The following is a 144,179-nucleotide window of genomic DNA, read 5'->3' as shown; positions in this document are numbered from 1 at the left end:
GCCAGGGGGACAATATTAACATTAAAATGACCAGCACCAAGCAAACAAAATATGATGTGCAGGAGATAAAGCAGGGCCAGAATGCTAACAGATAGAAAGAATAAGGGAGGAATTGAATTATCTAAAGGACCACATTACCAAATTCACATTAGTCAGATTAATAGTGTAAAGGCACCATTCAAGGAGTGGTTCAATTTGCAGATGAGGGAAAAGCAACTAATAAATGTAAAATGGATTTTTGAAAGAAGACAGGATTAAGAAGCCCTGGTTATTAAGTAAGATTAAAGAGAAGCATGGATACTTGGGACGCAATGCACAAAACTCAGCAGGTCATGCAGCATCCCTAGGAAGCAAACTCATGGAAATATCAATCCTCGTCTCTCACCTTGACTCCAGCCATCGCAGGTCGGAGCTCCCAATGCCTTGGTTGCAAAATCACGCTTCGGCCCTGGCGGCGCACAGGCCAGAACTTCCAAGACCTCAGTCACACACATACACCTCAGCCCCATCTGCCCATAGGCTAGAGCTCTCCAGAGCCTCCAGTGATGTAGAAACCTACCTTGGTCCCAACCACCCCTGTTCCGGCATCCATGCTGCCTCCCTTAACATTTCCTATACCTACCTCAACCTCCGCAAAGCTGACTCCTTGGATACCTCCACTGCTGGATCCCACAGTCTCATTTCCACACCCCGCACCACCACAAATCCTTCCCTTTCCCTATCCCCTCACATCTCTCCCTACTCAACCCCATCTCCTCCTTTGAGCTCCCCCGCCTACCCCCTCAAACTTTGCGTTTTTACTTCAATCATGGCGTCTGCAGACTTTCGTATTTGACTCCTTATGCTTTTTGTTTCTTGATAGGACGAGTGTTTTGATGCACAGACTTTGTATTAGTATTTTAATTCATTGTGTTTTTGTTCTTTGTTCATCTGGAGATGATTTGGACTTCTGCACAGATACGCTATTTTGGATTCTAGTGTGAATTTCAGCCCCTCAAAATTAGTATCTATTTTATCCATAGTTGGCTCCACAAATTTAACATTAAAAATCTAGAAAATTAGACTTTTAAATGAGCGCATATAGAAACCAAGATTTTGGGCCTAAACCCTTCATCAAGGGAAATGTTGGTTATATCCTATTACTTCCTATATAAGTGTGACCTGCTGAGTTTCTCTAGTTCCTTTGTGTACTGCATTACAATCACAGCATCTGCAGACTTTCCTGTTTCTCTTAATAGATGTCATAAGACTATAGGATATGAAAGCAGGTAAGCCACTCGGCCCGTAGAATCTGCTCCGCCATCCATCATAAGATATCTGACAGTGTCTCTACAAGGATGCAGGCGCATTAATTTGGAAACAAGGTGAGGATAAGAGGTGAAAGACAGAGAGCAATGAGCAAAAAAAGTGCAAATGCTGGAATCTAGTGAAAAGATTGAAGAGCTGCATATTCAAGAGCCGATGTTGAAAGCATGGACCCCTGCAAAGGTCACGAGAGAAGCTGAGACACCAAGATCATACATTGTGGAGACAGACTATGGCAATCAGCTGAGGAGGAACAGAACTCACATCCAGTTGATACAAGATGTGATGAAGTAGAAAGCTTTAATACCAGCACCAATATCAAGTGAGGTAGCAAGTGAAGAGACCACAACCACTAATACTGAAACATCAACACAACAATTGTCAGGTGAAGCACAACAAGCTACATCACCTACACGTGTAGCAGCAACACAGAACCCAATGGTCGCAGCCAAATCCACAAGATTACGTAGGAACATACTGCTGCCATTGCAATATCAATAAGAACTATTTAAAAATAGTTGGGTAAATAAATTAGGGTACAAGTTCAGTTCCTAAAGTTGCACTGGAAAGAAAGTGATTAAAAAAACACTAATTTTTTCTTTATCTTGGGAAGGAGGGATGTTATACAATCAGGATAATGTGAGCTATTTTGTAACTGCATAAGAATACAGCCTTCTCACTGTGGTCACTGTAATGCACCACTGTGGGGCGTATGTGTGTGTGTGTGAACAGCCTCCTGAGATGGTAGAAGGCATCAGTAAGTAAAATCTCTTCTGTTATTTGAATCTTGCATCTCAAAGTTATTTAAGAAACCTCTGAGGTAACACAGAGACATTACCTGTTATTGGACATTTTCACAGGTCAATTAGTTGACAACATGTTATGGCCAATAACATTTTATTCTAACAATGAATCAGATATGTGATGTCATTGAAACATACAAAATACTTTGGAGGTGTAACAGGGAGTTGTCAGTTCCCCTGGTTAGTGAATCTATAATCAGGGATTACAATCTCTTTAATAAAGGGTCAGTGATTCAGGATAGACATAAGAAGAAATTTCTTCAGAGGGCAGCGAATCCTCGGAAATCTCTGTCAATATCTCCGAGACTGTCATGGGGAAGCCTCCATGTTGATGTAATCACAAAGAAGGCTCACCAGCAGCTATTCTTTGTGAGGAGTTTCAGGAAATTCAGTATGTCACCAAAGACTCTTGAAAGATTCTACAGGTGGACCGTGGAGAGCATTCTGGCTGATTGCATCACTGCCTGGTATGGAGGTGCCAATGTTCAGGACAAGAATAAACTCCAGAGGGTTGTTAACTCAGCCTGCGATATCACGGGCACCAGTCTTCACTCCGTCGAAGACATCTACAAGAGGCAATATCTTACAAAAGCAGCCTCTATCCTCAAGGACATTCACCACCCAGGCCATGCCTTCTTCACCCTGCTACCATTGAGAAAAAGGTATAGGAGTCTGAAGACGAGCACTCAGTGGCACGAAGACAGCTTCTTCCCCTCTGCCATGTGATTCTGTAGGAATAATGAACCACAGACACTAGGGGATCAGAGGTGGAGAGAGTGAGCAAATTTAAGTTCTTGGGAGTCATTGTCTCAGAAGATCTTTTTAGACCCAACACACCAAAGGCATTGTGAAAGCACAACAGCACCTCTACTTCCTCAAGGGTTTGCATTGGTTTGGTATGACATTGAAAACACTGGCAAATTTTACAGATGTTGGGTGCTGACCAGCTGCATCATGGTTTGGAATGGGGATACCAATATGTCGAAGTGAAAAGCCCTGCAGAAGGTAGTGGACACAGCCCAGGGCATCACAGGAAAAGCCCTCCCCACTGTCAGCAGCAATCATCGAGGATCCACATCACCCAGCACATGCTCTGTTCTCACCGTTATAATCAGGATAGATGTCACAAGACTCGCACCAGCAGGTTTTTTTAAATATAATTTTTTTATTTTTCACACTGTGAACCATATCAGCCAAAATATGTACAAATGTTTCTCATTAAATTTACACAGTGGCATTTTCTCCCCTTTCCCCCCCCCCCTTTCCCTCCCTCCCCTCTTCCCACCCCCCTCCAAAACACATAAATATTCAACATATACAATGCAATAAAACAATATCTTCACACAAAGGAAAATAAACAAGAAAAACGCGTCATCTATTTTTACACTGAATCAAGTCGTTTTGTCTTCTTATCATTTTAGGGGATGGAGGTCCTAGGCAAGCTCCCTCTGTTATGCTCCATGTATGGTTCCAAAATTTGTTCGAACAATGTGACTTTATTTTTTAAATTATATGTTATTTTTTCCAATGGAATACATTTATTCATTTCCATGTATTCTCATGCTCTCTTCCATTTTCCAAGTTGACATTGTACATTTTTTTGCTACTGCTAAGGCTATCATAATGAGTTTTTTTTGTGCTTTATCCAATTTGAGGCCTAATTCTTTACTTCTTAGGTTACTTAAAAGAAAGATCTCTGGATTTTTTGATATGTTGTTTTTTGTAATTTTATTTAATATCTGATTTAGTTCTTCCCAAAACGTATTCACTTTCATACATGCCCAAATTGCATTCCCATTTCCTTTTTACAGCTAAAACATCTATCTGATAATGTTGGATCCCATTCTTTAAATTTTGAGGAGTGATATATACCCTGTGTAACCAATTATACTGTATCATGCATAACCTTGTGTTTATTGTATTCTTCATAGTTCCAGAACATAACTTTTCATTTTTTATCTTTATGTTTAAATCCTTTTCCCACTTCTGTTTAGTTTATAGTTTATTTCATAATTTTCCTTATCTTGCAGCTTAATGTACATGTTCGTTATAAATCTTTTAATTATCATTGTGTCTGTAATCACATATTCAAAGCTGCTTACTTCAGGTAATTTCAATCTGTTTCCCAATTTATCCTTTAAATAAGCTTTCATTTGATGATATGCAAACATTGCACCATGAGTTATTCCATATTTGTACATCAACTGTTCAAATGTTAATAAATTATTACCCAAAAAACAATTTTCTATTCTTTTGATTCCTTTTCTCTCCCATTCTCTAAAGGAAAGGTTATCTATTGTAAAAGGGATTAATGGATTTTGCGTCAATAATAATTTTGGTATTTGGTAATTCATTTTTTTCCTTTCTAAGTGGATCTTCTTCCATGTATTAAGTAAATTATGCAATACTGGTGAGCTTTTGTATTGCACCAACTTTTCACCCCACTTATAAAGTATATGTTCTGGTAACCTCTCCCCTATTTTATCTAGTTCTATCTTAGTCCAGTCTGGTTTTTCCCTTGTCTGGTAAAAATCTGATAAATACCTTAATTGTGGGGCTCTATAATAATTTCTAAAGTTCAGTAACTGCAGACCACCTTGGTTATATCTCTCTGTTAATTTATCTAACGCTACCCTCGGTTTTCTCCCTTTCCACAAGAATTTCCTTATTATTCTCTTTAGTTCATTAAAAAAAAATTCTGTTAAAGGAATTGGTAATTTTTGAAGTAAGTATTGTATCATTGGGAACACATTCATTTTAATCCAGTTTACCCTCCCTATCAACATTTGCAGTAATTCTTTCCAATGTTCTAAGTCTTCCTGCAATTTCTTTATTTGTGGCTGATAATTTAGTTTGTACAAGTGGCTTAAATTATTATCTAACCTGATACCTTGGTATCGGATTGCTTGTGTTTGCCATTTAAATGGTGATTCTTTTTAAATTCTGTATAATCTACATTACTCATTAGTATCACTTCACTTTTATTTGTGTTGATCTTGTACCCTGATATTTCTCCATATTCCTTCAATTTCCTATGTATATCTCTGGTTCTGTTAGGTATACTATGATGCCATCTGCAAATAAGCTGATTTTATATTCCTTCTCCTTTATTTTTATCCCTTTAATTTTATTTTCTATTCTTATCAGTTCTGCCAAAGGTTCTATTGCTAAGGCAAACAATGAGGGGGATAATAGACATCCCTGTCTAGTTGACCTTCTTAATTTATATTGATTCGATACATATCCATTTACTGCTACCTTCGCCAATGGTCTATTATACAACTTTAATCCAATTTATATATTTTTCTGGGAGATTGAACTTCTGTAATACTTTAAATAAGTAGTTCTACTCTACTTTGTCAAAGGCTTTTTCTGCATCTAAAGCAACAGCCACTGTTGGTTTCTTATTTCCTTGAACTGCAGAATTAGATTAATAAGTTTACAGACATTATCTGCTGTTTGTCTTTGCTTAATAAATCCAGTTTGATCTTGTTTTACTATTTTTGGTACACAATCGGCCAATCTGTTTGCTAATAATTTCAGTATTATCTCATAATCTGAGTTAAGTAGAGATATTGGTCTATATGATGCTGGTGTTAATGGATCCTTCCCATCTTTGGTATTACTGTAATTATTGCTGTCTTACATGAATTTGGCAAGTTTTGTGTTTCTTCTACTTGGTTCATTACTTCTAGGAGAGGAAGAATTAATAACTTTTTAAATGTTTTATAAAATTATATTGGAAATCCATCCTCTCCTGGTGTTTTATTGTTCAGCAGCTTTTTAAATATATTCTGTACTTCCTCTATTTCAAATGCTTTTATTAGTTTGTTTTGTTCCTCTTTTTGAAATTTTGGCAGTTCAATTCTAGCTAAAAATTCCTCTGTTTTATCATCTTTCCCCTCATTCTCAGTTTAATACAATTGTTCATAAAATTCCTTAAAGTTTTCATTCATCTCTGTTGGGTTATATGTAATTTGTTTGTCCTTTTTCCTTGATGCCAATACAGTTCTTTTAGCTTGTTCTGTTTTAAGTTGCCAAGCTAATATTTTATGTGTTTTTTCTCCCAGTTCGTAATACTTTTGCTTTGTTTTTATTATGTTCTTCACCTTATATATTTGTAATATTTCTTATTTTATTTTTTTGTCCGCCAATTCTCTCCTTTTCGTTATATCATCCCTTTTTACTAGTTCCTTTTCTGTACTTACTATCTCCCTTTCCAACTATTCCCCAATTGTAATCCTTTTTCATCTTAGTTACATAAGTTATTATCTGTCCTCTAATGAAGGCTTTCATTGTGTCCCATAATAGAAATTTGTCTTTCACTGATCCTGTGTTTATTTCAAAATATGTTTTAATTTGGCATTCAATAAACTCTTTAAATTCCTGCCTTTTGAGTAGCACGGAGTTCTTGGTGGGATGTCCTCCAGTTCTATTGGTAATAACAGGGGTGAATGATCTGATAGTAGTCTAGCTTTATACTCAGATTTCCTAACTCTCCCTTGAATATGGGCCGACAACAAAACATATCAATCCTTGAGTATGTTTTGTGCCTACTCAAATAATATGAATATTCCTTCTCTCTCGGGTGTTGTCTCCTCCATATATCCATAAGTTTCCATAAATTTGGCTACTTTATTCTTTTTGCTTGTCTTTTGTCCAGTTTTATCCAAGATTGGATTCAAATTAAGGTTAAAATCCCCTTTTATCAATATATTCCCTTGCGTATCTACAATCTTCAAAGATATCTTGCATAAACTTTTGATCCTCCTTGTTAGGCGCAAATATATTGAGCAAATTCCAAAATTCTAAGTATATCTGACACTTTATCATTACATACCTCCCTGCTGGATTTATTATTTCCTCCTCTATTTTGATATGTACATTTTTGTTAACTAATATGGCTACACCTCTAGCTTTTGAATTATAGGATGCTGCCACTACGTGTCCTACCCAGTCTCTCTTTAATTTGTTATGTTCCACTTCAGTTAGATGCGTTTCCTGCACAAATGCTATATCTATTTTTTCCTTCTTCAATAAATTTAGAAGCCTCTTCCATTTAATTTGGTTATGTATTCCATTAATGTTTATAGTCATATAGTTCAACGTAGCCATCTTATATCTTGCTTACACCTCTTTTCCACCTCCTCACCACTTCCATCCCCCTTTTTCCCCATTTTCATCTCTTAGTTTTCCCTTATTAATCTCAATGTACGACAACACATTTAAAATATAAAATACCCCAACAGTTCCCACACCCAATAATACCTTAACCCCAAAAGTACCCCCCTCTCTGAGTTGCCCCTTGTCCCTTGCCAGGCAACCACAACTCCCCTTTCCATTTGGATTGCAGTCTTGCTCACAAGTGTCAACTGATTTTGCAGTGATGGTTACTCCCTCTCCCCCAGCCCCCCCAAAAGCACTTTTTTTTACATACATATAACAAAGCTCTCTCTTTTTTCCCACTTACTTCCTTCCTTCCTTACTCTTTTTCCTCTTTAGTTCTTTATATATACATTGTTTTTACATCTTTATATATACTTTATCGCCGTTCTTTATTCTTGTTACATCTCTTCATCTGCGAATTCTTGTGCTTCCTCCGGATCCGAGAACAGTCTGTTTTGCTCCCCGGGGATAAATATTTTAAGCACAGCTGGATGTCTTAACATGAATTTGTAACCTTTTTTCCATAAAATAATTTTCACTGTATTAAACTCCTTCCTCCTTTTTAAGAGTTCAAAACTTATGTATGGGTAAAAAAAATATTTTTTGACCCTTGTATTCCAATCGTTTATTATCTTCTCTAACTTTATTCCTTGCCTGCTCCAGTATATTTTGCCTTGTCGTATATCTCAAAACTTTTGCTAAGATGGATCTTCGTTTTTGATGTGTCTGCAGTTTCGAAGCTAGTGCTCTGTGTGCCCTTTCTATTTCCATTTCTTCCTGCATTCCTTCGGGATCCAGCCTTTTATAAATTCCTTCATGTCTGTGCCTTCTTCATCTTCCTTTCAACCCACTATTTTTATGTTATTTCGCCTACTATAATTTTCCAACATACCAATTTTCTGAGATAACAACTCTCGTCTCTTTAATTTTTTTGTCACTTTCTTCCAATTTTTCTCTGAAGTCATTTACTTCCATTTCTACAGCCGTTTCCCGCTCTTCCACATTCTCTACTCTTTTCCCTATTTCTGTCATTACCAGTTCTAACCTTTGCATTTTATCTTCTCTTTTCATTTTCCCTTTAATTGCATTAAACTCTAATGACAACCATTCTTTTAGTGACCTCATTTGTTCTTCAAAAAAGACTTCATCTATATTCTGTTCATCAGTTTTACCTTCAATTTCTCTGTGAAGATCTTGGTCTTCTTCTTCCTCTTCTTCTGTTTCTGTACCTGTGTTTGTGTCTTCTTCTCTTCTTTGTGTCTGTGTCTCTTCTGTTTTTTCTGATGAGCTGCTTATATCTCTTTGTAGGGCCTCCTCTTGCTGGGCCTCTTGCTGTTGGTCCTCACCTTCTGGGCTGTTCGTCTGTCATTGATCCTCTTGTCAGTCACCCCTCTGTCTTTCTCCCTCATCTGTTTCCTCACTCCCTCCTCTGCTGCCTTCCTCATCCTCCAGCTGAGCGCCCGCCCTGGTGTCGGGTGTCCCTCAGCTGTTCGTGCTGTGGCTGCCCGCTCCTCTGCTGAGCCCCCCTCCCGCCAGTGTCCTCTTTTTCCTTTGATTGTGCACTGCACACTTTCGTTTGGCTCTGAGAGCCATTTTTGAAGTCCACCGGTCAGGAGGTCACGACTCTGCAGGGCAGGCACTAACCTCGGGGATCGGGTGCACCTTGCCATCACAGCTCCCTGTTCTTTCGTGCAGGTAAGGTCTTCTTCTTTCTTCTCTGGCAACTTTTCTACTTTTTTCGATTGTTTTTACTTTCTCCTTCTTGGGTGCCATCTTATTTCTCTTCTCTGTAACTTTATCTTTTATTTTTTATATTTAATTTTTGTTGTGGTTTGGCTTTTCCTAACTTTTTTCCTATTTTTCTGGAGAGAGCTGGTTTTCCCGACCGGCCACTACTCCATCAGATGACTCCTCCATACCTCCAGGTTCAGGACCAGCTGCTACCCCTCCATCCTATCAGACTCCTCAATGATAAACTCAATCAGGGACTCATTTAAGGACTCTTAATTTTGCACTTTATTAAATAGGTTTTTTTTCCCTCTGTATTGCAGTCATTTTGTTTACATTTGTACGTAGAGTACAGTTTATTTTGCATTACCAGTAAGTGGTAATTCTACCATGCCCACAGGAAAAAGATTTTTTTTAAAAACTTTATTTAAAATTTTCAAGAAAAAAATTATACAAATTAAAAACTACAACCCACCCTCAGCAAACCCTGCAAGGGAAGCATACAAAAAACATCATAAAAGAAACACATACAACAATTTAAGATATTACTAAACTCATACATTTCAAATATGGTGACCACAACTTAATAAAAAAGTCATAATTATTTTTTTCTTAACTTTATGTATTAGTTCTACAAAGTTATTACATACAGTAAAAAAAGTATATATTATGAACGATAAAATTTTAAAAATAAATTATCAAAGAACCCCCCCACCCCCTCTCAGCCAGATCTCTTTAGGAGACCCAAAAAAAAGAAAAAAAACCTGAAATATATTTACTAAAATCTAATCAAGGTAAATCTAAATGTAAATATTCTAAATATAAAGACCACTTATTAAGAAAAAAAGAATAATTATCATGTAAAACATATGTGATTTATAAACAAGTTTTCATCTCATTATGCCATCTATTAATATCAATCACATTAGCATTTTTCCATGTACTTACTATACATTTTTTTTGCAACTGATAAAGCTAAATATACAAAAGCAATCTGAAATTTGTCTAATCCCAAATCTTTCAAAGGATTCAACTCACCCAACAAAAATATTGTCAGATCCAAAGTGGTTAGGGAATTTTTATGGAAGGGTAAATTTCCGAGAGTAGCTTTGAATAAGCTAACCTGGAAATATGCATTAGGGGGATTACACTTACCACATTTTCAAAATTATTATGGGACAGCTCAATTTAAATTTATTAGTTCATTAATTGATTTGGAACGGCCCCCTAGTTGGGCTAAAATTGAGATGGCGAATATTTCTGAATTTGAAATACATCAATTTTTATTTCGGTGGAATTTAAATTTATTACAACAATATAATGTGCCTATACTAAAACATTTATTGAAGTTATGGATGAAGAAAAATAGAACGATAGGTTCTAAGTGTAAATTATTGACTTTAACACCGTTATATAATAACCAACTTATTCCTTTTTCAATGTATAATTAATATTTATTACATTGGAAATCTAAAGGTATAAAAAACTTGGGGGATTGTTTTAAAGAAGGTTAATTTTTATCCTTTAATCAAATGAGGGAAGATTTTGGTATTAATGAGAATTCTTTATTCATTTATTATCAACTTCGATCCCTAGTAAAACAAATATTTGGTAGAGATATGATTTTACCTAAATTGACTAAATTTGAATATTTTCTTGTGACTATACCAGAAAAGGGATATATTTCATTGATGTACCAAATATTACAGGAAAGTATGGAAAAAAAGGGATGGGATAGATCTAAGATTAAATGGGAAAAGGATATTAACCTTACTTTTTCTGAGGATGATTGGTTAGATATTTGTCTTGGCAGTGTTACTAGAATGATAAATGTTCATTATGCAATGGTTAATTATAATTTTTTACAACAATTGTATTTAACACCTGAAAAGTTTTTAAAAATATGGTTTTAGTGAATCAGATTCTTGTTTTAGGTGCGGTAATTCGGTTGGAACATTTTTTCATGCTGTTTGGTTATGTGTACATATACAATCTTTTTGGAAAGCAATTCAATTGTTTTTGGAACATTTGTATAAGATCAAAATACCTTTGGATCCAAAAAAGTCATAATTATCATGCAAATTGTATGTTATTTTCTCCATATAAATACAAGACCTCAACTCATTATGTCAAAGTACATTTACCTCAGCCCCGTCTTTCCATGAAATCGTGACACATTTACGTGCTACAGCCAATGCTAGACAAAGAAAAGCTGTCTGTCCAACCCCAAATCACTAAATAGGGCAGTACAACCCAACAAAATAAAATTTTGGATCTAGTAAAAATGTAATCTTAAACAATTTTTGAAGAGATTCCCTAATTTTTTTGCCAAAATGGTTGAACCTTATCACAAAGCCAAACTGAATGTAAGAATGTTCCTACACATAATCCAAATCTAAAACACACTTTTGAATAACTAAATCCAAATTTTTTCAATATCTCAGGGGTCAGATACAACTGATGCAAAAAATTATAATTAACCTCAATCTTACATTAGGCAATTTAGTCACTCCTTCAGAACACATAGTCTTCCAATCGCCCTGATTAATATTGCAGATTAAGTCATTCATTGTGACTTATTTCTTGGGTTGGGCCAGAAGTCACTCATTTTCATTGGAGGTTCAATGCAATGTTACTGAAAAAGCCGGAATTTGTAAAATTTATTAAGGATCATATTGCTTCTTTCCTAGATTTGAACAGGAATTCTGTTCAGAGTAATTTTACTTTATGGGATGCTTTAAAGGACTTTTTACGTAGTCAAATTATTAGTTTTGCATCAAAGGAAAAGAAGAAATTTTTGGCGGAGAGTCAGATGTTGTAAAAACAGAAGCTGATTTGGAAAAAGAATTTCAGAGGAATTGTACAGAGGAAAATAAAGCAGCTTTAACTAAATTGAAGTTATGATATAATACATTACAAACATATCAGTATGAACATTTGATTCAAAGATCTAAGCAACGTTGTTACGAGTTAGGGGATAGAGCTCATACAGTTTTAGCGTGGCAATTGAAAACAGAACAAGCATCGAGAACGATTAATGCTGTGAGAAAAGATAATTCAGTTACTTTTAAACCTCAGGAAATTAATGACCAATTTTTATCATTTTACCAGAAATTATATACTTCTGAGGGAGTTTGAGATGATGGTTCTATTGAATCTTTTTTGTTGGATTTAAATCTGCCAATATTAGAGGAAGATGATGTGAGGAAATTGGACTCTCCTTTTACTGATTTAAAGGATGTTATTCAACAAATGCTTGTTTTATTAAAAATAGGTATGCTTCTGATAATATTCTTAGAGTGATTTCGTTGATCAATGCATCATGTCAGCAACCCAACCTACCAATGGTAGTTGCTCTTGATGCTGAAAAAGCTTTTGATCGGGTCAAATGGAATTCTTTATTTAAAGTCTTGGAGAGATTTAAATTTGGACCCTTTTTTATTGGTTGGGTAAAGGCACTATATAATAATAATGGTCAAACTTCTTCGTTATTTAAATTATCACTTTCAACTCGTCAGATTGTCCTTTGTCGCCAGTTCTATTTACGTTAGTCATCAAACCATTAGCTCAAGCTATTAGGCAGAATGAGAATATTAGAGGTATAAGAATAGCAGATGATGAATATAAGATTAATTATTTGCTGATGATGTTTTGATATAATTTAACTAATCCGGAATGATCTTTAATTTATTTGCAAGAATGTTTAGAACAATATGGTGTATTGTCAAGATATAAGGTAAATTGGAACAAAAGCGAAATATTACCAATTTCTGAAGCAAACTATGATCAGTGTAGACAAATTACTAAATTTCGTTGGACTGATTAAGTATTTGGGTATAATGATTGATGTAAATATTCAATCATTTAAATGATTAAATTATGTAGCATTAATGAGAAAGATTAAGGCTGATTTGATTAAGTAGAAGGATTTACCTTTGTCATTAGTAGGTTGAATAAATTGTATTAAAATGAATGTTTTTCCGCGAATTCAGTATCTCTTTCAGTCGATTCTTTGTTTACTTTCAAAATATTTTTTTCAGGACTTAAATAAAGTAGTACGATAATTTTTATGGAAGGGGAAGTTAGCTAGAGTAGCGATACATAAATTGACTTGGAGATATGCCTTGGGAGGTTTACAATTGCCTCATTTTCAAAATTATTATGTAGCAGCTCAATTAAGATTTATTAATCGCATGTTGAATGTTTTGTATCCTCCTAATTGGGCTAGGGTAGAATTGGCTAGTATTTCAGAACCTTACTCACATCATTTCATATTTAAGTGGAACTCTGTTTTATTACAGAGATATAATGTACCAATTTTAAAACATTTGTTAGAAATTTGGTCTAAAGGAATTTATTGATACGAAAGGTAAAATATCACTTCAGGCTCCAATATATCAAAATGAATTGATTCCTTTTTCGCTGAATAATAGATTTTAAAAAGAATGATAGATTCAAGGAATAAAGTTGTTGCAGGATTATTTTGAAGAGGGTAAATTTTTATCGTTTAATCAACTTAGAGAGAAATTTGGAATTTCAGTGAATTATTTATTAAATTAGAACATAAATGAAAGATAATTTTGGAGGAGAAATGAAAATTCCTAAGTTAACGAAATTTGAGTTCTTGATTTCTCATTCATTAAATAAGGGTTTTATTTCTGAGATGTATGCATTGTTGCAAGATACTATGGATAAAATAAATTTAGATAAATCTAGGATTAAAAAGAAAAAGATTATTCTCAGGATTGTATGTGATATCCTCAAAATTTCATCTAACAGTGGCAACTCTTTGCAAGCAGCTCGGATGAGAATATACAAATATTCCCATTCAGAACACCTAAAAATCAAACAAAAATGAGAAACATAAAATCTTACTTACCCAACAACATGGAGGGCCTAAGATTGCTTGGAATTGGCAAAACCAGCAGAATTGGTAGAACTGGCAATCTCTATCAGGCTGAGGGACCTTTAAACAGCTTATGCAACAACAACTCCGCAGGAGTTTTAAACAGCTCAAGCAGGTACAACAGCTCCAGCAGTGGACCCGACCCACAAGTCAGGTAAGGAAGACCCGATCACTTGGACACAGCGGTGTGGGGGGGTGGGCTACAGGTCAAGCTAAGATGCTGGGAGCTGAGGATTCTGCTCCATAACATCCTCCTGGCCAACATTCAGTTTTTGGAGAACAAACATGATGAACTCCAAGCCAGACTTCAACATCAGAGAGACTTCTGGGAGTGCTGCGTGATGTGCTTTACAGAAACTTGGCTAAACACGGACATTCTGGACACAGCACTGTTTGAACACCAGCGACTGGAAAAACCAGGGGAGGCAGCCTTTGTGTCATTAATTCATCATGGTGTGCAGATGTGACAGTCATGTCCCAGTCCTACTCTCTCAACTTGGAACATCTGGCGATCAACTGTCGCCCATTCTACCTGCTGAGGGAGTTCACCGCCATCTTCCTGGTTGCATTGTAATGTCAGGCTGGCCCTGGAGGGACTGAGCACTGATGAACAGCCATGAGACAGTACATCCGGATGCCTTCCTGATCATTGTAGAGGACTTCAATCAAACCACCACCAACACGTCACATGCAAGACCAGGGGAACCAACACACTTGACCACTGCTAAACCAGCATGAAAAGTGCATACTGAGCCACACCACAACTGCACTTTGGCAAGTCTGATCACCTGGCTGTACTTCTACTCCCGGCATACAAGCAGAGACTGAGGACCACAGCACCAGCGGTGAAGACAGTGAAAGTATGGTCAAGGGAGGTGGAGGAGCATCTGCAGGACTGACTTGAATCGGTGGACTGGACCATATTCAAGAACTCATCCATAGACGAATGAATATGCAACAGGTGTTCATCAAGACCTGCGTGGATAAGTGTGTGTCCTTGCACAGATACTGGGTGTTCCCCAACCAGGAGCCCTGGATGGATCAGAGAATCTGCAACTTGCTGAGGTTGAGAACAAGGGTATTTAAGGCCAGTGAATGGGATCTTTACAAGAAGTTTAGGTACGACCTGCCGAAGGCCATCTCTGAAGCAAAGAGGTGATTCCGGAGGAAATTAGTGACAGAGACAGATGCACACCAGCTATGGCAATGAGTGCAGGCCATTACAGCCTACAAAGCGAGGGCAAACACTATAGATGGCAGCGATGCTTCACACCCAGTGAGCTGAACACCTTCTCTTACCCGGTTTGAGAAGAAGGACCAAACAGTGCCTACTAGAATCCATGCAAAGGCTGAGGACCCTGTGATAACTGTCTCTGAAGGTGACGTCAGAACATCATTCAAGAGGGTGAACCCTCACAAGGCGTCAGGTCCTGACACCATACCTGGAAGGGGACTGAAAATCTGCACCAACCAAATAGCTGGAGTGTTCATGGACATTTGTAACCTCTCATTGCTGCAGTCAGAGGTTCCCACCAGCTTCAAAGGGGCGTCAATCATCCCGGTACCCAAGAAGAGTAGTATGACCTGCCTCAATGACTACTGGCCAGTAGCACTAACATCTACTGTGATGAAATGCTTTGAGAGAATTTGGCCAGAATTAACATGTACCTAAGCAAAGATCTGGACCCATTGCAATTCACCTATTGTTACAATTGCTCCACAGCAGATGCAATATCACTGTCTCTCCACTCAGCTCTGGACCACCTCGAAAACATCAATTCATACATACGGCTGCTTTTCATAGACTTCAGCTTGGCCTTCAATACCATTATTCCCTCAGTACTGGTCAAGAGCTACAAAGTCTAGGCCTCTGCACCCCCCTCTGTAACTGGATACTTGACTTTCTCATCAGAAGACTTCAGTCAGAATGAATTGGAAACAACGTCTCCTCCTCGTTGATCACTAATACAGGTGCACCCCAAGGATGTGTGCTTGACTCACTCGACACCCATGACTGTGTGGCCAGGCACAATTCCAATGCCATCTACAAGTTTGCCAATGACACCACAGTTGTTGGAAGAATCACAAATGACAACAAGGAAGCGTACAGGAGGGAGATAGATCAGCTTGTTGAATGGTGTAATGACAACAACCTAGCGCTCAATATCATCAAAGGGGAACATGACCCAGTCTTCATCGAGGGTTCAGTAGTGGAGAGGATCAAGAACTTCAAATTCCTGGGTGTCAGCATCTCCAAGGATCTGTCCTGAATCCTCCACACTGATGCAATCACAAAGAAGGCTCACCAGTGTGAGGTGTCTGAGGCAGTTTGGTATGCCACCGAAGACTCTTGTAAACTTCTATAGGTGGACCGTGGAGAGCATTCTGGCCGGTTGCATCACTGCCTGGTATGGAGACACTAACTCTGACAAGAATAAACTCCAGAGGGTTGTTAACTCAGCCTGTGACATCACAAGCACCAGACTTCACTCCATGGAGGACATCTACATGAGACAGTGTCTTAAAAAAGCTCCTCAAAGACCCCACCACTGGGGGCGTGATAGAGTGAAGACGTGGGAGCTCATCTTTCCTCAGCTGGAAAGTTTAAAGCCCGAATTTAATGACTTAATATGTGTCTGAAAACTTTATGAGAATTCTGTTTATGATATGAGAAGAAAACTGGTTAAAAGAAGTAAAGTTCAACAATCAAAAAAATTATATTTTAGAGAGTTGGAAGATTCTGAAAAACTTGGCCTTACTGAAAATTTGGAGCCTCGACATCAATTAGAGATGGAGCCAAAGATTCAACTATCCCTATCAGCGAGACTGGCTGTAGTAGCGGTGCCCTCTGCGTGCAGATCGATGCAAGATGGTGCCACCATGGCATCCTTGATGTCGCTTCGCGAGGTGTGCGACATGCGTGAGTCTGCTGCGCTAAGCACGTTAGTGTGGTCGAGCGCGGGGCAGTCAGAGGGCACGTTGCGTCGCCTACGACAGCGTCTTTAGCGCAGCACGCAGGGGACCTACCAACGCAACATAGTCGCAGCCGGGACTTGTGCAGCAGTGCGCACGCGCAATACCCTCGAGCAAGTGAGGGCTGCGGGGGCTGCTGCTTAATGTCGGGCTGAGGAATTCAGCTCGTTGAGTGGGAAGCAGATCTACAGCCAGCTTAGGGAAGTTAAAGAAGTTAATTTAACATAGGAAGAAATGGAAGAGGAGCTGTAACATTATTTGGAGGAGGAAGACTGTCAAATTTTATTAGCTGCAGCCAAAGTAGAAGGTACCCCTTACCTTCACCCTATAAATCTCCCAGTACAATAAGCCCTTCGCCTGCTTCTGGTGTGATGGTAATGTTAGAAACAGTAACTAAGCAGAATGAGAGTTTGATGGATTATGTGTCCACCAGTTTTCAAAATGTTGATCAACAACTTGCTGATATTAGACTTAAAATTACTGATATGTCTGGTGAGATTGCTTCTATGAAAGTGGATGTTAACAAGTGTCTGACAGCAGTGGATATGGTTGAAAATAAAATTAAAAATGTAGAAGATAGAGTGGATCAAGTTGAAGGAGCCGTGGCTGGATTGGAAATTGAGAAGAAGAATTTTTTACAGAAGATGGATTCATTAGAAAATCAAAGTCGGAGAAATAATATAAAAATTGTGGGGTCGCCGGAGGGTTTTGAGGGAACAAATCCTACAAAATTTTTTAAAGATTGGATTGCTGAAATATTTGGTTCAGAATATTTTCCAGAGCGTTTTGGAGATAGAGAGGGTGCATTGTGCATTAAGGAAAAAACCGTTACTGGATTAACCGCCTCAACCAATTTTGGTGAGGTGTTTGAGGTATCAAGATCATGAGATGGTCCTACAGGCTCGTATGAATGGTCCAATGTTAATTCAAAATAGTAAAGTTTTTTTAATGCAGATTTGAGTCAGGCGTTGGTTATGAGACGGAAGGAGTTTAATGCTGCTAGAGCAGTTTTATGGAAGAAAGGGTACAAGTCTATCTTTAGATACCCAGCAATTTTAAAAATAAAATATGGACAGTAGCAATCTCAATTCTTTTGTAAATCTACAGGCCACATTGACCTTTGAAACATAGAAACATAGAAGATAGAAGCAGGAGTAGGTCATTCGGCCCTTCAAGCCTGCTCCACCATTCAATGAGATCATGGCTGATCTTAAAGTTCAGTACCCCGTCCCCGCCTTCTCTCCGTAACCCCTAATTCCCTTATACTGAAGAAATATATCTAATTCCCTCTTAAATATATTCAATGAACCTGCCTTTACTGCTCTCTGTGGCAATGAATTCCACAGAGTCACCACCTCTGGGTAAAGAAATTCCTCCTCATCTCGGACCTAAATGGTTTGCCTATTATCCTCGAACCATGGCCCTGGGTTCTGGACTCCCCCACCATTGGAACATCCCTTCTGCATCCATTCTGTCCATTCCTGCCAGACTTTTATATGTCTCTATGAGATCCCCTCTCAATCTTCTAAATTCCAGCGAGTACAATCCCAAATTGTGCAATCTGTCCTCATAAGTCATTCCTGCCATTCCAGGTATCAGCTTGGTGAATCGCCTTTGCACTCCCTCCATTGCAAGAACATCCTTCCTCAGATAAGGTGACCAAAACTGCACACAATAGTCCAAGTGTGGTCTCACCAAGGCTCTGTACAGCTGCAGAAAGGTATCCTTATTCCTATACTCAAACCCTCTTGATATGAAGGCCAACATACCATTTGCCTTTTTAACCACCTGCTGTACCTGCATGCTCGCCTTCAGTGACTGGTGCACAAGAACCTCTGCACTTCCCCATCTCCCAATCTATTGCCATTCAAATAGTAATCTGCCCTCCGGTTTGTATTACCAAAATGGATAACCTCACATTTATCCACATTGTAGTGCATTTGCCATGTAGCTGCCCAGTCCCCCAATTTAACCAAATCACACTGGAGCTTCCTGACCCCCCTCTTCAGTGCACACAACCCCTCCTAGCTTAGTGTCGTCTGCAAATTTGGAGATATTACATCCAATCCCCTCATTTAGATCATTAATGTAAATTGTGAACAGCTGGGGTCCCAGTACAGTTCCCTGTGGCACCCAACTGGTCTCCGCCTGCCACTCAGAAAATGAGCCATTTATTCCAACTCTCTGTCTTCTATCTGCCAGCCAGTTCTCAATCCACATCAATACCTTGCCTCCAATCTCATGATAATTCAGTTCTGAGTAAATTTACTCTGTGGGATGCCTTAAAAGCATATTTGAAGGGACAAATGATTAGTTATACAGCAAAGATTTTAAAAAACCCAGAATTTATTAGAAAGTTTAAATTTGGAAAAGGAAATTGAAAGCTTGGAGAAAAAATTACAAAAAAATTGTACTGAGGATGACAAGATACAATTATCTGAATTGAAATGACATTACAACAATTTACAAACATATAAATATGAAAAAATGATTTTGAGGTCTAAACCATGTTATTATGAGTTGGGATAAAGCGCATAAAGTTTTGGCATGCAACTTAAAACTGAGCAAGCATCTAGGACAATTAATGCTATTAGGAAGAATGGAGAGATTACTTATAAGCGAGATGTTAATGATGAATTTTACAAGTTTTATAAAAATTTATATATGCCAGTGGGTGATCAAGAAACGGAACAAATTGATTTATTTTTATCTAGTTTGAATTTGCCATTGCTGAATGAGGTTGATGTGAAGAATTTAGATACCTTATTAACTGATTTAGAGTTGAAGGAAGCTTTGCAAACGATGCCTAATGGGAAATCTCCTGGAGAGGAGAGTTTTATAAAGAATTTAATGATTTGTTATTTCCGTTATATAAAGATGTTTTGAAACAAGCAACGGAAACTGGTGTATTTCCAGAATCTTCCTCGAGAGCATTGATTACAGTTATTCCTAAAAAAGACAGAGATCCTTTAAAAGTGTCATCTTACAGACCGATATCATTGTTAAATGTTGATTATAAATTGGTGGCGAAAGTCTTAGCCAATAGGTTAGCAAATTATTTGCCAGAATTGGTACATATTGATCAAGTAGGTTTTGTTAAAGGTAGATATTCAGCAGATAATATAGTTAAATTCATTTCATTAATTAATGTTGCAAAACAACAAAATAATTAACCAGTGGTTAGATCTTTGGATGCTGAGAAGCATTTGACCGAGTTGAATGGAAGTTTTTGTTTAAAGTATTGGAAAATTTTAATTTTGGTCTGTTTTTTAGAGGTTGGGTAAGGCTTTATATGCAGGACCTACAGCAAGGGTAGTGAAAAATGGTCAGATTTCAAAATCTTTTAATTTGTCTCGTTCTACACCTGCTTTGTTTGCTTTAGTGATAGAACCTCTAGCTCAGAATGTTCAACAAGATTTTAGTATTAGGGGAATTAAAGTGAGAGAAAATTAATATAAAATTAGTTTATTTGCAGATGATGTTTTGGTATATTTAACTAATCCAAAAATTTCATTAAAGTCATCACAAGATTTGTTGAATAAGTATGGTAAATTGTCGGGATATAAAGTTAATTGGGAAAAGAGTGAGATTTTATCAATAGCTGAAGAAGATTATATAGACTGTAGACAAATTACTAAATTTAAATGGTCAAGTAAGATCAAATATTTAGGAGTAGTTGTAAATAAAAATTATCAGGAATTATCTAATTTGAATTATATACCCTTATTAAATAAGGTTAAAAGTGATTTAGATAATATGATAGTACAGATTCTATCACCAATGTGTATATGTACATATGTACAGATGGTAGTGTAGGATGACTGTGATTGGCTGAGAGTGTAGCCACACCTACTGGCAGGTCTTAAAGGATTGCTCCTAGTCAGACCAGGTCATTCTGGACTGGTCGACCTACTTGTGATATGCTCCAGTCTTTTAGGTAATAAAAGCCTTGGTTTGGATCAACAAGTCTTTGGTTCTTTTGACGCGCACTACAGATAAGTGGAAAGATTTCCCACTGACTTTAATGCGAAGAGTGAATTGTATAAAGATGAAATTTTATCCCAATATCATTTTCAATCTATTCCATGTGTAGTTCTAAAATTTTTTTTAAAGGAAATAAATAAAGATATCAGATTATTTTTATGGAAAGGTAAATTATCAAGGGTTTCTTTATAAAAATTGACTTGGCATTATGAGTTAGGTGGTTTGCAATGACCATGTTTTTATATTTATTATGAGGCGACTCAGTTGAAGTTTATTAATAGGTTATTTGATATTGACCAATCTCCTAGGTGGGCAAAGATAGAGATGGATCAGATTATGGAAAATAATGTTACTCATTTTATTTATAAATGGAATCCTATATTGTTACAAGAATTTAAATTACCTGTTCTACGACATATAATGAATATTTGGTATAATCGAGATTTAAGTATAGGTATTAAAGGGATAGCTTCTATAAGATCTCCACTATATCAGAATAAATTAATTCCTTTTTCATTATATAATCCATATTTGAAAGATTGGGGAATTAAAGGAATAGTTTATGTTATAGATTGTTTTGAGGCAGGGAGATTTTGTTCATTTAAAAGGCTACAGGAAAGATATGATATTGAGTCAAAATCGTTGTTTATTATCAGCTTTGAGATTTTTTGAAGAATTATAGTAAGGAAATAATTTTACCAGGTCAAACGAAATTTGAATTATTATTCACAGATAAAGTTGAAACAGGTTTTATTTCTGACATGTATAAGTTGTTGCTGAAGAAAATGGAAAAAGTATAGATATATAAAGTTAAAGAGAAATGGAAAAAAGGTTTAAATACCATTTTGACATGGGAAGAATGGTCAAAAATGTGCGTTGATAGTGTTACCAAATTAATTAATGTGAGGTAATAGTAAGGTTAATTACAATTTTTTACATCAATTATATTTAATATCTGAGAAATTGAAAAGATATGCATTTAGTTTAACAGATTTCTGTTTTAGATGTAGAGAGCAGAAAGGTACTTTTGTATATCCAGTTTGGTCATGTAAGAAAATTAAGTATTTTTGGGAGATAAAATTTTTGAGAGGTTTGTTCAAAATGGATATTCAACTGGATCCTAAGTTGTGTTTACTGGGTTATGTTAATGTTCCATTTGTAGATTCACAAATGCCTAAACCATATTTACCTTTTTAAGATTAGAACTAGCAGTAGCGAGAAAATGTATAGCTGTTACGTGGAAGAATGAAGTACAATTAAGTTTGGGTCGGTGGCATAATGAATTGCAGTCTTGTTTATATTTAGAAAAAATAACGTATAATGAAAGAAATATTACATTTTTTTATTGATATATGGGGTTTATATTTGAAATATATGTCTATAGAAATTAAATAAATGTTGTAAACTTGGCAAACCAATCAGGGAATACATTTTTATAAGGCTCTGTGGAGAAGGGGGGTTGGGGATGTTTTTTGGGGGGGATTTTTTTGTGTTAATAAGGGGGGGAGGGGATGCAGTTTATAGTTTTTAGCTTTTTTATATATGTATTGATTTTTCCTTATGTAATTTGAAAATATTAAATAAAATTTTCAAAAAAAAGACCCCCCCCCCCCACCACCCAGGCCAGGCCCTCTTCACTCTGCTACCATCGGGAAAAAGGTACAGGAGCCTAAAGACAAGCACCCAGTGGAACAAGGACAGCTTCTTCCCCTCCGCCATCAGATTCCTAAATAATCAATGAACCAAAGACACTGACTGACTTTTTGAGCTCTGTTATTGTTATTTTAATTTTATTTTTTATAGTAATGTTGTAAGATGGTTGCAATATATAGGTTTGCTCCATGTTGCTGCCGCAAAACACCGAATTTCATGACTTGTTCATGACAATAAATCCTGATTCTGATGTCATGCCTGTACTCTGACAATAAAGCTGAAATCTCGGAACACATCAGTAACAAATGAGCGTCAAAGTCCTGTAATCCTAGCCTAAGCCTGGTGGTGGCAGAAGAGTCACAGGAATGAGGTGTATGAGCAATCTGCTGTCTCAGTCCATCAGCGCATGGAGGCACTTTATTCCATGGAGTTTTAAAGAGTCTCCACCCGTACAAGATCAACGGAAATAAAAGTGAAGTGATGCCAATGAGTAATGCGGATAATCTTTCTTTCTTTGGCTTGGCTTCGCGGACGAAGATTTATGGAGGGGGTAAAAAGTCCACGACAGCTGCAGGCTCGTTTGTGGCTGACAAGTCCGATGCGGGACAGGCAGACACGATTGCAGCGGTTGCAGGGGAAAATTGGTTGGTTGGGGTTGGGTGTTGGGTTTTTCCTCCTTTGCCTTTTGTCAGTGAGGTGGGCTGGGTAATACAGAATTTAAAAAAGAAGCACCATTTAAATGGATAACACAAGCAATCCGATACTGAGGTATTAGGTTAGATAATAACTTTAGCCACCTGTACAAACTAAATTATCAGCCACTAATAAAGAAATTGCAAGAAGACTTAGAACATTGGAAAGAATTACCGCTAACGCTGATAGGGAGGGTAAATTGCATTAAAATGAATGTCTTCCCAAAGATACAATACTTATTTCAGTCGTTACCTTAACAGAGAAATTCTTTAATGAACTACAGAGAATAATAAGGAAATTCTTGTGGAAAGGGGGGGAACCGAGGATAGTGTTAGATAAATTAACGGAGAGGTACAAGCAAGGTGGTTTGCAGTTACCAAACTTTAAAAATTATTATAGAGCAGCACAATTAAGGTATTTATTAAATTTTTACCAGACAAGGGAAAAACCAGACTGGACTAAGATAGAACTAGATAAAATAGGGGAGAAGTTACCAGAACATATACTTGATAAGTGGGGTGAAAAGTTGGTGCAATACAAAAGCTCACCAGTATTGCATAAGTTACTTAATACATGGAAGAAGATCCACTTAGAAAGGAAAAAAATGAATTACCAAATACCAAAATTATTATTGACGCAAAATCCACTAATCCCTTTTACAATAGATAACCTTTCCTTTAGAGAATGGGAGAGAAAAGGAATCAAAAGAATAGAAAATTGTTTTTTGGGGTAATAATTTATTAACATTTGAACAGTTGACATACAAATATGGAATAACTCATGGTACAATGTTTGCATACCATCAACTGAAAACTTATTTAAAGGATAAATTGGGAAACAGACTGGAAGGAAGCAGCTTTGAATATGTGATTACAGACACAATGATAATTAAAAGATTTATAACGAACATGTACATTAAGCTGCAAGATATGGAAAATGATGAAATAAGCTATAAACCCAAACAAAAGTGGGAAAAGGATTTAAACATAAAGATAGAAAATGAAACATGGGAAAAGTTATGCTCTGGAACTATGAAGAATATAATAAACACGAGGTTACGCATGATATAGTATAATTGGTTACACAGGTTATATATCACACCCCAAAAGTTAAAAAAAAATGGGATCCAACATTATCAGATAGATGTTTTTGCTGTAAGAAGGAAATGGGAACAACAGTACATGCAATTTGGGCATGTGAGAAAGTGAAAATGTTTTGGGAAGATCTAAATCAGGTATTAAATAAAATCACAAAAAGCAACATACCAAAAAATCCAGAGATCTTTCTTCTAAGTAATATAAGAAGTAAGGAATTAAGACTCAAATTGGATAAAGCGCAAAAAAGATTTATTATAATAGCCTTAGCAGTAGCAAAAAAATGTATAATGGAAGAGAACCTGAGAATACAGCAATGGTACATTGAAATGAATAAATGTATTCCATTGGAAAAAATATCATATAAAAAATAAACTCAAATTATTTGAACAAATTTTGGAACCATACATGGAACAAAACAGAAAGGGCTTGCCTCCGACCTCCACCCCCTAAAATGATAAGACAAAACAACTTGATCCAGTGTGCAAAAGTAGATGACACAATTTTCTTGTTTATTTTCATTGTTTGATGACTTTGTTTTATGGTTTTATTGTATTTTATATGTTGAATATTTATTGGTTTTGGAGGGAAAATGCCACTGTGTATATTTAATGAGAAATGTTTGTATATATTTTGGTTGACATGGTTACAGTATGAAAAATAAAAAAATTATTAAAAAAATAAAGAATTTCCACCAAAAATACTGAATGACCATTTCTCTCCAAAAATGCTGCCAGACCCACTTAGCTCTTCCGGGTCAGTAGCAGAATATCGAGCGTTGCCACAATGAGCACTGGTGTACCTCAGGGCTGTGTGCTCAACGACAGCATCGCCAGATCCAGAACCAATGGTGTAATCTAGTTTGTAGATGACATGACAGTAGTTGGCCTCATCAGTAACAACGATGAGCCGCACTGCAGAGAAGAGGTGGCAGAGACGTGGGACCCCGCCCATGCGGCGGCCACGTTACCTGAAGAGAATGCTTCAGTGCTTCATTGCGCTGTCTCCAATGATTTAGCCAAGTCCACTACTTCCTGCAGGCTCCAATCATCCTTTTCTAGGAGTGATGTAGTCAGAGCTGAACCCGACCATGCCCGCGTCCAGTATTAGGCCGAGGTAGGCATCAGCAGAGACTTCTCAGCATTTGTAAGCTTGCCCCCAACTGCCACAGGGCCTGCTTATCAATTGATTCAACTGGCGCTTGTTTTCGGCTGCCCAGGAGGAATCGTGTGTATGTGATGTTCGTTGGGGCCCAGTACTGCTTCTGCAGGACCTCCATCACTTCAGAGTAAGTAGTAAAATCTCTTATCACTTGGAAAGCCCTGTGGTCAACTTGACCGAAGAGCACTACTCTCGTCTTCTTCGCTCAGCATGTCATTGCGCCTCATGAATGAGTTGAGACAGTGCACCCGGGGGGGAGTCACGTGATGGAGTAGTGGCCGGTAGGGGAACTCCAGCCCTCTCCAGAAAAGTTAAAAAAAAGGTAGAGAAAAAACAAAGTCACTAACACAGAAATCATAACAAACTGAAAGTGAAAGTGTAGCGAAAATGGCAGCAAAGAATGAAAAACCAAAAACAACGGGAAGAAAAAAGAAGGAAGGACGTCGGAGGAGGAAGGTGAAGGCCTTACCGGTATGAGGAGGCCCGTTGTGGAGAGAGAAGCCCGCTCCCCGAGGTCTTGCGCGAAGCACAAGACAAAAACAACACCGACGGGAGGGGGAACCAGCTGAGGAGTAAATCTCCACAGCCAAAACAGACAAGTATAACATGACAGCAAGACTCTCAACAGGAAAACATAGAAAATAACGGGAACAAGAAGGAAGAGAATAAAAATAGGAAATCAAAGAAACAACAGATGACCAACTCAGAGGAAGAAGACCAACACCAAGACACTTTTAATAAAAATAAGAACAAAAATACCCAACAAAATAAAATAAACAACCCAACAAGAAAAACAGAAGAGACAGAGGTAAAGGACACAGATCCTGGAGTGGACTCAGAAGAAGAGGAGGGAGAACACAGAGAAATGGAAGATGAAGGGAAGGGCAAGTACATGGACATTTTTTTTTAAAGAATATATGGAAACTGTAAAAGAATGGCAGACACAAGAATTCAGTGAAATAAAAAGTACAGAAGAAAAAGTGAATAGATTAGAGATGATCATGACAGATATAGGAAAAAGATTGGACAAGGTGGAAGAACGAGAAACAGCCATAGAAATGGAGGTAGATGACTTAAAACAGAAATTAGAAGAATCTGAAAAAGATAAAGAAACACAGGAGCTGTTAGCTCAGAAGATAGATATAATGGAAAATTATAATAGAAGAAACAATATAAAGACAGTGGGCCTTAAGGAAGATGAAGAAGGCAAAAATATGAAAGAATTTATAAAAGAATGGATCCCAGGGTCCAAGGAAGACCAGAATTACAGGAAGAAATGGAAATAGAGAGGGCACACAGAACATTAGCCCTTAAACCACAACCACAACAAAAACCAAGATCCATTCTAGTAAAATTCCTATGATATACAACAAGAGAAAATATATTGGAGAAGGCAATGAAAAAAATAAGAGAAGACAAAAAACCACTGGAATACAAGGGTCAAGAAATTTTTTTCTATCCAGATATAAGTTTTGAATTCCTGAAGAAGAGGAAGGAGTTTAATGCAGCAAAAACGACCCTATGGAAAAAAGGTTATAAATTTATGTTAAAATACCCAACGGTACTTTAAATAGTTATCCCGGGGCAGCAAGGCAAACTATTCTCGGATCCGGAAAAAGCACGAAAATTTGCAGAACAACTACAAAACAGACAGAGAGATGAAGAGATGTAACAAGAACAAAAATGACAACAAACTATATATATATAAAAATAGAGTATAAGTAAGAACTAAGAAGGGAAAGAAAGGGAAGAAAGGAAGTAAGGAGGGAATTAAGAGAGTGGCCTTTGTTATATATGAAGATTAAAATCTTTTCTGGGGGGGCTGGGTGGGGAAGAATAACAGTCACTGCGAAATCAGTTGACGCTTGCGAGCGGATTCACAAATCCAAATGGAGAGGGGAGATTTGGTTGCCCGACAAGGGACAAAGGGCAACTCAGAAAGGGGAGGGACTATTGGGGTTAAAGGAATTTTAGATATGAGAATAGTGGAAATATTTTGTTTTAGAAATGTTGTCTTATAATGTGTTCAAAAAAAGAAAGCAGAAATGTATAAGAAGGGAGGAAATGGAAATGAAAGATAAACAAAGTATGAAATGACTATGTTGAACTATATGACTTTAAATATTAATGGAATACATAACCCAATCAAAAGGAAGAAACTGTTAAATTTATTGAAAGAAGAAAAAATTGATATAGCATTCGTACAAGAAACACATCTAACTGAAGTGGAACACAAGAAATTAAAGAGATTGGATAGGACATGTAACAGCTGCATCATATAATTCAAAAGTCAGAGGAGTAGCTATATTAATCAATAAAAATGTACCAACCAAAATAGAAGAGGAAATAATAGATCCAGCAGGGAGATATGTAATGATAAAATGTCAGATATATTCAGAAGTTTTGAATTTACTCAATGTATACTCGCCTAATGAAGAAGATCAAAAATTTATGCAAGATATCTTTTTGAAGATAGCAGATACACAAGGGAACATACTATAGGAGGGGATTTTAACCTTAATTTGGACTCAAACATGGATAAAACTGGGAAAAAAAACTAACAGAAAGAATAAAGTAACCAAATTTATAATTAAATTGATGCAAGAAATGAAACTTTTGGATATATGGAGGAAACAACACCCAAAGGAAAAGGAATATTCATATTATTTGGGTAGACACAAAACATACTCAAGGATAGAACTATTCCTGTTATCAACCCACATTCAAGGGAGAGTTAGGAAAATGGAATATAAAGCTAGACTATTATCAGACCACTCACCCCTGTTATTGGCAATAGAGCCAGAGGACATCCCACCAAGAATGTATAGATGGAGATTAAACTCCATGCTACTTAAAAGACAGGATTTTAGAGAATTAATTGAACGACAAATTAAAATGTACTTTGAAATAAATACGGAATCAGTGAAAGATAAGTTTATACTATGGGACGCAATTAAAGCGTTCATCAGAGGGCAAATAATAAGTTATGTAACCAAGATGAAGAAGGACTACAATCGGGAAACAGAACAGTTGGAAAGGGAAATAACAAATATAGAAAAAGAATTAGCAATAAAGAAAGATACAACTAAAACAAGAGAATTGGCAGACAAAAAAATAAAATATGAAACACTACAAACATATAAGGTGGAGAAGAACATAATGAAGACAAAACAAATATTATGAGCTAGGAGAAAAAACGCACAAAATTCTAGCGTGGCAGCTTAAGACAGAACAAACTAAAAGAATGGTATTGGCATTAAAGAAAAAGGCCAAACAAATTACATATAATCCAACGGAGGTCAATGAAAACTTCAGGGAATTCTATGAACAACTATATCAAACTGAAAACGAAGGGAAAGAAGACAAAATAGATGAATTTCTAACTAAAACTGAACTACCGAAATTACAAAGAGGAGCAAAATAAATTAATAAAACCATTTGAAATAGAAGAATTACAGGCGATATTAAAAAAAACTACCGAACAATAAAACACCAGGAGAGGATGGACTCCCAATAGAATTCTATAAAACATTTAAAGACTTATTAATTCCTCCCCTCCTGCAAGTAATCAACCAGATTGATAAAACACAAAACATACCAGATTCATGCAAAACAGCAATAATTACAGTAATACCAAAGACAGGGAAAGATCCACTAGCACCAGCATCATATAGACCAATATCTCTACTCAACACAGATTATAATATAATAGCTAAACTATTAGCAAACAGATTGGCCGACTATGTACCAAAAAGAGTAAATCTAGACCAAACTGGATTTATTAAAAAAAAGACAAACAATGGACAATATCTGTAAATTTATTAACTTAATTCATGCAGTAGAAGGAAATAAAACTCCAACAGTAGCGGTTGCTTTAGACGCAGAGAAGGCTTTTGACGGAGTAGAATGGAATTATTTATTCAAAGTACTACAAAAATTCAGCCTACCAGAGAAATATATTAATTAGATTAAAGCATTATATAAGGGGCCATTGGCGAAAGTGACAGTAAATGGATATATATCAAAACAATTTAACTTAAGCAGATCAACAAGGTAGGGATGTCCATTATCTCCCTCACTGTTCGCGTTAGCTATAGAACCACTAGCAGAACTGATAAGAACAGAAAATAAAATAAGATGGATAAAAATAAAAGAGAAGGAATATAAAATCAGTCTATTTGCAGATGACGTTATAATATACTTAACAGAACCAGAAACAATAAAAGAATTACATAGGAAATTGAAGGAATATAGAGAAGTATCGGGGTACAAGATCAACGCAAATAAAAGTGAAGCAATGCCAATGAATAATGCGGATTTCACAAAGTTTAAGAAAGAATCACCATTTAGATGGCAAACACAAGCAATGCGATACCTAGGTATACAACTAAATAAAAATCTCGGCCATCTATATAAACTAAATTATCATCCATTAATGAAAAAATTACAAGACGACTTAGAGCATTGGAAAGACTTACCACTAACACTGATAGGAAGGATAAACTGTATTAAAATGAACATTTTCCCAAGGATACAATACCTATTTCAGTCATTACCAATTCACCTAACAGAGAAATTCTTCAAGGAGTTAAAGAAAATAATAAGGAAATTTTTATGGAAAGGGGGGAAACCGAGGATAGCACTAGATAAATTAACAGAATGGTACAAACAAGGAGGCTTACAACTACCAAACTTTAAGAATTATTATAGAGCCGCACAATTAAGATACCTATCAGATTTTTATCAAACAAGGGAATAACCAGACTGGACCAGATTAGAACTATATAAAATAGGGGAGAAAATACCTGAACATATACTATATAAATGGGATGAAAAATTGGTGCAACATAGGAATTCACCGGTATTGCATCATCTGCTCAACATTTGGAAGAAGATTCATGTAAAAAGGAATAAAACAAATTACCAACTACCAAAACTAATATTGACGCAAAATCAACTAATCCCTTTCACAATAGATAACCTTTCCTTTAGAGAATGGGAGAAAAAAGGGATCAAAAGAATAGAAAATTGTTTTTTGGGAAATAGATTATTATCCTTTGAACAAATCAAGGATAAATATAATATAACTCACGATACAATGTTTGCATATCACCAACTGAAAACCTACTTTAAGGACAAATTGGGAAACAATCAGATATTACCAGAAGGAAGCAATTTTGAATATGTGATTACAGACACAATGATAATTTAAAAATTTGTAACAAACATGTACATCAAACTGCAAGAAAAGGAGAACGAGGAAACAAACTGTAAACCTAAATAAAAAATGGGAACAAGATCTAAACATAAAGATAAAGAATGAAACATGGGAAAAGCTGTGCTCCGGAACTATGAGAAATATAATAAACACGAGGTTACGCATGATACAATATAACTGGATACACAGGTTATACATCACACCTCAAAAGTTAAATAAATGGGACCCAACAGTATCAGACAGATGTTTTCGCTGTAAAAAGGAAACGGGAACAACAGTTCATGCAATTTGGACATGTGAGAAAGTGAAAAAATTTTGGGAAGATCTAAACCAGATATTAAATAAAATTACAAAAAGCAATATACCAAAAAACCGAGAGATTTTCCCCCTAAGTAATATAAGAAATAAAGAATTTGGATTCGATTTTGATGGAGCACAAAAAAGATTTGTTATGATAGCCCTAGCTGTAGCAAAAAAGTGTATTATGTCAACCTGGAAATTAGAAGACAACTTGAGAATACAACAATGGTACATGGAAATGAATAAATGAATTCCATTAGAAAAAATAACATAATTTAAGAAATAACATCACAATATTCGAACAAATATGGGAGCCATACATGAAACACAATAGAGAAATCCTACCACAGACCTCCACCACCTAAAATGACAGAAGGAGAAGATAACGAAAAGAACTAACTCAGTAAAATTTCTTGTTTATTTTTGTTAAGTGACAACATTGTTTAACGGGTTTAATGTATCTTATAGATTGAACTTCGGGTGAATGGGAGGGGGATGAGGGAGGGAGGGAAGGGAGGGGGAAAAAGGGGGAGAAAGTGAGACTGCATATATTCAAGAGAAAAAATGTCTGTATGTATCTTGGTCAATATGGTTTATAGTGTGAAAAATAAAAAATTTAAAAAAAAAGAGACTGCACCCACTAGTCGAATTTAGTCAAGGTTTCAAGATCCTTGGGGTTGGTGTTTAATCTATCCGCCTGCATTAGCTTGTCCATGGTCTAAAATTAAGGTGATTAAATTGTACTACCAATTAACCACAATCAGACAGAAAGTTGTGATTAATAAATTTTAATGATTTAACGGTGTCAGCATAGCTTGCATGTCGCTGGTCCAGTTCCAAGGCAGATACTGAGGCAGGGTTTGGGCATAACAGCCTTTATGGGGATATCTGGGAGGGAGAAGTCACAGGTTCAGGGGGAGGGCTAGCCCATACAGTACATACATACCACTATATACATAGTGGTAGCACCACATGTAGATCACCACCTCAACTAATGAGTCTAGATTAGACTCAATTTCTGTGCAGAATGTGATAAAAGCTGCTTCGTTGCCTCAACATTTTTCTCACTTGTCCTAACTCTGTTGCTGAACCCCACATCCAACAAGCTTCCCACTGGAGTGGACTTAATGTACAGAACAAATGAGAAACTACACATGTCCACACCGGAACCAAAAGTATCCAAAACCTTATTTTTTGAACGACAGTACATTGACTTTTCATCTGCTTCAGAGGTCTAGTGAACTGTGGAAGGAGTGCACAGCCTTCCGAACTATCCACTTGGGTCAAGCACCCCTTACCTCACTAGTGCCAAGGTCCACAGATGTCATATTTTGGTCATCCCAAAATCCATTGTATTGTAGGAAAGAAGAAAGAAAGCCCTCCATGTGAAGCTAAAGCCCAAAATGGATGACTTTTCAGCTCGTGTTCAATCAAGGATGGACAATAAGTATTGGCAGTGGTTTTGGAGGCTGAGGGAATGCTGGAGGTGAATCCACAGACATTCAGTGACTCTGGGAGAATTCTCTTTTGCTTATCTTTCTCTGACTGTAAGAGGTGCCTGGCAATTCCTGCTGATGGCCAATCTGTCTGCCTTGCGGTACCAGTGGTTTTCAAACTACCCCCCTAAACTCAATATGGCCTAGAAAATCATTGGGTGCTCCTTGTCCCCTTTGGAGGATTTATTTTGATCTTGCTATGTGTTTTTGATTCTGTTCATTTTGTGCCTATCTCTTTAAGAAAACTATTGTTTGTAGTGTTACCATAGTGACTATGTGATAATATCCACCCAGGCTAACTGCTTGCCACTCTTTCTATAAGATGTGAAGGAAGCATGAGCATGAAAAAATTTTCATTGTTTATCTCTATATATCATTGTTTTGAAAGCAATCTTTAGTCATCGCTTTTGTTATGATAACTTTTGAGTAATTAGAGTCTAAAGGACTATCTTTACACAGTAAATGCTTTGTTATTCACTGTTATGAAAGTCTTGTTGTGAAGCTATGCAAGATGTTTATCTGTTCTCTCAACAAATTAAAACTCCACAGAGTTTGATTTATTGGATTAGAGATCAAAATTTGAAATATTGCAGCTCATGCTTTGGAAGATGATAGCTTGAAATGAGGATATAATAGAATAAGGAAAGTGTTGACTACAGTAGGAAACAGAAAAAAAGGAAAAGAGAAAAAAGAAAAAGAGAAAGACCCCTCCCCAAAGGAAAAGGAAAAATGAAAAAGAAGAGGTAATTCTCCCATAAAATGTGACAAAATAATCTGTTTTCCAAAAACATTAATTAAGTACAGATGAAGCATTACATAATTCATCCAGAGCTTATTTCCTCCCTTAAGGGATAAATGTCTTGACATAAACATCACTAAGGATACTGGAGATAGTGGTATTGGAGACCATGGGGGTGGGGGGGGAGGTGGGGGGAAATCATCAAATGTTAACCTCCCCCTATATCTCAAATACGGGTTCCATATTCTTAAAAATGTTGCAACAATTTCTGAGGTTGTAAGTGATCTTCTCCAGGGGAACACAACTATGCATTTCTGACTCCTAATGTGTCAGACTCAGATTAGAATCAGATTTCCAAGTAATGGCTATGCATTTCCTGCCCACCGCTAAAGTGAGTTTAACAAATTTTAATTGATATTTCAACAGCCTCATTTTTGGTCTTATATCTGCTAAATTTCCCCAATAAAAACAATTCTGGCACCTGAGGTAATTTGTTTCAGAGATTCCTCAAATCTTCCTAGAAGGATCTCACTTTAGGGCATGACCAGGTCAAATGCAGAAAAGACCCTATATCTTGGCTGCATCATAAATATAAATTGGATCATTCAGATTTCAATGTATTTACTGTTTGTGGAGTAAGGTACAGCTGATGCAAAAACAATTATATTGCACCAGCCTATAACTTATATTAATTGTATTGCTCATGTTGTCCCAACATGGGTCAGACCAGCAAAATGGATCAATTTCTTTTCCCAAATATGATTCCCATCTCTCTCTTGACTTATCTACCCCTTGACTTGTTTACGAGCTTCCACCTGAAGTAAAGAATACATTTTTGAGATAATTTTCTTTGTGATCCCCTTTTGAACCCGAGTCTCTATTTCACTACATTGCGGTAAGGTTAGAGCTGGACCTAATTTATCCCTTAAATAGGATCTTAACTGAAGATAGCTGAAAAAGGATGTATTTAAAACTCCAGATTTATCCTGATTTGTTGAAATGCCATAAATTGTCACTGCTCAAAACAATGTTCAAAATATTTGATCCCACTGTGAGACCAAGTTTCTAGAATTTTATTATTTACCTTGCTTCAGAAAATTGAGGATGATTTAAATAAATGGATAACTCTTTCAATTACTTTGATTGGAAGAGTTCATTGTATTAAAATGAACATATTGCCTAAATTGCAATATCTTTTCCAAAACCCACCTGTTTTAGTACCACAACAATTCTTTCAGAATTTAAATAAATATATGAGGAAGTTTCTGTGGAAGGGTAAGTTTCCCAGAGTCTCTATCGATAAATTAACCTGGAATTATGATCTGGGAGGATAAAAGCACCCTAGCTTTAAAAAAATACAAGAGAAATGAAGTTCGTCACCTCCCTCTTTGATGGAGGAGACAATCCTTCTTGGGTAAAATTGGAACTGCATAAAGTCGGTGAGAAGATAGCAGAAAATTTCATATATATAAATGGAATTCTAAATTTGGTCCTAAGGAACACGCCTTACTAAAACATATTATTAAAATTTGGAATAAACTCAATGGTCAAATTGGTGTTAGTGGCGGCCTCTCACCCAAAACACCCACAGCTCAAAATAAATTAATTCCATTAACAATTAATAATAGAAAATTAATTTTCAATGACATTTTACACTTCATGGTTTTGTCTGCATGAAACATGTTAAAAATATGACAACAAATCACAAAAAAAGGTTATAGGAAAATTTTAAGGTGATTTTTGTGATCAGTGGCCAAAAATCCATGAAATACACCGAAAAGTGTTCAGTAAGAAAAATCTTTGTTGTCCAGCGTAATGGAAGATTGGCAGAAGTATCTAAAGGTGAACTGGGGAGAAGATCTCACATTAAGAGGAATTCTCTTTAATTTCCTTTCATTGGACATCGACTTCCTCTTTTAAGGGAATTTCTTTTACAATTGCACATCCTCCGGATGGTCATACAACTAACAGGAGAGGGCACATGAAACTTAGCCAAATTATACAGGATAATTGAATAGATAATTGCACAGCCCCTATTTGAGTGTAGATTAATTATTTGTCTTACTCCAGTAGTTGAATCAGCTAACATTGACCATGTACAGCTTAGTCATATTCCCCATAAAGAACTTATATGATCTTTTATGTATTTGATTAGAGTGCTAAAATATTTCTCCTATGGCTTACAGTAAGGCTGAATGTGAGGTATTACTAAGCAACTGCCAGTGAGAATAATTTGCCAGTTGTCCTGGAAATCAACAATCAAAATATGTTCCTCTCTTGTACCAGAATACAGGACAATCCCAGGATGCAGGTAAATGTAAGAGATCAAATTGATATTTATGTAGCCCATATCATTGTTATCCAGAGAATCTGCCTCTTCTTCCCTGTCCTAGTGCATTCAGCAAATTTAATATGACAGGATTTGATCTATCTTTTGAAATTATCCCCTCAATCTGGTTTTGTTGACCACATCTACAATAGGATCCCATATGTTCCATAACCTTAAGGAAATGCCTTCTCATCTCTTTCTGCACACCTCTTGTTACAGGGTGCTAGCCATTCTCCATTCTCTAGAACCAGCATGGGTATCCTCCATGTCCCAAATACACGCCAGTGGATGCAGGAGAATCGGAGGGAGTTGACGGCAGCTAAAAGGGAATAAATTGTCTGAACATAAAAGTGGAAATGGGACCAACAAATACTGGCACTGTTTCAAAGCTGAATGATCCTTCCCTTTCATTAATAAGAAAAGGTGAAAATGTATATTCTCAACAGGTGTGGTTAACACAATGCTGTTACAGCGCCAGCAATCGGGACTGGGGTTCGAATCCTGTGCTGTCTGTAAGGAGTCTGTACGTTCTCCCTGTGTCTGTGTGGATTTCCTCCACTGTTCAAAATATACCAGGGATTATAGGTTAATTGGGTGTAATTGTAATTGGGCAGCAAGGGCTCGTGGGCTGATACGGCCTGTAACATTGCTGTATGTCTAAATTTGAAAAAAATTAAAATTTAAAACTTTCAACTATAATTGGAGTGAAATAAGAAGATTCTTTTTATAAAGAGCCTCCAAAAGTTTTCTAGTTCTGCAGAGACTGAAATTGTTTAGCTTTTTAATCAGAATTTTGCTTCCATCACTATTTCTGTTTACTCAGCTGGCTTCATGACTTACATATTCTTTCCCTTCTGATAACTTTTCTGGAACACCTTTGTTTTCTTCTGTGCTTCATTATTCAAATATTAGGATGGGTCTTGAACTCCACATTATCTTAACGTTCTCTCTTTGAATATTGTCCTTGTTTTTTTTCAAAATTATACATAGTGACATTTTAAATATACAAAATATTAAACTTTTTCTCACAAACAAAAACAGTCCCTCCCTCCCTCCCCCCCCCCCACCCACACACATACAGATCCATTCACCGTCAGAGCTTACATATATTTTAAGCATATAGTGTACACTTGGAGAAACTACTTTTATACCCTCTTTAGTTCCTTTTTATTACTGTTTATCTTAACATTCTCTTGAGAATTTTCACTTGGCTGGATCAAGTTATCAAATTTCTATCAGTTAAATTTTGCCAGTATTTTTTACAGGCTGAGACTTATCAATTTCATGAAAAATACCTAGCATATTGCCTAAGTCATAGAGGGTAGAGACAGGCTTTGTCCCAACTTGCCCATGCTGACCAAAATATCCCTCACACACTCTTCCCACCTGCCTATGTTTGATCCATGTACCTGGCCAATTTTTTTCTAAAAACATTGCAATATTGCCTGCCTGAATAAACTTCTTCAGCAGCTCATTCCATACACCCACCACCCTTTGTGTAAAAAAGGTTATCGTTCAGGTTCCCATAAAATCTCTTCTTCTCCCCTCCCCACCACTTCAATTTTATACCAATGCTCTCTGGTTACTAATTCCCCCACCTTAGGCAAAAGACTTGGTCTGCTCACCTCTCATGATTTTGTACACCTCTGTGAAATCACCCCTCATCCTCCTGCGCTCCGAGTCTACTCAACCTCTCCCTCTAGCTCAGGCACCCGATTCTTGGGAACATCGTTGTAAATCTTCTCTGCACCCTCTCCAGCTTGACAACGTCCTGCAGCCCAGTGACCAAAACGGAACACGGTATTCCAAAAGGAACCTCACCAACATCTGATACAACTACAACATGACCTCCCAACTTCTATACTCAATAGTTTGACAATGGATTTTTGACCACCCTGTTAACTGTGATGTAAATTTCAAAGTACTATATATCTTTACCCCACCCCAATCTCTCTGCTCTACAACACTCCTCAGATCCATGCCATTCATTGTGTAGGTCCTACCCATGTTAAATTTACCAAAATGCAACACATCACATGTCTCTCTATTAAATTTCATTAACTGTTCCTCTTCCCACCTGTCCAACTGATGAAGATCCTGTTCCAGCCTTTGACAACCCTCTTCATTATCTACAATGCTAGGCGCACTAGTGCCATCTGCAAACTTGCAAATCAGGCCATGTATGTTTTTATCTAAATCATTGTTATAGATGAAAAACAGCAATGGACTCAGCACTGAACTGTGGGTCACACCACTAGTCACAGGCCTCTGGTCCAAAAAACAACCTTCCACCGTCACCCCTCTGCTTTCATCCATGAAGCCAATTTTCTATCCATACTGCTATCTCACCTTGGATCTCATGCGATCTAACCTTACAGAGCAGCTACCATGCAAAACCTTATTAAATGCCTTGCTGAAATCCATACATACAACATCCATAGTTCTGCTCTCAACAACCTTCTTGGATGCATCTTGAAAAACCAAAAGCAGATATGAGAAACATTTTCAAGATCACACTGACTACCCATAATCATCTCTTGTCCATTCAAGTGCATCAGAATAATTTTTAAACGGCTGAGAAGTACTGAAGGACAGAAGAGTGGCTAATGTTATTTAAGAAGAGCAGAAGGGTTAGGCCAGGGAAATATAGGACAGTGAGTCGAACATCAAAATTGGGAGCATTATCAATAAGGACAGGATTTATTTGTATTTTGAAAGTTAAAGACTAATAAATGATTGTTGGCACAGCATTGTGCATTGGCTGTGAGACCGGGTCTCTCAAAGTTGATTCATGAAGAGTTGACCAAGATGATTGGCAAGGGAAGAGCAGTGGGTGTTGTCTGCATAGACTTTAGCAAACTCCTTGACAAGCTCCTACATGCTAGATTGGTCTAGAAGATTAGAATCCAGAGTGAGCTAGCCAATCGGCAACAAAATCACACTTCAGGTCAAATAAAGATTTTTTTTTTTGATTTTTTTTTTCACACCATAAACCACATTGACCAAGATACATACATTTTCCTTTTCAAATATATTTACTCAGTGGAATTTCTTGTTTATTTTTATTGAGTGACAACATTGTTTGACTGGTTTAATGTATCTTAGATTTTGCACTTTAAATGAATGGGGGGGGAGGTAGGGAGGGTGGGATGGGAGGAGGGAGGGGGGAGAAAATGACACTGTATATATTTGAAAAGATATTTAAATTTGATGTCACAATGAACTTTGAGCACATTTTCTTATTATTCATTTCTTTTTTTTGTGAATATTTACACAAAGTTATGGCTAAGGTGTCTCTTCAGTAACACGATTTGAACATAAAATCCCTAGATATGCCATTCATGCAAAAAAATGAATCTTCTGGTCAGTTCTGAAAAGATCAAAATTATTTCAATTTCTTTGGTTGTCTTTGCCCGAACGGTACTCAAAGTGCTGGTGAAACTCTGGAGAAGAAGGGCTAAGGCCCATAATGTCAAGTACCTCTTCAGCACCTGCAGATTTCTTGTTTTCCTTGTTTTGTTCAGACCAGGTCTGAGGCAAAAAAAAGTGCAGTTATTGATTCTTGCCATTGACATTGAAGGATATTGGATTCTTTAGAACTTCCTATCACATTTCACTGAGTCCTAATATACAGCCTAGGACCATCCTTCAGTTCAATTCATCCTTGTTGAACGTCAATATTCTGAGCAAACCCATTTACCTGCAGTTAGCCCATGTCCTTACAAATCTTTCCTATCCAGATATTTGTACAAAAGTCTTTTCAACATTGTACTTTACATGCAATATAAAGAGCCAATCATTTTGTTTGAATTTGTTTATGTTTCCACAGGAAGTCATGAAATCCCCTCCCTATAGAGTATAAAGTAGACAAATCAAATAAAGGCTCAGTCTAAGCTGATAAATTCAACACCCGAATCAGCCTCTGGTACAAATCAAATACTCCTAGAAAACTAGGTGAGTACTTGTTTTGTTATAAACTTCTGTTGCTCTGAGCTGAGATTTAGTTAGAGATTGATACAGAACTTCTCATTCAGTGCAGAATTTTTAAATTAATTTTGGATTTTTACTTTGCCTATCTATGTTAACCAATTGGGTATGGCATCACGGCATTAAACTATGTAATTTGTTAACTTCACTTTTCTGTCTGCTTTCCGATAATAGTTGAATGAATTTACAAGTCTGGAAAAAAAAATCATATTTTCTTTCATTCATTTCCTGTATTTCTCAGCCTGAGGTCTGCAGACCACTGTTACTCCGTGGGTTTGGAAAGGTGGTCTGCAGCAAAGACAAATATTACTGATATAAACAGGTAATAAATATGTAGAGCAAGGTGGTAATCTAATGGCAAAGAAAGGCAAAAGTTCTCCAAAAAATTTCCCTCCAAAACAAAGCAATCCTGTGGGTGATCTGGGGAGGGGGCTCAAGCTCATCCAGCCCCTCTCATGGGTTTATTATAGGTGATCTGCGGTAAGAAATACTTAAGGAGGTCTGTGGGTGAAATAAGGTTGAGAACCATGGGTAGAGTCTTATTTGCCGACGTAGCACCTGAGCATGTATTTTATTATCTTTATTTAGAATGCATTGCGTGAAAGACTCAGTTGTGAAAAAAGGAAGTTTCGAAAGGCATTTAAATTTAAATTTAGAGATACAACCCGGTTACAGGGCATTTCAGCCCACAAGTCCGTGCTGCCCAATTTACACCCAATTAACCTACATCCTCAACAAGTTTTGAAGTGTGGGAGGAAACTGGAGCTCCCAGGGAAAACCCATACAGACATGGGGAGAATGCACAAACTTCTCACAGACAGTGAGGGATTTGAACCCTAGTAAGGCGTGGCACTAACCACTTCAACCCATTTGGGATGAAAGATCTGTTGAAAATAACTAGCAGCGCTAATTCCTCAAGCTGGGTGCCATATGGCATAGCTGGTAGAGCCACGGCCTCAAGGTGCAAAGCCCCCACTTCAATCCTGACCTCCGGTGCTGTCAGTGTGCCATTTATACATTCTCCCACATGAGTAAAACATGCAGCCATTATAAATCACCCCAAATGTATAGATGAGTGGTAGAATTAAGAGGGGATTGGATTGGAAAATAGGGAATATAAAACAGGATTAGCAGAGGATCGGTGTAAATAGCTTGATGAAAGAATGTACACAATGGGACAAAAGGGCCTATTTTGCATGCTGCATCTCTCTGGGAGTCTAAATGAACAATATAGATTTTGTGGTGACCAGATGAAGCAGTCATTCTCCTGAGATTATGAAATTAAACTGAGTGATGCACCATCAATAACTCCAAAAGACTAGAAGTTACATAAAACTGATAGGCTTTTATTAGCAATAGAATAGAGGCACATCTATAGTTGGTCCTGAACTACAGAGGAGGCTGTGGGACAGACACCTTTAATTAGGAGTCTGGGCAAGGAGCAACAGGTACAGTCAGCCAAGGGGCATGTCCAGACAGCTAAACATACATACAGTGGTTTACATCACTGAGGATGAATTGTAGGTGGTTGGTAGCAAGTTGGTGAATGAAAGTGGGCGACAAATGGGTGAATGGAGCTCAACTCAAATTCTCATCAACATATGAATATAGAATTCCATTTGAATGTTTCAGTTAACTCTCAATCAACTTCTAGTGCTTCAAGTGAAAAATATATTAAAAACTTTAAAATGGGTTATAATAATAACTAGAAAATGCCAGTAAACAGAATAAATCAGGGAGTACCTGTGGAGAGAGGAACAAAATGATTGCCTGATGGTGATTGACCTCTTTCTAAAGATGCAGGCTTCTTTCTAATGCTCATGTTAACTTTGCTTGTTCAGAGAACGGAACTAGAATGTTAAACAGCTTGAGCTAGAATTTGGGCTTGCAAGCAACTAACAGTGATACCCTCTCTTCCACTGGTAATATTCTTTTATTGATCCTTTAGTTCAGGTTTATCTGACATGTACATCCAGATGAAACAGTGTTTCTCTGGACGACAGTGAACACAATACACAGTACATAGTAATCCCCTATATACACAAAGATATAAATTAAAATAAATACATAAATATTTTGCGATGATTTACCCAGTTACTGTTCATCAATCTCACAGCCTGCAGGAAGATGTTATTTCCCAGCCTGGCAGATTATGATGTCCCCGTACCACCTTCTTGATGGTAGTGGTCAAAGAGTTTGTGTACTGGATGGAAAGGATCTTCTATAATTCTTTGAGCATTGAAGCTGGGCCAAAATATGAGCTCATGCATTTCACACTGTACTTATTATGAAATGAATGTGCTGCTTAGAAACTTTCAATCATCGAAATAATTGGACTTAATATTCTAAAATCAAATTGCATGAGCTTTTTCAAAAGGAGGAATGACTGTGAGGATTACGAAGGAGTAACAAATAAAAGAAATGGAAAGGAATTTGGGGAAGGTAAGGAAGGAAACAAAAATTCAGGTGAAGGAGAAAAGTAGTTTGGGATTTTGTAGATATGAGAATCTCGGATGGTCAGTGTGAGCCGTTCCTTTGGACGTTCAGCGTTCTCACTCCCCGGGGGAAGAAGCTGTTCCTCAGCCTGGTGGTGCTGGCTCTGATCCTCCTGTATCTCTTCCCCGACGGGAGCAGCTGAAGGATGCTGTGTGCAGGGTGGAAGGGGTCCTCAATGATTTTGCATGCCTTCTTCAGACAATGATCCCGGTAGATCATGTCAATGGGGGGAGGGGAGGAATCTATAGCTCTCATGATTTTGTATACCTCTATGAGATCACCACTCATCCTCCTGCGCTCCAAGGAATAAAGCCTAATCTGTTCCCAGGTCCATGAATCCTGGCAACATCCTCGTAAATCTTCTCTGCCCACTCTCCGGCTTGACAATATCTTTTCTGTAGCACGGTGTTCAAAACCGAACCAATACTGCAAATGGCATCCCACCAAAGTCTCATACAACTACAACATTAACACCCACCTTCTATATGCAGTCCTCTGACTAATGAAGGCTCCCCATCTTCTGTCTGTTCACTTTGTTGGGAGCTGCCAGTGTAGAGGGGGGGGGAGGTGGGGGGATTTGAATCTCTTGGAAGGATACACTTTTAGAGCCCTAAACTATTGGAGCCCTCATTCAGCCTGGATAGCATGCAAAAACAAAGTTTTCACTGTATCTTGGTACTTTGGGCCTGTAAAAAACGATGTAATGATACAGTTGAATTTAATTCAATTGTTTTTGTTAGAATGAACTGAATTAGATGAAGACAGGTATTTGTGGGAGGAGGTGGGCAGCAGTTATACACTTGCCACTCTAGCTTAAGGTAATGCAGAGACTTCATCCTTGTGCAATGATCAGTAGAAGAGGACAGGCTGGGTTGTTCTCCAAGACCAATTGTAGCTCCTTAAACCTATCACGTCTTACCTTAACAGATGGAGGATTGGACATAATGGTCCATACCAATGACATCTTTAGCATCAGTTATCTTCATTTCTTAATTCATGCAAGGGACGTCAGTATGGTTGGCAAGACCATTGTTTAATGTCCAACCTTAATCACTCTTGAGAAGATGTGGGCCATCGTGTTAGATGTTCTCCCAGTGAAAGATGAAAAGTTTAATGCATTAGGGCTGTGTAGAAATTTGACCCAACTTTGACACTCAAAGAATTATTAAAGATCCTTTCCATCCAGTACACAATCTCTTTCATGCACCTCCATCAAGGAGACACAAGAGTATCATAATCAGGACTGCCGGGCTGGGAAATAGTTTCTTCCTTCAGTCTTTGAGATTGCTCAACACTATCCTGCAACCAAGTAAATCATCCCAAAATATTTATATATATTTATTTTAAATTATAAATTTGTCTATATATGTGATTTTTTAATGTACTGTGTATTGTATGCACCTTGGTTCAGAGAAACATGTTTCATCTCGATGTATGTCAGATAAAGAAACATGGACGAAAGGATAATATTTCCAGCATGCTAATTCATGATCCCGGTTAACTTGGACAACATTCAAGTTATCCAAAAAATTTTGTGCTGTTGATGCCCTATTGAAGCTCACCTGGATATTGTCTTCCTGTATTTGTTTTGGCTTAGTTTCTTCATCTACTTTTATATCGTTCATGCATTATATGATGTGTCGGTTTTTCACTGACACAGCATGTCCGAGTGATTTCCCAATCTGGATACATGCCAGTATTCTAGCTACATTTAAAGTGCTGACAGTTGGTTTTGAAGTTTGCGTCTTGAGGACTGCAGCTAGATGCTCGTTGAGACTGTGCTGGTGGATGTTTAAAACTCCTTCCTTTATTGTAAATTTAAAATGTAAGCATCAACATAGGGAATATAAAGGAGAAGGATTAAGGGTAATAATTATTCAGTCTTGCATTTCTTTGAATTCCGAAGTGGCTGCAAGAAAAGGTGTAGATGTGCTGCTGAAGGAAGTCATTAGGTCAAGTAGAATTGTGGAAGCAAATGTTTCAGGTTGAGACCCTGCAGAGTGTAAAGGGGCGAGAGCATAAAGAGATGGTGGGGGTGGGATGGACGTAGGAGCAGGAAAGTGAGATGGATCCAGTAGAGGAGGACAGATGGAGGGAAGGGTGGCGATCACAACATTGGCTGGAAGGGGATGCCGATTATGGAAGGCGATGAGTGGAATCAGAACACTAAGGGGAAGGGATAGGGGACCCAGTGTGTTGAATGTATGGGTGATAGGCAGATGGAACCAATTGAAGGAGGGAAAAATGGGTAACTGTGATAGTACAGATTCTATCACCAATGTGTATATGTACAGCTGGTAGTGTAGGATGACTGTGATTGGCTGAGAGCTTAGCCACGCCTACTGGCAGGTCTTAAAGGGTTGCTCCTAGCCAGACCAGGTCATTCTGGACTGGTCGACCTACATGTGATACGCTCCAGTCTTCTAGTTAATAAAAGCCTTGGTTTGGATCAACAAGCCTTTGAGTCTTTCGACGGGCTCTGCAATAACAAGTGGCTGGGGAGGTGGTGGTTGGGGGGCGGGGGTGGGGGTGCAGGGAGGTTGTAGACTATTCAGATGAAATTTAAGATGCTGTTCCACCAGTTTGCATTTGGCCATCCTAGCAATGGAAGCCAAGGACAGCCAGGACAGTGTTGAAATTGGAAGGGCAATTAAAAGGGCTCTTGTTACTGTATTATAGAGGAAACTGTATCGAAAGCACCAAATGCAGTAGACAAGGGGAATGTGAATCTGTCTCATCTGAAAGAATTGTTTAGATTCCTTGATAGTAGCGAGGGAGGAGATGTAGGGACAGGATGAGTGGGGAGAGATGAGCAAACCAGGGAGTCAAAGTGAGAGTGGTCCATGTGGAAAACAGAAAGGGGTGAGAGGAGAGGGTGTGACTGATGATGAGATTGCATGATAACTGGTGGAAATGTCAAAGAAAATGTGTGCTACGTGGTCTCTGCTCTATGATGATATGTGTCTAAAAACTTTTTTCAGGTCGAAAACATGACAGATTTCAAGAGCAAATTTAATTTCTTGATTTTTACTTCGGATAACAGAACATTGACTATATACCAGAGTTCCAAGGGATTAAAGCTGAAGCCTAGAAGTTCCAACCAGAAGATTTCTGGTAATATTGATTGATTAGTGCTGAAGGTTTTGTCTCACTAAGATGTGTGAATACTTTTTTTGGCCAGCACAAATGCATAGAATATAACAGCACAGTTCAGGTCCTTCAGCCCACAATGTTGTGCCAACCCATATCTCTTTCTATCTCTCTTTGGCTTGGCTCTCCCTACCTCAACCCTCTATTTATCTTTCATCCATGCACCTGCCTAAGAGTCTCTTAAATGTCCCTAATGTTTCAGTCTCCACTATCACCCCTGGCAAGGCATTCCAGGCACCCCCACACCCCCCCCCCACCACCACCACCCCAGCCACATTACTGAGTTTCCCCTCCTTCAATTGGTTCCATCTGCCTATCACCCATACATTCAACACACTGGGTCCCCTATCCCTTCCCCTTAGTGTTCCAATTCCACTCATCACCTTCCATAATCAGCATCCCCTTCCAGTCAATGTTACATAAAAAACATACCCCTGATGTCTCCCCTAAACCTTCCCTTCACTTTGTACAGATGTCCTCTGGTGTTTGCTACTCCCACCCTGGGAAAAAGGTGCTGACTGTTTACCTTATCTATGCCTCCCATAATCTTGTAGACCTCTATTAAGTTATATCTCATTATTCTTTACTCCAAAGAGAAAACCTCCAGCTCTGCTAATCTTGCCTCATAAGATGTGTTTTCCAATCCAAGCAACAACTTGATAAACTTCCTCTGCACCCTCTGCATAGCTTCCAGATCTTTCCTGCAATGAGGTGACCAGAACTGAACACAATATTTTAGGTGTGGTCTCACCAGAGATGTAACATTACCTCACAACTCCTGAACTCAATCCCCTGATTAATGAAGCACAGCATACCATAGGCCTTCTTAACTGTCCTATCAACCTGTGTGGTGACCTTGACAGATCTATGGACTTGGACCCCAAGGTACCTCTGTTTTTCCACACTGATTAGTATCTTACCATTAGCCATGTACTCTGCCTTCAAGTTTGACTTACCAAAATGCATCACTTTACAATGATCTGGATTGAACTCCATCTGCCCATCTCGGAATCCAGTCTATATCCTTTTGTAACCTAATTCAACAGGATTCCCAACTCCTCCAACCTTTGTATAATCAGAAAGCACTGACCCATCCCTCTACTTTTCATCCAGATCATTTATAAAAATCACAGGGGGGGGGGTCACAGAACAGAATTCCACTAGCCACTGACCTCTAGGCAGAATATTTTCCATATTTTCCATTCACTACTACTCTCTGCTTTCTACAGGCAAGCCAATTCTCTATCCAGAGACAAGGGTCCATGGATCCCATGCTTCATGACTTTCTGAATGAATCTTCCATGAGGGACATTGTCAAATGCCTTAACTAAAATCCATATACACCACATCCACTTCCCTACCTTCATCAATTTCTTTGGTTACTTCCTCAAACATCTCCATTAGGCCTCATAATGCATCACCTTTCCTTCACAAAGTCATGCTGACTATCCTTTTTTTAAAATTAATGATTTTCAATCAACATGAAGTTACAAAACAAACAAAGTCAAAGAAACATTACAGATACATACAATAAAATACCAAAACCAAACTACATGTTGATATATAAAAAAGGAGAATCAACACATGATCTAAATCAGGGGTGTCAAACTCATATTCTCAGAGGGCCAAAATTAAAAACTTGGACTAAGTCGTGGGCCAAACTAAATATTTATTGAAAATTTTCAAAAATATCTGCATGTTTTCTCTTCTTTCAACATATGTAATGTTAAACTTTTTCTTATTAAAATAAATGTTTAATAATAGTTTTGGTTAAACTCTTTCCAGAAGAAGCATTAACAAATGAGAAATAAAATATTCAATAAATAATATTTCTCTATAGCCTTTAAGCTCCTTTTAAATGTATTTTTTTTCACAAGCCAACAAGTCAAAAAAATAACAACTTGCTTCAATGACAAACAGGTTTGTCTTTTAAAATGATGAACACATAGTCTGCCTCCCACCTGTCTTGAAAGGTCCTGTTTTCTGTCTTTCGTTTGGCCATTTTTCGTAAGGGGTTTATTACATGTGAGTTAGGTGACAGGTCGCAGATGCTAATAAAGTAAAGAGAGGAGGTGGGGGTGATTAGCGGGCTGACAGGCCGGCACCAACGCATTTGCAAAGCATTCTGGGATTTGTAGTATTAGCTGTGCATGAGCTATACTGGCGCGGCGGCCAGTGGGCCTGCTCTAATACATATTTGATATGATCTTGCGGGCCAAATATAATTATATCACGGGCCAAATTTGGCCCGCGGGCCTGAGTTTGACATGTGTGATCTAAATGTTCAAATTCTGCACTATTATTTATAAATACAAAATTACACACCATGTTGATTATTAAAAGAAAAGTAGGAAACAGGAAAAAAGAAAAGAGAAAAAGAGAGAGAGAAAAAAACCCTCCCCCAAAGGAAAAGGAAAAAAGAAAAAGAAAAGGTAAAAATTCTCCCCTATAATGAGACAAAATCATCTGTTTTCCAAAAGCATTAATTACCTACAGATGAAACATGACGTGATTATCCAGAGTTTACTTCCTCCCTTAAGGGATAAATGTCTTGACATAGACATCACTAGGGATATTGGAAATTATGGATTGGAGACCGTAGGGGGGGAATCACCAAAGGTTAACCTTCGTATATCTCAAATACAGATTCAGAATTCTTAAAAACATGTTGTAACAATTTCTGAGGTTGTAAGTCATCTTCTCCAGGGGAACACAACTATGCATTTCTGACTTCCAGTGGGTCAGACTAAGTTCAGAATCAGATTTCCAAGTAAAGGCTATGTATTTCCTGCCCACCACTAAAGCGTGTTTAGCAAATTTCAATTGATATTTCAACAGCCTCATTTTAGGTCTTATATCTGCTAATTTCCCCAATAAAAACAATTCTGGCACCTGAGGTAATTTGTTCCAGGAGATTCCCCAAATCTTCCTAGAAGGATCTCACTTTAGGGCATGACCAGGTTGAATGCAAAAAGGTCCCTATATCTTGGCTTCATCGAAAACATAAATTGGATCATTCAGATTTCAATGTATTTACTGTTTATGGAGTAAGGTACAGCTGATGCAAAAAAATTATATTGCACCAGCCTATAACTTTTATTAATTGTATTGCTCATGTTGTCCTGACATGGGTCAGACCAGCAAAATGGATCAATTTATTTTCCCAGATATGATCCCCATCTCTTTCTTGACTTATCTACCCCTTGACTTGTATAAGAGTTTCCACCTGAAGTAAGGAATACATTTTTGAGATAATTTTCTTTATGATCCCCTTTTGAACCAGAGTCTCTATTTCACTACATTGCAGTAAGGACAGGGCTGGACCTAATTTATCCCTTAAATAGGATCTTAACTGAAGATAGCTGAAAAAGGATGTATTTGTTCAAATGTCATAAATTGTCACTGCTCAAAACAATGTTCAAAATATTTGATCCCACTGTGAGACCAAGTTTCTAGAATTTTATTATCAATTGTTAACAGAATGAATTTATTTTGAGCTAGGGGTGTTTTGGATGAGAGACCCCCAATAACACTAATTTGACCATTGTGTTTATTCCAAATTGTAACAATGTTTTAGTAAGGACCAAGTAGTAATTTAGAATTCCATTTACATAAAAAATTTTCTGCTATCTTCTCACCGACTTTATGCAGTTCCAATTTTACCCAAGAAGACTTGACTCCTCCATCAAAGAGGGAGGTGATGAACTTTGTTTGGGTTTGCTGAATAATATTTTTTAATCCTCCCACTTCATAATTTCAGGTTAATTTATTGATAGAGACTCTTGGAAACTTACCCTTCCACAGAAACTTCCTAATATATTTATTTAAATTCTGAAAGAATTGTGGTACTAAAACAGGTGGGTTTTGGAAAAGATATTGTAATTTAAGCAATATATTAATTTTAATACTATTAACCCTTCCAATCAAAGTAATTGGAAGAGTTATCCATTAAAAAAAATCATTCTCAATTTTCCAAAGCAAGGTAAGATAATTCAACTTATATAAATCATAAGTTATTTATCTATCTTAATACCTAAATATTTTATCCCATTAAGTGGCCAGTTAAATTGAGAGTATATGTATACATGACAAAACAGCATAAAAAACACATCTAAAACACAAATCTGATTCATGAAAACCATATTTTTTAAATTTTTCAGGTGTCAAATATAATTGATGTAAAAAATTGTAATTAATCATTGCATAATGTGCATTTATCAATCTAGTTACACAATCATAACAGATATCTAACCAATCCTCTTCAGAAAAAATAAAACCAATATCCGCTTCCCATTTAATTTTAGATCTATCCCAACCCTTTTTATTCATACCATCTTGTAATATTTGATACACAAATGAAATATACCCCTTCTCTGGTACCTTCATAAGAAAAGTCTCAAATTTAGTCATTTTAGGTAAAATCATACATTTTACCAAAGATCGAATTTGATAATAAAGAATTCTTATCAATACCAAAATCTTCCCTCATCTGATTAAAAGATAAAAACTTACCCTCTTTAAAACAATCTCCCACTGTTTGAACCACACATGTGACTGGGACACTCAGAACGTTGGCAGCTTGAGCGGAGAGCTGCTTGGTCCGACATCATCAGGTCCAACTGTCGGTTGAACCTGTCGGAGTCACCAATGTAGCGTGTGTGCTACGTGAAGTATGGAAGAACACAGTCGAGTCGAGGTCGAAGACTGATTTATTCTGCCAGCTCTGTTTACGTTCACTCCCTGCCTCTGATGGCAAGAGTGATGTCATCTCAGTGCTGGTCTCTGACTGGCCAGCGTTCCCACCATCGCCCACTGTGCGGGAGGTCATGCGGGATGACGGCCATCGGTCCCTGTGGGGCCCTTGTGATTTCCACATTTGCCGGCCATTTTGTGAGCTGCACCGTGACTTGGTTTGCAGGCCACTGCAAAATAACAGTTTGGTCTCTGTGTGGGATTGGCTCAATGGCCTATCCCACTGATGTACCATCAAAAATCCCAAAAGCCTGACGCTGTGAAATGATTAGACTTTTGTTAACTAAAGACTGGAACAAACATCAACCTCACTGAGTGATCGAACCAAAGAGAAAGAGGGAAGATGCAAGGAACTATGGGTAGGACTGGTCTTGGGAGGACGTGTCCAGCCAGCAGCAGCCAACAGTGGTTTACCACACCCACACTGTTTGAGGGGCTACTGTTGAGAAACGATGTGACAATTAGGATAAGTTTATTGCTTAAAGGCCCAAGGGCCTGATAATCTACATCCTAGGGTATTTAAGGAAGTGGCCATTCAGATAGCAGATGCTTTAAGAATTATTTTCCAGAACTCGATAGACTCAGGATTGGTACCCATGGATTGGAAGGTAGCTAATGTTACCCCACTATTTAAAAAGGGGGGTAGAGAAAAAGCGGGAAATTATAGGCCGGTGAGCCTTACATCAGTAGTGGGCAAAATGATGGAATCCATTATTAAGGATGTAATAGAGAAGGGATCAGACAGAGTCAACATGGATTTACAAAAGGTAAATCGTGCTTGACAAATCTATTGGAATTCTTTGAGATGGTGACAGGTAAAATAGATGGGGGAGAGCCAGTGGATGTGGTGTACCTGGACTTCCAAAAGGCCTTCGATAAAGTCCTGCATAAACGACTGGCTTACAAAATCAAGGCTCATGGGATTGGGGGAAAAGTATTGATGTGGATTGAGAACTGGCTGGCAGATAGAAGACAGAGAGTTGGGATAAACGGCTCATTTTCTGAGTGGCAGGCGGTGACCAGTGGGGTACCACAGGGATCTGTACTGGGACCCCAGCTGTTCACAATTTACATTAATGATCTAAATGAGGGGATTGGATGTAATATCTCCAAATTTGCAGATGACACTAAGCTAGGAGGGGTTGTGTGCACTGAAGAGGGGGTCAGGAAGCTCCAGTGTGATTTGGATAAATTAGGGGACTGGGCAGATACATGGCAAATGCACTACAATGTGGATAAATGTGAGGTTATCCACTTTGGTAATACAAACCGGAGGGCAGATTACTATTTGAATGGCAATAGATTGGGAGATGGGGAAGTGCAGAGAGACCTAGGGGTAACTTGTACACCAGTCTCTGAAGGCGAGCATGCAGGTACAGCAGGTGGTTAAAAAGGCAAATGGTATGTTGGCCTTCATATCACGAGGGTTTGAGTACAGGAACAAGGATACCTTACTGCAGCTGTACAGGGCCTTGGTGAGACCCCACCTGGAGTATTGTGTGCAGTTTTGATCACTTTATCTAAGGAAGGATGTTCTTGCAATGGAGGGAGTGCAGAGGCGATTCACCAGGCTGATACCTGGAATGGCAGGAATGACTTATGAGGAAAGATTGCGCAAATTGGGATTGTACTTGCTGGAGTTTAGAAGATTGAGAGGGGATCTCATAGAGACATATAAAATTCTGGCAGGACTGGACAGAATGGATGCAGATGGGATGTTTCCAATAATGGGAAAATCCAGAACCCGGGGCCATGGTTTGAGGATAATAGGCAAACCATTTAGGACCGAGATGAGGAGGAATTTCTATACCCAGAGGGTGGTGAATCTGCGGAATTCATTGCCACAGAGGGCAGTAGAGGCAGGTTCATTCAATCTATTTAAGAGGGAATTAGAACTATTTCTTCAGTATAAGGGTATTTAAAGGTTACGGAGAGAAGGTGGGGACGGGGTACTGAACTTTAAGATCAGGCATGATCTCGTTGAATGGTGGAGCAGGCTCGAAGGGTCGAATGACCTACTCCTGCTCCTATCTTCTATGTTTTCTACGTTTTTTATGTTTAAGTACAATGTTCAGACGCAGTAATATTTTTTCTTGCAGCAGCTACACACTAAGTACATATTGAATTAAACCCATTAGAGATAAAAGCATAATGAATATAATAGAATAAATATTTAATTTAAATTGCCATTTCAATAAATCTTTGTTATGGTTAGGGGTGTGGTGCACTGTTAGCCTGAATCAGACACACAAAAAGATAAAGACTGTACAACAGCCTTTAATCCACAAAGACTTCCACAGAGTTGTAGCTGCAGTAACTCTGAGTGAGCTTCGGGAGGCCGACACAGGCTTCTGTCCCAGAGAGTGATTGACACCCGACTGGGTGGGGCTTGATTCCTTCAGGCCGACGGATTGACAGCCCCTTACTCTCCTGCAGGTACAGAGGTTGCCCCTGCAGTAGGCCGATGGTGTACCACCACAAAGGGGTTGGATTTTACTGTGAGGTCTAAGTGCCTGCTAACTATTGCAAAAAATTGTTATGGAACCTAGAGGTGCAGGAATTCTGTACTTTTTACCTGAAGGCAGCAATGTAAATAGAGCATGGCCAAGGGATGGGGGCCCTTTATGATGCTGACTGCCTTCCTCCTGCCTTCTTCAAAAGGAAGGAGATCGGTGTCTTGGCTTGGTCTGCCATTTTCTGCAGTCTCTTCTGCATTCCTGGTCATAGAACTACTGAGACCACTATGCCAACCTGGAATTTCTGAACCAATTAAAAAAACGCTGGCATAGATGAATGCCCCTGTTCTTCCCCGTAGGGTTCCATGATTCTAAAGAGCAGTGGGCTTAGAGTTGTCTACAGAGATTAAAATAAGCCTGTACAACATACTGGTGAAAAAGTGGGTGATGTAATCAGTACAAATGGACTAAATTAACCATGCTGATGACGAGACCATCCAGGTTGTTACAGCCATCGGTTAACATGGCTCAGTAAACTCTGCTGGTCCCAGAACTGACATTGGTAAACTGGAGTTCAGCAAGCATTAGAAAGTGGTTTGTTGCTCTAGTTTGAACTAATGGCAGAGCTCCCCTGGTGGGTTGAGACAAGCTGCAGGTTTTACCGGTTTGCAGAAAATAAGCTGTAACAATACCTACAACTCAATTTCTTTATTACCTGGTTCCAGCCAAGATGAACATCATCACCCATAAAGATGAAACCGTATCTTTGGTATTTTTAAAAGGCGGCAAGATCTTTTCATGTTACTGTGCCAGTCCACTAAAGAAACCAGTGCTCAAACTGAAGGTAAAGATATATTTTGTTCAAAATTTATTGAGGCATCTATTATCTATTTTCCACACCTTCCACATCTTCTGCTGCACCTTTTATTATTTTATTTCCATTACTTGCCGTTTTTTTTAATGTTAACATTGAAAAGATTGAGCTGAAGAGGTAGTTTGGAATCTAATGGATCTGAACCATTACAACACATTCAGCTGGTTGCTTTAATATTAGCTGCAGATAAGGAAATAGTTTTCTTGCGATAGTTCTGCAACTAAGAGGAGCGAGGACACCTTTATGTTTTTTTTTGGCCATTGAGGTTACACACTAAAGTTTACACAGTCTTTGAGAACAGTAGTTTTCAAACTTTTTTATTTCCACTCACCTACCACCTGAAATCATCCTTATGCCGTTGGTGCTCTGTCATTAGTAAGGGATTGTAAGGATGGCGTGTGAGTGGGAATGGAAGGTTGAGAATCACTGCTCCAGATCCAATTGTTACTGAAATATTTTGCTTGAGAAAAATTACCATTGACTCATTTCCTTTGGAGTTATGAAACCGTGCACATAATGAGTCAATGAAGTACGATTAAAACAGTGGTTTCCAAACTTTTTCCTTTCTATCCACGTACCACTTTAAGCAATCCTTTACTAATCACAGAGAACCTAGGGCATAGGGATTACTTAAGGTGGTTTGTGAGTTGAAAGAAAAGGTTTGAAAAACCACTGTTTTAGAGAATGCTGCACTCTCCGAAAACACTTCCCCACGACCTACCATCTTGCGAGCAGTGCATTCCATGTACCCATTCTTTCATCTGATGTTGTCTCCTGACCTTCAACAACCAGCCTCTTGACAGCTACCACTCTCCGAAAACACTTCCCCACGACCTACCATCTTGCGAGCAGTGCATTCCATGTACCCATTCTTTCATCTGATGTTGTCTCCTGACCTTCAACAACCAGCCTCTTGACAGCTACCACTCTCCGAAAACACTTCCCCACGACCTACCAACTTGCGAGGAGTGCATTCCATGTACCCATTCTTTCATCTGATGTTGTCTCCTGAACTTCAACAACCAGCATCTTGATAGCTATCACTCTCCAAAAACGCTTTCCCACGACTTACCTTCTTGCGAGCAGTGCATTCCATGTACCCATTCTTTCATCTGATGTTGTCTCCTGAACTTCAACAACCAGCCTCTTGACAGCTACCACTCTCCGAAAACACTTCCCCACGACCTACCAACTTGCGAGGAGTGCATTCCATGTACCCATTCTTTCATCTGATGTTGTCTCCTGAACTTCAACAACCAGCCTCTTGACAGCTACCACTCTCCGAAACACTTCCCCACGACCTACCAACTTGCGAGGAGTGCATTCCATGTACCCATTCTTTCATCTGATGTTGTCTCCTGAACTTCAACAACCAGCCTCTTGCCCGCTACCACTCTCCCAATACGCTTCCCCACGACCAACCATCTTGCGAGCAGTGCATTCCATGTACCCATTCTTTCATCTGATGTTGTCTTCTGAACTTCAACAGCCAGCCTCTTGACAGCTACCACTCTCCGAAAACACTTCCCCACGACCTACCAACTTGGGAGGAGTGCATTCCATGTACCCATTCTTTCATCTGATGTTGTCTTCTGAACTTCAACAACCAGCCTCTTGACAGCTACCACTCTCCGAAAACACTTCCCCACGACCTACCAATTTGCGAGCAGTGCATTCCATGTACCCATTCTTTCATCTGATGTTGTCTCCTGAACTTCAACAACCAGCCTCTTGACAGCTACCACTCTCCGAAACACTTCCCCACGACCTACCAACTTGCGAGGAGTGCATTCCATGTACCCATTCTTTCATCTGATGTTGTCTCCTGAACTTCAACAACCAGCCTCTTGACCGCTACCACTCTCCCAATACGCTTCCCCACGACCAACCATCTTGCGAGCAGTGCATTCCATGTACCCATTCTTTCATCTGATGTTGTCTTCTGAACTTCAACAGCCAGCCTCTTGACAGCTACCACTCTCCGAAAACACTTCCCCACGACCTACCAACTTGCGAGGAGTGCATTCCATGTACCCATTCTTTCATCTGATGTTGTCATCTGAACTTCAACAACCAGCCTCTTGACAGCTACCACTCTCCGAAAACACTTCCCCACGACCTACCAACTTGCGAGGAGTGCATTCCATGTACCCATTCTTTCATCTGATGTTGTCTTCTGAACTTCAACAACCAGCCTCTTGACAGCTACCACTCTCCGAAAACACTTCCCCACGACCTACCAACTTGGGAGGAGTGCATTCCATGTACCCATTCTTTCATCTGATGTTGTCTTCTGAACTTCAACAACCAGCCTCTTGACAGCTACCACTCTCCGAAAACACTTCCCCACGACCTACCAACTTGCGAGGAGTGCATTCCATGTACCCATTCTTTCATCTGATGTTGTCTCCTGAACTTCAACAACCAGCCTCTTGACAGCTACCACTCTCTGAAAACACTTCCCCACGACCTACCAACTTGCGAGGAATGCATTCCATGTACCCATTCTTTCATCTGATGTTGTCTTCTGAACTTCAACAACCAGCCTCTTGACATCTACCACTCTCCGAAAACTCTTCCCCACGACCTACCATCTTGCGAGGCGTGCATTCCATGTACCCATTCTTTCATCTGATGTTGTCTCCTGGACTTCAACAACCAGCCTCCTGACAGCTACCACTCTCCGAAAACACTTCCCCACGACCAACCATCTTGCGAGCAGTGCATTCCATGTACCCATTCTTTCATCTGATGTTGTCCCCTGAACTTCAACAAACAGCCTCTTGACAGCTACCACTCTCCGAAAACACTTCCCCACGACCTACCAACTTGCGAGGAGTGCATTCCATGTACCCATTCTTTCATCTGATGTTGTCTCCTGAACTTCAACAACCAGCCTCTTGACCGCTACCACTCTCCCAATACGCTTCCCCACGACCAACCATCTTGCGAGCAGTGCATTCCATGTACCCATTCTTTCATCTGATGTTGTCTTCTGAACTTCAACAGCCAGCCTCTTGACAGCTACCACTCTCCGAAAACACTTCCCCACGACCTACCAACTTGCGAGGAGTGCATTCCATGTACCCATTCTTTCATCTGATGTTGTCTTCTGAACTTCAACAACCAGCCTCTTGACAGCTACCACTCTCCGAAAACACTTCCCCACGACCTACCAACTTGCGAGGAGTGCATTCCATGTACCCATTCTTTCATCTGATGTTGTCTTCTGAACTTCAACAACCAGCCTCTTGACAGCTACCACTCTCCGAAAACACTTCCCCACGACCTACCAACTTGGGAGGAGTGCATTCCATGTACCCATTCTTTCATCTGATGTTGTCTTCTGAACTTCAACAACCAGCCTCTTGACAGCTACCACTCTCCGAAAACACTTCCCCACGACCTACCAATTTGCGAGCAGTGCATTCCATGTACCCATTCTTTCATCTGATGTTGTCTCCTGAACTTCAACAACCAGCCTCTTGATAGCTACCACTCTCCGAAAACACTTCCCCACGACCTACCATCTTGCGAGCAGTGCATTCCATGTACCCATTCTTTCATCTGATGTTGTCTCCTGAACTTCAACAACCAGCCTCTTGACAGCTACCACTCTCCGAAAACACTTCCCCACGACCTACCAACTTGCGAGGAGTGCATTCCATGTACCCATTCTTTCATCTGATGTTGTCTTCTGAACTTCAACAACCAGCCTCTTGACAGCTACCACTCTCCGAAAACACTTCCCCACGACCTACCAACTTGCGAGGAGTGCATTCCATGTACCCATTCTTTCATCTGATGTTGTCTTCTGAACTTCAACAGCCAGCCTCTTGACAGCTACCACTCTCCGAAAACACTTCCCCACGACCAACCAACTTGTGAGCAGTGCATTCCATGTACCCATTCTTTCATCTGATGTTGACTCCTGAACTTCAACAACCAGCCTCTTGACAGCTACCACTCTCCGAAAACACTTCCCCACGACCAACCAACTTGCGAGCAGTGCATTCCATGTACCCATTCTTTCATCTGATGTTGTCTCCTGAACTTCAACAACCAGCCTCTTGACAGCTACCACTCTCCCAATACGCTTCCCCACGACCTACCAACTTGCGAGGAGTGCATTCCATGTACCCATTCTTTCATCTGATGTTGTCTCCTGAACTTCAACAACCAGCCTCTTGACAGCTACCACTCTCCGAAAACACTTCCCCACGACCTACCAACTTGCGAGGAGTGCATTCCATGTACCCATTCTTTCATCTGATGTTGTCTCCTGATCTTCAACAACCAGCCTCTTGACAGCTACCACTCTCCCAATACGCTTCCCCACGACCAACCATCTTGCGAGGAGTGCATTCCATGTACCCATTCTTTCATCTGATGTTGACTCCTGAACTTCAACAACCAGCCTCTTGACAGCTACCACTCTCCCAATACGCTTCCCCACGACCTACCAACTTGCGAGGAGTGCATTCCATGTACCCATTCTTTCATCTGATGTTGTCTCCTGAACTTCAACAACCAGCCTCTTGACAGCTACCACTCTCCGAAAACACTTCCCCACGACCTACCAACTTCCGAGGAGTGCATTCCATGTACCCATTCTTTCATCTGATGTTGTCTTCTGAACTTCAACAGCCAGCCTCTTGACAGCTACCACTCTCCGAAAACACTTCCCCACGACCTACCAACTTGCGAGGAGTGCTTTCCATGTACCCATTCTTTCATCTGATGTTGTCTCCTGAACTTCAACAACCAGCCTCTTGACAGCTACCACTCTCCCAATACGCTTCCCCACGACCAACCATCTTGCGAGGAGTGCATTCCATGTACCCATTCTTTCATCTGATGTTGACTCCTGTACTTCAACAACCAGCCTCTTGACAGCTACCACTCTCCCAAAACGCTTTTCCTCGAGCTATCTTGCGAGCAGTGCATTTCACAGTCAAATTGAAGGGAGAGAAATAAACATGGTAAATGGCGGCAACACTCAGCAGGGTTGGTGGCGCGAGAAGAGGTTGAGAGGGCTCCACTTTCAGAAAAATAGGGATGGTCTCATTGATCCTAAGAGATTTCAGAGGACATTATCATCCCTCTCATCCCATAATTTTTCTATTCTATACTTGTCTCCCACTTTTTCTATCTCTGAAAAAATATTTATTTCCTACTTTTCCCAATTCCAAAGAAAAGTTGACAATCTGAAATTTTGACGGCACGCCTAACCTGCCAAGTATTTCCAGCATTTACATTTTGTATATTTAACTTCCAAAGATTTTCCGCTTTTGTAAACCATTCAGAGAGCTGGTCTACTTGCATTGGCTGGAGAGTTTAGAACTAGGGATTTGCCACTTAGGATTATCCACATACAGAGAGCTGGTCTACTTGCATTGGCTGGAGAGTTTAGAACTAGGGATTTGCCACTTAGGATTATCCACATACAGTACATACCGATGACTTGGAGAATACTTATATATCCAAACTATTTAGTAGTACAATGGTTGTTGACGAACTGTTGGCACAGTTAGCAGAGCAGTTAAGTGCAATACTGTCATGGCGCCAGCGACTCAGGTTTGAATCTGGTGCTGTCTGTAGGAGTGTTCACATTCTCTCCGTTTCTGCGTGGACTTTCCTCCAAAATATACGGGGGGTTGTAAGTTCAGTGGGTGTAATTGGGCAACATGGGCTTGTGGGCCAAAAGGGCCTGTTACTGTGCTTCATGTCTAAATTTCATTTAAAAAGCATTAAATTGAAATGCTTTCAATCTGTAGCCTAATTATTGAGTTTGATACCTTTGGATAAAGAGTGGACAATTTAGGTATTGTGGCTAGTTACTCCATGCTATGGCTCTGCAGAGCCTACAGCACAGAAGAGGTTATAGCTGTAGGCAGGTTAGCTCAGAAAGAACAACACGAACCCAGTTGTGTGTAGTTAATACTGAGCTTTACTAGGCTCAAAGCCCTGCTTTTATTCTCAAGCTGAGGGGTGTGGTCAAAGTCCCCTCAGCACTGATGGGTGCATTTGCAATCCACTTTCCTTGATAGGCCAGTTAGGCTCCTTTATTTGTGGCCAATTGGAGGGCAGCACTGTGGGCCTCATGCAGCCTGCTGGATCATCGTGCTCATCCTTCAGTTTGTGAGGGGTTGCGAGGGGCTGCCCTAGTATATTTTATGATGTACAGCTGTGAACAGTGCCTGTCCAATGATCTTTAAAGTATAGAAATAGGGTGGAAAAAGGAGAATGGATGATTTCACATGTAGTCACTGCACAAAAAAAACAGGCCATTTGGACCACCAAGTCTATCCACTGATTGAAGGCGATCTGTGAGATTTCTATTATTGCATGCCTACATGCTTTACAAGTACAATGAACAGGTGATCATTTGTATTTTTTTCTTCATTCAGGCTGTCAATGGAATTAACAACTTTGTCAAGAATTTCTGTTTCAATAAGAAGGTGGAGGCAGATCAGCGGATATATTTTGAGTCATGTGCCAAAGCAGGTTGGTTTATCCATGCCAGCAAAAATGAAGTGACAATCAACAACAGCAAGAACATGGAAGCCAAATGTTTTAAAATGGAAAAAATAGAGTAAGCCAAAATGGATGATGGCTATCAATCTCCCCCATTGCCCTAATAACATCTGCCCATTCAAGGATTGGTTCTGATGTAAAATAGTATTGCACTGCCTGCATTGATTTGTCCTTTCTAACTCAATTTATCTTAAAGCAACCTTTTCCATTTGATAAAGGGCCTTCCACTTCTGTTTCAGAACTAATGAGAGTTTTACCACCAATTAAGGACTTTACTTAAATTACTTCATCAATTCAAATCCCTGATGTGAGGCATTGGGGCAGCACAACTAGTGGAGGTGCTGTGTCATAGCTACAATCCTGACCACTGGCATTGGAGTGTGGAATTTGCATGTTCTCATGCCAGTTTCCTCCGGGTGTTCTGGTTTCCTCCCACTCTTGCAAAGATGTAGCTTAAGTGCAAGGGGGAAGAGTTTAGAGGCAACATCAATTGTTTTTTTTTACACAGTTGTGAGTGCCTGGGATGGTGGTGGAGGCTGGAACAATTTAAGAGATTCTTAGACAGGCACATGGTTGAAAGAAAATTAGAGGGTTATGAGGTAAAGAGGGTTTAAATATTTTTAATTGGGTCAGCCCAACATCCTGGGCCTATATTGTGCTGTAATGTTCTGTGTTCAACCATGATAAAACTGCTGTGGAGTTCAATCAGGAGCCTGACGATTGTGGGGAAGAAACAGTCTTTTGATGCGAGGAAGGTGAAGAGAGTGAGTCTGGGGTCCTTCAGTATGTTGGCTGTCTCTCATGGGGAGAGAAGTTTGTGATGTTCTGAGGTCCACTCACTACCTATTGTAGCTTCTTCCAATCTCGAGCATGGCAGCTTCAGTATCATGCATCCGACAGATATGCTTTCGATCGTGCCTCTGTTGATGAGGGAAAAGGAAAAAATGCCAAACTTTTCATCTTCTAAGGCAGTCAAGACATTCAAATGCATATCCCAGATCATGATTATTCTTGAAGCAATTTACTCTTTCCTCTTGAGCACCATTGATGTGGAAAATGGTCTCTTCTTCCTCAACAGCCTGGTGGATTTCTAATGACCAGAGACTTAATTGGACTAAGAACAAACTTGAAAAATGATACCATTGGTAGGGTGATTTCAGATGTGTAAGACATAGTTTCTGCACAGTAACAGGCCATTTCAGTCCACAAATCTGTGCTGCCCAATTTACACCTAATTAACCTACACCCCCAGTACATTTCAAATGGTGGAATTAAACTGGATCCCCGGGGAAAACCTACACAGACACAGGGAGAAGATACAAACTCCTTACAGCTGGTGCTGAAAAGGCATTGCGCTAACCGCTATGATAAGCATGGCGCCCTTCTAATATTCCCAAATTACTGTGTGTCAGGGGACAATTGTTATTGAAGCTTGGAAATGGGATTTGGACTTGAATACATCAATTTCAGATGAAAATTGGGATAACACACCTGATCTGATTAATAATACTTCATTCTGTGCACATTGCTTAATACAATTTAAAGTTGTTCTAGAATACATGTGCCCAAAGTTAGATTATCTTATTTTAGCCTGATGTTGATCTACGATGTGTCAAACATAAAATTTTTGAGGCCTCTCTGATTCATAGGTTCTGGGAGTGTCCAGATCTACAAGAATGTTGGGAACAATTCTTTAAAACTCTATCATAGATTTTTGTGATTAAATTAGAACTGTGTCCTTTTATTCTGGTTATTCTCTAGAAGAGAGGATTTCTTTGAATTCAACTCAAAAAATAGTAGCTTTGACTTCATTGATGGCCAGATAAGCAATTTTGATAAGATGGAAAGACAGCAGAGCACCAACTCTTATGCAATGGTTACAGGATGTGATGTTTTGATTGCATTTAGAGAAAGTTAGATCTAATATTAAAGAGATCAATGTTGAATTTGACGTTATGGAGCCGAGTCATGGAATATGATCATAATTTGATGATTTAGGCACGGGGGTTGGGGGGGGAGGGGAGTTTCTATCCGATATCTGAGAGCCGATACTCGATTCTGTTTAGTGTTTAGTGTTTAGTGGGAGGGGTTAAATTAGTATGGGGATTTTTTTTCTTTTGTTCTTATTTTTGTGTTTTTTTTAATAACTAGAAGAGATTGATCTATTTAGATAATCACAATGTATATCTCAATATTAGAATAAGAGGTGAAATTCTGAAAAGGATATTTTACTTTTTTTGAGAATTATATAAGACAATGTTGGCTCATTTTGTATTGCATTAAGTAAAAACTAATTAATATCTAAACAATATATTCATGTAATATTTTCTCAATCAAATTAATAAAAACATTTAAAAAAGAAAAGCTTGATGCCATCTCACCACTTCCAACTTTCTTGATGTAAGAATGGAACGTCACAAAGACCATGAATGGAATTCCACCCCCCCCCCCCCCCCCAACAAAGTGCTGAGATGGGAACTTAGTTTAGTTTGGAGAAGCAGCCAATTGATCAACTAATCAAAAAATAATCTTAATATTGGTATTCTAACTACGTACACTAAACATTTTTTTATATCAACAACAGCTAATGCTTTATTTGCAAAATTTTATATTGATAATTGGTTAATAAACACATTGGTATATCTAGTTGTGCTCTGTTCAATTCTTGATAATTGTTTAGAAAATTTATGGTTATATGTCTGTTATTTTACTGCTTTTGTTTTGAAGGAACAAATCCATAAATTCTATAATTTTCACTCCTGGAATTTTACTGAATTGTGCATACCTCAAAAATTGTATGCAAATATTTCTGATGTTACCAATGGTTCCAAAACATGTCTTGAATTCAGGGGTAGACATATGTAGGAGGAAAGACTGCATTTGTATTAATAAAATGCTGGACCTGTATATCCATATGCTTGGAGGAAGGGGGATATTGGTTTCATTTCTCCAGCACATCCATTGAAGGCCTTCAGAGTAAACTCTACTTTTTTAAATTTAATTTTTATTTTACTAATTTAAATTTTATTTTACTAATGGTAAAAGCTGATTCCGGCCCTTTAAACTCATACTGCCCAATTACACGCAAATTAACCTACAATCCCAAACGTTTGGATAGTAGGAGGAAACCACAGCACCTGGGGAAAACCCACAGACACAGGGAGAACAGACAGATTATATCATATTTTATATTATATATAGAAATGTTTTTGAAGGAGATAGATTGTGGTAGGTCACAAAGGAAAAACTTCACAAAACAGATCTCATTTAAAATGACAGAGCTCTGATCAAGCCAGACAGTCCAGGCTCCAGGTGCCTTTGCTAAAACTTTGAAGAATACCTATAGGGACTTCACAAGGAGTTGTTAAATGGACATGCTATGGAGTAATGGATTATTGTTTTGGAAAGCAACAGATGAACAGACTCAGAAGACTGGGTATTGTGCCGCAATCTGTCTGAATGCAGTTTTGTGTGAGTGAGAACTGATTTCTGCAGTATGGCAAGCTGGCAGCTTGTTTAAAACCCCATTTTGAAGATGAGTTGTGAAACAACCCATATGGTCCATACAAGAGGAAATGGCTGGCTAGAGTGTTTCACCTGAAATAAGGGAAACAAAAAGGAACTCTATGGTGACTTGCAGAAGTTATCATATGGAAAAACCAGATGGGGTAAGTTTCTTCAGCAAGACACTGAAGTGGCTGATCGAAGGGAATCAGTTTGTATGTGTCCAACGAGCAATGAATACCTCTCTGAAACCAACGAGAACCTTCCTGAGCGGTAACCAATTACTTTTAAGTACCAGAGCCTGGTATAAATGTTAAATTCTGTGCACAGTACAAGAATTGTCTATACCGGTGAACTCAGAGGAATGAGAAGTGAGATTGGACTGTGAATCAAAGAACTTTGCTGAACTTATACTCATTATGTACACGTGTGCTTAGAATTAGAAGGGGGTTGTTAGGTTAAGTTAATAGTAACAAGTTAAAGTTTGATCTTGTTTCTATGTTTAAAGAAAATTAAAAATGATTTTTGTTTAAGTAACTATTTGTCTTGGTGAGTTTCTATTGCTGCTGGGTTTTGGGGTCCTCTGGGCCTGTAATATTACAGACAGCATCAAATTCAAACATGGGCCACTGGTGCTGTAAATCATGACATGCTAACCCTGCTGCCTTTTTCACCCCCTCCCTGCCCATCCTTGTGTTATATGCCCAGTTGTTCCTGCATGATGATGTTGTTGGTAATGTTACCATTGATAGAATTTGAGGATAAATAACAAGGTGGCACAACATTGGACCAGGTAATACAGAACTCCAGAGTCCTGGGTTTGATTCTGACTTTGGGTTCCATATAAATAGAATTTAAGTTCTCCCCATCATATGCTCTGGAAGTTCTCATATCCCCAAGAGGGCTAGTGGTTTAACTGTCAACTGTAAATGGCTTCATAGGATAGGTGGGTGGCAGGAGAAATGGGATTGAAGGGAATTTTCTGAAAGCTGACAGGCTTGGTGAACCACGTGACTCTCTTTTACATCATCTGAAAGTAAGAAATCTGGACAAAGTGGCTCCACTGCTGCATGCAAAGGTCTCAATTGGTAGCTTGTATTTTAAGAGTTTCCAATATGCAATAGGACAACATCATGCAAAATGGGGTGCTTAAAAATACAAGGCCTAAACTTTGCAATTCTAACGTGCACGACACAGAGTATCCAAGAGCATCCCCTTTCTGCAATCAAATGAATGGGTTCAAAATTTCTAGACCACAAGTTCCTGTGGATTTAAAAATCACACAGCCTCCAGTAGTTTTTACTTTTGGGAAAATGCTAAGTTAGGGCAGCACGGTTAGCGTGGTGTAGTGGTTAGTGCAATGCTTTTACAGCACCAGCAATTAGGACTGGGTTCGAATCCCATGCTGTCTGTAAAGAGTTTGTACGTTCTCCCTGTGTCTGCATGGGTTTTCCTAGGGGGGGCTCCGGTTTCCTCCCACTGTTCGAAACATACATGGTTGGAGGTGAATTGGGCAACATGGGCTGAAATGGCTTGTTACCATGTGCATGTCTAAATTAAAAATGTTTTTTTTGAAAACTACCTAGCATATAAGAAACCATCTCTCCATATTGCGTGTTGATTCATAGCCCACCCCCTACTAACAGGAAAAATTACCTGATTTGCCAAATTAAGTTGTACTGCTGAGTTATTTTAAAGGAGTTAAGAATAGACCACACACAGTCCAGAATTAGCAAAGACAGAATTGGAGAGGTCTGCAGACAATACTTGCTACAGAAATAAACCTCAGAATTCAAGGTGTTACGTCTCACCAGCAGCAACTAAGACACATAAACAGATGGATTGTTTAACTCATAATTTATTCACAGTTATCAATAATAGAATTAACTCAAACTTAACACACAAGCAAACTTATATGGCAACTATATTCGAACAACAGATATTCATAATGTGTATGTGGAAAAAAACCCCAGACCATTACAGTCCAAACCAAAAATAATACTACCAAAACAAAATCTCAAGCCAGTCACATCAAGTCCATCAGTCAAAAAGGAATAGCTCAAAGAGTCTGGTCTCCAGGTTTGGTATACTTGGTTTCACAATGGTCTTTTAGGTGGACGTGGTGACGGATGGCTGTGATCACTTTAGACTTGCAACTTTCCTGAGTTTCGAATGTGGCAACTACTACCTTTAATTTCTTCACATGGGAATTTTCACCCACTGACCTCCTAGGGTTAACAAGTGACCTTCTGTCACACAGGTCTTCCCCTCTAAACATCCTGACTTGGGTTCTCCTGTCACATAAAGTCCTCTTCTTGGAAGGGGACTGGGGAAGCCCAGGTCACAGACAAACACAGACACAGTATTAGAGTGGTGCAAACTGCTGTCAGGACAAAAGCAGCTCAGTGTTCTTTCTCCCACTGTAGCTACTCAAACAATTAGACGGCAGCGCTGGCACCCGTGAATGAAGCAACTCAGCCTCGTTTGCTGAAGCTTTTGGGTGTGCACGCACACATAGACCGTCTGACTGACTGCCCTCTGACCAACCAACCTGTTCAAAACTCAGCACGCTGGGCTCTTCAACTGCCCCTGCACATGGCTTCAGCTCTCCCAATCAGTGGAGAGGTTGACAACTGCGGGCTTGCTCTCCATGAGCCCTCTGGCTTCCAGTGCGTGGCTCTTGTGCTTCTGACACCTCTCATTTCTCCCAGTGCTGCTTCAGTGCTTCTCATGCACCTGTCAGTTTTCCATGCACTGCTTCAGCACTCCACAGCAGTGCACGATCCTCTCTCTCCTCCCGTAGGTTCAGTCCTGTCCCTGGTCCGAAAATAAAATTGTACAGGGCCTATAACAAAGGTTTATTTTCAAGTTCAGTCCTGTGTTAGTGAGACAATCTGAGAAAGCTAATGAGCACAGGAAAGAATAGGTTACACATAAATATTTAGGGGAAATTGGATTGATCAGAACTTTGGCTCTAATGGACCAAACAGAAGTTTCTTTGTTCCTAAGGAAATATGCGAATAAGTTTTAGTCTGTACATAATGGTAAAAGCTGTTATGCTAAATTAAGTGCTTAATTTCTACAAATAATACTGATGACCTCAGGATTATGCCAAGTACTTGGGAGTCAATTACTTAGTTTTTAAAGATATAGTTAATGACATAATGGAGATAAATGAAACGAAATATACAAAACAAGCATTATAAAAGGTTACAGTTGTGGATGGTACAGCAGAAAGCAAAAATGTAGGTTTCAATACCATTTTTATTACTACAGAAGATATTTTATTGTCCTGTACCTATGTAACATTTATTTGATGAAAGCAATGAAAAATTGAAAAAGAAAGCAAAAGACACAGTCTATTGAAGTGTATTGATTGAAATTTATACTTGCTGTACAATAGGCATTTTCCAAGCAAGCAGTAATAGGTGTTTGTGAAAACAGAAGGTTGCTTAATCAAGGAGACAAGTTAGCAAATTTGGTGATATGGAGAAGCTACCTTTATATGGGTTTAGAGTGATAATATTTTATTACAGCAAAATCTTTAGTTATCCAGAATTCAAGCAATAAACACCCTCAAGCAACCAACAAAAGAATTGTGGAAAATAATCAGTACAAAATCCAGAAGTTTAAAATTGGTGCAAATCGCCATTAATTTGCCAATCACACAACACAGTTTCAAGCAACCGGAAAATTCACATATCTGGCATCTACTAATTCCCATGGTGCTGGAAACCAGGTGATTTACCATATATACATTCGGAAAACTGTCCAAATAACCTTTTGCCAGTATGGGCGAGGTGTGATATGCATTTGAAGGATATCAGTCATATTTCTGTTATTCTGCTAGCAGGGCTCGGTTTTCTTTATAAAGAAATGTTTCAGCCCCCTCCTCGGCTAAAAGGTCATTCAGTGAGTGAACACAGTGGTCATGTTCTCTCAACACCTCAGGGTGCGAGGCAGAAACATGCTCAATGCGAGTTGAACGGCGGACTGGTGTAAGATACTTCAGACTTTGTTGCCCAGCAGACTGGATACCGTTCTGACATTCATTCGTTCTGCAGAGAAAGACACATTTTGAAAATATGCCAGTTTTCATTGTGTAATCCACACCTATGCAGTAGAAGCAGAATCCATCGTCAAATTACAACATAATGAAGCACCTTGAAGCTTGATTAAATAATACTTCCAAAGCACAGAAGCACTTCATCCACCACTTGGCCAAAAAAGGAAAAATGTTTAGAAGCACTTTTTGCAATTTCAGAGAATAAATAATGCAAAAGATCAGTTCTGGAACTCATGTTAGTGATGCAAATGAATGACCTGAATGTTAATGTGGGGAATTATGACAACCAAATCTGTTGTGTTGTAGATAGCAAGGATTATCTTGAGGTACAGCATAATATTGGCCAGCTGGAAAGTTGGATAGAGTAATGCAAGATAGAATTTAAACATGACAAGTGCAATGTGATGTATTTTGTAAGGTCAAATGAGGGTATGACAAATACACAGCAAATAGTAATCTCCTATGGAATGCTGGCAAACAGTGGGAGCTTGATACAAAAGTCAATAGATGCCCGAAAATGGCAGCATGGATCAAGAGTGGTATAGAAGACATGTGGGATGCTAGTCTTCATCAGTCATGGCCAGAGAAACCAAGACTAGGATGTGGCACGGTCAGCACAATGCTGTTACAGCACCAACAGCTGGGTTTGAACCCCACATTGTCTGCAAGGAGTTTGTTCTCCCTGTGTCTGCACAAGTTCTCTGGTTTCGTCCCACCGTTCAAACATTCGGCGGGGGGGGGGGGGGGGTTTGATTGGGGTAATTGGGTGGTAGAGGCTCATAAGCCAGAAGGGCTTTTTACTATGCTGTATGTCTAAATTTAAGATAATAAAATTTAACTTTGCATAAAACACTTCAAATGTGACCAATATTTTACAGAGTGCTGAGGTGATTTAGCCAGATGTTATTTGAATTGGATAGGCTGAGTTGGTTTTTATTGGAGCAGAGGCTGAAAAGGAGGTTGAAAGAGGTATTCAAAATTATGATGGGGTAGATAGGATAGAGAGTTAGGATTCCCCCCCCTCACCCCCATAGGGGTCAGAACAAAGAGGCCTAGGCACAAAAGACAAGAGGTAGGTGGCTTGAGGGGAGGGGGTGTTTGATTGGGAATTCCCCTCCTTTCAGAGTGGTTGAAATCTGGAATACACTGCCTGACAAGGTGGTGAAGTCAGGTACTCTCACAACTTCTAAGCATTAAATAAAAGGCTGCAAGTTGAAGAAAGTTGCAAGTACAAGTTCTTTTGCAAAGAAAATTAAAGCATACAAATGTAGAACTTTTTATTTACTCTATAAATATTTTCAGAAAGGAACTGCTTCTTTTTGTAGTGCCTATAATCTTGGATCCTTCACCTCCACAAACAACTCTTCTGTGACAATTGATAACACTGGATCCATTGAATTAGGCTGCATGAGGGATCGATTCCAAAACTTTACCTGAGCACTTGGGGTGTTGCGGTGACTCTGTATTTGATCACAGATGAACCGTGACCATCTGTTTTGTCACACAAAAAGGTCACGACTGTTGAACGAGGAGTGGCAGTGTCAGACTCTTTAAAACCTCCAGTTTTGACATCTTTCTTTTCTGTCAATGTTAAAAAAAAACCAGGTCAACTTGTCTAAAAGGCCGGTTGATATTCATCTTCTAGTGTCTCTACTCTCATTTGTTTGTGTGTTAGCCATCGCTTAGGTGGCTACATTCATGTTTGTGATCTCCTTCCAGAGATCCAAGCACAAAATTCTCATCATCGGATGCTGCATGACCTGCTGAGTTTCTTCAGCACTTTTGTGGATTACACTACAACAGCAGCATCTGCTGACTTCCCCTGTTTAACCCTGAAACGTTGGTTGCCTTTTCACTTCAAATGCTTGACCTGCTGAGCTTTTCCATCTTTTGAACTTGGAACAATCAACATTTCATTCATACATTTTTAACAGTAATTTTAGTAATTAAAAAAGTAAATATTGTAAATATTCACCAGGACAGGAAACATCTGTGGAACTTTCGGTTCATTTAAGACTTCAACAATGAAAGACCAGGGAGTCATGTGATGGAGTGGTGGCCGGTTGGGTAAAGCCTGCCCTCTCCAGAAAAGAAGAAAAAAAGTTAAGAAAAGACAAAGTTCAACAAATACAAAATGTAAGAAATAAAAGATAAAGTTACAGAGAAGAGAAATAAAATGGAACCTAAGAAGGAAAAAGTAAAAATAGCGGGGGAGAAAGGAGAAGGCCTTACCTGCATGAAGGAACAGGGAGCCGTGGTGGAGAAGAGCGCCTGATCTCCGAGGTTGGTGTCGGCCCTGCGGAGTCGCAACCTCCCGACCGGTGGACTGCAAAAATGGCTCTCTGAGCCAAACAAAAGTGCGCAACTGCACACGCGCGAGGAGTCGCGCATGAGCAGTGTGCAATCTAAGGTAAAGGAAAACACCAACGGGAGGGGGCTCAGCCAAGGAGCGGGCAACCACGGCGCGACCAGCTGAGGGACGCCCGACACCAGGGCTCTCAGCTGGAAGATGAGGAAAGCGGCAGGAGAGGGAGTGAAGTACCAGGTGAGAAAGAAAGTCAACGGGGTGAATGGCAAGAGGAGCAGCAGCAGGAGGCTCGACAGATGAGCAGCTCAGAAGAGGACCAACAGCAAGAGCCAAGAAAGAAGAGACCCGACAAAGTGAGACAAGCTACTCATCATAAAAACAGAAGACACACAGACACAAAGAGAAGAAGACACAAATACAGGTATAGATACAGAAGAGGAAAAAGACCAAGATCTTCACAGAGAGATAGAAGGTAAAACAGATGGATAGAATATAGATAAAGCTTTTTTTGAAGAACAAATGAGAGCATTAAAAGATGGTTGTCATTAGAATTTAGTGCAATTAAAAGAAAAATGAAAAGAACAGAAAAAAAAGTGAATAGAGCTGGTCATGACAGAAATAGGGAAAAGATTAGAAAATATGGAAGAACAAGAAACGGCTGTAGAAGTGGAAGTAAACGACTTAAGAGGAAAATTGGAAGAAAGTGATAAAAAAATTAAAGAGACACAAGAATTGTTAGTTCAGAAAATTAATATGTTGGAAACTTATAGTAGGAGAAACGACATAAAAATAGTGGGCCTAAAGGAAGATGAAGAAGGCACAGATATGAAGGAATTTATAAAAGGATGGATCCTGAAGGTCCTGGGAACGACCGAAATGCAGGAAGGAATGGAAATAGAAAGGGCACACAGAACACTAGCTCCGAAACCACAGACACAGCAAAAACCAAGATCTATTTTAGTAAAACTTTTGAGATATACGACAAGAGAAAACATACTGGAGCGGGCAAGGAATAAAATTAGAGAAGACAATAAACCATTGGAATACAAGGATCAAAAAATATTTTTTTACCCAGACATAAGTTTTGAACTCTTAAAGAGGAGGAAGGAGTTTAATACAGCAAAATCGATCCTATGGAAAAAAGGTAATAAATTCATGTTAAGACATCCAGCTGTGCTTAAAATATTTATCCCCGGGGAGCAAAACGGATCCGGAGGAAGCACAAAAATTTGCAGAATGTCTGCAGGATAAAAGGAGAGATGAAGAGATGTAATAAGAATGAAGGACGGCGATAAAATATATATAAAGATGTAAAAACAATGCATATGTAAAGAACTAAAGAAAGAAAAGAGAAGGGAAGGAAGTAAGTAAGGGGGAAAAAGGGAGAACTTTGTTATATGTGTAAAAAAAGTGTTTTCTGGGGGGGGGGGTTTGGAGTGAATAACCGTCACTGCGAAATCAGTTGACGTTTGCAAGCAGGATCACAATCCAAATGGAAAGGGGAGTTGTGGTTGCCCGGCAAGGGATAAGGGGCAACTCAGAGAGGTGGGGGGGTATTTGGGGTTAAGGTAATATTGGATGTGGGAGCTGTTGGAGTATTTTATGTTTTAAATGGGTTGTCATATATCGAGTTTAAAAAAGGAAACCTGAGAAATAAAAATGGGGAAAAGGGGGCTGGTGGTGGTGAGGAAGCAGAAAAGAGGTGTAAACAGGATATGAGATGGATATGTTGAACTATATGACTATAAACAATAATGGAATACATAACCAAAAAGAGGAGGCTATTAAATTTACTGAAAAAAGAAAAAAATAGATATAGCATTTGTGCAGGAAATGCATCTAACTGAAGTGGAACATAACAAATTAAAGAGAGACTGGGTAAGACACGTAGCGGCAGCATCAAATAATTCAAAAGGCAGAGGTGTAGCTATATTAATTAATAAAAATGTACCAATCAAAATAGAGCAGGAAATAATAGATCCAGCAGGGAGGTATGGAATGATAAAATGTCAAATATATTCAGAATTTGCTCAATATATATGCACCTAATGAAGAGGATCAAAAGTTTATGCAAGTTTTTTTTGAAGACTGTAGATACGCAGGGGAATATATTGACAGGAGGGGATTTTAACCTTAATTTGGATCCAATGTTGGATAAAACTGGACAAAAGACTAGTGAAAAGAATAAAGTAGCCAAATTTATGGTTAAATCAATGCAGGAAATGAAACTTATGGATATATGGAGGAGGCAGCACCCAAGGGAGAAGGAATACTCATATTATTCGAGTAGGCATAAAACATACTCAAGGATTGATATGTTTTTGTTGTCGGCCCATATTCAAGGGAGAGTTAGGAAAACTGAATATAAAGCTAGATTGCTATCTGATCATTCACCCCTGTGAACATCCCACCAAGAACATATAGATGGACTAAAAAGGCAGGAATTTAGACTTTATTGAACGCCAAATTAAAACATATTTTGAATTAAATACAAAATCAGCGAAAGACAAATTTCTATTATGGGACACAATGAAAGCCTTCATTAGAGGGCAGATAATAAGTTATGTGACTAAGATGAAAAAGGATTACAATTGGGAAATAGAGCAGTTGGAAAGGGAGATAGTAAGTACAGAAAAAGAACTAGTAAAAAGGGATGTTATAACGAAAAGGAGAGAATCGGTAGACAAAAAAAATAAAATACGAAACATTACAAACGTACAAGGTGGAGAAGAACATAATGAAAATAAAGCAAAAGTATTACGAACTGGGAGAAAAAACACAAAATATTAGCCTGGCTACTTAAAACAGAACAAGCTAAAAGAACTGTATTGGCATCAAGGAAAAAGGACAAACAAATTACATATAACCCAAAAGAGATTAATGAGAACTTTAGGAATTTTATGAACAATTATACCAAACTGAGAACAAGGGGAAAAGATGATAGAAGAGTTTTTAGCTAAAATTGAACTGCCGAAATTGCAAGAGGAGGAACAAAACAAACTAATAAAAGCATTTGAAATAGAGGAAGTACAGGATATATGAAAAAAGCTGCCGAACAATAAAACGCATGGAGAGGATGGATTCCCAATAGAATTCTATAAAACATTTAAAGAGTTATTAATTCCTCCTCTCCTGGAAGTAATGAATCAGGTAGAAGAAACACAAAACTTGCCAGAATCATGTAAAACAGCAATAATTACAGTAATACCAAAGACGGGAAAGGATCCATTAACACCAGCATTATATAGACCAATATCTCTACTTAACTCAGACTATAAGATAATAGCAAAATTATTAGCATACAAATTGGCTGATTGTGTACCAAAAATAGTAAAACAAGATCACACTGGATTTATTAAGAAAAGACAAACAGCGGATAATGTCAGTAAACTTATTAATCTAATTCATGCAGTTCAAGGAAATAAGAAACCAACAGTGGCTGTTGCTTTAGACGCAGGAAATGCATTTGACAGAGTAGAATGGAATTATTTATTTAAAGCAGGGGTGTCAAACTTAAATTCACAGAGGGCCAAAATTAAAAACTTGGACTAAGTCGTGGGCCAAACTAAATATTTATTGAAAATTTTCAAAAATATCTGCATGTTTTCTCTTCTTTCAACATATGTAATGTTAAACTTTTTCTTATTAAAATAAATGTTTAATAATAGTTTTGGTTAAACTCTTTCCAGAAGAAGCATTAACAAATGAGAAATAAAATATTCAATAAATAATATTTCTCTATAGCCTTTAAGCTCCTTTTAAATGTATTTTTTTTCACAAGCCAACAAGTAAAAATAACAACTTGCTTCAATGACAAACAGGTTTGTCTTTTAAAATGATGAACATATAGTCTGTCTCCCACCCGTCTTGAAAGGTCCTGTTTTCTGTCTTTCGTTCGGTCATTTTTTGTAAGGGGTTTATTACATGTGAGTTGGGCGACAGGTCACAGATGCTAATGAAAGAGAGGAGGTGGGGGCGATTAGCGGGCTGACGCCAATGCATTTGCAAAGCATCCTGGGATTTGTAATATTAGCTGTGCCAGTGGGCCAGCTCTAATACATATTTGATATGATCTTGCGGGCCAAATATAATTATATCACGGGCAAAATTTGGCCCGCGGGTCTGAGTTTGACATGTGTGATTTAAAGTATTACAGAGGTTCGATCTACCAGAAAAATATATTAATTGGATTAAAGCATTATATAATGGACCATTGGCAAAGGTACCAGTAAATGGATGTGTATCGAACCAATTTAAATTCAGTAGGTCAACAAGACAGAGATCTCCATTATCCCCTCTCATTGTTCGCTTTAGCAATAGAACCATTGGCAAAACTGATAAGAATAGAAAATAAAAGAGATAAAAATAAAGGAGAAGGAGTTTAAAAATCAGTTTATTTGCAGATGGCATCATAGTATACTTAACAGAACCAGAAATATCAATAAAAGAACTACATAGAAATTGAAGGTATATGGAGAAGTATTTGGGTACAAGATCAATGCAAATAAAAGTGAAGTGACGCCAATGAGTAACGCAGACTATACAGAATTTAAAAAAGAATCCCCATTTAAATGGCAAGCACAAGCAATCCGATACCTAGGGATCAGGTTAGATAATAATTTAAGCCACTTGTACAAATTAAATTATCAGCCACTAATAAAGAAATTGCAGGAAGACTTAAAACATTGGAAAGAATCACTGCTAACGTTGATAGGGAGGGTAAACTGCATTAAAATGAATGTCTTCCCAAGGATACAATACTTATTTCAATTGTTGCCAATTCCCTTAACAGAGAAATTCTTTAATGAACTAAAGAGAATAATAAGGAAATTCTTGTGGAAAGGGGGGAAACTGACGATAGTGTTAGATAAATTAACAGTGATACAAGCAAGGTGGTTTGCAGTTACCAAACTTTTAAAAACTATTATAGAGCAGCACAATTAACGTATTTATCAAATTTTTACCAGACAAGGGAAAAACCAGACTGGACTAAGATAGAACTAGATAAAATAGGGGAGAAGTTACTGGGACATATACTTTATAAGTGGGATGAAAAGCTGGTGCAATATAAAAGGTCACCAGTATTGCACCATTTACTTAATATATGGAAGAAGATCCGCTTAGAAAGGAAAAAAAATGAATTACCAAATACCAAAATTATTATTGACACAAAACCCACTAATCCATTTTACAATAGATAACCTTTCCTTTAGAGAATGGGAGAGAAAAAGAATCAAAAGATTAGAAAATTGACTTTTGGGAAATAATTTAACATTTGAACAGTTGAAGTACAAATATGGAATAATATGAAGATTACCAGAAGGAAGCAGCTTTAAATATGTGATTACAGACACAATGATAATTAAGCTGCAAGATAAGAAAAATGATGAAATAAACTATAAACTAAACAGAAGTGGGAAAAGGATTTAAACATAAAGATAAAAAATGAAACATGGGAAAAGTTATGTTCTGGAACTATGAAGAATATAATAAACACAAGGTTACACATGATACAGTATAATTGTAAAAAGTAAGAAAAAAATGAGATCCAACAGTATCAGATAGATGTTTTCGCTTTAAGGAGGAAATGGGAACAACAGCACATGCAATTTGGGCATGTACGAAAGTGAAAATGTTTTGGGAAGATCCAAATCAGATATTAAATAAAATCGCAAAAAATAACATACCAAAAAATCCAGAGATCTTTCTTCTAAGTAATATAAGAAGTAAGGAATTAGGCCTCAAATTGGATAAAACGCAAAAAAGATTTATTATGATAGCCTTAGCAGTAGGAAAAAAATGTATAATGTCAACTTGGAAAATGGAAGAGAGCCTGAGAATACAGTATGGAAATGAATAAATGTATTCCATTGGAAAAAATAACATAATTTAAAAAATAAAGTCACATTATTTGAACAAATTTGGGAACCCTACATGGAACATAACATAGAGGGCTTGCCTCCGACCTCCACCCCCTAAAATGATAAGAAGGCAAAACGACTTGATTCAGTGTGTAAAAGTAGATGACACATTTTTCTTGTTTATTTTTCATTGTGTGATGACATGGTTTTATTGTATTGTATATTTGAACATTTATTGGTTTTGGAGGGGAGTGGGAAGGGGGAGAAATAAAGGGAGAAAATGCCACTGTGTATATTTAATAAGAAACATTTGTATATATTTTGGTTGATATGGTTCACAGTGTGAAAAATAAAAAAATATTTAAAAAAAACAATGAAAGACCATGAACCTGAACTATTATTTCAGTTTCTCTCTCCCCAGATGCCAGCTAATTGCTAAATGTTTCCAGAATTCTTTTATTCTGGATTTACAGGATCTGTGATTTTCTTTCAGTTACTATGACTTCAGTACCTTCACAAACATCAATTTGTCACACTTAATAATTGTAGGCTACACAATGGAACAAAGTGAAAGTTAAAAAAAGTCTCCAACTGGATCTGTCCTCACTCAACAGCCACTTCAATCTGTGAACAAACATTATCAACTTTAATCAGGAATAGGGGATAGTGGGGTTAAAGAAATTTTAGATAGGAGAATAAGGGAAATGTTTGATGTTTTAGAAATGTTGTCTTATAAAGTGTTCAAAACAAGAAAGCAGAAATGGATAAGAAGGAAAGGTGATGATGAGGAAACGGAAAGGGAAGATAAACAAAGTATGAAATGGCTACATTGAACTATATGACTTTAAATATTAACGGAATACATAACCAAATCAAAAGGAAGAAACTGCTAAATTTACTGAAAAAAGAAAAAAAATTGATATAGCATTCGTGCAAGAAACACATTTAACTGAAATGGAGCACAAGAAATTAAAGAGAGATTGGGTAGGACATGTAACAGCAGCTTCATATAATTCAAAAGCTAGAGGAGTAGCTATATTAATCAGTAAAAATGTACCAATTAAAATAGAAGAGGAAATAATAGATCCAGCAGGAAGCTATGTAATGATAAAATGTCAGATATATTCAGAGTTTTGGAATTTACTCAATGTATATTCACCTAATGAAGAAGATCAAAAATTTATGCAAGATATTTTTTTGAAGATAGCAGACACGCAAGGGAACATACTAATAGGAGGGGATTTCAACCTTAATTTGGATTCAAACATGGATAAAACTGGGAAAAAAATTAACAGAAAGAACAAAGTAACCAAATTTATAATTAAATTGATGCAAGAAATGCAACTTTTGGATATATGGAGGAAATAACACCCAAATGAAAAGGAATATTCATATTATTCGGGTAAGCATAAAACATACTCAAGAATAGACCTATTCCTGTTATCAGCTCGTATGCAAGACAGAGTAAGAAAAACAGAATATAAAGCTAGAATATTATCGGACCACTCACCCCTGATATTGATATTCCCTCCAAGAATGTACAGATGGAGATTAAACTCCATGCTACTTAAAAGGCAGGATTTTAGAGAATTAATTGAAAGACAAATTAAAATGTACTTTGAAATAAATACAGAATCATTGAAAGATAAGTTTATACTATGGGACGCAATGAAAGCGTTCATCAGAAGGCAAATAATAAGTTATGTAACCAAGATGAAGAAGGACTACAATCAGGAAACAGAGCAGTTGGAAAGGGAAATAGCAAATATAGAAAAAGAATTAGCAATGAAGAAAGACACAACTAAAAGAAGAGAATTGGTAGATAAAAAAATAAAATATGAAACACTACAAACATATAAGGTGGAGAAGAACATAATGAAGACAAAACAGAAATATTATGAACTAGGAGAAAAAACGCACAAAATTCTAGCATGGCAGCTTAAGACAGAACAAACTAAGAGAATGGTATTGGCATCAAGGAAAAAAGACAAACAAATCACATATAATCCAACGGAGATTAATGAAAACTTCAGAGAATTCTACGAACAATTATACCAAACTGAAAACGAAGGGAAAGAAGACAAAATAGATGAATTTTTAACTAAAATTGAACTACCAAAACTACAAATAGAGGAACAAAATAATTTAACAGAGCCATTTGGAATAGTAGAAATACAAGAGATAATAAAAAAATTACCAAATAATAAGACACCAGGAGAGGATGGATTCCCAATAGAATTCTATAAAACATTTAAAGATTTATTAATTCCTCCCCTCCTGGAAGTAATACCAAAGACAGGGAAAGATCCACTAGCACCAGCATCATATAGACCAATATCTCTACTCAACACAGATTATAATATAATAGCTAAACTATTAGCAAACAGATTGGCCGACTATGTACCAAAAATAGTAAATCTAGACCAAACTGGATTTATTAAAAAAAAGACGAACAATAGACAATATCTGTAAATTTATTAACTTAATTCATGCAGTAGAAGGAAATAAAACTCCAACAGTAGCTGTTGCTTTAGACGCAGAGAAGGCCTTTGACAGAGTAGAATGGAATTATTTATTCAAAGTATTACAAAAATTCAGTTTACCAGAGAAATATATTAATTAGATTAAAGCATTATATAAGGGGCCATTGGCGAAAGTGACAGTAAATGGATATATATCAAAGCAATTTAACTTAAGCAGATCAATAAGGCAGGGATGCTCACTATCACCCTTATTGTTCGCGTTAGATATAGAACCACTAGCAGAATTGATAAGAACAGAAAATAAAATAAAAGGGATAAAAATAAAAGACAAGAAATATAAAATCAGTTTATTTGCAGATGACGTTATAGTATACTTAACAGAACCAGAAATATCAATAAAAGAATTACATAAGAAATTGAAGGAATATGGAGAAGTGTCGGGATACAAGATTAACGCAAATAAAAGTGAAGCAATGCCAATGAATAATGCGGATTTCACAAAGTTTAAGAAAGAATCACCATTTAGTTGGCAAACACAAGCAATGCGATACCTAGGTATACAACTAAATAAAAATCTCGGCCATCTATATAAACTCAATTATTATCCACTAATGAAAAAATTACAGGACGACTTAGAGCATTGGAAAGACTTACCACTAACACTAATAGGAAGGATAAACTGTATTAAAATGAACATTTTCCCAAGGATACAATACCTATTTCAGGCATTGCCAATATACTTGACGGAGAAATTCTTCAAGGAGTTAGAGAAAATAATAAGGAAATTCTTATGGAAAGGGGGGGAAACCGAGGATAGCACTAGATAAATTAACAGAATGGTACAAACAAGGAGGCTTACAACTGCCAAACTTTAAAAATTATTATAGAGCCGCACAATTAAGATACCTATCAGATTTTTATCAAACAAGGGAAAAGCCAGATTGGACTAGATTAGAACTAGATAAAATAGGGGAGAAGTCACCTGAACATATATTATATAAATGGGATGAAAAATTGCTACAACGTAGGAATTCTCCAGTATTACATCATCTGCTCAATATTTGGAAGAAGATTCATGTAGAAAGGAATAAAATAAATTACCAATTAACAAAACTAATACTGACGCAAAAGCAGCTAATCCCTTTTACAATAGATAACCTTTCCTTTAGAGAATGGGAGAAAAAAGGGATCAAAAGAATAGAAAATTGCTTTTCAGGAAATAAATTATTATCCTTTGAACAAATGAAGGATAAATATAATATAACTCACGATACAGTGTTGGCATACTACCAACTGAAATCCTACTTGAAGGACAAATTGGGAAGCAGTCTGAGGTTACCAGAGGGAAGTAATTTTGAATATGTGATTACAGACACAATGATAATCAAAAAATTTATAACAAATATGTATATTAAACTGCAAGAAAAAGAGAATGAGGAAACAAATGGTAAAACTAAACAAAAATGGGAACAAGATTTAAACATAAAGATAAAGAAGGAAGCATGGGAGAAGTTATGCTCTGGAACTATGAGAAATACAATAAACATGAGGTTACGTATGATACAATATAACTGGATACGCAGGCTATACATTACACCTCAAAAGTTAAATAAATGGGACCCAACAGTATCTGACAGATGTTTTTGCTGTAAAAAGGAAATGGGAACAACAATTCATGCAATTTGGACATGTGAGAAAGTGAAAAAATTTTGGGAAGATCTAAACCAGTTATTAAATAAAATCACAAAAAGCAATATACCAAAAAACCCAGAGATCTTCCTCCTAAGTAACATAAAAAACAAAGAATTTGGACTTGATTTGGATGGTGCACAAAAAAGATTTGTTAGGATAGTCCTAGCTGTAGCAAAAAAATGTATTATGTCAGCCTGGAAATTAGAAGATAACTTGAGAATACAACAATGGTATATAGAAATGAATAAATGTATTCCACTAGAAAAAATAACATATAACTTAAGAAATAATATTACAATATTTGAACAAATAAGGGAGCCATACATGAAACACAATAGAGAAAACCTACCGGGGACATCTACCACCTAAAATGACAGAAGGAGAAGGAAATGAAAAGAATTGACTCAGTGGAATTCCTTGTTTATTTTTATTGAGTGACAACATTGTTTGACGGGTTTAATGTATCTTAGATTCTGAACTTTAAATGAATGGGAGGGGAGGTAGGGAGGGTGGGATGGGAAGAGGGGGGGGAGAAAACGACACTATATATTTGAAAAGAAAAATGTATGTATCTTGATCAATGTGGTTTATAGTGTGAAAAATAAAAAATTTAAAAAAAAACTTTAATCAGGAATAGAAACTGAGTTCTTCACCCAATAGTTCCCATTAAAGATGTTTGGTGTGGAAAGACATTAAAATGAGAATATTTCTGATCCGACTCCATTTCTATAAGAAGGGGGTTCTCATTTAAATTAGCCAAGAATACTGTATTATGCTTGGGTACAACTTCACAACATTTTACAAACTGAATTTACAAACTATTTATAAATTAAGTTAAATTTAAAAGAGCCCTAATGGATTATAACTGATGACAATAATTTCACTCAAGATCAGCTTGTGATTAACTTTAGCCATTACAACTCTAAAGGCAACTTCTTTTTAATGCCGTGAAACACGAAATTCTGCAGAAGCTGTGACACTAGATGAAACACAGAAATGTTGAGGAACTCAGCTGGTCTCCCAGTCTCCACAGGAGGTAAAGAAATATTACCGACATTCTGGGCCTGATCCCTTCTTCCAAGTAGACGTGGGAAAAAAAACACAGGCAGAATGAAAGGCTGAGGATAGAAAGGGGGTAGAATGGGTGGAAGGAGAACAGACAAAAGGTATTAAATTAATATGATAAGAGGAACGGTGAGAATTGATTTTGGATCTGTGAAAGGAGAGAGAGAATATGAACTAGAGGAAAGGAGACAGGGGAAATAAAATAGGAGTGGGACTTTAATGGAAAGTGGAGAAGTCCATGTTAATGGTTGAAGGGTGCCCAGATGGAAGATGGTGTTGTTGCACAAGTTTACCTGTCCAGGCTTTGCACGAGCTTGCATTTCTCATGATGGCTTCCACAAGTGCAGACCGAAGCTCTTCAACAGGCTGTGAAAGAGTTAAGAGTTTCTCACTGTAGGACATAAATCTTAAACTTTAACACCTGCCTTTTAAATTATTTAAATGCATTTTATAATTCTTCCCATGTGGCAGTACACCATTAGGCAGGCGAACCGGCCCCGCTTGTCATGCGCGCAGCCGGCCAAAATGGCACCATCAGGGGTTTCCTCCCAACCTCGGCACCGGGCTCAGAAGCTGGCGCTTGGGGACCCACGTGGCGCGGTTCGCAGCCAGGTCCGGGCTGGGAGTACAAGACCACCCAGGCAGCCTGCAGTAAATCTGTTTTTGCTCACTGAATTCTCAATCCGTCCGGTTGTGCAATCCCTCAGTTAGCAGTGCAGCTGCCTCTACACCCAAATATTTTTACCTTTGCACCATTGTGAACAGCCTGTTCAAACAGAGCTATGACAGCCTCCATCGAATCAGTTAACTCCAGCAGCCGTGCTTGGCAAATCCAGTACTTTGCAAATTTTTCTCCCTCTGGAACATTCTGCAGTGCTTCAGACACTTGTTCAGGAGGGGAACCCTGAATGGTAACATGTTTAACAATTAGACACAGTAGAAGGAGCAATCCAAAGGATGCACCTGAATATCCAGCTAACCAAAATCTGCTAAATGCTGCAGTGTTTTAACATATTGGGCAAGTTGAGTCACCAGTGCAGTGAATGGTTTTAAAGTGAAAGTTAGTTTACAAAAGTAAAACATAATTGTTGCGACTCTTTCCCTTTATAATCACTTGAGAACATGTAAGCTGGTTGTTTTTGACAATGAATAAGATTGTTCCAATAGCATTGAATTTTCCACTGTTTATTTGCTCTCTAAACTATACTTTAAAACAATAAACAGTCATAAGATATGACCTGTACATTCAAAAGTACACAAAGAAATTGTATGTCCTAACTCCATGTTCTTCATTCTAACAGCACAAAAGCCAATTCAAAACTAACTACTTTGTTTATGGTTGAAAACACAGCTTTTAACCTTGATTGTAAAGGCGTAACTATAGAAACACTCAAGAGAATGTCAAAAATCTTTTGCAGACTGCAAGAAACTTATAGCTGCTAGAAACTGGCAAAGTCATTTTAACCCTAACAATAATTGAGCAATAGATTCTGCTACTTTTCAGCTGTTTGAAAACAGTGGATTGCCAGTTTGGAGAAGAACAGTGAAAAACATTTCACCACATGCAATTAGCATCCTCATTGTACAGGTACACAATCCTTTATCCAGACATCTAAAATCCGGCAAGTGGGGAGAGTGACCAGGCCAGGGGGGCGACTGGCAACGCGACTGGAAAAGGGTGTGGGTGGATACGGCAACACGATTTGGGTGGGTTTAAATCTGGCTTTCCAAAATCTGGCAAAGTCCAAAATTTGGCACACATTGTCCCCAAGGGTTCTGGATAAAGGATTGTGTACCTGTAGCTTGATTCCAAGATGCCCCTTAACAAAATCTCTCTTTTGATAAACTCCATGGTACACATGAATTCATCCTGAAGGAGTGACAATGTGTATTTTGGTTAGTATTAATACCCGTGTCATTCTAGGAAAACCTCCATACCCTCTCCAGTAGTTTCATGCAGTTATCCAACATGTGCTCCACTCTAACTGCCAGGGTATTCTCTTCTTCCATTGCTTCCAAGAAAGAATGCTCCAGATTCTTCTTAACAGACTTTACCACTCTCTTCAAAGGGGTTGGCATGGGTGGGCGTTTGTAAGTCTTTCCTTTGGAAGCCAACCACTCTTCAAGTTGTTTCCTGAGGTAAAATATGAATAGCACACTTAATAAGAGAAACCACTTGTCTTTGGTTTTAACAGGACAGAGATCAAAAGGATGGATGAAGTATTCAATGACCAAAGAGACATCAGAATGGCACAGGAAGCCATGTGGTTTATCAAGTATGTGCAGATCAACCAGTCAATCCCATAAAGATTCAACATAACCATAACATTTTTATATTCCATGCCCCCATTTATGACCCACTATTACTTGTTAACATTGCTTTTTGTTATTAATAAATAAATTGATATCTTTCAAAATGCTCTAACATACCAAACAGCAATCACATTTATAATGTAGAAACGTCATAACCCTTTTTCACAAAGCAAGGTTTTTCAAGAGCAAATAATCCATTAAAAATAGTCCTCGGAAAGAAACAAAAACACTGACAAGGAGATTGAGAATAACCCTCTGCTACTCAAATGAATGCAATGGGGTCTCTTATCTGTTCTGAGGGACTACTATGTTTTATTCTACCAGCAAAGAACCAGTTCAAGTTGTGGGAATAACAATAAATGCTTAAAACAAAAGCAAATAGTACTTCTGCACCAGTATAAAAGTAGGTCTCTACTGTCCACCAAGTTTCATTGAGGACATAATTTCCTCTTGAGAGAACATCTATCTTTTCCAATTACCTTCAGAGAATGTGCATCTCCCAGCTTGAATCACTAAAATCCAGTCTGCTGAATAGAACCACAATACATTTCCAAATTAGATAATGTGTAACTTGCCCCTTACAGACAAGAAATGCAGTGGCCATATCAGTAAACTTCGTATCGCCGTGTCAATTGGGCTAAATGTTAAGAACTGGGTTCAAGCAGGGAAAAGATTACAAGTAGTCCATTCTCAATTAGAATTAAGGCAAAGTTCAGGTACATGTTGTATAACTTGTAGCAATGTGAGAATGTCGATTTGGATTATTTCATCTGCAAGAAGTGCCTCTGGTTTTGGTCAGTGTAAGCAGTGGGGTTCAGATCTTCAGTGCCAACTAAAGCTAAACGTTATGAGGATATTTCATATGTGATTACTCCATATCTTAAGGAATGGCAGTCAGAGTAGGAGGTGACTCCCAAGAAAACAAATGGATGGATGCAGGTATTGAGGAAAACTTCAGAGTACATCTCACTTCTACTTTGGCAGGTTGAAACATGATCGAGGGTGGGTTTAAAATGTTTCTCTGGGGAGTTCAGCCAGAGACAAGATCATGGCACAGCAAGTGATTCATCTGCAGCCAAGAGGCTGAATTCAGTGTGTACATTTTGTCTCCGAAGCCAGAGTCAGGTATGTTACAGTCAAAAGGAGTATGGTCCTGCAATAGGAATTTAGGGAGCTCTGAAATAGATCAAAACACAGGCCCTCTATCATTGTAATCTCTGCATGAGGGAGAGATTACATTGATAACATTACATTACATTGATAATACAAAGAGCCTAACCAGTATCACAAATTAATTGAGCATTGATTAGAAATGGGAATGATATTCCTGCCATCATTAAGGCATGGTTGAAAGACCAGCAGAATTCCTGACATTATAGATGCTCAAGTGCGAGTGCTATTAAAAAGCTGGGGTGCTATAAAAAGATGGCAGAGGTATTGTGATGAGCTATTACTGCAGTAATGAGGGAGGATAAAGGACTTTCAAATGTGACCAAATGGGCAAATAAAAAGGTGAGCAATTTATAAGCTAGTGTGTACGAAATACTGTACCTCCTAACAGTCATCATATATTTGGAGAATCCTAGATTAAAGATATTTGCATTACAGTAATGGTGCTTTCAACATCACCAATATTAACTTAATTGGTTTAAGTGAGAAGATTATAAGGGGTTTACCTGTATGTCCTTTCTTACCATAGAGGACAAGTTCCTCTAGATTACAATTATAGTGGACAAAACCATCCCAGGTTTTTAAACTGTGCATGAATCCTCTACTCCATGACAGGCAAAGGAGCTAGTTGTTAATGAATTATAGAAATTCCAAGCACAGGTGATATGCTGCATTTTGGATAGACAAAAATGCTTCCATTAAGTTAATTTTACATATGTACCAACCCCTTATGTACCAACCAATAAATAACTAAACTCTCCCTACCTCATAACCCTCTATTTTTCTTTTACCCAAGAGTTTCTTAAATGCCCCACCACCATCCCTGACAATGCATTCCAGGCACCCACAATTCTGTAAAAAACTTACTACTGATGTCTCCCCTAAACTTTCCTTCCTTCACTTTGTTCAGATGACTCTAGTCAGTGTTTGGTACTCCTGTCCTGGGAAAAGGTGGTGACTGTCTACCTTATCTATGCTTCTCAATCTTGGAGACCTCTATTAAATCATTCTTATCCTTCTTCTATAGCACATTTTAGAGCAGACCATAAAACTCAAATTAATAGCGAGTCAAACCATTTTATGCATTCAAACACTGTTTACCTCCTTTCATCTTTTCCTTTGAATGTCTTGGTGATGGAGCTTTGATAATTTCGACACTTAACTGTGCTCATTGCTGACTTTGTAGATTCCATTAAGTTTTGTACTGCTCCTTTACTTTTCCTTAATCTTCTTGGAGGTGACGACAAAACCAGATGTAATTTTTGTTCAGATTTTGAAAACGGTTTCCATATTGTCACTGAGCTACTTACAGCAGAATTAGGTCCAGTTGGAAGGCTGACTCTGCATGAAGATTTTCTAGTGTTGTCACTTTCAAACTTTTGTTCAGTTTTGCCAAATGTCCCACAGTTCTCCTCCATCTTTGCTTTTGAAGGTTCTTTTGGAATTGTCAACCTACCTGTAGATTTAACTGCAGCTGAGGCTGGCTTGCCTCCACCGGGGGCTCCCCTGTACTCGCCTGACTTGGCTTGGACCAGGGTTATCTTGGATGTGCCCGTGGGCTTGGCTCCATCCAATGTACCCCTGAACCTGCTCGGTAGATTGGCTCCACCCAGGGCTCCCCTGGACAGGGTTGTGGGATTGGGACTGCCGGGAGCCCCCCTGGACAGGGCCGCAGGCTTGGGTCTGCCGGGAGCCCCCCTGGACAGGGCCGCAGGCTTGGGTCTGCCGGGAGCCCCCCTGGACAGGGCCGCAGGCTTGGGTCTGCCATGAGTCCCCCTGGACAGGGCCGCAGGCTTGGGTTTGCCGGGAGCCCCCCTGGACAGGGTCACAGGCTTAGGTCCGCTGGGAGCCCCCCTGGACAGGGCCGCAGGCTTAGGTCCGCTGGGAGCCCCCCTGGACAGGGCCGCAGGCTTGGGTCCGCCGGGAGCCCCCCTGGACAGGGCCGCAGGCTTGGGTCTGCCGGGAGCCCCCCTGGACAGGGCTGCAGGCTTGGGTCCGCCGGGAGCCCCCCTGGAAGGGGCCGCGGGCTTGGCTCTGCTGAAGGCTCCCTTAGCTCCACCTCCCAATTTGACTTCACTTGGGGCCCCCCTGGATACTCCCACAGGCTTGGCCATGCTCAGGGCCCCCTTGGACTCCCCCACCGTGCTCACGGGCTTGGTTCTGCCAGATGCTCCCCTGGATGGGGCCATGGGCTTGGCTCCACTGAGGGCCCCTCTGGATGGGGCTGCCGACTTGGCTCCTCCGGGGGCTTCCCCGGCAACATTGTCAACACTAATTGCCCATGAGTATTTATTAGAAGTAGTCTCCTTTAATCTTTCAATTCGAGCATTATTTTCCTTTCTTGTAAATAGCTTTATTAAAACTGTACCAGCAGACTGTCCAGCAATTTGACATACACCTATTGTATGTTTCATTTTTTCTTCTTCATTGCTTAACGTGCGACTGAATTGATAAGTTGAAATTCCAGGTTTTAAATTCTCCACACATTGCCTGGATTGAGTAGTCTCATCAGCATTCATAACTTGGGGAAACATAGGAACTGTTTTAGTGAGGGTGGGATTGTTTTCAGTGGTCTTTGAATTGCATTGAATTTGATTCCTAGCAGCCAGTGATTTAATGCGATTAGTACATTCTGGATTGTTTCGGCCTTTGAATGTAGAATGTGTTGTAGAAATATTATGCTTCTGGCCTCCTCCCTGAAAGAAACACAATTAATGCAACGCCAATTAATTACAACACTGGAATAATTTAAATGTTTGATCCTCCTCAACATCCTTTTATCCTTCAACCCTCTCCTTTATCCTTCATAAAAGGTGCTTCAACATGTCACTATTTCTCATTTGTGTTCAAACAGACAATTTGCAACCAATACAATACTTTTGCTCCCAATACCATTTCCGCCCTTTTGTATCAAACCCTTAAGTTCATGTCAGTTTCCTTCTTCAGATGTCCGTTCTGGATTTTCTTGGTCCCATTTCAGCAAACTCCACACACTGCTGATGTGCACAGTAAGCCAGCTCTCTAATTAATGCCGTACTAAATAAACTACAGAGCCTTTACAAAACTATGCCATCTAATTTACTCCACAATATATTCTCACCCTGAAACCACCTTGGAAGACTTCATTGCTCTCATCTTAACAAGAAAATCTTCAGATGCTGGGGTCAAATGCAATGCATTAAAGTGCTGGAGTAACTGCATGTCATGTAGCATCCTAGCACATGTGGAGGCTGCTTGACCTGCTGAGTTCCTCTAGGACTTCTGTGCATTGCTCTCATTTTTTTACTCTTCTGAGGCCAATACACAATTAAGAAAATCCTGTTGTTATTCTTTATCTCAAAGTTTTCAGTTGCCCACTTGCCTCCTGATTTATTTAGATTTTCCTTGCATCTTACTTTTAAAAATTAAATATTAGAGAGGATGTATTAAATTTAGTACACAGGGGTTTAAATACAATGGTTCTCAATTCTCATTCAATACAATACTGAGAATTTATAAAGATAATACCAGATACGCCAAATGTTCTCACTCACAAATGCCACCAACTCTTAAGATTTATTTATTACAACTAAGCCAAATCCTGCATGGTTTACTTGAAAAAGCACACCTCATATTGCTGTAGCATAATTTGTATTAAGCATGGACATTCTGAAGAAAATTCTTTGATCTGAAATGCTGAATGTTTCTCGCCACCCAAGTATTTTTATTATTTCTTGCTATTATCCCCAATGAGCAGATATAGAATTCTAATAAGCTACCACAAAATTCTCTGGGTTATGCCAAAACAATACCACAAACTTCATGCATTAAAAAAATCCTAGTCACTTGGTTTGAAACGGATCATAAGCTCCTGCTCACCATGCCAACTTTGAAAGGAGCAGGTCGTTGCTGCACTTTTCGATTAGTTTGGTCCCCTAAATAGTACCTGAAAAGATACATTTTTGTATTAAAACCTGAAAACCACTCAAAATTTTCTTTACGCAAACACAGGTTTAAAATTGGCAATGAATGAATAACCACATATGCATTTCAGAAGCTCCAACTTATCAAATGATGCACTAGATTACAAATTGCGATTAAAGCTCCAAATCTATAGGTTTAAAAAACACTGAGATATTGCAGTACATAAAAGTGCTGGGGAAACTCATCAAGTCATGCAAGCATAGAAATTAAAAGTCAGTTGACATTTCAGGCCTGAGCCCTTCTTCAGTCAAAAATTGGGCAGACACCTGAATAAAAACATGGGGCAGGGTGGGGGAGAGGAGAATAGGTTAAGAGTTAATAAGTGGTTACTGGGGGAGGATAGAAGAAAAAGCTAAGAAATGATAGGAGGAAAGAGGGAAGAGGACTAAGAAAGATATAGTTTTCTGAAAGGCAGAAGAGAAGGGGTGGGGAGCTGGAAGGAGGGGTACAGAGGGATGAGGGAAATAGAGTGACCAGAGAAAGGGGGGGGGGTTTAATGGAAATTGGTGGTCGATATTGACCCTGTTTGGTTGGAGGCTGCCGAGAAGGTGCTATTCCTCCAACTTGCAGCTTGCCTCAATTTGGCAGCACACGAGGCCATGGACAGTTATGTAAATACAGGAAGCTGCAGCTTTGGTGGTAGAGGGATCCACCAACATACAATGTCTACAAAGGGACTCTCTTTTGCTTTTGTTTAGGGGTGCCAGACTAGTGATGCTTCTTTGAGTCCCTTTGCAGCAAATAAAAGTTAACAATTTTTGTGTATTGTGAATAACTAATCATTTTGAATTTGATGCTTGGCATCATACATATTTCCATTTTCTTTCCATGTGGCCTATTCAAATGACAAATACTGCAAATATTTTATTTCCATTTCTGATCAACCTGCAGTCATTTTTCTGTAATGGTAATTAGCTCTGTAACAAACTAACAACCCTCTCAATTCTGTTAGGGTCTAAAGAGACTTTGGAAGAGCAATGGCAAAGGTAAATTCAAAATAATAGTTTTTATTAAACTATAATAATGACATTTATTACTTATCTCTAATTTAAACTCAATCTTAAACTACCACTATGTGCAAATGTAAATATAGTATGTGCGTGTGTGGTTCGTTAAAGTCCCAAACACTTAAAAGCCTATTTTAAATTTTTTAAAATCATTTTGGTTTTGCTTGAATATCTTAAATTTTCAGTTCAGAAATAAATTATGAAGCAATTTTAAACATCATATCTTCAGGCCTTTTTAACTCACAATTCTTTTGATAATTTGTCTTTCAGAGATTTTCTTCACACGAGTATTTTTTTTCTCTTGAATTAAGACTTTGAAATCAATGTTCCGAACGATGAAGCTGCCCTTTTTATCTTAAAGAGACAGTCAGAAGTGGGCTTACTTATTTCAAAGCCACTTATTCTCTGTTCTCCTTTTCCAGGAGTAATATAGGCAGCTTTTCCCCCCCTCTGCAGGAAATATTGCTGCTGGTCAGTTCTGTATCTTAACAGAATGGCAGGTTTTCTTCAACTCAACTCTTTGTCTCTCATTTCAATAATATATTTCTGGCAAAACTCTCATGTAACATGGTATGTGACATAATTTCTGTCTTTTTAAGTTCATAACATCTTTTCACACTGATGTGCTAAAAGCATCCAAGTCCACTTATGCCTCCATGAAGTCTGCTCACAAGAGCAAAATGGCCATGTGTTTATACAGGTGCTTCTGAAAGAACACCAATTGTTTTCAGTATCTCAAGAACCACCATAAATACTTTCATCTCTTGGCCTCAACTGCAATCAGGAACCGGTCCATCTTTTAAACTGGATTCTGTGGTCAATGGTGTTTGAAATGCAAATGCATTTGATGATGCTGAAGCCAAGGACCAGCTTCAAGCACCATGTGTGTTTGTTGAAATGCTAATATGCTGTCTTTGTTTCCCTGACCACCCAAAACTAACATTAAACCATATCTAGATAAAATATAGTTTTAACATTAAATTAAAAATTAATAGGAACACAAATCCATTGCAGCTCAAACATTACAAACAATCACAAGCGAGTATCTAACACAAGTTGTGTTCCAGTTGAAGCCTTTTTACTGAAGACTGTTTAAATATAAATTCCATGGACTATTTTGCAGGTAATACCTCCAGAAACCTGGTAATGCTTATATACACACACATATATATATATATGAGTGTGTGTGTGTGTGTGTGTGTGTGTGTGTGTGTGTATATTAAGGTCTGGTGCATACAAGCTCCACATTTGATGACAATAGGATTGAAAGTAAAAAAAGTTAATAAAGAAAGCAATACAATATTTCTTAACAGTTTAATGATTAATTTCCTTATTGATATCAAGAGACAAATTTTGTTTCTTTTACTAAACTTTAAAAATATATTTTATATTGGTGGTGTACAGCTATAAACTGCGTGGAAACACAGGTTGGAAAGGAATGTTAGCAAATGGATCTTAAGGCACTTCAGGAAAAAAATAATAATAAAATAAAGTTTTAATGATTTAACTATTTTAATACTTTTTGTACACTATACAAAATCAATCTATTAATGAGACTGGAAAAAAAAATCAAAAACCACAAAAGGAATCTCTCATTAGAATTTACATTTGTAATTCAAGATTCCTTTATTGTCATGTAATAGCACAGTACCTATAACATTATACAAAATTGCCTCTTGCCGGCCACAAGGCAAAGTCGCCATTAGTGTCGCACAGCATCTCTTGCAGTAAGAGAGGAAGAGAAGCGAAAGAGTTCTTTCAGAGTCATTGAGTGTCCTTAGATGCACCTCAAATACAAATTTGAAAGAATACAAAATTAACCATGAAAAATTGTTCACCAAGTGTTCTTGTCACAACAGGCAAAAAATTTGAACTGCAATATAGAGAAGGGACAAATTTGTCTATCAAAGGAACGTGGCAACATAATTCATAAATTTTATGCTGCAATTGTGATTAGCATGTTTTCCTAACTTAGGTTAACAAACCTGCCAGTGTGACCCAGAACCTCCAATTTCCCTTTTCTCTGTAGATAGGCTTGAAGTTGTTGCCTTCGACATTCTGTTTCAGAGAGAAAAAAAACAAATAGCTATAGGTTACAAGCTTTGCAACAAACAAATCCCCTTGTACCTTCTCTTTCTTTTCCTGGCAATATGTTGCCTGTAACTTGTTTGTGCTGCTAATTAATTATTTCTTCTACTATCAGCTGAACAAATAGTATATTCTGCAGCTATAAACTCTAGAATGGTACATTGATTTTTTGGTGCTAGGGGCAAGGATGTAATCTGCAGGACAATCTGAGAGGGGTGGGTAAACTGCCAGTGGTCAGGGTAAACTGTATATCAATGCCAATCTCATCAGTTTATTTAAAAAGAGTTTGCAAGTTGACTATCAAGAGTTAGGAAGGATTAAAAACCAGGACTTCTAGATTACTCATAGTACCCACACTAATGAGAGTAGATAAGAGGTCAAACAAAATGAGCGCATGGCCAATGCAATTGTTTAGGAAGCAGAGATTCAACTCCTGAGGCATTAGAACAAGTTCTAGGAAAGGTGGGATCACCTTTCAATTGGTGAGCCCAATTGACTTGGTGATCAACTTGCAGATCACCTATGCTGTGTCAGCAATGGTCATTCTGAGCTTCAGGTTCTTTGCTATTTCAACCCCTACCCACCCACCCACCACCCCCCCCCCCCGCCCCCGCCCCCCCCCATTTCCCATTCCCACAATATCCTGTTCATCTTCAGCCTTCACTGCTCAGGAGAGATCTGACACAAATTTAATACCTCATCCCTGTCTCTCTCACTCCTTCCTATCCATCTCCCATTTTGTCCCCTTTCCTATAAATGCACCCCCCCCCCCCCACCTCATCATCTATTTTTAACCTTCCCTCATCCTGGTTCTATCTAGCTATGATGCACCCCCCCCCACCCCCCAATTTGGTTCCATGTCCTCATAACTCTTGTTATCAGTTTCCTTACTATCAAATTCCAATCCTTCTCATCACCTTCCAGCATCCTCTCCCACCTTCCCCTTTTTTCCCTCACTTTGTCCTTTCTTTTCCATCCATTCTCACTTGCCTCTGTACATTAGCTTCTTTCTGCCTGTGTAAGGTGTTGTAAATGGTGAGATTCTGAGTCATGAACAGTGTGCCACACCATATGACTGGAATAGGCTAACATGACAGCAAAAATGGCCATTTCTGCAATAGGCAGAAGAAATGTACACTACCTAAAAATAAACCATTCAACACAGAGATTCACAGGCTACAACATTTTAACAGTGCATGCCACCAACAAAGGTCAGAGTGGAAGCAGGCCTAGCTCCTATGCCAAGGAGCATTTATTGTATTATTCTAGAACATCTAAAAGTGCATTAAAAGATCTTTTTGTTATGTTAATAAAGCTAATATACAATAATCCAGAAAATCTGCCAATCAGGCACAGCCAAAGTCCCAAGGATGTTAAATTATCTGAGTTTTACTGTATTTGGATTTTCAAAAGGTGTTCATCAAGGGACCACACAAAGGATTACTTTGCAACACAAGACCTCTAGCTGTTGAAGGAAATATATCGACATTGATGGAAGATTGGATAAATAGTAAGAAGCACCAAGTTATACCACAAGAAATTACAGCTGGGTACATCTTAATGAATGAGGAAGAAACCAAATGTACTGCAGCCAAATCTGACATCTCTGGGATACCTGGAAAAGTCTTTAAGGTTTACTCAGGCTACCTTCCCCTAATACTTTATCCTCCTGCTCTCAAAACTGTTACTGTATTACTTCCTAAACTCAATCAAAAACCACCTATGAACTAAGAAGTCAACTTCCTGCTGAAAGCAATGTTAGAGGATTTTAAGCCAGGAGATCAAGCTCCCTACAAGAAACCAAAGTTTGATCTCTGCAATGCCTTCAGAAAAGCCAAGATTCAAGTTATTATCATTGATACAAAAATCTTTCTTTTATCTGCCCTGCAAAAGCAAATAGAGTTACCAACTAATTTAGCACCATTATTAAAACAAGAAAGAGAAGGGCGAGTCCTTTCAGAGACAATGGCCATGGCTCTTGGCACCTCCAAAGCTCCCATAACTTCGTAGCGACAGGGCCTGTTATTTGGCAGTGAACCTGAGCTCAAGGCATCCAAATTCTTGGCTCTGAACTCTGGAAGCATTAGAAAGCCGTCAGCACTTGAAGAAGCCTGCACAAATACTGGACCAGATTCCTGGTTCCCACAAGTTTTGCCAGAACTCATCTAGTCAATTGGCAGTATACACTCCACGGTTGACTTGATCTGTTGCTGTGGTTTTCCTTCTTTGTATGGTTCAAGAGATGGTACTACACAAAGCTCAAGTCCCAAGAGAACATCACAGGTACACAGCGACTTTCGTAGGGCGTGCAAAGTTCTACGCTCGCTTCAATAAAAAGGAGCCAGCAGGTAGACAACTTCAAGCAATGCCAAACCCATGTCGCTGTTCCTAAAGACAGGATGGTCTTCCATCAGGTGAACCTGCAGAAAGCAAGTGGCCCAGATGGAGTCTGGGGATAGGTTCTGAGAACCTGCGCTGATCAACTAGAAGATGAATTCACAGACATCTTTAATTGCTCCCTGCAATAGGACAAAATCCCTATTAGCTCCATCATCATTCTGGGGGAAAAAAAAGCATAATTATAGAACTAAATAACCATCTAAAATGGCTTTGAGATGTTGGTCATGGCTCACATTATCTCTAGACTACCAGCCACCCTACCAATCAAACAATCCACAGAAGATACCACTCCTTAACTTCTCAACCTATCACCTCCTGCCTTTGCGATCACACCCCCACCTTTACTCTTTTGCTGACACCTGCCAACATTTTTCCATACCTCGATGAAGGGGTCAAGCGCAAAACGTCCGATATGTATTTTCACCTTTGCTAATATAAAGGACACTGTTTGACCTGCTGAGTTTCTCCAACATTGTGTGTTTTTAATCCATAGAAGATACCATCTCCCTAGCTCCTCCTTGGTCCTAGAGCACCTGGATACCAATGTTGGATGACTATTCATAGAATGCAGCTTTGCCTTCAATACCATAGTCCTAGCAAAGTCATCCTCGCATTTGAGATCCAAGCCCCAGCAACCCCTCCTCTGTGACTGGATCCTTGACTACCTAACATTCTGCTACATCTTGAAAGTTTTCTCAGATGTATATAACACCAACACTTACTCACAGCAAAATAAACTGCTCAAACAATTCAGTAGAAGTAGTAGATGTGGAGGAAAAAAGATGGAGAACATTTTGGATTGAGACCCTATATCAGGACAGGTCATGGGAGTGGCCTCTGCCAAATTGCTGGCAGACAACCCTTTCTGCAGAAAACACCAAGCTGCACTCTAGCCTGGAGGAGCAACATCAGCAATCTGTACTTTAAATTTAGACACACAGAGAGCACGGTAACAGGCACTTTCTGCCTATGTGCCCGTGCTGCCCAATTACACCAAACTGAGCTACAGCCCTCGGAACATTTTGAACGGTGGGACGAGAACGTACAAACTCCTTGCAGACAGCAAGGGATTCAAACCCCAGTCGCTTGCACTGTAACAGCGTTGCACTAACCCCTTTGCAAACCGTGCTGCCCTAGGCTAACTAGTGATTGTCTACTGATCTAGTCCACTTTGGACATTGGCAACACCCAGCGTTCAATCCTATTCCAGTCACATCATCTCGGGGACCAAAAATCACAGCCAGAACTATTAATTCAAGGTGATCACAATGCAGCCTGCTCTTTATTGAAGAAACCACACTCAGGCTTGCCAAACACTTCAGACTCTTGCAAATTTCCACTGATGGTCCTCTACCGGCACCACCTACGGCTCCTAGAGCGCTTCCACCAGCGTTGTCTCCGCTCCATCCTCAACATCCATTGGAGCGCTCACACCCCTAACGTCGAGGTACTCGAGATGGCAGAGGTCGACAGCATCGAGTCCACGCTGCTGAAGATCCAGCTGCGCTGGATGGGTCACGTCTCCAGAATGGAGGACCATCGCCTTCCCAAGATCGTATTATATGGCGAGCTCTCCACTGGCCACCGTGACAGAGGTGCACCAAAGAAAAGGTACAAGGACTGCCTAAAGAAATCTCTTGGTGCCTGCCACATTGACCACCGCCAGTGGGCTGATAACGCCTCAAACCGTGCATCTTGGTGCCTCACAGTTTGGCGGGCAGCAGCCTCCTTTGAAGAAGACCGCAGAGCCCACCTCACTGACAAAAGGCAAAGGAGGAAAAACCCAACACCCAACCCCAACCAACCAATTTTCCCTTGCAACCGCTGCAATCGTGTCTGCCTGTCCCGCATCGGACTGGTCAGCCACAAACGAGCCTGCAGCTGACGTGGACTTTTTTACCCCCTCCATAAATCTTCGTCCGCGAAGCCAAGCCAAAGAAGAAAGAAGAACCATGGAGAGAATTCTGACTTGTTGCATCACCGTCTGGCATGCATTACGAAAGGAAAAGACTACTGAGAGTTGTAAACTCAGCAGCGCCATCAGGCGCACCAGTCTTCACTCCATTAAGGACATCTACAGGAGGCAACGTTCTTAAGAAAGCAGTCTCTATAGCCTCAAAGACCCCACCACCACCACCAATGCTGTACATTCTTTGCCCTGAGGGGCAGGAGCCTGAAGCTGTACAAAATCAGCTTCTTCCCATCCGCCATCAGATTTCTGAATGAACGACGAACCACAAATACCACCTCACTCTTTAAAAAAAAAATTAAAGCAGTATTTGCGCCGCAAAGCAACCAATTGAAGCGAGAGGTGTCTGCAACATCCCATGACCACAAATTGATTCTCAAGTCACCATGGGGAATTGCAATCACCTCTCACTTCAATTCTCCGCCCCCTCCCACCTTCTCAATTTGTCCAGTGGCATCAGATGCAAGTGGAACATCTCTGTAATGGCGTGTTATACCCGGGATAATATGGTACTTAACAATTTCATTTAGAACAGAGGTAATTATACCTTCCTGATGCAATGCTATCTTTCCAGTACATCTCTGACTGCAGGGTTTTTTTTTAAAAGAGCAACTTTAGTGGGTAGATATAGAGGGAGGAGGGTGGGAATTAGTGGGGAGGGAGATTTTTACCTATCTATTGTCTGAACATGTTATTCTGCTTTTAATAAAAAAGCAACCCTGACAACCCTAATTGGCATCTATCATGCACATTCCCTACACGTTAGGATGTCACTTTGCAAGTGCTGTGGCTTCTTTACTTCTTAAAATTAGTGTTAAGAACAAGAGAGTCTGGGCACCAGCCTGAAGCAGAGGGCCACTCCCAAGCCCCGACCAGTGACGCCCGCGGCCCCGACCGACCGGGGAAGGGGTTGGAAGGAAAGGGCAAGGTGGCCAGGCTGCATCCCTTCCCCTCTTCCTCCCTTACCCGACTCGGCGATGCGGACGCGCTCGCACCGCGCTCTCGCCGCCATCGCAAGGTCGCTCCCGGACCTTCGGGCGCCGCATTCAAAACCAGCCGCCGCGCTGACGGGGCTGGGCGGTTAGGGACGCGTTTCAAAATCCGCCAATCGCGGCCGCGCTGGGGCTGCTCGCGCCGCCTGACGTCAGCCGGCGCGCGGCGCGGCGGGGCGGGGAGGAGGACCGCGCTGGGAGGCTGGCGTTGTCAAGGACTGGACCAAAACAGACCCTTTATTGGACAGAAGTTGCTGTTCCTCACTTCTTCTCCAGTAAGTCTTTAGTGTTCCAGATGTATTGTCTGAGCACTGGCGTCATTCGGGGGGCGCGGACTACAATGGGTGACACCAACAGAGGGAGGGGGGGTGACCCCATCAGGGGGGTGACCCCATCAGGGGGGTGACCCCATCAGAGGGAGGGGAGGTGACACCATCAGAGGGAGGTGACCCCATCAGAGAGCGGGGTGACCCCATCAGAGGGGGTGACCCCATCAGAGAGGGGGTGTTACACCATTGGGGGGGTGACCCCATCAGAGGGAGGGGGGGTGACCCCATCAGGGGGGTGACCCCATTAGAGGGAGGGGAGGTGACACCATCAGAGGGAGGAGTGACCCCATCAGAGAGGGGGCATGATCCCTATGAGAGAGGAGAGGGGTGACCCCATCAGAGAGGAGAGGGGTGACCCCATCAGAGAGGAGAGGGGTGACCCCATCAGAGAGGAGAGGGGTGACCCCATCAGAGAGGAGAGGGGTGACCCCATCAGAGAGGAGAGGGGTGACCCCATCAGAGAGGAGAGGGGTGACCCCATCAGAGAGGAGAGGGGTGACCCCATCAGAGAGGAGAGGGGTGACCCCATCAGAGAGGAGAGGGGTGACCCCATCAGAGAGGAGAGGGGTGACCCCATCAGAGAGGAGAGGGGTGACCCCATCAGAGAGGAGAGGGGTGACCCCATCAGAGAGGAGAGGGGTGACCCCATCAGAGAGGAGAGGGGTGACCCCATCAGAGAGGAGAGGGGTGACCCCATCAGAGAGGAGAGGGGTGACCCCATCAGAGAGGAGAGGGGTGACCCCATCAGAGAGGAGAGGGGTGACCCCATCAGAGAGGAGAGGGGTGACCCCATCAGAGAGGAGAGGGGTGACCCCATCAGAGAGGAGAGGGGTGACCCCATCAGAGAGGAGAGGGGTGACCCCATCAGAGAGGAGAGGGGTGACCCCATCAGAGAGGAGAGGGGTGACCCCATCAGAGAGGAGAGGGGTGACCCCATCAGAGAGGAGAGGGGTGACCCCATCAGAGAGGAGAGGGGTGACCCCATCAGAGAGGAGAGGGGTGACCCCATCAGAGAGGAGAGGGGTGACCCCATCAGAGAGGAGGTGACACCGTCAGAGGGGTGGACACTATCAGAGATGGGTGACACCATCAGAGGTGGGAGATACCATCAGAGGGGGTGACACAAAATTAACTGTCTATAAAATTTTTGTGCAGTGTTTCAGCAGAAACCTTTTTAAAATATTTTTATTAATTTGATAGAAATATTACATGTACATAATGTTAATTAATTATTGTAGCTTTTATATAATGCAATACAGAATCAAAATTCTCCAAAAAAGTGAAAAATCCTTATGAGAATTTCACCTCATATTCAAGTATAGGCTCTCGCACATGAAATAGAAACCCCCCAAAGTACCTCTGCCTAAGTTATCAAATTATGATCGTGAATGGGCCCCATATCTTGTCAAATTCAACCTTGATCTCTTTAACATTAGATCTAATTTTCTCCAAACTCAAGCAAGACATAACATCCTGTAACCATTGTGTGCGAGTTGGTGCTCTGCTGTTTTTCCGTCTTATCCAAATTGCTTGTCTGTCCATCAATGAAGTGAAAACTACTAGTTTTTTTGAGCATATGTTATAACACCAAAAATATTTTTTGTAAGTATTTTAGGTATCAAAGGTAAAACTCTATGTTAATTTAGTTTTTGAACCTTCTGATGCGCTCTGGTCAGAGCTGTCAGGATTACCCAATTACAATGACGCTTTGAATCACGAGGTTTCATCTGCATGAGCTACAACCATGTGCTGTTGTTTTTGTTGCTGGTGTTTTTATAGTCACTGTTTTTGTCAAATTTTCTGATGTTTTAGCTATAATATTGCAGTAATTAGTATTTGAGAACCTATATCAATAACTTTTTTTGAGCAGTAATTAAAAGAAAAGAGGTAGAAAAATCATGGGGTGGAGGGGGGGGGGTCGGTGACAACATGAGTTACCACACTGGGTGACACCAATCCTAGTGACGCCACAGTGTCAGATTACATACATGACATCATGTACAACCCTGAGATTCTTTTTTTTGCAGGTGAGGCAGAATTAACACATCGGTAGTGCAAAAAAACTGTTCATCGGTCACATGTAAACAAATAAAGAAATGTTAACAACTGTGCAATGGAGAGAGGAAAAACAAACAATGAAATGCAAAAGTAAGAGTCCTTAAATGAGTAAAAACACAACGCTGTAGAAACTCAGCAGGTCAATCAGTGTCCTTTAAATAGCAAAGGTACATAACTAATGTTTCGGGCTTTAGTCCACTCCGCCATTCGATCATAAGCTGATCTATCCTCTCACTCAGCCTCACTCCCCAGCTTTCTCCCCGTAACCCTTGATGTCCTGACTAATTAAATACCTGCCAGTCTCTGCCATAAATACACCCAACGACCTCACTTCCATAGGTGCCTATGGCAACAAGTTCCACAGACTCACGACCCTCAAACTAATGAAATTTTCCCATATCTCTCTTTTCTATTGACCCCATTTTATCCTGAAATTGTGCTCTCTTGTCCTGGAACCCTGCTATGGGAAGCAACCTTGCCACATCTACTCTGTCCAGGACTTTCAGTATTTAAAATGTCTCTACAAGGTCCCCCTCATCCTTCGGTATTCCAATGAATGTAGTCCAAGAGCTGAAAAATGCTACCCTATTAGAGTACATTATTAGGTCAGCAAAAATGCTGGGCTGAAGGGCCTGTACTGTGCTGTGAATTTCTATATTTAAAATACCATTTTAAGATGTCAATAAGATGCAGGAAGAAGCAGGAAATTTATTAGAAGACAGAACATTAGAGTACAGAACAGGCCCTTTAGCCCACAATACAAACCTATACAAACCTACTCAATAATCTAAGTGTTCCCTACCTCACACCTATAACCCTTTATTTTTCTTGCATCTATGTTCCTGTCTAAGTCTTTTAAATAACAGAGCAAACAATAATTAATTCTCTCACCAATATGAAGATCAAAACGGGTCTGAATTAAATTTGTTTGGAAGGTTTTAGAATAATTTTAATTCAATCTAACAGGAGTGCACTATAAAAAAAAGGCCCAATGCTAAAAAAAATCAAGACAGTCACCACCCAAGATTAATTCTGAAATATTTTATTTGCAGAATTAAAAAAATTAGACATACAGCAAGGTAACAGGCCCTTTCAGCTCACGAGCCCACGCCACGCAATCACACCCAATTGACCTAAAGCCCTGGCATGTTTTTGAAAGGTAGTAGAAAACTGGAGGAAACCAATGCAGACACAAGGAGAACGTACAATGTTCTGCAGGAAATATTTTTACGGATTTGAATGTAAGAGTTTGCTCCTTAACCAAGATCTGGTACAAATTAGCATGACTGGAGTGGTGGCTGAAAGATGTTAGAAATCAACTTGGCAAAGCCTTCATGTTCACAAGATCACAAGATAAAGGAACAGAAATAGACCATCCAGCCCATTAAGTCTGCTCTGCAAATCACCCTGAGCTAAACTGTTCTTCCATCTAATTCCAAGTGCTGGCCTTTGTCTTGGGTAAACTTATACCTCTCACTTTGTTCATTTTAGATTGGTCACAGTGTTTGAGCTACCGAAAGAAAATAGACACACACACGCTGAGAGCAGTTCAGTTTATACAAATGTTTATTACAAATTCAAAAGCTGATTTCACACTACAATATGCAAGCCCTTCCCAACTATACTTATCAACGCTTGGACTGGTCCCAACTGCCGAAGCGAGGCAACGACTGCACACTTGTAGTTGGTAGCAGCTTCTCCACCTCCCCTGACCGGGACGTTGGCTGGACTCTATAATTTCTTCTTCTTGCTGAGAGATGTTGCCACCTCTCGGAGAGTCTCTCTCTTCAGCAGTGGGACCATGGTTTATATTACCCAAAAACTGCTTACCCAAGCACCTATTCCCAGCACAGCAAGAAAGATGAGCAAGCAAGCTAGCATGCTAGGCTATTAACGAATAACATAATTTTCAGCTTATCACTTTGAATACAATGGTTTATTTTGCATCAAGGATAGGCCTCTGACAGTCTGTGATCAAAACAAGCAGGAAGATTAAATGTTCTTGGTACACAGATGTCCTTTCTTCAGATAACAGCATCTCTGGCCCCTCGGTGGAATTTAGCTTATGTCTGCTGATTCTAAAACACAAGCAGGTTCTCAGCCTTGCAAAACCAAGAGCAGCAAATTTAAAAAACAGGTTAGAATCTTCCATTACATTCCACCCCTTGGTCACAGGCTGTCAGACACGAGACTTGACAAGCATAAGAGTACAAAAAGAGCGTAAAAGAGAAATCAAAACTACAATAATCACAAAAACAAGTAATAAAGGGAGCAACCAACGGAGAATAGTGTGGCCCAACCCCCCAAATATACCAGCTAACCATGAAAAAGGATTCCAACCAAGGCTCAAACTATCATTGTGGCCCACAATACCCAGACGCTGGAGCTCACGAACAGAATTCAAAACATGATGAATAATAACAGAAACATATAAGCTGCACTTGAGGCGGGTGACCGAGGGCTTCCTTGATGTAATGTATCGGACCGTGTCTCCCACGGGCAACTCCCTCGGAACGTCCTCGTTATTACAAATCCAATTGTTGGCACCAAAGCAGCTGTTAAGCCAGATCACCAGGAGCGTATAACGGAGAACCTAGAACAAAGAAGCCTGACACATGTCACTCACGATACCGTAAGCGTTCAGTGTTTAAACAGACTAAATCATCCTGTCCCTCAATAGCTACCCACCGAGTGTTACCCTGGGCAGGTGTCACTATTTCTCCTTTTACAGGAGGGCCAATACCTGGTGGTGCCACCCATACCTTTTGTCCGGCATTCTCTAGTTCAGGAGTGGGGGGCAATGATTCTTTTTCCTCTGGAGTAGGCTGTAGTTCAGAAGCGTGAAGAAGTCGGTGGAAAGGTGTACCTCCTTTTAAAGGGCGATGATTCAAATTGTTGACTGCCTGCTGCAGCACATGACACCACCCCTTCAGGGTTCCCAGTGGAGTTAACAAACAAATTTATTCCTTCAGTAAGCCGTTCATTCGTTCAACTAACCCAACAGCCTGCGGGTAATAAGGAATATGGTGAACCCATAAGATACCTTTGTCATTTGCCCAATCACAGATTGCCTTCCCGGAGAAGTGCGAGCCATTATCAGGCTGAATCTCCTCTGGAACATCATAACGAGAAATTAAATGGTTTAGTCCTTGGATAGTGCTAGCTTGGTCAGCCGTCTTGGTGGGAAAAGCAAAAACCAGGCCTGAAAAGGTGTCAACCATTACTAGGACGTAACGTTTACTCATACAGTCTGGGATAGGGCCTATGTAATCAATTTGCCAAACCGCAGCTGGGTGAGCACCCCGTTTTATTCGGCCATGCGGACCAGGAGGAACGACATGGAACTTCACAAGTTGACATTCTGGGCATGTACACACGACCATGCGGACATCATCCTAATGGACGGGTAAAGCATGTGTTCGGGCCCACATAACTTATCCCTTCTCCCCCAAATGACCACTCTGTTCATGTCCCCATCGAGCCAGGGGGACGGTATCAGCGCGGCTGATAGTGGCAAGCTGATCTGCTACTGCATTATGTTGTGCCATGTTAGTCGCCACATTGGTATGGACATCAACATGATACACAGTTATCTCATGGTGGTGGGAAGCATCCCACAACAGCTGCCACAACTCTTTGCCCCACACTGGGCGGTCATGTATCATCCAGTCGTTCTTTTGCCAATCAGGCATCCATACCACAAGTCCATTAGTCACAGCTCAGGAATCAGTAAACAGGCAAAGAGGGTGATCATGGGGATCTAGTGGTAAAGTGACTGCCTTCAACTCAGCATACTGACTGGAGCCACCATCCCCCTCCTCTGATAAGTGAGTTCCTGACTTGGGATGGTAAGCCACTGCCTTCCACTTTTGCTTTCCTTGCACCCACCGGCTACCATCAGTAAACCAGGCATCCTCTTGTTCTGCTGGAGTGAGCAAATCATATGGTTTACCCCACTGAACTGGTGAAGGGGGTAAAGGAGGGGGTAAGGCAGGTTCAACGTCCTCATGACGAGACGGAAGATCAGCCACCTGTTCGTGTATGCAGCCCACCCCTTCAGGCCCTCTGGTTGCACAACTCTGAATATACCACTTCAATTTAACAATAGAAGACTGCTGAGCTCTCCCGATCTTTAGATTAGCATCATTAGCCAGAACCCAATTCATTATTGGAAGTGCAGGTCGCAATTGAACATCTGCATCACCTGTCATTCTTTCAGTCTCCAGCAGGGCCCAGTAACAGGCTAGTAACTGTTGTTCAAAAGCAGAATAACGAGTGGCAGCCTCAGGCATGGTACGTGACCAGAATCCCAGCGGGACTCGGCGACCCTCTTGTTTCTGCCAGAGGCTCCAGCAGGCCACATCATCAGTAACGGAGACCTGTAGTTCGTAGGGGGTATCTGGGATGCGGGGAGCAATGGGCAGGGCCTGAAGAATAGCCTGCTTGGTGGACTGGAACGCCCTTTCCTGATCGTTACCCCATACAAAATCTGTTTTCTTTCAGGTAACCTTATACAGAGGACGTAAAAGCAATGCCAAGTGTGGAATATGGCGTCGCCAGTATCCCAATAACCCCAGGAAACGCTGGGTCTCTTTTTTGTTAGTAGGAGTGGCCAAGTCTGCGATTTTATTGCGAACTTTATCGGGAACAACTTGTTCTCCAGCATGCCACTGAATTCCAAGGAAAATAACTGTCTGGGACGGGCCCTGTACCTTGGCAGGGTTAATGGCCCACCCTCTTTGCATCAGGGTATCTTGGACACTCTCCAAACCTTCCCGTACCATCTCTTCTGTGGCCCCTTGGATCATCACCTCATCAATATAATGGTGAATCGAGAGGGAAGGCGATACTGGCACCGTCTCCAGATCACGGGCAATTAGGCTGTGACAAATAGTGGGAGAGTGTACATAACCCTGAGCGAAGGTATACTGGCGCCCCTGGCGAACTGATCCTGTGAGTCCTCAGCTATAAGAATCCTGAAGAAGGCGTTAGCAAGATCAATGACAGCATACCATGTTCTTGAGTTCCCAGTAGCAATGTTTTCAATAAGGGTAACAATGTCCGGAACTGCTGAAGCAAGTGGTGGGGCATGTTTGTTCAAAAAGCGATAATTAACTGTCATTCTCCAGGAGCTGTCCGGCTTCGGGACCGGCCAATCAGGGCTATTAAAGGGCGACGTTGCGGGCCTCACTACCCCTTCTTCTTGTAAAGCATCGATGGTGGCAGTAATCTCTTCTTGCCCTCCAGCGAGACGATATTGTGGAATGCACACTGGTTTCATGGGGTGGCACCATCACAGGATCCCACTTAGCCTGACCCACTACTAGTTTTTTTGTAATAGTCCGAATTCCAAATGCAAATCCCCCTTGGCTAGTATTAAGGGCCGTACCGGCCAACATATTAATACCCAGGATACACTCGTCAGTAGCAGCCACCAGGGCATGTAACCAGACAGGGGAAGGGCTATCACCCACCGTGGCATGGACTTTTATTTCCTTTGCCAGGGTGACCGCTCCTCCCAACCCCTCTATTCGAAAGGTCGGTCCAGTCCAGAGGTCATGGTTTCCCGGAAACACCGAGTGCTTCGCATCGGTATTGACCAAGGCCAAATATTGGCGGTCATTACCCCCACCCCAATGGATTGTTAACGGTATGTAGGGCCGTGGGTCCCCGTGTATCCGCCGTATCTCAATGGTGTAGACACGGGAGCCCTGCCCACACCTTCATGCTTTAGTAGGGTTCGGGGGCTTCCAGGCCCACATGCCACTATTATCCATAAGAGCCTTGTTAATCATTTGTTGTACCTCATCACGGGTAACTGGAGCAGGAGAAGCCGGCTTGATAGAAGCAGCAGTGGGAGCAGAAGGCGCAGCTGGGCCAGGAGGACTCAGCAGCTGGGGATGATGTTCCCCTGCTTTTCTCTTATAAAGGGCATAAAGGACCGCAGTAGGTTTCCCATCAATATCACTTTTAGGTACGTCTAACTTTAACAAGGTTAGGAAGAGGTCCTTTCTTGTCGGTCCGTTATTAGTAGCAGCCCCTCTCCTTTCATCCTGCTTGTCTGATGTAACCTGGGTTGTACGTGAGTGGATTTTACCTCCCAGTTCTAATTCTCGAAGCCCAGATAAGGCGTGCACCGCCTCAGACACAGGGTGCCCAATTAGCGGACTAGTTATGGACAGAACCAGTCCCCGTGTAGTGGGTTGGGCGGAACGAACCAATCTGGTATGCATTCCGGCAGTGAACATCTCTTCATCAGGGCTCCCCCCATGTATCCATAGCCTCAAATGTCCTGCATACAAGGCAGAGGCCAGGGCCTGTTGATGAATTACTGCTATACCCTCCTCTGGGGTTCTCCAATTGTTCTGCAAATGTAAATCCCAATCTACTGGTGGTGGGCATTCCCTAGAGTAGTAGGTAAGTAATCCATCTCTCTCCCTCTACCCCACAGCTCAGCAGTGACCCTGATATCAGTAGACAATGTTCCTAATCCCAACAGTTCCTCAGGGGTTAAAAATACATCACCCCCTCCTTGTTCCCAGACACGCAGGAGCCAGGCTGCCAGAGTTTCTCCTGCCTTTTGCCTAAATCGATCTCTAATGGCAGCCAGCTCTTTTACAGAGAAGTCACGTATCATTGACTCCTTCCGACCTCTGTTCCCACTTTGGCCCACAGGGCCCTCCACCCAGTCTAGGGGAGGAGGTCGAGGCCATCCCGTAGAGGGAGTAGCCCATAGAGCATAAGCAGGGGTTTGGGTATTTTCCCCTGGATCCACTGGGAGACCGGGGTATCTATCCCTTCAATCTCTACCCTTACATCATCCCCCCTTCCGTCTGTTTGGGAAGTCAGCTACCTAACGGGGCGGGCGTGAACAGCAGGTGGAGAGGGTAGTATGTTAGGCAGATGCTGAAGAGTATCTGCATTATTACCATTGTCATTCCAGATATTCCCATCCCAATCCTCAATTACATCAGGATCATCACCATTCATTATCATGGCATGAATACGATATGGATCGGGTTCTACTCCTTGCCTTTCCTTATCTGCACAGAGCTGCTGCCGGAGTTTAATATTACGGCAGATCATTTAGACATGCTTATCTTCCCATTCTTTGGGCTCTGTCCTGACTGGTGCAAACAATCTTGCTCATCATGGAACAGCATTGTCACATGGCTTCTAGCTCCTCCTCTAATTGCTTTCTCTTGCGCTGAGATTCTACTTCTCTTTGAACTGATTCTGCTTCATGCTGAACGGAGTGGCGTAAGGCTGTGGCCATCCGTCAGCGTCCCCTTTTTATCAGGAAATTTTCTTTCTCGAAGGAGAGTGACAACCCGCTCTCCCAGAGGTGCACTTGATGGATCTAATTTCTCATCCCAACTAATGGGTGGTCCCAACAAAGACAGGGTATTGGCCAACATGCCAAACCCATCATCTTTGGAAGTCCATCCAGGAATCAAGAACTGCTCAGGGCTCACCTCTTTCTTTCGGCAAAACATCTTGAGACCAATCCTGCTCGCAGCGCCAATTGTCTTGGGTAAACTTATACCTCTCACTTTGTTCATTTTAGATTGGTCACAGAGTTTGAGCTACCAAAAGAAAGTAGACACACACACACCGAGAGCAGTTCAGTTTATACAAATGTTTATTACAAATTCAAAAGCTGATTTCACACTACAATATGCAATCCCTTCCCAACTATACTTATCAACGCTTGGACTGGTCCCAACTGCCGAAGCGAGGCAACGACTGCACACTTGTAGTTGGTTGTCAGGGCGCCGGTAGCAGATTATCCACCTCCCCTGACCGGAATGTTGGCTGGACTCTAGAAGTTCTTCTTCTTGCTGAGAGATGTTGCCACCTCTCGGAGAGTCTCTCTCTTCAGCAGTGGATCATGGCTTATATTACCCAAAAACTGCTTACCCAAGCACCTATTCCCAGCACAGCAAGAAAGATAAGCAAGCAAGCTAGCATGCTAGGCTATTAACGAATAACATAATTTTCAGCTTATCACTTTGAATACAATGGTTTATTTTGCATCAAGGCTAGGCCTCTGACAGTCTGTGATCAAAACAAGCAGGAAGATTAAATGTTCTTGGTACACAGATGTCCTTTCTTCAGATAACAGCATCTCTGGCCCCTCGGTGGAATTTAGCTTATGTCTGCTGATTCTAAAACACAAGCAGGTTCTCAGCCTTGCAAAACCAAGAGCAGCAAATTTAAAAAACAGGTTAGAATCTTCCATTACAGCCTTTTCCCCATATCCCTTGTTACCTTGACTAATTAGATACCTATCAATCTCCTCCCTAAACTTCCCAATGATCGGGCCTCCACAGCTGTACGTGGCAACGAATTCCACAAATCCATGACCCTCTGGCTAAAAAAATTCTCCTCATCTTGGTTTTAAATGGCTGTTTTCTAATTCTAAGATTGTGCCATGGATTCACCCACCAAGGGAAAAATCTAATTTACATCTGCTCTGTCCAATACTTTTAGCATTCAAAATGTTTCTATGAGATCCCCTCTCATTCCTCTATACTTCAATGAATACAGTCCAAGAACTGCTAAATGTTCCTCATATGTTAGGCCTTAGATTCTAGGAAACATCTGGTAAATCTTCTCTGTACTACCTCCAACATTATTACATCCTTTCTAATATATGCTGAATACAGTTATTTAAGGTCACGTAATAATATAATAGACATGATATCCTTCAAATTTTGCTGCAGTCAGGTGCCCCTAAGAATAGGAGAAAGAAAATCAAAAAAGAGCCACTTCAGAGACCCTGAGTGTCCATGGATTTGCTTCCAGCGCCTCCACCCTCTACAGTTGCACAATCCCCAGTTCAAACCACTGGCAACCCAGGCTCCAGGTCGAAACCTCCGATCCAATTGGGAAGCCTTCAGCGTCCGAGGCCCTCCAGGAGCCCAACCTTCCCTCAGTGCCCTCTGGATCATTTGGGAGGCAGAAAAGGTGCAACACAATAGCTATAAGCAGGCAATCACCCCCAAGAGGCAAAAGGCAGGTAATTGGGTGACTGTTAGGAGAGGAAAGGGGAATAGGCAGTCAGCGCAGAGCACCTTTTGGCTGTTCCCCTCACCAATAAGCATACTGTTTTGCATACTGTTGGGAGGGGTGGAGGGGGGAGAGATCTACCAGGAAATTAGAAAGGAAGCTAAAAAGCAGGACCTCAAGGGTGGTCATCTGAATTACTGCCTGTGACACGCGCCAATGAGAGCAGGAATAAGAAATTATGGCAAATGAATGCATGGCTGAAGAGTTGGTGCAGGGGGCAGGGGTTCAGATCCAGAGATCATTGGAATCTCTTCTGAGAAAGGTATGACCTACCTATACAAAACACACAGTTGCACCTGAACAGGAGTGGGACTAATATACTGGCAGGCAGATTTGCTCGAGCTGTTGGAGAGGGATAAACTAGTTTGGCAGAGGATGGGAACCAGAATGAAAGGCCAGTGAACAGGGTAGAAGAAACACAAGAACATACACTGTGCAGCGAGGGTAGGCAGTCATTAGGGCAAAATTGCAAGCATAAGATTAAGGATTTAATTTGTGGTACTTTCGAAAGACAATTGTAAAGGGCGAGGACTACAGTACTGAAGGTTTTGAATTTAAATGCCTTCAGTATAAGAAATAAAGTTGATGATCTAGTAGTGCTACTGGAAGTTGACAGATATAATGTGGCAAAAGTAGAAGCACAATGCTGGAGAAACACATGACATTGTGGCCATCACTGGATCAAAGGTGAAAGAAGACTGCAGCTGAGAACTAAGTATCCATGGATGCACTGTGTATTACAAGGATAGGAAGATAGGCAGAGAGGGTGGGTTGGTTCTCCTGATTAAAAAAATTGAATTAAATCTTTGGAGAGAGGAAACATTAGATCAGAGGATATAGAATTCCTGTGAGTAGAATTAAGAAACAGTAAGGATAAAAAGATTCTGATTGTAGTTGTATACAGGCCTCCAAACAGTAGCCTGGATGTGGCATGCAATCTGCAGAGGTAGATGGAGAAGGCATACATTAGTCATGGAGGATTTCGATATGCAGGTTAATTGGGAAAACCAGGTTGGTGCTGAATCTCAAGAGAAGGCCTTCAGGATGGCTTTTTAGAATGGGAATGAGAAATGGGAATTCTGGATTGGGTATTGTGTAATAAACCAGAATTGTACTGAAGGTGAGGAACACATTAGGGTTAGGGTTAGGGTTAGGGTTAGGGCAGTGATCATGATATGATAGAATTCACCCTGCAGTTTGAGAGGGAGAAACTAAAATCAGATGTATCTACACTAATGGAATAAAATGGTCCACTTAGGTATGGGAGAGGAACTAGTCAAAGTTGATTAGAAAGGCGCACTAGCTGGGAGGACGGCTGAGCAACAATGGCTGGAGTTTCTGTCAGAAATAAGGAATGTGAAGGACAGCACGTCAGTGCCCCTACTTCCTCAGGAGTTTGCGGAGGTTTGATATGACATCAGAAACCCTGGCAAATTTCTACAGAGGTGTGGTGGAAAACGTGCTGATGGCTGCATCATGGTCTGCTATGGGAACACCAGTACCCCTGAGTGTAAGGTAGTGGACACAGCCCAGGACATCACAGGCAAAACCCTCCCTACTATTGAGTACATCTATAGGGAACACTTCCATCAGAGAGCAGCAGCGATCATCAAAGACTCTCACCACCCAGCACATGCTCTATTCTCGCTGCTGCCACCAGGAAAGAGGTCTAGGTACCACAAGACTCACCCCACCAGGTTCAGGAACAGCTGCTTCCCCTCCACCATCAGACTCTTCAACAACAAACTCAATCAGAGACTCATTTAACGACTTTTACTTGTGCACTTTATTGATTTTCTTTTGTCTGTGTTGCGCAGTAGTTTGTTTACAATCATTATCTGTTTAGAGTTCTTTGTACATGTTTTATGCTGTGTACAGTTTAATTTTTGTACTATTGATTAGTGGAAATAGGAACCTCAGGGTTGGATGTGATTCATGTATGGACTCTGACAAGAGGTATATTCCAAAATAGAAGAAATATTTGAATGGAAAAATTACATGACTGTGGCTGACATGAGAAACCAAAACCAAAATAATTAGTGGGAAGGCAGAGGATTGGAAAGCCATTCAAAGCATACAGAAGCCAACTAAAAATGTTATTTGGAAGCAAAAGATAAACATTGAAAGGAAGCTTGAACATAATATCAAAAAGGATACTAAAAAACTTTTTAAAGTAGATTAAGAGTAAAAGAAGACAAGAGTGGATTTAGGATTGATAGAAAATGATGCTGAAGAAATTCTAATGGGAGACAAGGAGATGGCAGAGGAAATGAATGCGAATTTTGCATCTTTCTTCACTTGTGGAAGGCATTAGCTGAATACTTGACTTTAAAGGCTGTCAGCAAAGAGAGGTGAGTGCAGTCACAATCACTAGAGAGAAGGTGATAGGAAAGCTCAAAGGTCTAAGGTTAGAGAAGTCTTCTGGACTAGGTGATTGATTAGAGATTGTGGAGGCACTAGTAATGATCTTCCAAGAATCAATAGATTCTGGAATGGTTCCCGAGGACTGAAAAATTATAATGGTCTCTCTGCTATTGAGGCTAAGTGACTAAATTTGCAAATGATACAAAGATAGGTGGAGGGACAGGGAGTGATGAGGGAATGGAGAGGCTGCAGAGAGACTTAGGAGAATGGGCAAAGAAGTGGTAAATGAAATACAATGTTGGAAAGTGTCACGTCATGCACTTTTGTAGAAGGAATATGAAAGGGGAGAGAATTCGAAATTCAGAGGTGTAAAGGGACCTGCAGGATACCCTAAATGTTAACCTCCAGGTGGATGAAGAATGTGTGGGTCCTTCGATCGCAAGTCGCCCGCAGCCTGTGTGAGTCATTTAACTGCAAGTTGTCAACAGCCCTGAAACCTGTGCGAGTCCTTCTACTGTAAGTTAACAACAGGCTGCAGCCTGTGTAGGTCCTACAGCCACTGAACCGCTCATTGATCTGCTTCCTACAATGTACAGCATACAATGTTCAAAATTAAGACAGATTTATAACAGGTAGAAAACCATTACTTTTGTAGGAGACATAGATTTAAGGTTTGCGGAATAGATTCAAAGCATTTTATCAACTCTTGAATTTCTTTCCAACACTTATTTCTTTCTCTAATTTATCTATAGCTTTCATATATTCCTTTTTAATTTTTGAAGTGTAGCTTATGGTTTGTCCTTGTAAATAAGCTTGAATTTCTTCTATAAATTTTGTCTTTTTTCTGCTTTTAAGTTTCTTTTTAAATCCAAGTCCTTCACCTGCCATTTTGTTTCCTCTTTATCTCAGCCTCCAATTTTTAAATAATTTTAAATAATTGAAATGTATTTCAATAGGTTTTGATTCTTGGAACATAAAGAACATCATCATATTTACTGTAAATCTTAAAATGTTATCATTGTGCATTCCTTTGCTAAATGCAGGGCTGAGATAAGTTGAACAGAGATTTAAATTGAAATAAAACCAAAAAATTCTGGCAATGCTCAGGAGAGCCAGCAAAATCCTTGTAAAGGCAAAACAAAATTCCAGGTTGATTGCCTTTTATCAGAATACCGCGTCGAATTTGAATTATTCACTCTCAAGAATATCACCAGCCCCTGTCTAATATGATCCAGAAGATCGTCACCATCAATTGTGTCATGTTTGCACAGCAGTGTAACATCAGGTCACATTTCTACCTTGGTACCCGAATGAGGCAGTTAGGTCTGTTACTTGCATATTCACGAAACAAACAATTATTTTTATCCAGACCTCAGTGCAAGTCATGGGTGCATTGACTATTGTTTTACAATTTACCAACAAACCCTGGTATGTGTTTAGTTGGATGCTAAACAGACAATTGGTTTGTTCAAGTCAACAGCTTTATTGATAACCTAAATCCTCCAGTTGACTTGAGCATAAAATATTTTCCTTTGATTCAGTGGTCAATATTGGTTTATTCCTGGAGCAAATATGTAAAGAAAAATAAAATAAAATTTCAAAGCCAGTTCATCTGGAGTAAAATGTGGTGCTTCCTGAAGATGTTAAAAGTGTTGTAAAAATGCAAGAACTGTTTCGTACTCATCCTGATTTCCTGTTTGTGTGACCCGATATCACAGTTGAAAACAAAATTGCAGTAATCCTTCTATAGACTCGAATACTTTGGTAACGTAAGACTAGGAGTGCACATGAAAATAAGCCTGCCTCATCATTATGTCTATGGTTGATCGATGCGGGCCTGAACTTCCCATTACCCTCAATTCTTTCAAATATTTATTTATCTCCACCTTAAATTTATCTAATGATCAGGGTTTCATCAACTTTTTGAGCAGAGAATTTCAGAGACGCACTAACCTTTTTGAACCTCGTGTTTAAAGACTGCTCCTTTATTTTATAACTATGTCCCCTCGTTTAACTCCTTCACCAGTTAAAGCAACTCACTATACTATGTCAAGGCCCCTCAGGATCTTGTGTGCTTGAATAAGGTCACCCATCTAAGCTACAAGGAATATAGACACAAACTGCTGAGTTTCTTTCAAAAGGACAACCTTCAAATTCCAGAAGTTAGCTGTTGAATAGGTCAGCACAACATCATGAGCTGAAGGGCCTGTACAAGTGCTGTACTCGTCTATCCAATGAATCTCCTTTAGAGGATCCTTTAATGCTACCATTACATTTTCCTTGATAAGTTGAGGCCATGACTGCCCTGGAAATACCTGTTTGATAGATGCATGCATCTCTAAAGGATGCCATGCAGGTTGATAGGATAGTTAAGAAGGCCTATGGGATGTTGAGCTTCATTGAAAGGTCATGCTTCAACTCCACCAATCTCTGGTGAGGCCATACTTATTGCACCACATTTATTAGAGTATTATGTTCATTTCTGGTCACCTCATTATAGGAAGAAAATGGAAGCTATGAGAGTGTGAGAAACAGAAGTACCTTCTCAGAATTTGCTTGAGACAAAAATTGAGAACAAAGAACATTTATTATACAACAATGCAAAATTGGGTGCTTCCCCTTACCCTGGGAATACACATGTACACTGGGGCTCACCCAACTTTTATACAGTTCATTTCAGTATAGAAGTACCCTCCCCATTGCATTCTTCTGCCTCCTGGATGAGTTTGGCATTAGACAATCCTGTCTGCCTACGTGCTGTTTCTGTGAACTTGGAGGACCAGGGGGTATCCTGTCGGTGTCCCATCATGTCATTATCCTCAATGTCCTTATTCACAAACCTGTCTTTGTTCTAATTTACACCTTCCCGACTCTCAGGGCTACAGCCTTCTTATATGCAGAACTTGCTAGAAGACCCTTATCCAAACTAACTTTACTTCCTACATTCTATTATCTATTATCTATCCTTATCTTATTCATACTGGATTTATTTATTACACATATATCCATACTAGTTTCCTCATCTTCATATTTTTATATCAGTTTTACTTATCTCTCACAATCCTCACTTTTCTTTAGCTACGCTTCGTGACTTCTCAACTGGAATGTATTACTTGTAAACTTGGTCTTTTTCCCAGCTGGTCAGTAAACGAACTGCAGTCTCAGCATCATCAGACAGAATTAGGGAAACATACATCCTTTGGGTTATAGTGTTCTGACGAGGGATCTGTTGAATTAAATACTACACACAAGTCTTTAGGCAGGGGAGCACCATAATGGCCAGAATAGCAAGTCCAGCTGCTATAAGGGCTGTGGGTATCAGACTCCAGTTACCAATAAAAAGTCTAGTCCATCCCACACCGGAGCAAGGTTGCCAAGTCTGAACCTGGGCATGGGAAGATTTTCGAACTCCTGAAGAAATGTCTTTAACCGCCTGACCGTTGTGAGCATTGTTATTAACCAGTCTTTCACAAACGCTGCCTTCAGCAGCCAACAAGTAATCGAGAGCCAGGCGGTTTTGTTGAACTGTGGCTCGTATCTGTCGTCTTTCTTCAGCCCATAAATTCAGGGCCATCACTGTCTGTTCGGTGATGATCTCCAAGGCAGGCGTCTGATTAAACGATTTAAATGCCAAGCAGCTGTGGTGTTCTAGAGCAGCTTACGTCTTTACAACTGGAACTCCCCTTACAGTGGTGGTTCTTAACATTCTGAATGTCTGTGTGACCCAAAGGATGATTTACAGGAGACCAAGTTGGGGAGGGGTGTTTCTTGTCACTTAACCTGTGAGTTGCAGCCTGTCTGTGAACATTAGCATAAGTATTCACTCTATCTCTGCTACATGTACAATCCTGACTAACATTCTGTCTGTCATTGTCCCACCATCTTCTTTGTGCTATCTCTTTAAAACTCCTCTTTTTAATATCTGTAGAGGCTGGAATACAAACCAAGTCTACTCCCCTAGGGCCGTTCTGTTCCCCTGGTCCATGTTGGGATCCTATATTAACCCATACTAAATAAGGTACCCCACTATGACTATACTCTATACCTGCGCCCAGTCTGCATTCTAAAGGTAAATAATTGTCACCTCTGCTGCCCCTATTCCAGGAGGACTTAATACATTGTGAGCAATTTGGTGATTTCCCAAAAATTGGGAACCAACAAGTAAACAAAACAGCAAATGGTAAAAACAACATTACAGCATTTTTTCCCGGCATAGTGTAACTTTCAGATCAGAAGGATGAAGGACTGCACGCCAGGTGAAGGGTAGATTATTAATGTCTTTACTCCGTGGATCAGCAGCTTGTTTAATTCGTTCTATGTGAGTCCACCCCTTTTCTTTCGTTCGCACTGCAGTGTCTGTAATCAAAAGTACACAATAGGGGACGTCCCAGACAGCTTTTAGTTGGTGATCTTGCCATGCTTTTACATATACCCAATCACCATATTTAATAAAATGAATAGGATGCTCCAGGGGTGGGTTTTGAGCTAATAAACCCTTCCGTTTTAATTCGTAGAGAGAGGCAGAAAGTCCCTTTAAATATTTGGATATGTTCTGGTCGTTCGCCTCAGGGGATAGGGGTATTACATACAAGGTATAAGGTGACATACAAGGTTCGAGTATACCATCTTTCACCAACTGGTCAATTACTGGCTGCAGCCCCTTTCGGCCAGCTATCGGAATTGGATACTGCTTTCATCTAATTACTTGCTCAGGATCTTTTAAAGTAACTTGCAAGGAAGGAATATCTAACACTCCTCTATTGCCTCTTTTTGCCCATACTCCAGGATTTATTAGTTCCCGATCCTCCTCGGTTAATACATACAATTGAACCCCGATACCTGATTCCTGTGGTCTGGTGCCGATAGCCAATTGGTCCTGTAAATCTCGTCCTAACAAACAAACTCCAGCTTGGGGAACCAGTAGAATGTCCTCCGTTACTATCTTCTCTCCCATTTGTATTCTTACATCCCTTAATACAGGGACCGTAAAATCTCTTCCTCCTACTCCCGAAATCATCACTGTCCCCTCTATCTTAACACCCTCGGGTGGTTGTAAAATACTAGACCGGGCTGCCCCAGAATCTACTAAAAAGGTCATCTTGTCACTGTGGGGTTCTATGCTTAAATTTACCAATGGTTCTCTGTGCAGTCCCACGGTGTGTATTGACTGAGAACCGTGACCCCCTATTCATAATCTGCTTCCATCTGTCGGACTCTGGCTTTACCCTACCCTTAATTTAGTCTATGTGTCGTCTGAGTCCAGCGTATTCGTTAAATGAAGTGATAGGAGAAGGCATTCGGTTCAACAATCAGTTTATTACACAGCATAAGAATAAAGCTTAACAGAGCTCTGGTTCAGTCATTAGTTCATAGGTCACCTGCACAGTGAGCTATTCACCAAGACTGACCTCTACTGTCCAGTCTCTACAGTTTATATAGCTCAACCTTATACAGAACAAAAGTTGGCTTCCTTTGCTAGATTTCTTGCATAAGATTTATCAGTTATCTGGGGTGTACTCGAGATGGCAGAGGTCGACAGCATCGAGTCCACGCTGCTGAAGATCCAGCTACGCTGGGTGGGTCACGTCTCCAGAATGGAGGACCATCGCCTTCCCAAGATCATGTTATATGGCGAGCTCTCCACTGGCCACCGTGACAGAGGTGCACCAAAGAAAAGGTACAAGGACTGCCTAAAGAAATCTCTTGGTGCCTGCCACATTGACCACCGCCAGTGGGCTGATATCGCCTCAAACCGTGCATCTTGGCGCCTCACAGTTTGGCGGGCAACAACCTCCTTTGAAGAAGACCGCAGAGCCCACCTCACTGACAAAAGGCAAAGGAGGAAAAACCCAACACCCAACCCCAACCAACCAATTTTCCCCTGCAACCGCTGCAACCGTGTCTGCCTGTCCCGCATCGGACTTGTCAGCCACAAACGAGCCTGCAGCTGACGTGGACATTTACCCCCTCCTTAAATCTTCGTCCACGAAGCCAAGCCAAAGAAAGAGAGCTCCCATCTTAATCCTCAAGGTCAGAATATCCTATTGTTTTGATCAGAAATCAATTCATACCCCAGATATTTCTAATTATTTCTTTGTTCTCATCTGGCCATATTCTGTTCTACTCAACACCTCCTTCTGTCTAGCTTCTTACTGATTCCATTCTCTTCGTTTCTGACAGTCTCTGTCAGATTCTTTTTGTTTGTGCTAATCAACACCTCCTTTCGCCTTAACATTCCTACTAAATTGTTTCATACATATCCTCTCTTTTGTATTTTGGGAGCAGGCAATTCTAAACCTACTGTAATCAGCCAACTTTGCTACATACTGTGGCTGCCCCTTACTTACATTACTCTTTCCCTTCACCATGAGGTAAATATTAAATTGTTACATAGTACTGGATTCATGTATACAAACTGAATAGTACATAAGCATATATTCTACATATTTTCTATGATTAATTAACCCCTATATTCCAACACATCAGTGCGTAAAGTCGCGTCTCCCTGGCTCGCATTGGGCATTCTCTCTTAAAATGTCCCTCCTTTTACAATGGTAGCAAACTAATGCTCCTGTTTCCCAATTCCTACCGGGATTACCACGAGGTCCCGGGAACAGTTGTCGTCCCCGGAATTCCCCTCTACCCTTGCCCCTGCTCTGGTCTCTACTCTCCCACTCCCGGAGCTCCTCCCAATGTCCAGGAGCTGGCACACAGCCCCTACCCTTTCCTTGCTGTCCCTCCACGACTTCCTTGACTGCTTGCATCAAAATCTTAGCCTTTCCTTTCTGTTTATTGGGCATTCTCTCTTAAAATTACGCACCTCCGTACTAGTCAGGGGCACATTTACAAAACCGAGACGCCCTCCCATGGGAACTTCCCGTAAAGGTCTCATCCAGTTAATTTCTGGCGTATCCTCTCCTTTATAATGTCTAGATTCTTGCTCTCCGGGAAATGAATCAAAGGGTTCTGTCCTTCCCTCCCAGAGGGTCTCACACTGTTTTGAATCAAAGTCTCCTCCCTCTCTTGTCAATTGAGGTGGCAATCTAGTACTTTGTGAACAGGTCATCATACCACCCCTACTTTCTTCTCCTTTCTTTAGCTGTGGGGGAGGAGGGGAAGGTGCAGAAGGGTAAAGCATAGGAGAGAGGGGAAAGATAGGAGCCGGCATTGGAGGAGCATAAGGTGGAGGAAAAGAATGTAACACATCCCATCCTTGTGTTTCAGGGACAAATGGTTCCTCATCCTTCTTGTCCTTACATTCCTTTTCATTCAAAACCAGTTGATCAACCGATCCACTGAGCCAACAGGCTGCATATTCCCTGCTTTCAATATTATCTTTTTGGTTTTGATAGAGCCAGATGTTCAATGCCTGACACATCCAATCATCCTCGGATCCGAGCTTTGGCCAATATACCGAACTCCCTTTTATCGGACTTTTAACCCATTCCAGACAGCAATACCTGACCATGGTCTGTTTGTCTTTCTCACGGGTTTTCCCCGCACCCCAATCGGATAGCATTAATCCTAACGGACTTTGCTTAGTTATCTGATTGTCCCGTCCTTCCTTAGGACTATTTCCCTTGCTACTCACACCTCCCATACTAACAGGTAAGTAAAATTCCTCTTACCGGTGTTAGAAACAGAAGTACCTTCACAGAAATTGCTCAAGACAAAAATTGAGATCAAAGAACATTTATTTTGCAACAATGCAAAGTTGGGTGCTTCCCCTTACCTTGTGAATACACACATACACTGGGGCTCACCCAACTTTTATACAGTTGATTTCAGTATAGAAGTACCCTCCCCCTTACATTCTTCTGCCTCCTGGATGAGTTTGGCAATAGGCAATCCTGTCTGCCTACGTCTTGTTTCTGTGAACTTGGAGGACCAGGTGGTATCCTGTCGGTGTCCCATTATGTCATTGTCCTTATTCACACCTTCCTGACTCTCAGGGCTGACTAACTTCTTACATGCAGAACTTGCTAATTCTGTCTAAGGCTAGAAGACCCTTATCTTATTCAGACTAACTTTACTTCCTACATTCTATTATCTATTATCAATCCTTATCTTATTCATACTGGTGAACTTGCTGATTCTGTCTAAAAGGCTAGAAGACCCTTATCTTATTCAGACTAACTTTACTTCCTACATTCTATTATCTATTATCAATCCTTATCTTATTCATACTGGTGAACTTGCTGATTCTGTCTAAAAGGCTAGAAGACCCTTATCTTATTCAGACTAACTTTACTTCCTACATTTTAATATCTATTCTTATCCTATTCATACTGGCTTTATTTATTACACATATATCTATACTAGTTTCCTCATCTTCATATTTTTATATCAGTTTTACTCATCTCTCACACCAGGATCCAGCAGCTATTCCTAGCGCGCTTCCTTAACGTCCGCCCGTCATTTGTTCTCAATGCCTCTTCTCGGATATCACTCGCTTCATCCACTGACCAGTCACCCGCCATCCGTGAGTCCAGCTGAATCAGCTGGGGTGCACCTACCCTCGTTGTCGGGCACTCTGTCAGTGGAGGGAGTGGGATCCCGGACGAGCCCCCATTTGTGAGAAACAGAAGTACCTTCACAGAATTTGCTCGAGACAAAAATTGAGAACAAAGAACATTTATTATACAACAATGCAAAGTTGGGTGCTTCCCCTTACCCTGAGAATACACACATACACTGGGGCTCACCCAACTTTTATACAGTTGATTTCAGTATAGAAGTACCCTCCCCCTAACATTCTTCTGCCTCTTGGATGAGTTTGGCATGAGGCAATCCTGTCTGCCTACCTGCTGTTTCTGTGAACTTGGAGGACCAGGGGGTATCCTGTCGGTGTCTTATCATGTCATTATCCTCATTGTCCTTATTCACAACCCCTGTCTTTGTTCTAATTTACACCTTCCCGACCCTCAGGGCTGTGTCCTCTTCATATGTAGAACTGGCTAATACTGTCTAAGGCTTACTAATTACATATTCAAACGTGCTATCTATCTGGGGCAAGAAGACCCTTATCTCATTCAGACTAACTTCTACTTCCTACTATCTATTGTCTATCCTTATCTCATTCAATGAACTTGCTGATTCTGTCTAAAGGCTAGGAGATTCTTATCTTACTCAGACTGATTCTGCTTCCTGCATTCTAATATCCATGTCTCATCTTGTTTGTACTGGCTTCATTCATTTACTCATGTATCAATTTTTGTTTCTTCATGTTCATATTTGTATATCAGTTTTTATCATCTCTCACAAAGTGAATGGAAGAAAGTTTAGGGGATACATCAGGAGTATATGTTTTTTACACAGTGGGTTGTGGGTGGCTGGAATGCCAGGGATGGTGGTGGAGGCTGAAACATTAGGGACATTTAAGAGACTCTTAGACAGGCACATGGTTGAAAGAAAAATAGAAGGTTACAAAGTATGAAAGATTTTTTTTCTGATAGGGATATGTAGGTTGGCACAACATCGAGGGCCGAAGGACTTCGACTATGTAGAAGTGTTCTATGTTCTATGCATGTTGGAAAGAATAGAGAGATAACAAAAACGTGTGAGTGTTGAAATGCAGTTCAGACCTGTTATGGAGAACTGAAACAAAAAAAAGAATATTGGAATGTCAGGAGAAAGAAAAACTAAAGCTAAATTAAAAGTTGAGATTGATAACATAACAGCACAACTGATGCAAACGTAAAGCAAGTTACCTGAAATTGATGAATTTAATTCTGAGTTCCAAAGACTTCAGTGCACCCAGATGAACGATGGGTTACTGTTTCTCAAGCTTCTGCTAGGATCGGTCAAGAAATGTCAAGGTCACAGAAGGTTCAGAATGAGAATGGGGAAGAGAATTGAAGAGAAGGTATCTCAGTGTCATTTCTATGGACTAAGAACAGGGGCTACACATTACTACTCTGCATCTGGCTTCTCTCATGTTAAGGACACTGCATTGTGAACTCAAATGCATAACACGACAAGAAGTGTTCAGTGAATCACTGGCTCACCAATGCAGGCTCAGCCTATGAAGCCCTTGAAAGAATTTTTTTAAAAAGATCTGGTTTGACATTTCACATGGTTAAATATGTGTGTTAGATAGAGAACTAAAATGAAAGACTACATGTATACAGGTTGGCCATATTGAAGAACATTGTTTTAAATTGGGTGTGCCCATACCGTAACGTGTCCAGCATTTGTCATCATTGCATGATGACGAACTTTAAAAAATGTTCTTATGACTTAAAAATGCATTAGGGCATCCCAAAGCCATCATTAGAAGGCAATGATGAGAGCAGGCATCCTGCAACAATTAAATGGAGGCAAACAAAGCAGTAGAGACTGCTTCATTACAAGTATTTAAGACACAGTTAGTTGGATTTTCGAATCATAGGGGATTAAGGGTCATTGGGAACAGGAGGGTAAATGGAGCTGAATCCCATGGCCAGATCAGCCATGATCTTATTAAATGGTGAAGCAAGCTCAATGGGTCAGATGGCCAAATCTTGAACCTATTTCCTATGTTCTACAGAATAATTAAGTGAAATGAAGAAGGAAACTACTTGGTGGAAAAATATCACATTTATTCAAACAAAGAATTAATCCTCCAGCATCATAATAAATTAATTCATAATTTAACTGACAATTGCTTCAGCAATCACATAATAATTTAAATAATAATAATGAGCATTTCATAATTTAAATAATTATTAGTTATTAAGTTCCAAAACACAACATCCTAATATGTACTAATAGTTAAATTAAAAAAATAAATAATAATACAGGAGCAAATATTGCAAACTGTGCAGGTTAGTAATTCAAAGACAATTCTGTCATCTATTAATTATATAAATGAATTACAGTGTATATAAAATTCTGTACTCAGTACATACACATCTCTGCAAACCAACACTTCCTGATTTAAGTTATGAACTGCTCGGAGACCAAAAATGCCTCATTTAGCTGTGAAGATTGTAATTCTCTTGTGGTGTTCCTTCACGTGCATTTCAACAGGCTGTTTATTCCTGAAGGAAGTGCTGATGTACCACCCACGGTACATAGCTGATTCAAACTCGAAGTACTGACCAGCACTAAAAACCTTCTTGAAGAACACAAAGCGAAGCAAATCAGTGGCACTATTGATATTCTGCAGATTATGATCCCATTTCTGTGCAAATGAAGACAAAAGTTAACTATAATTACATTTCAAATGCAAAAGCTGTACATAAAATTATTTCACATCACGTTGCTGTCAACAAAATTAACCTCTCAGAGACCTTGAGTATTGTTTCACAGACTTTATTTTACATGATATATTAAGGAGAGAGGATAGCCATCTCTACTGCTTACTGACTCTAAATGTACCTCTGCAAGCACTTGTATTTATACAGAGAGACAAGCAAGCTTTTGCAGAAATTATGATTATAAAACAATAAAAATTGCAAACTATATCTAGACTTTGTCTACAGCTTTGATTAAAACCTTATTTTTATCTGATTGTAAGAAAAATTCATCATTAAGCATGGATACAACTTAGCTTCCAAATAATGTCTCGCTGAATACAGTTAGTCATATCCAGGTGTTTATTAAAACAGGCTGTTTGAAAAATATGTTGGTGTCAACATCTCTGCATGAAATTTCTTCCACAGTTGGCCACATAAAACTTTCTGCTGTGTGTTGCTGGGAGGAAATTTATGGTTGTTTCAAATTTCTAAATTCAAGCCTAATCTTGCCAATCCTTTTAGTGTTCCTAATCTTCTTAAGGAATTAATCTCCTGAGGGTTGGTACACTGAATCTCCTTAGTTTAGTCTCCTTCGTAGTTCAGTTTTGCAACTATTCTGATTTGGCCAGCCTTAGCTAGGAGAGGATAGAAATCTCAGCATTCTACGATCGGGGACAAAGGTACAGAATACTAGTTGCTGACTGCATACATCAGGATATTAAGTGAGAATTGAGATGCGATGCCTCATCCCTGTTCTCTCAATCTTCCTGCTGAATAGCTTTCTGATGTATTACATATGAATCTGCTCTAAATTTTAAATTTAGACGTGCAGCACAGTATCAGACACTTCCAGCCCACGTGTCCATGCCACCCACTTACACCCAATTGAATGGTGGGAAGAAATCAGAGCACCTAGAGGAAACCCAGGCAAACACAGGGAGAACATACAAAAGAGATGAGAAGGCATTCCCTTGAGGTTATGGAACATATGGGATCCTATTGTAGATGTGGACTAACAAAACCAGATTAAAGGGTTAATTTCAAAACATAGATCGAATGTCGCATTGAATTTGCGGAATACACTAGGTCAGGGAAGAAGAGGCAGATTTTCTGGATAACAATGATGTGGGCTGTATAAATATCAATAATCGGATACACATATGTGATCTCTTACCTCTACCTGCATCCTGGGATTGTCCTGTGATCCCGTACAAGAGAGGAACATATTTTGATTGTTGATTCCCAGAACAACTGGCAAATTATTCTCACTGGCAGTTGCCTTGTAATACCTCACATTCAGCTTTACTGTAAGCCATAGGAGAAATATTTTAGCGCACTAATCAAAATACATAAAAGCTCATAACAGTATAAGGGCTGTGAAACAGTTTTTCTTGGCAAATTCTTTATCTGTACATGGTCAGTGTTAGCTGAGACAACCACTGGAGGAAAACAAATAGTTCACCTATAAACAAACAGGAGACTGGGCAATTATCCAGGAGTCCTGTGTCTGTTCACCATTCAACTATCCTGCATAATTTGGCTTAGTTTCATGTACTCTCTCCTGTTAGTTGTATGACCATACCAGAGGATATGCAATTGTTGTAAAAAGAAATGTCCATGTAAGAGGAAGTCTATGTCCAGTAAAAAGAAAATTAAAGAGAATTCCTCTTATTGTGAGATCTTCTCTCCAGTTCACCTTTAGATACTTCTGCCAATTTTCCATTACATTGGATAACAAACATTTTTCTTCCTGAACACTTTTGGGTGTATTTTATTGATTTTGATCATGAAAATCACCTCACAATATTCCTATCACGTACTGTTATTTTCGATATAACATATTTTTGTGATTTGCTGTCATATTTTTAAAATGCTTCATGCAGACAAAACCATGAAGGGCAACAGGCCATTGAAAATTCATTTTCTGCATTCGCATTTGGACGTCTTCCCTGCTGATGTTGGTCCAGTCAGTGACAAACATGGTGAAAGGTTTCATCAGGACATTGCGACCATGGAAAAGCAGCATCAGGGCAACAAATGAAATCCATTAATGCTGGCCAACTATTGTTGGACACTGACACGAGAGGCATCAGATGCTGAGTACAAACAAAAATCAGTGGCAAAACAGCTTTAGGTTAGTGTAATGGAAGATTTAAGCGGTGTTTTTTACTTTTACAGCCTTTGCTTCTGCAAGGCTGAGAACCTGCTTGTTTTTTTAGAATCAGCAGACATTAAATTCTACCGAGGGGCCAGAGATGCAGTTATCTGAAGAAAGGACATTTAATCTTCCTGCTTGTTTTGGTCACAGACTGTCAGAGGCCTAGCCTTGATGCAAAATAAACCATTGTATTCAAAGAGTTAAGCTGAAAGTTATGTTATTCGATAGAAGCCTAGCATGCTAGCTTGCTCGTTTATCTTTCTTGCTGTGCTGGGAATAGGTGCTTGGCTAAACAGTTTTTGGGTAATATAAGCCATGGTCCCGCTGTTGAAGTTTGAGACTCTCCGAGAGGTGGCAACATCTCTCAGCAAGAAGAAGAACTTCTAGAGTCCAGCCAACGTCCCGGTCGGGGGAGGTGGAGAAGCTGCTACCGGCGCCCTGACAACCTACTACAAGTGTGCAGTCGTTGCCTCGCTTCAGCAGTTGGGACCAGTCCAGGCGTGGATAAGTATAGTTGGGAAGGGCTTGCATATTGTAGTTTGAAATCAGCTTTTGAATTTGTAATAAACATTTGTATAAACTGAACTGCTCTCGGTGTGTGTGTGTCTATTTTCTTTCAGTAGCTTAAACACTGACCAATCTAAAACGAACGAAGTGAGAGGTACAAGTTTACCCAAGACAGTTGGTTGCGATTAAACATGCTAAATTCAATAAAAGTTAATTTAATGATTCTCCAACTTCCTATGTGACACAACAAATCTGAAATTATCTTTGTGTTCAGCTTGAAGTTGTCTATTATTTTGGGAATATGCCAGGGGCCACCACCTGATGACCTTGTATATAAAGGCGACCGGAGCAAGGCTCCTCCATTCTGACCTAGGCTTGTACCTGGCTGTATATGTTAGTCTATTAAAACTAACGTTTAACTTGCACTCTTTCGTGTGTTAGATGTTGATTGCAATTATAATCCCAAATTTTTTTTCAAGAAACAAACCTTTTGAAAAATATTGTTGTCCAGTGTTATTTTAACTTTAACAGGAAAGGAAAAGTAGAAGGTTTACCCACCTTCATCTTTTGGCTGCTGCAAGAACATGGCCAGGAGCTGGAGGTTTTCTGACAACTTTAGGGATTTGTCTTGCTCATCCCTCATCTGTTGGCATTCGCTCCACATGAACCTGTATGAACTGGATGCCACTTCTGTTTCTTCACAATTGGTGTGATTGATGGGTTCTGTTGGCACAAATCAGACTGAGTGATTTAACATGGCAAATTAATGGCTGTAAACAGGAATAAAATCTTGGATGACAATGCTTCTTTATATTTGTTCCCTGGACATTAGCAGTGTTGCAAGTCCATGTCTATTGATTCATTCTGAAGAAAGCAGTCTCTATCTTTAAGGACCCCCACCACCCATTCCATGCCCTATTCGCTCTGCTACTATTGGGAAAAAAGGTGTAGGAGCCTGAAGATGAGCACTCAGCGGCACAAGGGTTACTTCTTCCCCTCTGCCATCAAATTCCTGAATGAACAAAGAACCATATTTTTTCTTGCACTATTTTTATTTATTTTGTAATGTGGTTTATATAAACGCTTTTGCCCTGTGATGCTGCTGCAAAACAACAAAATTTCGTGACAAGTTCATGATAATAAATTCTGATTCATTCTGGTTACTATGTTAATGACCCACAGGGTCATCAAGCCTATGGCAGACACCCATGTTTGATTGAGAATTCCATGTCATTGAATGGGTAACAGTGGTTCATCAATGTCAACAGAACCACTGGGGTCAATAGCACCATGCCAGCTATAATTCAGTATTGCCACCAAGAGTAACTGATCCGTACCCACACAATGATAACACTAAAAAGAAAGTTCAGCTCACCTTCTATGAGTGCATTGAAGTCCCCGAGCAAGTCAGTGTCCTGGAAGCAAGTGCTCGGACACCCCCAGCTGTCTCTGCGTGGCTGGCCCGATTGCTTCTTGAATCTTTCGACAGCAAGGGCTAACATGACAGCCTTTTCCAGAGTGAGCTTGCTCGAGCTGGCTGTGCTAATGGATGAAGACTTCCCTGTGATTTTCAATAGGAAACTGTCTGATTGGCATCGGGCAGTGCTCAACTCCTCTGGATTTGATAAGGTCTTTTGAAATGGACTCTGCAAAATAAGGAACCGATATTAAGTTTGTTGACTCTGAGCTTTTACAGTGTTTTGAAGAGGGGCTGATAGCTAAGGTGAAGAATAACTGATACCCAGGGAACACTCCAACCCAGGATAGGTGGCCTGAACTTCATACGGGGTTTAGGAATTGAAGCACTTAGGAAGTATTTCTGCAGATGTTTGTGATGTTCGCTCCACCCTCATGAATTTTGATCATTCATAGCAATTCAGTATTTCTTCTTTCAAGCTTGCTTTAATTTTAACAAAATGAAATGAAATCTCTAATATCCTTACCTTGATATGTGGGCAGGAGGTAGGAGATGTGATGCGACAATCCCCGCTATGTCGGTAACTAGACAGAACAATGATCACATCAGATTACCCAATAAAATTTGGCTTCAATAATTGAATAATAATAAGAAAGTTGCAACTGATGGCAAAAAAAACACCTAAAGTGGTCTAAATTATCTGTTGTTTTTTTTCCCTTAAAAAAATACTCATCCTTGTATCATTCGTATGATGTCACACCAGCTAAACAATTATATAATTGCAAACCCAAGCAAACAAAGTGGGGTCAATCAGATTGAACTCTGATCCACATTAATTTGTCAGCAGGTGGCTTTCACAGTCCTAAAATAGCATATGCCTGCAATTAGGCAGGATACATTTGCAAATCATAAAACTTACTCTAAGAAATGCTTTGCATTTTCTTCACGAAAAAGGAGGGTATTGCTAGTTTCCAAATTTGATAACAATTAATGTGCAAGTAAATCTCCATTTGACTGAAATGTAGACCATTCCACTTTTTAAACCCAAGGCCCACTTTCCCCCTTCTGAAATATTGCAGAGAGAATTAGGACGAGATTACTTCTTCAAAATGTATTTTGTACCTTTATAATAAAATTAATTTAGCACGTTTGTACTTGTTTGAGATTAAATTTATTTAGCAGCTGCAAACATATCCACCTTTCAAAAAGACCACTACTGTGATTATAAAGCTTAAGTTTAAATTATAAACAAAATCACGGCAGTGAAAACAATGGTCTCACCTCAGGGATTCACTTTCAGCCATTGGTTTGGCTAAAGATACAGCTTCAGTCCTCATATTCACGAAGCTCACCGAAGTAATATCTGACTGTGATCGAAAGATTGACAGGATAAGTCTGCAAGAGTTGCTAAGGTTGTTCTGGCAGCAAGCAACTTCCAGCCTTTATTTAAAGTGCTCTGACTTGTACATCCTCCTTGCACAAGGCTTGCGGTTGGAAATTTTATGATTGCGCAGTGGTGTGTTGGTAAATTTTCCCTGCACTTCCTTAGCCTGCAGCCAGCTAAATTTTACTCTGCTGTCATGAAGGCTTGAAAACCTTATTTGTTGTGTTGCATAAAAACTTAATGTGAACCCCACAATCTACATCAATAGATAATCTTGAGGCTGAGAACAACATAGTTCTGGTGACATTGCAGGGAATTTCATCTTGTTACAAGTCAGATATGTGACTTTCAGTTCTCTCTGATCTGTTTTATTTATCTACCAAAGGTAGCCAAGGCAGGGTTCCCCCCCATCCCCCGCCCCCAACTTAAACCACTGATCTGATGAGCACTTATAATGTTTCTTTCCCCAATATCCAGTTTCTGGAGTATTTTGCTTTGTGTATTAAGTAACTGTGCACTTCAGCTGGAAAAGGGTGCAGAAAAGATTCATGAAAATGTTAGTAGGACTGTCCGTGTGAGTTGTAGGAAAAGATGAGATAGGGTTGGACTTTGTCCCTTGGAACATAAGAGGCTGAGGGGGAAATTATAGAGGTATATAAATTCATGAAGGACATAGATAAATCACAGTCTTTTTCCCAGGGCTGGGGTGTCCAAAAACCAGAGGTCATTGATTTAAGGCAAGAGTGAAAAGATTTAAAATGGATCTGCGGGGAACCTTTTTTCACATAGGGTGGTAGATATAAGGAAGTGGTAGAGGCCGAAACAATTCCAGGAATTAAAAGACATTTAGACAGTCTATTCTGATTTCAAGCGATGTGGGCCAAATTCATGCAATTGGGACTAGCTCAGGTAGACAATTTGCCAGCAAGGGCTGAGTAAAGCTGTGTTAGGGATGAATGTGTTTTATTTCAAGTAGCATTGATGCTTCATAAGGTGGAGGATAGATCAAAGGTGCTGCATATATTGTCAAGATGGGGGTGGACAATTAAATGGTCTCATGGATATTCCCATCCTCAACCATAGCAAGCCTATTTTCTTCTAATTAACAGCAGGCTTAAATGCTGTCAACTATCTGTCTTGCCTTCGTTTTGAGATTTACAACATCAAGGAAACTGATCATCCTTCACGTAAAAACACAAGAATGCTGGAGGAACTCAGCAGATTTTGCAGCTTCCATTGGAGGTCCATAAGAAGGGGACAGGCCCAAATCATCAGTTTTATATCTCTACCCCCTATGGACGCTGCAAGACTAGCATTCTTGTGATTACAGTCACAGTGTTTGCAGACTTTCATGTTTCGCATCATCCACTTAAAAAGAGTTGAATTCCAGAGGTAGGAACGATGGCTGTTTTCATCATGAAAAGATGCCATAGGTCAATAAAGTTAAACCCATAGAATCCAATGGAGAGAGAGAGAGAAATTGGATTCAAAATATGCTAAGACCCTGGAATGAAAGATACCGTGTATTTTCATAATTTGAAGGCCCTTGGGGTCAGAACTCAGTCTGATATAAATAAGAGAATAGGTGTGATCAATAGATTTGCACTTGATAGACGGGGGCGTGGCAAGATGGCGTAAGGAACAGACGTGCCTTCCAGTCCTCTCCTGACTCTAACTTATTGTTTTGTCTTTAAGTGCCCGTTAAAACTTTTTTAAAAAGTTTATAAATAGTATGAGGTGTTGAATTAATACCTAATGGTACATTTGTTAAAAAAAAGTAAAAGGAAACATCAACAGATTGTTAAAAAATTATATTTTCCGAAATTATCTGAGCCTGCTTGTTTACAAAAAGCCACGACTCAGCGTGAAATGGATCCAGGAAAACAAGCGAAGAATTCGGCCTTGGAGCTCCGTTCTGATTCCGTAAGTCTTTCTGAAGGTCGTTTTCAGCTGCCTTTAGAACAAAGGGCTGGCCGGGTGCCAGTATTTCAAACAACGTCTACTGAGACTTTGACTGCTGAATTAGCTGGGGCGCCACCAGATACTGACGTAACGAAGCTTTTAAAGGAGGTTTGGATCAAAGATAACCCTGATCATCAGCCTCCTGACACTTCTGGGGGGTCTGTGGCAGGGGCTCTTACACGGAGTCAAACTGCAAGAAAAGCTACTAAATTAAAAGAAGGGATAGAAGGTCCTCTGATTCCACAAGAACAGCAGAATCCCGCCATGTCTGGATCTACTGATGTTGATATACTTTTCTAGAGTCTTGAACATAAGATATTTTCTTCAATGATGCATTTAGGTGATTCTATGAATAATCTTACTTCTAAGATTAATGCATTGGTTGATGTCAATACTCAACTGATTATGGAGCTTTTAAAGTTGAAACTATTGAAAGACTTGAGATGTGTGATCAAGGATTATCTGATGTACAAGATCAATTGCAAGATGTGAATAAAACAATTGAAACGTTGCAGATTCAGAATAAAAATTTAGCAAAAAAGGTTGATTATTTGGAGAACCAATCCAGACGGAATAATGTGAAAATTGTCGGCTTGCCAGAAGGCATAGAAGGGCCAGATCCAAGAAAATTTTTCACTGAATGGATTCCACAAGTGTTGGGACAAGATAAGTTTTCTGAAGGTTTAATATTGGAACGGGCTCATAGAGCTTTGAGAAGGAGACCTTTTTCAGGACAAAATCCAAGACCTGTTCTGGTTCGCTGTTTAAATTACTGTGATAGAGAGACTATTTTACGTATGGCTATTAGAAATGCACAGCAAAACAAATCTCCTTTGATGGTTCAGAGTAATCGTGTTTTCTTCTATCCAGATTTGAGTCAGGAAATTATGTTTCAACAACGTGAATTTAATTCTGTGAAAGAATTATTGTGGAAAAAAGGATATAAGGCAACATTTAGATACCCTGCGGTACTGAAGATTTTTCAGGATGGATATCAACCAAAGTTCTTTGATAATCCTAAAGAAGCTATGGATTTTGCTCAGTCTTTACCAATTACGCAATTCCAGGAACGACGTAGTCCTCCATGGTCTCCAAAGAGGGCAGAGCTGCAAGAAGGGAATTTGATTTCTGGAAGAAATGGAAGAAACGGTGGTCGGAATGGCAAAGGAAACTCATTTAATAGATAAGGAACATTTGAAACTCAAACATGAATGGGTTGAGCACGTTTTTTATTCTTCGTTTAATTCTAAGGCAAAAGGTGTGGCAATTTATCTACCATTTTAGTTACAGAGTGAAGAGAAAAATGGTGGAAGATTATTAAAATTAAATTGTACAATCTTTAATGAGGCATGGACTATGCTTGATGTTTATGCTCCTAATGTTGAGGATACAGCTTTTGTTGTGGATATGTCTTTATTACTTGGACAATCGAACTCTAATGTGATGTTGGGGGAGATTTGAATGTGGTGTTGGAGCCTTTATTGGATAAGTACTCAAGAGTAATTAAGAAGTCGAAGATGGCAATCCAAGTGATTAATATGATGGCAGATTTGAATTTAATTGATATTTGGTGAAGAGTTAATCCTACAGAGAAAGATTTTTCTTTTTATTCCTCGCGACATAATTCTTTTTCTAGAATTGATTATTTTTTAATATCAGCACATTTGCAGGATAGGGTTACATCTGTGGAGTATAAGGCTAGATTGGTTTCGGGTCATTCATTATTATTATTAGAATATTTGAGTTCACAAAATGTTCAGAAAGCTTCAAAATGGAGATTTAATACTATGCTATTACGACGCGAATTTAATTCTGTGAAAGAACAGTTGTGGAAAAAAGACATAGGGCAACATTCAGGTATTCTGCGGTACTGAAGATTTTTTAGGATGGAAATTAGCCAAAATTCTTTGACAATCCTAAAGAGGTTATGGACTTTGCTCAGTCTCTACCAATCATGTAGTTTCAGGAACGATGTAGTCCTTCAAGGTCTCCAAAGAGAGTAGAGATGTAAGGTGGGATCCAGATTTTTAAAAGAAATGGAAGCAATGGTGATCGAAGTGGTAACTTTGATTTTAAAAAAATAAATCTTTTATCTTTTTTTTGAAAAGAGTTTAAATAGTTTAAATAATGATGATAGTTTAATGAAATGGGAGTTGGGAGAGGGAACTGGGTGGGCACTAGTTTCCAGAAGTCATCAGCTACCTGTGAGTTATCTCACACCCAATATTTTGGGGGAGTTACGCTTTGGGCGGTTTAAACAGGAGGAGGTAGTTGTGACCTCCGACCTGTTTTTTTTCTTTTTAATTTTTGGGTTAAGAAGTGAAGGTTTTTTTAAATTATTTTTTAAAAATAAATATTTTTTTAACTCTTTTTGTTTTCTGATTGTAATTGAGAGGGAATTAGGAGTTTTTTTTTCTCTCCTTTTTTTTCTCTTTTTGGGGGGGGATTTTTTCTCTTTTTTCTTTCTTTTTTAAGAGCATGATGTCACAGAAGATAATAAGTCAAAAATTGAGGATGTTGAATTAGATGAAGAGGAAGATGAGGGGAAAGGTGATAAGAAGAGAAAGAAGAAAATTAAGTACAAATACATTGAGGGAGAAGAGTTTAATAAAATTAAGTTAATTTAGATAGAGAATTTTGAAGATGTTATAAATGAAGAATATGGAAAATTTTATAAGAGTTTGAACTTTTTTTTCTTTTTTTTCTTTTTTATATAAGGGGAGGGGAAGGGAATAAAAAGTTTATCTGATTGTTTTTCTAAGGGATGTTTTGGTTCTCTCGATGAATTATAAAGGAAATTTGGTATTAATGGAAATTCTGTATTTATGTATTATTAATTATGATTTTTTGTATAACAGAGATATATGATTTTAATATTTGAACTTAGTTTTAAAGTGGATTTCATTTGTTAAATACATGTATTATGTTTGATTTAAATATATGTTTAAGGGTATTATTTTAGTATTGATTTTTTTTGTAAGTGGGGTTTTTTATTTTATTTACAACATTGTTAATTAATTCTTCACTCTTTATTTTGGGGGGAGGGTTGGACTAATTTTAAATTAGATGATTAATGTTGTGTTATAATTATTGGGGGGGGGTTAATTTGTGTAGTTTAATGATGTAGTATTCTAATTTTTCTGCAAAGAGTAGTTCACGGACAAGTTTCTCTTGTGTCTTGGTGTGAGCTTGCAGGCGCCTCAGATTGAAGAGACTGCCATCCGTGCGGTACCGGATGTAAACAGCATCTTCATTGTTGGGGTCTTTCATGGCTTGGTTCAGCATCATGCTGAAGAAGATTGAAAAGAGGATTGGTGCGAGAACACAGCCTTGCTTCACGCCATTGTTAATGGAGAAGGGTTCAGAGAGCTCATTGCTGTATCTGACCCGACCTTGTTGGTTTTCGTGCAGTTGGATAATCATGTTGAGGAACTTTGGGGGACATCCGATGCGCTCTAGTATTTGCCAAAGCCCTTTCCTGCTCACGGTGTCGAAGGCTTTGGTGAGGTCAACAAAGGTGATGTAGAGTCCTTTGTTTTGTTCTCTGCACTTTTCTTGGAGCTGTCTGAGGGCAAAGACCATGTCAGTGGTTCCTCTGTTTGCGCGAAAGCCGCACTGTGATTCTGGGAGAATATTCTCGGCGACACTAGGTATTATTCTATTTAGTAGAATCCTAGCGAAGATTTTGCCTGCAATGGAGAGCAACGTGATTCCCCTGTAGTTTGAGCAGTTGCAGATGATGCCGCTTTAGTTGCCCATTCAGAGCCAGCTCTTCAGCGCTTGACGTCCTGCTTTGCGGAAACTGCCAAAATGTTTGGCCTGGGAGTCAGCCTGAAGAAAACTGAGGTCCTCCATCAGCCAGCTCCCCACCATGACTACCAGCCCCCCCACATCTCCATCGGGCACACAAAACTCAAAACGGTCAACCAGTTTACCTATCTCGGCTGCACCATTTCATCAGATGCAAGGATCGACAATGAGATAGACAACAGACTCGCCAAGGCAAATAGCGCCTTTGGAAGACTACACAAAAGAGTCTGGAAAAACAACCAACTGAAAAACCTCACAAAGATAAGCGTATACAGAGCCGTTGTCATACCCACACTCCTGTTCGGCTCCGAATCATGGGTCCTCTACCGGCACCACCTACGGCTCCTAGAACGCTTCCACCAGCGTTGTCTCCGCTCCATCCTCAACATCCATTGGAGCGCTCACACCCCTAACGTCGAGGTACTCGAGATGGCAGAGGTCGACAGCATCGAGTCCACGCTGCTGAAGATCCAGCTGTGCTGGATGGGTCACGTCTCCAGAATGGAGGACCATCGCCTTCCCAAGATCGTATTATATGGCGAGCTCTCCACTGGCCACCGTGACAGAGGTGCACCAAAGAAAAGGTACAAGGACTGCCTAAAGAAATCTCTTGGTGCCTGCCACATTGACCACCGCCAGTGGGCTGATAACGCCTCAAACCGTGCATCTTGGCGCCTCACAGTTTGGCGGGCAGCAGCCTCCTTTGAAGAAGACCGCAGAGCCCACCTCACTGACAAAAGGCAAAGGAGGAAAAACCCAACACCCAACCCCAACCAACCAATTTTCCCTTGCAACCGCTGCAATCGTGTCTGCCTGTCCCGCATCGGACTGGTCAGCCACAAACGAGCCTGCAGCTGACGTGGACTTTTTACCCCCTCCATAAATCTTCGTCCGCGAAGCCAAGCCAAAGTAAATTCTAATTTTTATTATCTTATTTTTTATTATTTCTTTAAATGTAATTTTTATTTTATTCATGTCATAAAATTTTAAATAAAGTTTAAAAAAAAAGATTTGCACTTGACAGAAAACTTTTGTGTGGAAGAAAAGTTTCACACTGAAACCAGATGGCTGGTCAGCTAGACAGAGACGTGAAAAATGTAATGGATTTGCGGTAGTGCAAAAAGTTATACAAGGAATGGAAGGATATTTAGTGCAGTCGAGGTAAAAGACCTGAACACATAAATTCTGGAGGCACGGTTGGCGTAGAGGATAGCGCAACACTGTTACAGTGCCAGCAATCACGACAGAGTTCTAATCCAGCGCTGTCTGTAAGGAGTTTACACATTCTCCCCGAGCTTGCGTGGGTTTTCCCCGAGAGTTCTGGTTTCCTACCACCAGAGTTATAGTTCAATTGGATGTAATGGGTGGCATCTACTGTTGGGCTGAACGGGCCTGTCACCGTGCTATATGTTTAAATTTAAAACTAAAAAAAAATTTAAATGATAAAGAAAATTAAATTTAAAAATTCTCATCACATTTAAACATTACTTAGCTATGTCCTTGAAGACCCACAACTTGTAAGACCATTGACCTTTGGTGGATTAGGTTGGAAGCTCCAATTCCAAGATTCCAATTGGAATCTGGCGCAGTCGTAATTAGACTCGAGAGACTGCTTACAGATGTTGGAACCTGGAGCAATAAATCTATCGGAGGAACTCAGCAGGAAAACAACAACTCAAGGAGAAAAGGAATTGTCAATGTTTTGGGTTGACACTCTTGGTCTTTTATCAGGGCTCCAACCTAAACACTCACTGTACCTTCATGAATCAATGTGGCTACAGTATTTGCCATCTATATGATGTTCCTCAGTAATTAATCAGGGCTCCTTTAGATCACAAATTATGTACAGATAATCGATCCTTAGTGATAAGAGTAATGAATTGAGAATAAATTAAAAGAAAACACGTATGTAAAGCTTGTTGCCCAATGTATAGTTTTTGTGGAGCTAATTTTTGACCATACGTTGTAATTACAGTACCATTATGAGAGTTGTGTAAACAGCTGTGACCATTAAGTTTATCAAACTTGGTCCTAATTTTCAAATGCAGAAAATATAATGTCATTAGATGAGGCCAGAACTAGAAATTATATTTGTGATCTGTGCTGTTTCCCAGTAAATACATTTGTACTCTCAGTTCATAATTTCATAATGAAATATGTAGAATATTACAGCCAAACCCCACTATACACAACTTCAATCTATGCAAAATTCAGTAACCAGGATTCAGAATACTGCAACCATTTCCTGTTTTACACGTGTAATTATTCAGTTACCACAAGATCTTTCTGGAAATTTCTGGAAAACTCAAGTTAGAAGTGGCTGGTGTGAAAGCCTCTAAATAAGATATGTACAAATGACAGTCAGACTCATTAAAAATGGATAAAAGAAAATATGGAAAAGAATCTGACAGTGAGTGTGGAATGAGCTGCCATCTGATGTGGTAAATGATGGCTCATTCTTTTTTTTAATATTTGATTTTTGATTTTTTTCAAAAATTTACATCGTAACATTTAAAATATACAATATATTAAACTTTTTCTCACAAGCACAACAAACAAAAACAAAAAAATGTCACTCCCTTCCCCCCGCCCCCCTTCCATTCATCTTCAGAGCTTACATATATTTTAAGTATGTAGTGTACAGTTGGGGAAGCTATGTTTTTGTATACCCTTTATACCCTTTTTTGTTCCTTTTTATTACTGTATCTGGGCTCTTATGTGGTCTAGGTCTGGCTGACAGACCTTTACAAAAGTTTCATATTTATTCTATAAGTTATATGTGATTTTTCTCCATAGGTACATAGCTGTTCATTTTTGCAGTCCATCGTGCTAGAAGTAGAGGGGAGTTGGACTTTGAAGCGATCGCGATACATTTTTTCACTACCACCAGTGCTATTATTATAAATGAGATGTGATATTGGATCAATTTGTCACGTATTTCCATAAAATATAGCTCCGTGTTATCCTGGTTAATTTTTCTGCAGTTTCTTGCCAAAATTACCTCACTTTCATGCACGTGGCATGTAAAAAGGTTCCTGGCTCAGTCCCACATCTGAAACGCCTCTGTGAAATTTTTGCTTTTGATCTGTGTAACTTTTGTGGGGTAAGATATAATTGGTGTAAAAAAAATTATACTGAACCAGTCCATAACCTGCATTTATAATTGAAGTTGTGCTGTCCTTACACCAATTTGACCAGCTTTTTTCAGAAATCACCACACTCAAGTCCAACACCCATCTTGATCTCTGCAACCCTGGTATGTGGGTTCATTCTTAAATTTTAAGAATAAATTGGATAGATGCATGGTTGGGAGAGTTATGGAATGGGTGCAAGTCAGTGGGACTAGAGGAATGACGTTTTGGCTCAGACTAGAAGGATCAAATAGCTTGTTTTCTGTGCTCTTATAGCACTATCTGACAGCCCCCACCCTCCCCACACCTGACAGCCCCCCTCCCCACTGCCTGACAGACCCTGGCGCGGGACGTCAGGGCAGGTGACCAGAATGCCTGAATTTAAAGCCTCTTAAAATACCCGAATGCGGCTGTTGGAAGGCCAGCTGAAAGCAGAAAACCCGTCCCCGAGGAGTACTTACTCAACCCTCCTCGGGGAGGTATATTCCCTGCTTCCGTGCGCTCCTCCTAGGCATCTGAAAGCAGAAAGGCAAAGCGGTGCCTAGCAGGGGGCAGGTTGATGACAGCCAGCTGGCGACCCAACTCCCCGTGCCTGACAGCCGCCCTCCCCACGCCTGACAGCTCCCCTCCCAGCTGCCGATAGCCCCGCTCCCCACTGCTTGACAGCACCCTGGCGCAGGACTACGGGGCTGGAGTGGCCAGCACTGGACTTCTGGGTCCCGCGTTGGCTGCTCCAGCCCTGATGTCCCGCACCAGCCGCTCCAGCCCCGTAGTCCCGCACCGAGGTGCTGTCAAGCAGCGGGGAGCGGGGCTGTCAGGCACGTGGAGAGGGGCTGTCAGGCGCGGGAAGGGGGGCTGTCCACATCGGGGAGGGGGGCTGTCAGGTGCAGGGAGGGGGGCTGTCAGCTGGCTGCCCCTTCCCTGACATCCCCCTCCGGCTGCCTCTGCCCCGACTCAGGAGCCGGCATTTGCTCCGCAGCACCTCTCCCTGCTGCAGACCTTTCAGGTGGCAGAACACTGCCTTCAGCACTGCCATTGAACGTCCCTTCACAGACACCCGCATTCTCCCGGCGATTCCACCTGAAAGCGGCTAAAAGCAGCCATTCTCAAAGATGGCCACAGCACATTTCAGGGGATCACAGACTGAAATCATGAAATATTTTTTCTGATTTTTATGTTGTTGGTAGGAGAGAAACCAACTAAAGTTGACTGGTTCATGAGTCCTAAGGGGGCTGCACCTGAAATAAAGGTTGAGCATGGCAGGTCTAAAAGATAATGGAAGCAGATCCAGTAGCAAGACTTTCAAAGGGAAACTCAGTAATATCTCAAAACAAAATACGCAGTCATGAGAAAGAAAAGACATTTCTCTCAAACAGCTGTTACATTGAAAACGCATGAAATATCAAATTATGTTCCTTGATTCTTTGGCCTTTTTTTTCCATAGACTAATTTTGAAGATAAAACAAAGAGGAAAAAGAACAAATGAGCAGATTAAAAAGTGTAGCAGAACTGTTGCATCAAGTAGGTCAGTGCGTGAGATAATATTTCTTCAGATGCACATTAACATTTTCACAGGGCTGAAATGTATCCTTTTTTTCAAATAGCTGAACCCTACCTTAAAAAAAACACAAAGTTTTCCCTTGCGGTTTTTAATGTTTCAAGCTCAAATAACAGGTAAGGCTTTGGACTCGATCTCATGCAAAGTTTTCAGCAAAGATTCTTTTGTGTGAGGTGAAAGAGAACAAGCTAATCTTGAGGGAATATTTCAGGAAACAGTGATGCATAAATTCACTTATGTGATCAGTGACTGCTTTCACAGCAAACTTTTCTGGCTCACAATACATACCAGAGAATTTATGGTTAATCATTTAGAGGATGACTTTGGACAAAGCACTGATGTAACATGGGAGTGGCAGATTTTATAGTTCCATCTTCAATGCATTCAGACCCAGATTATAACCAGGCTAGCATTCTGTATTTCACTATTTCGTAAGGGATACCCGATATGAAAACTTCTCTACCTCTTCTTTTCACTTCGAGGGAACAATACTTCCCCCAACACCTGAAAATACAGGAAATATGGAAAACATGGAACCAGGGATTAAGTTGTGAAGAAAAGTTAAGAGCTGAAAGGTTAAGAGATAAAATAGGCAGGATACCAGGTCTTTAAGGTACCCCTGTGGAGTTGATACTTTTATTTTCCTGCACAAAGATCAGGCAATGAACTTAACAGCAGTTTAGCATGCAGGAGGAAGCCGGAACTCCTGGTGGAAACTCACATGGTCACAGAAAGAACATAAAAACCCCACATGGTCAGTACCCAAGCTCAGGATCAAATACTGCTCCCTGCAGCTGATAGTTTGCCCAGGTGGTCTTATGCATGCATGTTCCCAGAGTTTGAAGGATGTTGTTTGGTGAAAACTTTCACAGCCAAGTCTCATCTCATTTCAAAACACCACTTCCTCCATCCTTCCTTTCAAGGATGATGCACATTGAGTAAGATCAAGAGCCTCATCAGAATGTTTCTTTTCCTAATCACATCTCTTGGGCTATCCTGGTGAGATCAATTAACTTAAATTGGGATTCAGCTTTAAACTGGGCTGCTCTATAAGTTAGTTAAATTTGAAACTGCAACATACTTCATGAGAGCTTCACTTTTACTTCCCCACTAGAAACTCTACAGGAACGGTGCCATATATGCAAGAAAGGAGTTTTTTAAAAAATTCAATTTGAGTAGGGGTGCGGACTAGAAGGGCCTAATGGCCTGTTTCCGTGCTGTAATTGTTATGTTATGTTATGTTATTAGACCATGTGTGTATGGATACTAGAATATCCAGCAAATGAAAATAAAAGGTTTTTTTTCCCTCAGGAACCATCATTGAAAAGACCAAGTTAAGGTAGTTTAATAACATGAGAAAATCTCTCCAAAAGCTTGCAATGTTTCAATAATACAGAATGTTTGAAACAGGCCAAGACCACAAGGATTACTACTTCTGGATTCCGTGCAAGTTAAGAACTGAAACCAGAGAAATGTTTGAAATCAGGAAGCATTTCTGCCAAATGGAAATATTTGGTCACAATGTTCTGTTACAAATTATAATTCACATTAAAGCAGGAAGCAGATAGGAAACCTTCAGATTATCGACCTATCACATTATGCCACCTTACTCCTAAATAAAACTCTTCCTCAATTGCTTGTAATTTGTTCTTCATTCTAATTTCCTGTGGTCCTTGACCCTCCACACTATTATTTGTCTTAGTGGCAAGGCCATTATGCTCTATACCTATAGTTCATTGAAATCAAAGTACTGTAGATTGAGTTTAGATTTATTGTCAGAGAACATGCATGACATCATAAAAAACCCAACGCAGCACAATTATAGCTAATTGGTAGTGCATAAAAACTACACGGTGTAAATGAAAACAAATAAAGAATTGTAAGCAGATGACTAAACAAACTGATGGAGCAATACAGAGAGAATAAAAAGGAAAATCAATGAAGTACATAAGTAAGGGTCCTTAAATGAGTCTCTGATTGAGTTTGCTGTTTATTTAATTGTGTGTAATTACGTAGCTCTATATAAGGAAAACAGACTTCATTTCACTGATAGCCCTCTGATTACTATATCGATTCTCCATCAATAAATTATTTATTTATTGAAGGTTAGCACCTTCAAGTTTCTGGGAATCCATATTTCAGAAGACCTCTCCTGGAACCAACACATTGAGGCAACTGAAGATGCCACACCAACGCCTAAAAATTTTCTAAAAGGTCTGACAACGTTTGGCATGTCTTTGAATACTTTACAAAACTTCTTCAGGTGCACTGTGAAAACTTATTCTGGTGTTCTGTGATTGTATTGCTGCTTGGTTTGGTAATTCAAGGGCCCAGGAATGCAGAAGGAAAAATGGCAGTGCTGCAATGACAGCACTGCCGCTAGTGTGGTCGCGGGAGATCAGAGAGTGCAAACGCAGCACTGGATCATAGGATTCAACTGCTTGGTCCTAAAAAGCTTGTTTAAGAAGCCAAAGGTGTTTTGAAGCTAAAATCCTGCAACCACAAGTCTGTGCCCAAGATGATGGCAACTGTTCTCAGCAGCAGCCACGACGGGTGGCAGACTCCAGGGAGCAGCAGACTGGCACAGGGCACATGGACACTCAGTGACTCTGAAAGGACTCTCTTTTGCTTCTTTCTCTTGTGCTGTAAGGGGTGCCGGATGACACTAATGGTGACTCCTTGAAGGCAATTTCATGTAATATTACATGTTCTGTACTATTCCATAACAATCAAAGGAAGCTTGAAGGTAGCAAACATAGCTAGGTCCATCACAGGCTCTGACCTCCCATCTTTTGAAGACATCGAAGTGAGGTGTTGCAGCTAACATCATAAAGGACCCCCCCCCCCCCCACCCCGTCACCCTGGTCACAACCTCTTCTCACTGATCTCAGGAAGAAGGTACAGAACTGTGAAAAACAGGTGCTTTCCAATAGCTAACAGGCTCTTTTGTTTAGGACAGCTATAGTCTTATCAAGAAGGATGGTAAAGAAAAGATCATACTGTTGACACAATGAAACTCTGAATCATCTTTTAAATGAGAAATAGTCATCATTTCTTACCAACAACTCCTACTCACCATTGTTTTGCAGGATAGGATTATTCTTTGTGGAGGATTCGCATTGTTTAAAACAGGATGAAGAACTCAAAAGATCTGAGGTTACATATATCATATGGTGCAAAACTTAACCCTTTGGACTCCATGCCCCAGTTTTCAGGGACTACACACGAGTACAGATACTCCATATCCCAGTTTTCAGGGACTGGTTTTCTACCCAACCAGCTGGTTCGCTCTGATGTTTGTACTATCAAGGTTTACCCACAGACTCAGTCTGGAGCATATATTACGAAAGGTTAAAAATGGCCATCAGGACTCATTTGCCAAAGGCGTACAGCAGCTAATTTGTATCACCAGTTTTGGAGTCTTCAGATAGCAAACCCTTCACGTGATGTCTTCTCTGATTCACAAACAACTTGTCATTTTTTTTCTTGTTCATCTATTTTGTAAATGTTTTTCTTTATACATTCCTCTCTATCTGGATTCTGCTAAATCATTTATCTGTGCTGTACGCTGAGATCAACGAGGCTGATTTCTATTTGGCAACTAGTTTGCTTTTCAAATTTGCCCCATAAGAAATATTTTTGAAAAAGTGTAAATTACACTTTCTATTTGGGATACCAGCAGACGAAAACTGTACAGGAGAAATAAGGTTCCAACTTGATCAGCGGTTAAAATAAACAAATTGAAAAGCTCCAAAAGGTGAATCTTACCGAAATAGAAAAAAGACAACTTGAGTCATGTAACATGCAACAGCCTTCTGAGTCCCCACCAACCATAAATTACCTTTGTACACTAGACTCATTTTACTCTCTGCATTCTCCAATCAATTCACTCAGATTCTATCACTCACCACCACAGGAAGGACAAATTACAGTGGCTAACTAAACCACCAAACCTCACTTCTTTGGGATGAGGGAGGGAATTCTTTGAAAAAGTGACAAGCAGGCAAGAACGTAAGAACATGAGAAATAGGAGCAGGAGACGGCCATCGACCCTGCCCCGCCATTCAATGTGAACATGGTTGATCTAATGATAGGCTCGTTTCCTCCTACCTGCCTTTTCCCCATATCCTTTAATTCCCTTTCTATGTAGAAATCTATCTATCCTTGTCTTAAACATATTTATTAAGGTCGCCTCCACTGCTTCAATGGGCAGCAAATTCCACAGATCCACCACCCTCTGGAAAAAGCAGTTCTTCCTCATCTACCCTGAATCTTGAGGCTATGTCCTCTAGTTCTGGTCTCTCCTACCAATGGAAATAACATTCCTAACTCTTATCTTTTCTATGCCTTTCATAATTTTATATGCTTCGATAACATCCCCTCTCATTTTTCTAAATTCCAATGAGTACAGTCCCAGATGTCTTGGTCTGTTCTTATCCCCTTCATGCCTGGAATCAACCTGGTGAACCTCCTCCACACTGCCTCCTTAGCCAGTATATCCTTCTTCAAGGTAAAGGAGATGGAGTGGATGTGTATTTGGACAGGCACTGCACATGGGCTACTTACTAAGTTAAGAGCCCATGGTAGAACATACATGCATGGGCAGAGCATAGGATGGTTGGTAGGAACCAGAGTTGGAATACAGGGATCATATTCTTTTTATGCCTAATATTATAGAGTGAAAGACTTTGTGGGCAAGTTTGCAGATTAAGGTGGCACAGTTAGCGTAGCAGTTAGTGCATGCTGTTACTGTGGCAGTGACCCTGGTTTGAATCCAGCATTGTCTGGAAGGAGTTTGTAAATTCTCCTTGTGGGCTTTCCCTGGGTGTTCCAGTTTCTTCTCATCCTCCAAAAAATGTACAGGGGTTATAGTTCAATCGGGTGTAATTAGGCAGCGTGTTATGCAAAAAATTTAAGATGTTAACATTATTTATTTATTTTATGAAGGTAGGTGGAGGAGCAGGTAGTGTTGAGGGAATAGGGAGACTGAAGAAGAACCTAAACAGATTAGTATTATTGGCAGAGAAGTGGCATATGAAATACATTGTTGGAAAGTGTATGGAATAAATAAAGTGTAATAAATGGACAGTCTAGATTTTAAATGAGGAGAAAATTGAAAACACCCAGATGCAGAGGGACCTGGGAGTCTTCATGCAGGAGAGCCTGATGGAAAACATGTTGGGTAGAGTCGGTGGTGAAGAAGGTAAATGCAATGCTGGCATTCATTTCAAGAGGAACAGAATATTACAGCACAGTACACACTGTATGGCCCCCGATGTTGTGAAAACCTATATATAACTACCCAAAAAAACCTAAACCCTCCCTATATCAAAACCCTCTATATTTCTTTCATCCATGTGCCTACAATAGGTCTCAAACACACCTATTGTTCTTGCCTCCACCACCACCCCTGGTAATGCATTCCAGGCACCCACAACTCAGTGTAAAAACACTTACCCCAATGTCTCCCCTAATCTTTCCTCCCTTTACTTTGTACAGATGTCTCCTGGTGTTTGCTACTCTCTCGCAGGGAAAGAGGTGCTGACTGTCTATCTTATCTATGGCTTTCTTAATCTAGTAGACCTCTATTAAATAGTCACTTATCATCCTTCTTTGCTCCAAAGAGAAAAGCCCTATTTCATTTCCAATCCAGGCAACATCCAGACATATTTTCCAATCCAGACAACATTCTGGTAAATTTTCTGTGCACCTCCATAGCTTTCACACCTTCCTGTAACAAAGTGACCAGAACTAAACACAATATTCTAAGCGTGGACTCACCAGAGATTGGTAGAGCTGCAACATTACCTCATGACTCCTAAACTCAGTCCCCCAACTAATGAAACCCAGCATCCATAGGCCTATCAACTTGCGTGGCAAACTTGAGAGATCTATGAATTTGAACCCCAAGGTCCCTCTGATTCCAACTGTTAAGTATCCTATCTGTCTTCTAGGTTGACATACCAAACACTTATCCAGATTGAACTCCATCTGCCATTTTTCCACCCAACTCTGCATCCGTCTATATCCTGTTGTAATTTCCAAAAACCTTTAACACTATCCACAACACCTCCAATCTTTGCATCATCTTCAAGCTGACTGACTCATCCCTCTACTTCTTCATCCAGGTCACTTATAAAAAGTACAAAGAGTAGGAATCTCAGAACATAAAACCCTGAGATTCTCTTGAAGATTAGGCAGAATTATCACTTATTAGTAGAGCAAAAAAACCTACTCAATGTACCCATGGAAACAAACTGTGCTATACACATAGAAAAAAAATCAATAAAGTGCAATGGTAAGAGTCCTTAAATGAGTCCCTGACTGAGTTTGTGGTTGAGGAGTCGGAGGGTGGAGGGGTAGCAGCTGTTTCTGAATCTGGTGGTGCAAGTTTTATGGCACCTATACCCAGCCAAAGCATTTGCTGGGTTATGCATATTCTTAATTATTGCTGCTGCTCTCCGATGGAGGGTTTTGCCTGTGATGCCCCTCAAGTCTTCCTACCATCGACAACCCATTTACACTGATC

General features: G+C 39.8%; 2 protein-coding genes and 1 long non-coding RNA gene across 8 annotated transcripts; 1 reads left to right on the top strand and 2 right to left on the bottom strand.

The window, feature by feature from the left end:
- Nucleotides 1-36,424: 36,424 nt before the first annotated feature.
- Nucleotides 36,425-96,779, bottom strand: ckap2l (cytoskeleton associated protein 2-like). Of its 6 annotated transcripts, none has more exons than XM_069917711.1 (9): nucleotides 96,656-96,779; nucleotides 91,218-91,290; nucleotides 88,121-88,187; nucleotides 85,364-86,958; nucleotides 82,718-82,913; nucleotides 81,525-81,683; nucleotides 81,073-81,145; nucleotides 68,804-68,951; nucleotides 66,551-67,362 (listed from the first exon to the last, which is right to left on the bottom strand). In XM_069917711.1, exons 1-9 carry the CDS (start codon nucleotides 96,699-96,701, stop codon nucleotides 67,143-67,145), a joined length of 2,577 nt encoding a protein of 858 aa, XP_069773812.1. In that variant the 5' UTR covers nucleotides 96,702-96,779; the 3' UTR covers nucleotides 66,551-67,142. The 6 variants fall into 6 exon arrangements, with proteins under 6 accessions (XP_069773816.1, XP_069773817.1, XP_069773815.1 ...); XM_069917713.1 differs by lacking the exon at nucleotides 96,656-96,779 and adding an exon at nucleotides 90,884-91,019; XM_069917715.1 differs by lacking the exons at nucleotides 66,551-67,362; nucleotides 68,804-68,951 and adding an exon at nucleotides 36,425-36,511.
- A 59-nt stretch (nucleotides 96,780-96,838) lies between these two features.
- LOC138754005 (uncharacterized) lies at nucleotides 96,839-139,275 on the top strand. Its single transcript, XR_011351540.1, has 3 exons — nucleotides 96,839-96,956; nucleotides 137,537-137,617; nucleotides 138,962-139,275. It is a non-coding gene; the product is annotated as an uncharacterized lncRNA (long non-coding RNA).
- On the bottom strand, nucleotides 121,181-127,209 carry il1b (interleukin 1, beta). Its single transcript, XM_069917710.1, has 6 exons — nucleotides 127,087-127,209; nucleotides 126,332-126,389; nucleotides 125,764-126,034; nucleotides 124,947-125,111; nucleotides 122,898-123,028; nucleotides 121,181-121,668 (listed from the first exon to the last, which is right to left on the bottom strand). Exons 1-6 carry the CDS (start codon nucleotides 127,140-127,142, stop codon nucleotides 121,456-121,458), a joined length of 894 nt encoding a protein of 297 aa, XP_069773811.1. The 5' UTR covers nucleotides 127,143-127,209; the 3' UTR covers nucleotides 121,181-121,455.
- Nucleotides 139,276-144,179: the final 4,904 nt, after the last annotated feature.

Source organism: Narcine bancroftii, chromosome 2, assembly GCF_036971445.1.
Source record: "Narcine bancroftii isolate sNarBan1 chromosome 2, sNarBan1.hap1, whole genome shotgun sequence".
Classification (NCBI taxonomy): Eukaryota; Metazoa; Chordata; class Chondrichthyes; order Torpediniformes; family Narcinidae; genus Narcine; species Narcine bancroftii.
The sequence above is the reverse complement of the archived record's forward strand: the minus strand, read 5'-3'. Positions and strand labels throughout refer to the sequence as shown.

Excerpts from the sequence above, each read along its gene's own strand:
- ckap2l (XM_069917711.1), bottom strand. The coding sequence starts at position 96,701 with ATGGCGGCGAGAGCGCGGTGCGAGCGCGTCCGCATCGCCGAGTCGG. Across the intron at positions 88,188-91,217 it reads GTTCTGGGTCACACTGGCAG|GTACTATTTAGGGGACCAAA; the intron begins GTTTGTTAACCT and ends GTATCTTTTCAG. Across the intron at positions 82,914-85,363 it reads AAAGGAAAAGATGAAAGGAG|GAAACAACTTGAAGAGTGGT; the intron begins GTAAACAGTGTT and ends ATTTTACCTCAG.
- il1b (XM_069917710.1), bottom strand. The coding sequence starts at position 127,142 with ATGAGGACTGAAGCTGTATCTTTAGCCAAACCAATGGCTGAAAGTGAA. Across the intron at positions 126,390-127,086 it reads GCTGAAAGTGAATCCCTGAG|TTACCGACATAGCGGGGATT; the intron begins GTGAGACCATTG and ends TGTTCTGTCTAG. Across the intron at positions 125,112-125,763 it reads CTTCAATGCACTCATAGAAG|AACCCATCAATCACACCAAT; the intron begins GTGAGCTGAACT and ends TTGTGCCAACAG.